This window comes from Babylonia areolata, chromosome 3, assembly GCF_041734735.1.
Source record: "Babylonia areolata isolate BAREFJ2019XMU chromosome 3, ASM4173473v1, whole genome shotgun sequence".
Classification (NCBI taxonomy): domain Eukaryota; kingdom Metazoa; phylum Mollusca; class Gastropoda; order Neogastropoda; family Buccinidae; genus Babylonia; species Babylonia areolata.
The window spans coordinates 64,557,228-64,701,406 of NC_134878.1; the positions used below are offsets into that span (position 1 = coordinate 64,557,228).

The window sequence follows — 144,179 nt, forward strand, 5'->3', positions numbered from 1 at the left end:
GAGAGAGAGAGAGAGAGAGAAGGGAAGTAACTGATGTCACAATTAACGAAAAAACCGTCTGCTACGATTGAGTGGTTCCCAATCGCAGCTTTAAATATAACTTCCAACATTAAGAATGATTCCGTTCACGTTTTTCGCAGAAGTCATGTTCATCATCACAATAAGACATAACTTAGAAAACTGAACTTGATTCAAAACATCACTTTGAAAAAAAAGTCTGTGCAATGACAACAGTATGCTGTTTGGTTTATCTTTCTGTGCATTGTTTGATACATACTTTTCGTCAGGACATTTCGCTACATAGAAATGATACATACTGGGTGTCATTATATCAAGAAATATTTGTCTCATTGCCTAGTTTTGTTTAAAAAAATCCTTTTATCACTTTGCTTGAAATTTCTGTACTGCAATATGCATTAATTTTTTTTTCATTCTGTGCTCTGTTGGTTTTTCCAGTGGACGTTTCAACCCATGCAATCTCTTTCAGATATATTTCTATGTGTGCAGTGAAAGGTACCTGCTGTCTGTGAAGAGATAACATGGATTGATTCCATGGCTGTTGCTGGATCCAGTTTGTGGACTGGACAATTTTTGTCCACACCTGTGATTTCTGGAATGCATGCTTTTGTATATGTGGTGTCCATATTTTTCTTTTTAGTTAAAAAACAAAAAATATTTTATCTCAGAACAGTTGCTTAATGCTTGCAAAATAGTGATACATAATTTTGTAGCTATGATCATAAACAAAATGCTCAAGTTGCCCTCAAACTTCATCAGTAACAAGTTCATCAAAAACCAGTGTCATGTTTCAAGTTTGTGTGGTGTCTGTATTAACCCGTGCATGTGACAGACCATTGACACACAAACTGATACCTCCTTCTAAGACATCAGTCATTTCCTGCTGTTCTGAGGTCTTTTGTTGAACGATTAAAGGGACTGGGTGCAATAGCCGAGTGGTTAAAGGGCTTGACTTTCAGTCTGAGAGTCCTGGGTTCAAATCTCAGTGATGGCACCTGGTGATTTTTCCGATCTCCAAGGTCAACATATGTGCAGACTTGCTAGTGCCTGAACCCCCTTCATGTGTATACGCAAGCAGAAAATCAAATACGCACGTTAAAGATCCTGTAATCCATGTCAGCGTTCGGTGGGTTACAGAAACAAGAACATACCCAGCATGCATACCCCCAAAAGCAGAGTATGGCTGCCTACATGGCAGGGTAAAAACAGCCATACACATAAAAGCCCACTCATGTATGTATGAGTGAACGTGGGAGTTGCAGCCCATGAACGCAGAAGGTAAAGAAGGATTCAAGGATGGCAGATGTTTTTAATATCCCCAGCTGAGGCTGAAAAGGTTAAAGGTCCCATAACTTTTACGGCCATTGAGACAGTGAATTCATTTCCGTTGTTACCAGGGCATATGAAGGCAGGGCCCAATCCTCTCTTTATGCCATTCAGGCCTGGGTGGAGTGAGGAATGTCCGAGAAAAGTACCCTTTCCAGGCACACACCACCATGCTGAAACAAGGTCTCAAACTCTCATCACTGCTGAATGCTGGATCAAGAGTCAATTCCCGTTTCTGCCGCAGCATCCTGGTTACTAAATACAAAGTTGCGTGTCTCTGCTATTCTGCTTTCCATTCCGCAGGACCTACTTATCTTTCTGACCTTATCAGCGTTTACACTCCCACAAGAAATCTCCGCTCTTCCTCTGACTGTTACCTTTTGAAACTTCCTCATGTCAATACAAGAACCTATGGTGAACGTTCTTTCTTCTTTGCTGCTCCTCACATCTGGAACAACCTTCCGCATCATATCCGTGCATCTGATTCTGTTTCTGCTTTTCGCTCATCACTAAAGACTCATCTTTTTAAAACCTATCTATAAGTACTCTCAGCTTCCTTTTCTCCAACACCACCCATGTCAGCTCACTTTGGATGTATGTAGAGTGTGAGAGTGTGAGTGGGGTTAGGGGTTTTTGAGAAAGAGTGGTCATGGATGTTTTATGTTACTTGTAATATTTATCTTTGATGTAAAGCGCCCTGAGTGAGAAAGGGAGCTATATAAAAGTACATTATTACTATTACTATTATTACTTTTGGCATTGTCAAAAGGAATGTTGTATGATACATATTTATTGATAGGGGCAGTACTGCAGTCAGTAGCTCAGCTCCAAATAATTGTGATCTGGACTGCTGCCATGGGAAGACAGTTGGCATCATGCTGGAACTTTAAGGGCGAGTTCAGTTAAAGTGGTGGGGAATGAAGATGCTGACATGGAATGCTTCCATAGCTAGCATTCACTGTCTTGAGTTCATGGGTTGGGCATTTTGTATCAACGTTCAAGTGTGGCATTTGCTTTTGTGGTTAGTGGTTTGGCATTTTGTGTGAATTTTCAGTTGAAGGGTTTGCTTTTGTGGTCAGTTTGGATTTACTCAACATGTGGTTCATTTTGTGATGATTGCAAAACTGTTATGGCCTTTCAATGAAAGATGTTATTTTTTCATGGCAGTCAAATAATAAATGCCTGAAGGCCTTTATATCTGTGACAATCACTGGAAAAATGATGACTTCATGGTCATGACTTATTAATAATAGCTCGTGATGATGAAAGTTGGCCATCTTTCTTTGTCATAACCTGAAGACATCGTCCTGACTGGATAAGTTGTGCACTTTTGAATTACTTGCTTCAAAGTTGAACATGTTTATCAGTTCATGCACTCTGTCAGTTGAGTTGTGACATGGGTTAATTTGAGCACATTATTTTGTCAGCTCTGTTCCTCTTCTGATACTTGTCAGCTTTGCATCCCTTTGTCAGAACAAAGCCTTCTGTCAGCGTTCTTTCTCTTTTCATGGCCTGTCTTGAACCAACTCCCTATCCAGATCAGGAACTCCTCTTCCACTTCATTCAAGTCTTCCTTGAAAACCCACTTTTTTCTCTGAGGGAGAAGGAAACTGAGTGGAGGTGGAGGCAACAGTACCATTGGTGGTCCTGCCCATCTTCAATCTGTGGTTGGGAGAAGGGTGTTCTTACAGGGTGTGCTTGCAATGGAGATGGGATGTATGAATTGGAACCATATGTAGGTTTGGTTTTTAACAAATAAATCCTTTCATATATCACATATTATATATCACATACGATACCAAACAATACAGATTCTAATATCACTTCAAGTGGAAAGACGTTAAACTGAAGACAACAACAATACAGATATACTTTGTCAAGAGTCCTGATTGTTTTGAGCTGTGTAGTTAATATTTGATACAAAATTCAGAAACTTCCCAAATGAATTGATAATGTCAAGCTTTGCAGTTCTGGCTGGCTTGCAAATGAAAGAGGAAGGAAAAGCATAAGGAGACCGACTTATTTCAGATGGTGCCTCTGCAGATACCTGTACATCTCATTTTCATGACACTATCAGTACAGCTTACCAATACCTGCATCATTCAGTAGTGTCATTCAATGACAGTGCAGATCATTACTGGTAAAAAGATCAATTGCAACAGATTCTTTGGATAACTGCTGACTGGGTGACTTGCTGAAGAGCTTTTCAAAATAAAAATCAATTATACTGTTTCAAATCTCCTTTGAGAGGGTCTGGATTTTGAGTAAAAAAACAACAACAAAAACCAACAACAAAAAACAAAGTGGTGGGGATTTAACATACCTGGACACAAAATGTGTGCATGTGTGTGCGTTGTGTGTGTGTATCTGTGAGAGAGAGGAAAAAAGTGAGAGTAATGAACACTAGCCTTCTAATTAGAAAGCTGGAGCACAAAGGTATAACAGTAACCTTCACATGGTTCACCTTTACCTGTTTACTTTATTTTTATTAAGGTATCAGAAGATATATGTACATAATATCAATGGACTTAATGCAGTATATGTGGTCCTACTGAACTGTGGCATGTGTGTTTTGGCTTGTCATTTCATGCTGCCTGGGTCATGTGGCCTATCATTTCTCCAACCACTCTGAAGCTCATGGAGAGTAAAATTGTATTGTCTTTGTAAATAATGTTGTTACCACATTCTGTTGACCTGGATTTTAATTATGTTTTCGCTTTTTTTGTTGTGCAAGTCAGACTATGCTTTGAATAGCAGTACTCTGGAAACTTGTGTTCAAACATATACAGAATCAATCAGCAAAACAGAAATACAAACCCATCTTCAAGTATATTGTAATTTTAATCACTTTTTGCAGATTTTTTTTTGTTTTGTTCTGACATGAGAAATGCACATGGTGAACAACGATAGAGATGGAACAAAGAGAGAGATGAGCGAGATGTTTGCTGCAGGAAATGTCTTTTCAACACCGTCAAAAATAGAAAACTTTCAGTTGTAATAAATACATTACTAGTACACCTGAATATACACTGCACAACTTAGTTTGTCCAGTCCAATCTGCTTTGTACAATCATCAGTATGGCAAAAAAAAAAAAAAAAAAAAAAAAAAAAAAAAATCAGAAACTTGTAAAATGAATTTCAACCATTAAAGAATGAACCGTGAAGGAACAGATAAAATTCAATTCCCTTTCTCTCTCCTCTCTCTCACACACTACCAGACAACAGCGAGAGTGAATACAGGCATTTCCCATCCATCTGTCGCAGCCAGTCGCTCCCACAACAGAACTCTGCCCCCGAGAAATGAAGACGTGAACAGTAACACGGGAGTCCCAAGGGCTCCACACTCAACAGGCCAGCAGAAAGAGATGAGGGCTCAGTGGTGTCCGTATGCAGCTATGTACACACCGACCGCAGGAAAGAGCAACAACAATCAGCACACTAACAACAACCAGCTTCTACAACACAAAGTCGGGGTCGTCATCACTATCAGCGTCACTACCATCCATGCGCTTCCGCTTTTTCCGCTTCTTTTTGGGCTGCACGGGTTTAGGGGTGGAGGATTGCATGAGGAGTTTGGGAGTCCGATTGCGGTTGTGGTGTGGGGTGGTGCGCTCTCTTTTGTGGTAGTAGTAGGGAAGCTTGGCCTTGGGGGTGCTGTTGACCACAGAGTTGACTCCCTTCTCCTGTGAACACACAGCACCAGGTTGACACAGGCACACACAGGCTGCTGACTTCTGACTGATCAAGGATCCAGGTCAGGAGGGGAGAGAGGCAGGGAAAAAGGGAGAATAGAGAGTGTAGTTGAAGGGAGGGGTAGGGGAAAGAAGAGAGAGAGGGAGAAGCAGTGCCATCCAAAGAGGACAATATTATCTACATCCAAAAGACAAGACATAAAAAATCTTTGAAAAATGATAACAAATCAAACGTTAACAATCAAAGTATCCTGTCAACACCAACACACAATCACCCATGGTATCTAGAACCTGGCTTAAAACCAAGGGCCATGTCTGGAATGTCACACGCATTACACATTAAAGAACACATGAAGTCTAACCAAACACTGTTGGTACCCAATACACCAATGACTACACTTAGGGAGCAATCTACGCTCAAATTTGTACTTCAATCAAGCTGTGGACAAACACACTCAGGTTCACACACTTGTGCATGTTTTCTCTCTCTCTCTCTCTCTCTCACACACACACACTGGTAATAATGAAAGATGTTAGCTAACAAGCCAGACAGTCGATTAGTTAAAGCACTGAACTTAAAACCTAAGGGTCTTGGGTTCAAATCCTGTGTCTGGTGGATCGTTGGTGGAATTTTTCCCAATCCCCCAAGTTAACACATATGCAAACCTAATAGTGCCTGAATCCCCTCTGTGTGTAACCAAATGCAAAACATCAAGCATGCATGTTAAGGATCCCATCATCCATGTCAATGTTCTGTGGGTTAAAGAAATACAAACACAGCCAGCATGCACACCCCAAAAAATACAGAGTATGGCTTCCCAATCGACAGGGTAGAAATAGCCCAAGTATGTGTAATTAAAATAGCCATGCATGCGAAGGCCCCCATATGGGGCTGCAGGAAAAGAAGAAGAAAAAAAAAAGCGCCACTCACCATGCCATCAACACCATCGCCCACACTGCCGTCAGGGGCTGGCACTCCATCCACCATGATGGCGCCACGCTCAGCGTCCCCACCATCCCCATCGTGACCTGGAGACTTCCGGACAGGGGTGGCCGCTCCTGTGCTGCGCTGCTCGTCGCCACTGTCGTCGTCATCCGTTGGGTCGATGCTCATCATCAGGTCACGGAACTGAAAGGGGGAAAAAGAAAGGAAAAGAAATGAGTGACAACGCTGTTTCCATAATGTCTTTCTTGACACTCAGCCTGTTTGGACAAATCTATGATAGCCAGTTGTGTTTGACAATGACCATCAGAACAGCAGAGGAAGCAACTGCTGTCCCAACTATCTGGGCTAGAATTTGATTATCGTGGAGAGCTTCTTGCCCAAGTTACATCCTCACTCTCTCGACCAAGAGGGTTTTAGGGCAGTCAGCGTTGGGGTGGTTCCAAAAGGCCAACTAGCCCCCAAGGTTGCAGCACTTTTGTCTCCTAGTATGAGAGTCACAGTCCTTCACAAAAGACTAACTGTAAATATTCCTTCTCCACTGATAACACAGATCTCACTTTGCTGTTGGCCCAACTGTAAACTAATGTCAATCTATGATAAAAGCTGAGTGTTGGGACTTGACTGGACCAATACATGGGTGGGAGTGACTGTACTTTTGTGATACTGGAACACTCAGTCATACATATGTCCATACTCTGCTTTATGGAGAGGAATAGGGAAGAGGGTCAAGAAGCCTCTAGGTGAGGAAGGAATGAAGGGAGAAAAGAGAGAGAGCGGGCTATTCACCTCCAGATATTCATCCACAATCTTCTGTCGCTTTTCTTCCTCCTCAAGGTCCGAGTCGTGCACGGCTCTCAGCTGGTCCAGCGTGTGCTGGGGCGTGAAGCGCACAATGTTTTTCCTGTTCAGCGGCTTGTCAAACACCTTGGCTGCCTCTGTTGGGGAGTATCGATGTATCTTGCTGCAAGGCACACACACACACAGGGAGAGATCAGCACAGTCCTCTGGAAAACTATCTGGTTGGGAATTAAAAAACAAAGTTGAGCGATATCTCCCCCACCATTCTTGGGCTGCTTACAGTCCAAACAGTAAGCCATTACTGCACCCTGTACAACTTAGTAATGGAAGTACTGCACACAGTGTGACAAGAGAAATCATCTCCTGCATGGCCTGCTTTTCCATTTCTCACATCCTATCAACAGCAGTTTCTGACACTGACTGTGACGAGCATTTCATGAAAACTGCCACAAATGGTCGATCTTCAACAGATTACATTCACACCCTTTTCTTTTCAGAAAAAGCACTGCCCAGATTCAGTGTATCAATAATATTGTGAAACCCCCACGCTATGTACCACCTACCTCAGAATAAGTCCTTGGTATCAATACATACCATGTAACAATGAGAGGAACATTAGTGCTGGCTTCAATACACACCACACAACAACGTGAGGAAAGCTAGTTCTATTTATAAACACACACTTTGCCAACAATGTATGGGAAGCTGAGGGAGGAGGTGTTTACCTGTCTGTCAAGCCGTACATGTCCTTGAGGTGCTGTTTTAACACCAACAGCAGAATACAGCCTTGAGACTGCTGCATCACGTCTTGAAGAGGACTGATGTCGTCTGGTAACCGAGCTGCAAAAAAGACGCACAGTCATGACAATAAGATTATGTTCACAATTTACATGGACAAGGATGCAAACAACTCCAACATCCACAAACTTCAAAACTTTGAGGTGGAAAAAAAAATTACAGCCATTCATTTTTCCGTCATGGATAAACTTGTTTATCAACTTCATGTGATGCAAACATTTCAATCATACCTGAAAATCAGTGATTTGGACTGTCTGACGTCTATATTAATATATCAGTTTTTAACAATAAGAACTGATTCACCTTTGAAATTTAGGTACACACAGATCTGCATGGAAATAAATACTGAAATGCATACATAATCATTTACCTTTCTCACCTAAGCACAATTTGGCCCAAGGGCCTTTCAGCATCAAGCACTTTCTGTCTGGAATTCTCTTCTCCGTCACTTACTAATGCTGTCCTCTTTGAAAACAAAAGTGAAAACCTACCTCTTTAAACAGGCCTTTGAATGTGATGAAGCATAGTTAATTGTCTGCATTCCTCCTCCTACCCACCCCACAAATGTGCGCTTGTGTTGGCATGTTTTGTCTTGTGTGTGTGTGTGTGTGTGTGTGTGTGACTGTTCATATCTGCAATTTGTAGTACTGACTTAGTGTATATATACATATATGTGTGTTGTTTTTTCATGTGCAGAGGTATGTTATTATGTACTCGTGCATATGTATTGTTTCATGTGAAGCGCTTAGAGCCCATTATATGGGGAGTTTGCACCATAAAAGTACTATCTATTATCATTCTTATTAAATGTAAGACAGAGAGAGAGAGAGAGAGAGAGAGAGAGAGAGAAGGTTAGTGTTGGAGGGTGGGGTTTGCATTTAATATCCTGTAAAGCAAAGGAACAAGTAAAAGTTTTGCATTTTGATCTTCTGTGACTACCTATCAGGTGCACCACTTAAAGTCTTAACTCCCGAGAGCAAGGTTTCGGTTGCGCATGCGCACTAGAGCCTATCCATAAAAGGGAAAGGGGCGGAGTTTATCTATAAAAAGCGCGAGCACGTGTCCGGTAGAAATGTAAACATGTGGGAGGTGAAAGCAAAACAAAGACCGACTCACTGTTAGCGGCGAAAGATATCCGTGTACTCCTGCCACACAATGTGGTTGTTTACGGTTGCCAACGTCGAGGGGCTGTCTGCATGCTTTCCAATTCTCACCGGACAGTACCACGTGCTGGTGCTATTTTTATCTGACAGACACGTCTAGCGCAAACACAAACGGCTCTAGCTCCGCCCCTTTTCTCTGCATTCAAATTTTGTATTACGTGTAGCTGACACATTTTGTACTTTCCAAAGTCAATTCAGGTCTAGATTGGAAGCTGCTAGGCAAATCTCGCTCTCTGCCATAAATGAAGCCAAACCGTAGCTTTATTAGGCTTTTATTTTGAATAAACCTTTACCGACGTTACAGTGTCAGACTCTGGTGAGAAACTGGCTTGATTCAAATCGCCCGCCATTTATAGTCCGGTTCAGGCTTTAAGGCAAAGCACAGAAGGATGACAAGAAGAAAGACTGGGACTCACTGATCAGAGATTCTGGATCGTCATCGTCGTCATCTTCTGCTGCCAGTTTCTGTTTTTGTTCGTCTGTGAGAGCTTCCAGGTGAGTGCCGTTCTGCTCCCCATGGTTTCTGGGAACCAGGTTCTGGAAAACAACAGGTTGCTGTCACTGTCACCTCTGAAAACATCAACCAGGTTCCACTACACCAAAGTACTGCATTCAGTACATCAAGCCTGGCAGACCTAACAGCAAATCCTTCCCCCCCCTCCCCTGCAAGTTTAATTAAATACACTTTCTTTGACCCACTGGCGCAGACTCCAGAAGGGGTCTGATTTCTGTCCTGCACAAAATACTACTCCAAGTAGCCTCCGCTTACTTTGTAGCTACTGCTTTGTAGCTATTAAACATCTGTTGTTTTTTTTTTTTAAAAAATTTGCAAATTGCTCATATTCATATCAATGTGGAATCGAAAACCGACATGAAACCTTCATTTCTGAACTATTACATACAGTTGTATCAAGGACATGTGTATGAAAGAGGAGAGAGGACAGCAAGACAACCCCCAAGACAGACCTCTTTGAAAGACTGCATGAGGTTGGACCCGGCCACAGACACGATGATGTCGATCTGGTGGATGACAAACAGTGGCTCGTCCTGCACCTGGAAGGGGAAGAAGGCCAGGTTGTCCGCCACGTACACCTGTTCCCCCATCGTGATTTTCTGCAACTGAACACCAACCACACACATCAACGGGCGTTCAGTCAACTGCTGTATATCTCCTAGCTCAAAGTCTGGATGAACTACCTTCCCAATCAAAACTATAAAAGAAAAGAATCAAAACAAGTATTACAGTATTAAATAAAAAAAGTCTAATTATTACTGAAAAAAGTGGTACAGGATTTTACATGAATTCCAAAAAAAACACACAAACCTTATTCATCCCTATACCTTTTGAGTATACTAACAATGTGTATGATACGCAATGTGGAGTGTTGGCCTTGAGATAATGTGTCCACCTAGGAAGTGAGAGAATGAGTGTACTGGTTCCAATCCCATAGTCGCCAGTAGCCAGTATTTTATCCCCCTCCACTACACCTTGAGTGGTGGTCTGGATGCTAGTCATTCAGATGAGACGATCAACCGAGGTCCCATGTGCAGCATGCGTTTAGCGCAGGTAAAAGAATCCATGGCAATGAAAGGGATGTCCCTGGCAAAATTCTGTAGAAAAAAAATCCACTTTGATAGGAAAACAAATAAAACTGCACACATAAAAAATACCAAAAAAAAAAGGGGTAGAGCTCTTGGTGAAGTGACGCGCTCACCCTGGGGACAGCAGCCTGAATTTCACACAGAGAAATCTGTTGTGACAAAAAGAGTAATACAATACAGTACAATGATCACAAAGCAGGGAGTCAACAGTACCACTTACCCCTGTGTCATCAAAGAGGTTCAGCAGGGAGTCAACAGTACCACTTACCCCTGTGTCATCAAAGAGGTTCAGCAGGGAGTCAACAGTACCACTTACCCCTGTGTCATCAAAGAGGTTCAGCAGGGAGGTCAGCAGGCCTCGCCGATGGGAGCGGTTGGAGCGCAGCACAGAATACAGAAAGCCGTTGAAGGCCTGGAACTGACCCTCCTCCGTCTGGCGGAAGCCCCGGATGGGCTCCAGGGGGTTGTTCCTGTTCAACACTTGCTGCAGGCGGAACGAGTTCTTGATACCTTGCAGAGCTTTCATCTGGACACAACAGCAAAGGAATACACTCTGGTATTTCTGCCTGAACTTCACTGTGCACTGCTCGTTCAAATCATACTAATGGAGGTATGTATCACGCTTTCAAAACATCCAAATGAAGAAGTAATGTATCACGCTTTCAAATCACACAAATGAAGAAGTAATGTACCACGTTTTCAAATCATACAAATGAAGAAGTAATGTATCACACTTTCAAATCATACACATGAAGAAGTAATGTATCACACTTTCAAATCATACACATGAAGAAGTAATGTATCACGTTTTCAAATCATACACATGAAGAAGTAATGTATCACGTTTTCAAATCATACACATGAAGAAGTAATGTATCACGCTTTCAAATCATACAAACGAAGAAGTAATGTATCACGCTTTCAAATCATATAAATGAAGAGGTAATGTACTACTGTTTCAAATGATACAAATGAATAAGTAACATACTTTTCAATGTCTGAACAACTGCTTGCAGTATTCATTTGGGCAAGATATGGATATGGAAGGTCTTATACGAAGGGAAATCATTTTCACAGAATCTGTATCTTAATTCAGTGTTAACAGCTGCAATGCAATTGTTCAAGCTGTAATCTCCCTACAGATCCCCCCCCCCACCCCCCCTCCTCCAACAACACTGAAGCAGGTACCACAAAATCCAAAGATGACAGCTTTTTTCTTCAAGCACTTGAGATACATAGGTAACAGGACAAATCCTGCGCTTTAAAAGTGAATACGAGAAGCCAGAAGAATGGTTTACAAAGTGTTCATGAAGTGGCCAGAACCAGAAAGAGATCGCAAGCCAGGGTCTTGCAAACAACCTGAGCTTCCTCCAGACAGTGTAGCTAAGACGTCTTTCTGGAGCTGTGAGAAATGTGGACATCTTGGTTATTGCACCATGGCAACACTATAATGTGGATAGCTTCAATCTAATGGATTAATGCAAGCATTTCAAAAGCACAATTTTGATTTGAAGGTGTTATGGATGGACAACAGTTTTTGTGCCAGAAACAGTACAGCAGCATAGGGAGTCACAGGAGAGGGGTGTGGAGGGGTGAGACACACACACACACACACACCACAGAATAAATAATCCACAGAGGGAAGGACAACTCACATGTGTGAAACCTGGGTACTTCTTTTCTATCTCCTCCAACTGCTGGTCTGCCTTGATGCGAACCACATTCTCTGGATCAGTGCTCATACAGATCAGGTAAGGCATACACTGAAACAGAAACACATACCCTGTAAGACACAGTAAAACACATGTGCTTAGCAGCTATGACATGTACATACCCTGTAAGACACAGTAAAACACATGTGCTTAGCAGCTATGACATGTACATACCCTTAAGACACCACAAAACACATGTGCTTAGCAGCTATGACATGTACATACCCTGTAAGACACAGTAAAACACATGTGCTTAGCAGCTATGACATGTACATACCCTGTAAGACACAATAAAACACATGTGCTTAGCAGCTATGACATGTACATACCCTGTAAGACACAGTAAAACACATGTGCTTAGCAGCTATGACATGTACATACCCTGTAAGACACAGTAAAACACATGTGCTTAGCAGCTATGACATGTACATACCCTGTAAGACACAATAAAACACATGTGCTTAGCAGCTATGACATGTACATACCCTGTAAGACACAATAAAACACATGTGCTTAGCAGCTATGACATGTACATAAACAACACACAGACTGAAACTGAAACTAAACGCAGATAAGATATACAAGATACACAGTGAATCATGTATTCAGATTGAGGAGTTCTTACTTGTAGCCCCACACCCAAAAGCAGAGATGATATATATATATATATATCTAAAAAAAGACAAAAAAAAAAGACATGGTACAAAACACTGTAAAATCCTTTTGCTTGTCTGTCGATTCTAGAGTGTAGAAAATTCCTGAAAAAACAAAAAAACATAAGCAGAAGGTAAGCGCCCAGTCTGTCAAGTGGATTCCCCTACCATCTTACTGACTAATGTGCTTTTTGAACTCCAGCTGGTGATGTGTACAGGTGTGTTTGCTTGTGTGGCTGTGTGTGCACAAGCCTTTTTAGCATGATGCACTTAATGCATTCTTTAAAAAAAAAAAAGAAGAAAAAAAAAAAGAGCAAAGTCATTAGCTCCCTGCCCGGGAGAAGTGAAGAGCATCACTCTGCATCATCATCATTACCAAACAGGAAACAAACTTCACTGTGGGTACAACCCACAGCACACGTCACACAATGTCACCACAGACACACTGTGCACTGACCTGGACGGGATGGACGAGGCCCTGACGTAGGATAAGCTGTACAACGTTGAGAGCCGTGATTCGCACCTGACAGTGGTCGTGGTAAAAGGCCTCCAGCACCTGCTTCAGGTACAGCTGCACCACTGTGCTGGCCATGCTGTGGACACCAAAGCGCACCATGTTTATCGAAAGATTGGTACAGTCATACCACTTTACTTGGCCATGTGGACACCAGCACACACCAGGTTAAACACACGTTAGTTAAAGCTGCACCAGTGAGCTGGCTATGCCATGGACACCAACACACATGTTTATCACACATTAATCAGGTACTGTTGCACTACTGTGCTGCCTATGCTGTGGACACCCAACACACCATATTTATCATAACTGGGTGCTGATGCACCACTGTGCTGGCCATACTGTGGACACCAATACACCAAGTTCATCATAACTGGGTACTGCTGCACCACTGTGCTGGCCATGCTGTGGACACCAATACACCAAGTTCATCATAACTGGGTGCTGCTGCACCACTGTGCTGGCCATACTGTGGACACCAATACACCACGTTCATCATAACTGGGTGCTGCTGCACCACTGTGCTGCCTATGCTGTGGACACCAACACACCATATTTATCATAACTGGGTGCTGATGCACCACTGTGCTGGCCATGCTGTGGACACCAACACACCATATTTATCATAACTGGGTGCTGATGCACCACTGTGCTGGCCATACTGTGGACACCAATACACCACGTTCATCATAACTGGGTACTGATGCACCACTGTGCTGGCCATGCTGTGGACACCAACACACCATATTTATCATAACTGGGTGCTGATGCACCACTGTGCTGGCCATACTGTGGACACCAATACACCAAGTTCATCATAACTGGGTGCTGATGCACCAGTGTACTGGTCATGCTGTGGACAAGTACTCACAAAAGGGGAGGTTACCTACTTCCGGGAGGTTATCGGCCGTAGCCACTTTTGTTTTCTCCGCATAGGTGGATAGTAGTTTGCACAGGACAGGAATGTCAGACCCCTGCCGGAGTCTGCACTAGTGGGTCACGGTTAAGTGTGTGTAATTAAAAAAGATTTTGAAATGCAATTCACAACTTACTCAGACCAACACAGTATTTGACCATGACCACATACACCTGAAAGTAGAAGTACTCTGCTGATTTTATTATGAGCATTTTCAGGCTGCTGAATCATTTTCTGCAGGAGCAAGAGAGTGAGAAAGAGAGAAGGAAGAGATAAACACAATGTGGAGACCACTTCTGTAACAGACACATCTACAGTGATCTGTCATCTGCATGCCTGTCTTCAAAATAGCACAACACTAAAGTCTTATAAAATAACAAACATGTCTGAAGGCAAGACTTAAAACAAAAACTATCATGTGCATAGGAAAGCAAAGTATGTGATCCAAGTGTGCTTTCACAGCTGTGAGATTAGTTGTACTTACCCTGATTGCACATCTCCCATTTCCTTCAAGTCTTCTTGCTTCGCATGTTTCTTCCCTGAAACACAAACAATTCTATATATATCAGCTGTCATTAACCGATGCTCACCATTACACAGCAGAAGACAAACAGTAAACAATAAGATCTGATTTGGCACAGCAATGTTCCCCCCAAGACCATTGGAAACTGGCCCAGATCAACAACTATAATTTTCTTTTCTTTCCTTTCTCATATTTGTGTGCTGCAACTCACATGTTCACATATATCTTTGAGTGGGCTTTCACATGTATGGCCATTTTTACCCCAACATGTAGGACGCCATACTCTATATCTGAGGATTGCGTGCTGGTAAGTTCTTATTTCCATATACCACTGAACGCTGACATGGATTAAGGGACCTTTAATTATGCATCTGATCCTCTGCATGAGTATACTCATGAAAGGTGATTCAGGTGCTAGCAAGCCTGCACATCTCCTGACATGGGAGAGGAATAAATTCTCCACCGTTAGCCCACCAGGTAAGGTGACTCAGACTCTGGAAAATCTGATTCAAAGTGTTCTGCATTTACCACCTGTTGTGCCTGTCAGTGAAAACTCTCCCACCACCCATTCCACAGACAGATCCCTTCAGTCTTCCCATTCTTCCAACAAGCCCCACGTGCACTCACACTCTGCGTCTGACTTGGCCATGGAGATTTCCTCCTCCACCAGGTACAGCTGCAGGTTCTTCAGCACCTGACACCTCAGCTTGATGGGGGCGTTGTCGTTGGTCAGGAAGTCGTGGTACATCTCCTTCACCAGTTTGCCCAGCATGTACTCATAGTGCCGACACAGGAAGAACCCTACAATGACACACCACACATCTCCTTCACCAGTTTGCCCAGCATGTACTCATAGTGCCGACACAGGAAGAACCCTACAATGACACACCACACATCTCCTTCACCAGTTTGCCCAGCATGTACTCATAGTGCCGACACAGGAAGAACCCTACAATGACACACCACACATCTCCTTCACCAGTTTGCCCAGCATGTACTCATAGTGCCGACACAGGAAGAACCCTACAATGACACACCACACATCTTCATCATAATGGCAAATACACTGTATTAATGTGTGCTTGGTCAGTTAACAGTCTGCACTATTTTCTTGTTAGGAGATACATATAAATATACCCCCACTCCCCCTCTTAAATAATGCAGTGTGTGTGGTGTGGTGTTGTGCTGCATATAAACATTTTAACAGACAACCAGTGACTGTTCACACCACCAGACAGGAAAAGGAAAGCAGAAAAGGAAGGAGACTGACCGAGAGCAGTGAGGGCCTTGTGCTGCACGTCCTCCTCCTCATGGTGAATGAAGTAGTACAGCACGTCGAACACCTTCTGCCGCACACACACCTGCCAACAACACACAGTCACCTTACAGAACACCTTCTGTCGCACACACACCTGCCAACAACACACAGTCACCTTACAGAACACCTTCTGCCGCACACACACCTGCCAACAACACAGTCACCTTACAGAACACCTTCTGTCGCACACACACCTGCCAACAACACACAGTCACCTTACAGAACACCTTCTGTCGCACACACACCTGCCAACAACACAGTCACCTTACAGAACACCTTCTGTCGCACACACACCTGCCAACAACACACAGTCACCTTACAGAACACCTTCTGCCGCACACACACCTGCCAACAACACACAGTCACCTTACAGAACACCTTCTGCCGCACACACACCTGCCAACAACACAGTCACCTTACAGAACACCTTCTGCCGCACACACACACCTGCCAACAACACACAGTCACCTTACAGAACACCTTCTGCCGCACACACACCTGCCAACAACACAGTCACCTTACAGAACACCTTCTGTCGCACACACCCCTGCCAACACACAGTCACCTTACAGAACACCTTCTGCCGCACACACACACCTGCCAACAACACACAGTCACCTTACAGAACACCTTCTGCCGCACACACACCTGCCAAAAACACACAGTCACCTTACAGAACACCTGCCAACAACACACAGTCACCTTACAGAACACCTTCTGCCGCACACACACCTGCCAACAACACAGTCACCTTACAGAACACCTTCTGTCGCACACACACCTGCCAACAACACACAGTCACCTTACAGAACACCTTCTGCCACACACACACACCTGCCAACAACACAGTCACCTTACAGAACACCTTCTGCCGCACACACACCTGCCAACAACACACAGTCACCTTACAGAACACCTTCTGCCGCACACACACCTGCCAACAACACAGTCACCTTACAGAACACCTTCTGCCGCACACACACACACCTGCCAACAACACACAGTCACCTTACAGAACACCTTCTGCCGCACACACACACCTGCCAACAACACACAGTCACCTTACAGAACACCTGCCGCACACACACCTGCCAACAACACACAGTCACCTTACAGAACACCTTCTGCCGCACACACACCTGCCAACAACACACAGTCACCTTACAGAACACCTGCCGCACACACACCTGCCAACAACACACAGTCACCTTACAGAACACCTTCTGCCGCACACACACCTGCCAACAACACACAGTCACCTTACAGAACACCTTCTGTCGCACACACACCTGCCAACAACACACAGTCACCTTACAGAACACCTTCTGCCGCACACACACACCTGCCAACAACACACAGTCACCTTAAAGAAGACCTGCCGCACACACACCTGCCAACAACACACGGTCACCTTACAGAAACAATCTTATAAATGCATGAATATGAATCTATAATACTTCGTAAGTGTTCCTGTATCATTTACCAGACAAATGCAAGGATATGAATCTATATACTTTTTAATTTTACGGGTTTTAACTTTATTAGAGTAAAAAGGACATTCCAGAGGGTCAGAGGCTAAACCTCTTCCCTGCTTTTATATTTTTAAAAATTTATTTATTTATTTATTTATTTTTTTTTTTACTGTTATTAGCACTGTCATTTACTCATTTTAGATTCCTGATTACAAGGATGTTTTACACACTTTTTTTCCCCCAAGAGCAATAACACACACCAGCTTGTACAGGTCATTAAAAATAACAAACAAACAAAACAACAACAAAAAAACAAAAACAAACAAACCACGAACCACCACCAAACAAACAAAAATAAAAAAGCTAACCCAGACATGACATGACATATACACTGAAAGTGAAATATTAAATAGTAATATTAAAAAACCCCACAAACTTACTACACAGATGTATTCATTGTAAAAGTACTGTGAGAAAATGGAGAGAAAGAGAGAGAGAGAGAGAGAGAGAGAGAGAGAGAGAGAGAGAGAGAAAACAAGCTGTGCACTGAAGTTCACCTTGGCCTCCCCCATCTCCTTGGAGTCAAAGTCAAAGTGGCGTGTAAGCTGCCCCGTGGTGAAGAGGGACCTCAGCAGGGTGGGTTTGCGGGCCTTGAGGGCGGGGTTGGCGCAGTCCTTCTCGTGGTCCTGCATCAGCTTGGTCAGCACCCCAAAGAACTTGCCGAAGCAGTCCTTCACCAGGGCGTAGTTGTGACTCACGCTGTTCACCACCGATCCCAGGCAGCTCACACAGCTCTGTACCACCTGTGAACACCAATGTCACATCTCTTCTTTTACAGTACTGCACTGGTCATCACAGCCTTTCCTCATTAGTAGTTATTATCATTTAATAATATTTTCATAGCATGTAACAACACAGCACCACATATTGAACTAAACAAAAACTGTCTTCCATCACAACTGACACAATCAAACTTGGCAGTACATCCATCCCTCTTTCCACATCAGTCAGGAACCTCGGTGTTGTCCTTGACAATACACTGTCCATGCAAAAATTTATCAGTCAGACATGTCAGTCCTGCTACTGTCAACTGCGGCACATCAGTGCCGTCCGGAAATATCTGTCCACTGACGCAACATCTAGACTTGTCGTTTCTCTCATTCTCTCTCGCCTTGACTACTGTAACTCTCTATTGTCTGGTTTGCATGCTTCATCCATTCAGTCCCTTCAGCACATACAAAACTCTGCTGCCCGACTCGTCCTCAGAATGAAAAGATCTGAGCACATCACTCCTCTTTTGCAACATCTCCACTGGCTCCCTGTCTCACACCGAATAAAGTACAAGATCAGCACTCTATGTTATAAATGTATTCACAAGTTGCCCCTTCCTATCTCTGTGGCTGCCTTCACCTCTACACTCCATCTCACTCACTATGATCGGCTTCGGATCCACTCTGTTTATGCATACCCAGATTTAAACACTCGACTGTTGGCCGCCGTTCTTTCTCTGTCTCTGGACCTTGCAAATGGAATGAACTTCCTCTTTCGCTTCGTCAAGTCTCCACTCTCAGCTCTTCCAAAATAGCCTCCCTTGCCTGCCCTTCCTTGTGTTTAGTTTCTACAGTTTTAGAGTTATGCATGCGTGTGAATGACTGGCTGTGAAAGTGCTTTGATTTGTCTCTGCACAAGATTCAGCGCTATATAAATACCATTATTATTATTATATTTCACAATAATGCTAAAGAGATTAAAAGAAGTGAGTAAAAACCAACATAAAAATAGAGCAATGCTTGCTATAAAGGCATGTACACATAATTAATGCTGTCTATAAAATACCTAGGCACACACACACAGTTTGAACAAATGCACACCTGCACACACACATACAATCTAGGCAACAAAAGGAATGAATAATCACCCTACCAGAATGAATAATCACTGTACCACTCCTACCCAACCCTCCAGCACTCTGGCACAGCAACTGTGTGGTAATCCACATTGTTCATCACAGCATTTGCTCAACAGTTTACTTGTACTCATGCAGTACTTATGTGGTACTCTACATTACTGAGAGGGGAGGTACTCTACATTACTGAGAGGGGAGGTAACCTACTTCTGGTAGATTATCGGCTGTAGCTACTTTCGTTTTCTCTGCATAGGCGGATAGTAGTTTGCACAGGACAGAAATCGAACTACCTGCTGGAGTCTGCACTAGTGGGCCATGGTAAAGTATGTGTAGTTAAACATGATTTTGCTCAATATTTCACCTGTTAAAGCAATGCACATTACTCATCACAGCTTTTGCTCCATACTTTAAACTGGTACAGCTGACAGAGCCCTATCATGTTGTACAACCACAAGCTAATCCATCCACCTGCACAATACCAAGTACAAAGACAACCACAAGTTATGTCCATAAAAATAACTGAAACATCATTTAACTCAATCATGTTAACATCAAGTGACAATTATTCTTAAAACCTGCCACGGCCCACAACTACCTGTCTACACAGTACAACCCCCTGATAGCTAGCTCTGTGTGGGTTACAACACTGGAACACAAGTAAAGTTCATAATGACTGAACCAGAATGACTGTGCAACAGTACAGGCGTTGAGGCGACAAATCAAAATAAGACTGACCATCATGCCGTGCTTGAGGATGAGTTTGATCATGTCCTCCTCAAGAGCCATGAGGAAGTTTTCACTGGGGTGGTCCATCAGAGGCACCACAAGCTCCAGGATGCGCGCCACGTAGTGCAGCACCAGGTAGTCACTCTGAGACTGAAACACACAGCCACAGTTAACACACCACATCACAGTAGTTATCTGTTGTAGTTACCACTGCGTTCGGACAAATCCATAAATGCTACACCACATCAGATGCCTGACCAGCAGCAGAACCCAAGGCGCTTAGTCAGGTCTTGAGTGCATCCATATAAAGGATTTTGTGTAGCTATCAGAGTGGATTTTTCTACAAGGAGAAGGTGGCAGAATGGTTAAGATGCTCAGCTGCCAATACACAGTATGTGAGGATGTGGGTTAGAATCCTGCTCCAGCCCTTTTACCCAAGTCTGAATGGAAAATCAAACTGAGCGTCTAGTCATTCGGATGAGATGACAAACTGAGGTCTCGTGTGCACCATGCAACTGGCACATTGAAAATGAACCCATGGCAATGAGAGTGTTGTCCTCTGGCAAAATTCTGTGGAAAAAAAATCCACTCTGATAGGTACACAAATATGTAAGTATGCATTCAAAGCCTGACTGAATGCGCTGGGTGATGCTGCTGGTCAGGCATCTGCCCAGCAGATGTAGTGTAGCCTATATGGATTTGTCCAAATGCAGAGACCCCTCCTTGAGAAACTTAAACTGTAGTTACCATCTTCATTTTCCTTTTGCAATCACAATCACAAAAGCTAAATGGTTTAAGTATTCAACATCCATTCCAAGGTCTCCCGGGCTCCATTCTGGTTGATATCAGCAACTGGATGGGTAAAGGCGGAGATATTTCCAATTTCCCAGGTCAACGTATGTGCAGACCTGCTCTGTGCCTTTATCTCTTCCTTGGGTATATGCACATATGCAGATCAGACACACACATTTAAGATCTTGTAAACCATGTCACCGCTCGATGGATCAGGGAAATACTAACATACCCAGCATGCAAACCCGAAAACAGACTTTGGTTGCCCACACTGTGGTAAAAGCAGTCATGTACATGAAAACTCACTTATACATAATGAGCAGATGTGACAGCTACAGTCCACAAACACAAAAAGACAGAAAAGAACGTACAACATGATAACAAGTACCCCTGAATCAACATACAGCATAATGACAAGTTGGTGACAACAGCATACATTTCTGACAACTGACTTCACTTATCAAATCACAAGACAGGTTTTCTTACAGTGGTACAAACACGCCATGTCCTAAGACAACAAATAACAGAAAAAAACAACCTGTCACTACACTACTGTGTTTAGCAGAAGTGAGACCAATTCATTACATATTCTGGGTTGAGATTGAGAATTTAACTGCACATGCTGCTACCAATCTGTGACGTGTTTTGAGTTGTCAAGAACTGAACAGCCAACACTGCTTCATCACCCCACCCAGCCAGTGACTTACGTTGCACTTGATGTCGAGGTAGGGCTGGAGGGTTGTGGCGTGACGCACCATCAAGTCGGCCTTGATCTTGCTGAACAGATACAAGGTGGACAGGCAGGCCACCAGTCTGGAGTTGGTGTTCCTCCCCTCGGACATCTCTGTCAACAACACACCACACACACCCTTCACCTCAATCACCTTTTCTCCACAATCATGTATTTAACACCATGCCACCAGACACTGTGCTGAAGTGGTTAGCGTCACAGACTGACTGCAAGGATGCTGGTCTGACTCCCATCACAGGTTGGTTGCTTTTGTAAAAAAATCTTTTTGGTCTGTGGCTGGCTCCCACCCAAAGCTGAGTGTGCTATGGACTCATATGAGAACACAGGGACAGAGTCTGGGTCATCCACTTGCACATGCTTCACAGTGAGAGGCTTGTCACAGGGAATACACTGAGGGGCTCCCCCCCTTTTAACAAGAATGAGTAAGGAAAGTGTGCCCCATGTGCAATCTGCACAGCACAGACTCCTCCTTCTGGTCCTTCACGACTGACGGGAGGATCTCATTTGGAACAGCTTGTTGTCCATCTAGGTGTTCCACTCTTCTTGCCACAGATCTTTAATGTGTTAACTTTCTGCTTCATGTCTGTGTACTGAACACAGGACTTTGATATCTTTTGCTTTGTGGCACCATGATCTACCATGAGATTTGTCAACTGGTCCCAAACTTAGATGGGCCCCCACAGCACGATCTTCCTCACTCCCACATCAAAAATACTGAAAACAAAACGTCCCAATTTCTGGGGGTTGGGAAGAAGAAAAAAGGCTGAATGATCATATATCACCAGCAAGACTTGTTTTCCCTGTCTAGTGCTTAAAGAATGTTCACAAGGATGTGAATAAAAGATGAATCTGTGCACACTGATCAGCCACTTCTGTTAAAAAACCTCACAAAGTTTCTTCTTAGTTGGCCTGCAAAATGACATCTGGCACTGCTGGTGCCAGCATTTCTCACTGAGGCCAAAGTCCATAGACATTATGAGTTATGTCTGTACATTATCAGTTATATCTGTACAGACAAAGGTACAGCAAAACCTGCTGACACTGCACCAGTAACAGTCTAACAATGTGTGATTATAACAACTAATTAATGTCTAACTATATGCACAATAAACAGTAAACACAGAATAAAGCCAGGTAGAGTAAAAGCCAAACACAAGATCACTACCCAAATCAAGCCTGCCAAATGAAATCACAGACTATACTAAACACATTACACAGACAGCACAAAAAGTGAGCAAAAGCAATCCAAAGTACAATGAGAAAATGATACGATACTGACCAACACTTTTCTCCTCTATCCTGAGCACGTTCTCCACCAGACAGTCCACGATCTGAGTGCAGGCAAGAATGGCTGTTTTGTTGTAGTTACCATCTTCATCTTTCTTCAGCAACTGCACACACACACACACACAATACCAGGATTAATAACAGCACATTACCATACACTGGATTACTGCAATCTGCACACACAGTACTAAAATTCTTCTCCCTCAGCTTTGAACAGAGTCAATGGGGCATCGCTTGGAACTGTTCACCAAATTCCTCCAGGTCTGTTGGGTGTGTGAGTGTGTGTCTAAACTTGAGTCTCTGCAAATGGTTTCCTTTCCATTTTGCAATGTTGTCAGTTTATCTGGGGTTTTTTGTGTTTTTTTGGCTAACTTCCTCTCCATCTTCTACCCTAAACAATTCCCTGGAGGACTGTTGCAGCAAGACTAACACTCTCATTTTTAACAGGAAATTAAAAGAGATTAGATTTACTGACTAGAGCTTAACAACAAGCATTCATATACCTAATAATTTTCCAAACAAATATCAAACAAATTGCTAGTCAACAGATGTCTGATTTTCATGGAGTTTTAAGAGAAACTGAACAAGAGTGACAGTTCTATGAACACCAAATGACTGGGGAAAAAAAAAAAAAGGGTGTCTGTAGTCCCATTTCTGTTGACAGCCATATAAATTTTGCTTATACTATTAGCAAATAACCACAAGGAAAAGACACAACAAAAGCATATGCGATCTGATTTAAGGTGGACCACTGCGTCATTTTTAGCTAATTTTTGTTTCTCAGGAACTACTAAAGATATCTGCATGAAATTTGGTACACATACTCAGGATGTTAATATAGACATCTGTGCTAAGTTTGAAGATTATAAGTCAAACAGATATGAAGATATGATAATTTTATCATAAAAATACACACGGTTATTTGGCCCATTTGCAGCACTAAACACATGCATTACATAATGATTCTCATCATTTCCACAGTTTGTTTTGACATCATTTAGTGCAATGATCACAAAAGCAGATGCCCATTGTCCACAAGCATTGTTCTCTGTCTTGTCAAAAACGCATAAAATTATGCATTCACGTTTGTATGCTTTAGTCACTTGCTATGAAAAAAACTACTAGAGGTAGAGAGTTCTAACTATGTTCATTGCACTCAGCACACATTTTTACATCAGTGTACCTAATTTTATGATAATATTTTCACTGTATCAATTGTTACACGTGGGCCACTGACGCACCTGCAGCAGAAATTCAACTTTTGAGAAAAACGCCTTCAAAGATTGTGTTGAGAACTCACAAACTGCAACCCATAGTTACACACTAAAAAAATAATACACAGGAAAATAGCACTTGGCCAATATCACTAAGTGGTGAGAGAGAGTTTTTTTCAGTTACTTGATTGTTCAAAATGCTCCTGGGGCGTATACTTCTCCCTCATCTGCCCGTCGATGTTCACGTTCCTGACGTCTCACAGTTTCAATTTTTTTCCTCTTTTGTTTTGCTCTGTCAGAGGATTTTCTGGTTGCTGTTTTGACCCTGAGCATATCTGATTTCTCTGCAAACATCTCTGCATTGCTCCCAGCCACAAGATCCAGTTCAGCAAGCACATCCAGAAGGGCGGTAGATCCCTTATTGTATCGCTGAACGCAGACTGCCACAGCAGAGTGGACTGTACGGAGGCCAGCCCATCGCTCCTTCGGACATGTCCTCCACACCATGGAATGGAAAGACTCATTAGAATTTTGAGTCTTTCCAGCCAGACAGCGCTCCAAAAGTTGGGGGTCACCAAGGCGTTTGTAGACCGGTACAAGCGCATCAACGAGGTCACGTGGGAGGGGATTTGTGTGGGGTCTTGGTGGTTGGTTGTTGGCCTCAGCTCTTCTAAAGAAACACCAGGAATCCTTTCCTGCTGGACATCGCAGGTGATGGGGATCATCATCGGTGCTAATTGTGTGGAAAAATGATGCCCACACTGCCTGCTCCATTTTGCTGAGGTCCCCTGCGTGGTCTTTTATAGCCCGTCCATAGTAGTTGGTGAGCTGCTTTATCCTTTTTTCTGTCAGCTTCCCTCTTCCTCCTATGGGCTGCTTGATGGCTTTTTGTTTTTCGACTAGATTTCGTAGCGCTGTGCCCATCCTTTTCGTGACATGGTTCACGCACTCAATCTTTTCCACCAAAAAGCCATCGCCATATGGAGCTGACTCATTGACCGCAGCATGAGCCTTCGCATCCCCATCTCCAAGCAGATGCTTGTATCTGAAGTTGTGCAGCTCCACCGACCTTCCAAACATGATGACAGCTGCTTGGGTCTCCATGGCAGCAGAAGAACAGCTGCAGTTCTTTTGACAGTCGGGTTCATGTTTCTCCCACCATTCAGCATATCCTGGATCGTCTTCAGCAGGGCCTTGTTCACAAGCCTGGCAGTAATTGCTCAGCACAGCATAGTCCAGGATAAGTCCACTAAAAATTTCGATGACAGTGGCAATTCCGTTGTGGGAAGTCCTTCCTCTCCGATGCCAACTGCCATCAAAAGAGACAGAGATGTCTAAGCAGCCATCATCTGATGGCTGACCTAGACCCATCTCTGCATAGGCTTCCCGCACATGGTGAGCTGCATCCTGCAGGTGTGTGCTGGCTGCTCTGCTTGCACCCTCACTATATTTTTTTTGGTAGTGAAGCCATGTTTTTTGGTGCATGGGTCGTGGCATATTCACCATACCAAAAAAACGGCATAGCTGGGTGTAGCCAATCCCAGTTGCAGAAGCAGCAGCAACAAGGCGACGGTTGATGTCAAAACCTGTGAAGACAGTCCCCGTCTTTAGCGATGTCATGGTCTGTGTCCCTGGAATCACAGCGCCACAGGAAACACACCTCACCTCCAGACTGCATGCTGACCCCATCCTCTTTGTCTCATCTTCAAATACAGAGACCTGAAAAAAAAATCAAATGTGTGAGAATTGAAGGTACAAGAGAAAGAATGAGAGAGAGAGAGAAAGAGAGAGAATAAAGAGACTCAGACTGACAGTTTTTTTTTTACACACACACACATACACACACACTGACAGTATGTCAGACTCAGTAAAAATCCACAGAAATATTACTTGGAAAAGTATTTCAATACTTGAGAAAAATAAAAACTGCCTCTGAAAACAAAAATCAAAGAACTTGAAAAAAAAAAAGGAAAAAAAAAAGAAGTAAATCAATGGGCTCACAAAAAAAGAAGAAGAAAGGTATTCAGATGGCTTTTTTTCGGTTTTTTTTTTTTTTTTTTTTTTTTTTTTTTTTTTTTTTGCTATGAAACAAAACAAAAACTCATGAAATAAAATAGAATACTATATTATATTTATTAAATATTATATATCTGTAGACTATTATATTATTTTCCACAAACCTTTGATATGCATTTTCCACAATGAACTGACGACACCAAGCAGTCCAATGTTGACACATCAACGATGATGTTCTGTGAGGACTGTGGCTGTCCCGAGCGAAGTTGTACTTCGGGAACTGATGCACTTTTTTTTGACGGTGGTTCTTCGTCTGAACTGGAGTCACTGTCACCCGTACACACATGTTTTCTGGTGAAAACGTCCAATTTTCTCTTCGAACTGAGAAGCGGCGTGCTTTCACTGACGCCGGTCGATGTCGAAGGCACCGCTAAGTCGGTCGCTGTTTCAGCAGACTTTTTTTCAGCTTGTGTTGTAATCTTTCGCTTTCTCTTCTTTTTGCCGAATGCAAAGACAGTCCTAAACTTCTTTCCAGCGTGTCTTGGCATTGTCCGTGACTTATAGTAGAAAATTTCGATCAAAATCTTAGGCAACTGGTGTGTCGATTGAAACCGTGATGAAAACAGACGCCATCTTGGAAAAAGTCACATGACCGATTGGGCCAATGGGCTATTTTTTTACTCCGACAAGCCAATCAGAAACCTCGACTCAGCCACAACCCCTAAAAAATGCCTCTCGGGTTCCTTCGGATTTGCTCTTCGTGTGTTTCCGTGAGTGGAATTTTCCACAGGAAATAGCAATGAGAAGACAGACCGGTGAATGACCTTCACACTGATACCAAACAAGATGGGGTTTCCAAACCAGATCGTGAGCACCAGGCTGTCCAAATCGATGCAAACTTCGAGTTTTTTGTCACATTCGCTCAAACTTCACACACACCCAGGTCAGAAAATGATTTTATTTGCAATGAAATCGGTCAAATTGAGCAAAATGGTTGACAGAAATGCAAAGAAGAGACATTGTTTGACCAAATACAAGTATAATCCCAAAACACGTTTTTTAATGATTTTTGGTGAAAAACCTATGCCGTGGTCCACCTTAATCGATAATATTTTTTTAATGTCTGCAATCATTTTTTTTTTAAAAAAGAAGGAAAAATAGGAACCAATTCAAAAAGGTATATGAACTATGTATTAGAAGTATGCAAAAGAAAAAAAAAAGCATAGTGGATATCAAACAGCTGTCTTATATACTTACATTTTCCAACATCTGCTCAAAGAACTCGTACCCTGTGTCTTTGGATGCTGCAACCTGCACACACCAGAAGACATCCACCATGAAAACTACTTCCCGTACACAGCTCCATACATCATCTGCACCAACGCTCACCTCCTGTCCACTCTAACGACTATAACTGGTCAATAAACAAAACACTGAAGAAAAACAAACAAACATAAAACCCCTAATAAGCAACAGCTTACGGAGTGTAATATAACTTCTGCTATCATTCTACAGCAGACAGACATTTCTCATTCTCCCGAACCTCTTTATTACATATCGAGACACAGCATTCAACCTTTTTCTTCAGCAAAAATAAGGTGATCTGGATCATAAAACCTCATCAAATGTCAAGAAAAAAGTACTGCCTTGTAGCTGAAAAATTAAAACATGTGCAACTTAGCTCCTATGAACTGTATCACTAATATATTTGCAATTCAAACTGCTGAAATTTCAGCCCCACTGATATGGAAAAAAAAAATGTACTGCACATTTTCATTAGGGAGTGTAAGGGGGAAAGAGATGAGTGTGCCACCAAGCCTGCACAAGGGAGAGAAGCACTGACCACGTCCGTGATGTTCATGACTTTCTGCAGCAGTCTGGAGGAGTCTCTTTCCCGCGTGCCGACTGGGGAGAACCACATGGTCTGGAACACCTCATTCACCAGTTTCTGAAACACAGTCATCAAAACCTCTGAGAAACAGCCACAAAGCAACATGGATAAACTCATTCTGCAGGCGATATCATTCTGCTGTAAAGCTTTGTAAGTCGGATGCTATGATCCATTTCTGAACTTTTAACAAATTCTGAAACTTTTACAGAATCAACAACAGCTCAGTCTTAGCAACGTCATGAAGGAATTTTTCCCTTGTATATATCTAAAATACTTACTGTGACCCACTGGTGCAGACTCCAGCAGGGGTCTGATTCTGTTCTGTGCAAACTAATAGTCCGCTCAAGTGGAGAAATTGAAAGTAGCTACGGCTAGTAGCCTCCCTTTGTATATACTTACTCTATTGTGGAAACAAACTTTGCCGATACTTCCAAATCCACCTAGAAAAAAGAAGAAACAGCAAAACAATAACCTTGGAGTGAGACTAAACCTGAAAACAGTGGTGACTGTGCTTGTTGGAGTGGTGGCCGTGTGATAATAGCACCCACAAAGTGAGAACCCCAAAACAGGCCAGTGTGTTTTCCCACTATGTGCCAAACAAGGTCATTCAGATACATCATTCAGCTGCTGGACTGTACACTGCCACAAGTTGCGTTACATGTAAATGTACATCATTCAGCTGCTGGACTGTACACTGTCACAAGTTGCGTTACATGTAAATGTAGGTCATTCACAAAGAAGAACCTGCAATATTTCAGTGATCTTGCAAGCTCTGCAGGAAAAACAACAACTGTTTATGACATATACATACAGAAGAAAAATATTCCAAACTAGTTTTCTGCAGAAAATATTTTTAAAAATTACACACGCACAACAAACACAATATTCCATAATTCGTTGAAGTCACTGACCTTGATCCCTTCCTCGTCATTGACCCGCCGAATCATCTTCACACACATTTCTGGAATCTTTTGAAAGTCCTGTTGTTCTATACAAATGTCTTTAAAAATCTTGATCACTCTTTTCCGCACACTGATTCCTGTGTCGAGAATTCGCTCAGAAAGCATGTCGTAGTACTTGGGTATGAGTTCTGGACGGATGAGAATGAACTTGCCCACAAGTTCTACTGCTGCCTCACGCACAGACGTGGACTGGTCCAGAAAGCGCCCATGGACTCCACGCTGCATGTCGTTCTGGGGAAAAACAAACAACAATGCAATACAGGAAACATTGTGACTGAATGGTTCCAGACAGACTTCTAAGTCTGCATCATACTTTCAATTATTCACAAGAAAATCAGCTATATGTTTTGTTACACAAGAATAAAATGACAGGAAAAAGCATAACTTACTCGCAAGAAAAAAAAAAATCATGTGAACATAGATCACAATAATACAGAACACAACTTTTATATAAAAAAGTAACAACACAGTACAGGAGTGTAAACAGCAAGTCTCACAAAAAACAGCCAAGCTGAGAACTCTTCAAAAGCAAGAATTGGCACCTAACACCAGATCTGTATAAAGCAACATCTTACAGGGGATCACACACTGCACAGCCAAGACAAAGCTACAAATGCTACCAGTCACTACACCCACCCGAGCCAGAATTCCAGGATCCGACTCAACAACGGCTGTGAGGCACTTCATGGCTTTGGTTCTGACGGCGACGGCTGTCTCACTCAACACCTTCAGAATCTGCACACAGCAAGGAATCTTTCTGTCACACATATCTGTCCATGTTTTTCTCTCTATCTTTCTTAGTGTACATGGGAATATTTTGTTTCTTCTTATCCATCCATTTTTTCCCCCTGCACTTTCTTAACCATTCCCCCCTTTACAGAGAAATGCAGATATAAAATGAATCATTTTCACTGTAAGTAAATGTACCCTTCTTTATCAGTTCACTTTTAGTCCATTCAAGCAGTTTTTCCTGAAGGCTAAGAGAAACAATATCCTGCATGATCTCAACAAGTCTAGTGTCTCATCTACATACATCTAATATTCAACAGTCTCACACAACTGTTGACTGTGAGACTGGAGGTCCACTCCATCAAGAAAGAACTGACAACCTGGATCATTTTTATAAGAATTCCTACTAAAACCCAAGAAAATCTAACTGGGCTCACTGGATATTTAAACAACAATAACTTTCGCCTCCAAGAAACACAAAACCTGTTGCGTCTTTGAGTGTGCGTCAGAGTGTGAGAAAGAAGATGTATGTAGAAATGTACTAGTGTTTGAGCCAAAAGGGAGAAGAGGCAGGATAAAGTGTTACCTGTGTGAGATACACATCAAAACTCTGAGCAACCTGTTGCGTCTCTGAGTGTGCATCAGAGTGTGAGAAAGAAGATGTATGTGGAAATGTACTAGTGTTTGAGCCAAAGGGGAGAAGAGGCAGGATAAAGTGTTACCTGTGTGAGATACACATCAAAACTCTGAGCGAAGGGTCGCTTGGAAGACAGGTAACGGGCCACAAGACAGGCAGTGTCGTAATCCAGCTTACTGGGAGACGGCCTGAAATGTATAACACACATAGAACTTTACTCTCCATGCACTTTTATGCAATTCTTGTCTTGATAACAAGCATAAGGTCCCACTGACTTGAACAACCATAGCGGCAGTCAGTTCATATCCACTGTGGCTAGACTTTGCCAATCCTCTCCCTCCGCTATTTTAAATTTCCCCCAACCGATGTCAGGAACCCATTCACACCTTACACAACACTGCTGTCTTGATACCCCACAATACTCTAACACACACACACACACACATATATATATATATATATATCATAAAATAAAATAATCATGGCTAAAATTCTACCATCACTTCTATTACATATATAAAAGTCAAGACAATGAGAACAAACCAAATGATACACTTCCCCCTTGTTTGTGTTTTTTTCTCTCCTCTCAAACATGTATATAAATACTTCCACTTCTGAGAGGACGACAAAAATACCTGTATGTAGCTAAGGTGTTTTGAGCAGAAGCAATCTGTGACAGCAGGAAGTTTTTCCTTTTCTCCACATTCTGCATGACTTCCGTTGTCGTCTCTGCCTCTGTTTCATTGAAGTCTTCTTCATCAGAGCCAGACGTGTTCTGCTGCTGTTTCATCTTCTTCTCTGCTTCCACCGTCGTGTCCCTATACCACTGGGCAATGTAGAACTGACGGGCAAACTGAAACAATACCATCACTTCCTCAACATTTGTTTGTCTGAGAAATACACGACGTGTGAATATTGGTAGAGCTGAGTTTCACAATGTAATGGCTTGCAACGACAGTTGTTTTCTGAGCATTAGTCCTTGTGGAAGTTAAAAAGCAGTTCATTTCTACACTGATAGAGATATGTGTGGTGCAAACACATGCGTAATACACTTTGAAAGAAGATTTGTGGCTTTATCAGAACAAGTGTTTCATACGGAAAATGAGGCAACTGCAACATGTTTCGCTCTTCACTCTTATTTTCTGTTAATACTGTACCTTCTTCTGATTTAGTTGTTATCAATACTAATTAAAAGGGACATTAACAAACATTTGACACACAACCCAACAACACTGATTGTAACTCCAGGAGTGCCTGTTGATGACATAACTTCCAGTAAAACAACTGATCAAATGTCTACCAAACAGATGAACGTAATAAAGGAGGAGAGGTGGGCGTGTCTCCAAATAATATCCTCACAGTACAAGTGCTACGATCACTGCATAACCTCCCTTACCAATCAAAGGGAAGACAAACATGGTGAACAGACAAACACACAGGCGAGGCAGACCAACCTGAAGGGCAGGTTCACTCTGTCCGTTGTAGGCCAGGTACTCCATGATGGATTCCTGTAAGCTCTGTGTCACGTCTCCTGCCGGCTTCTGTGGACACAGGGACCAACAAAAGCAGTCAGCGCCCAGTCAACACCCACTCCATTGTGGGGCTCCACACACAAGTCACTAAGGCATTGGACTTTCTGTCTACAGGTCCTGGGTTTGAAGCCCACCTAGTGGATCAAGGGAGGGGGTTTCATTTCATTACTGCAGGTCAACAGATGTGCAGACCTGCAAGCATCTGAACTCCTTTCATGTGTCACATGTGGAAGATAAAATACCCTAAGATTTTGTAATTCATCTCAGCGTGGGTAAAAGGGGCATGCACATAACCAGCATGCACACCCTCCAAAAAAGCAGTATGGTTGCCTATATGGCAGGGGAAAACACGGTCAAAATGTAAAAGCCCATTCATTCATACAAGAGAATGTGGGAGTTGCTGCCCATGAACACAACATCCTCAAAGCCTGTCTACACCATACACATCATCATACAGAAATAGCATTTTGATCAGATGCTGTCAATAGAACTAGAAATGGTGGCCATGGTGAAGGAGTAATAAGCTACAGCCGGAAATGGCATTTCATTGGCAAGGAGATGGTGGACTATTAGCGAGACGTCTTATCAGTAAGTGGCCGCAGGATTTTGGCCAAGAAGAGCAAACAGATAGGCCTGGTTTGCATCAGTTTGATATAGTACAGTATATAACACCAAAAGAACTAGCATATCCATATTTTCTTGGTTTAAACAGTATTTACCTCTGATAGAAAAGGTCAACACAACATTGTCATTCAACTCTTCACCACAGCAAGTTCATTATAATACAGATGTGGCATTCTGAACAGATGCAGTCCAAAATTCTCTCAGTAAGTGACCCAATCTACACCATACAAAACTCTCATTGAAGTTGTTTTAGAAAGCTTAATTCAAGGCAGCTACTTGGTTTGGTGAGATGGTCCAGAAATGCTGTTCTCAATCCACAGAGACAAAACACCTCCACATGAATCCCAAAACAAATACATGACCAACATCACATAACGTACCGCTTTCTTTTTACTGCGTGTAGAGGAGTGTTCATCGTCATCATCTTCATTGACCTGTCAACAATAAACAATTATGCTTTTGTCTTATCAGATTAATGTGTACATCAACAAAACAGATGCACATGTATTATCAAAAAACAAACGAGTATGTTTATAAGAACATGATCCCTTGCATTGGAGGGGTTTATGATTTCTGTTTAAAGGAGGACTGTGATGCTTCTGTCCAAACATGTCATTAGAATCATCATCTGCTGACAGACTACATCCTCACTAAGACAAAAAGTTTATTTTTCCCTTCCAAATCTGCACCCATGAAATAAGGATACAATTTATGCCGAGCTAAGTCATAAATTCAGTCTTATGTAGTGAGTAATTGAAAATATTCACTGTTTGAATGATGTACCTTCATCTAAACTCGGAATGTGTGTATGACCCTAACTTAAAAGCTTTCCTCCAGAAAAAACAAAAAAACAACAACCCAAACCATAAAAAAACACCCCATACACAGGGTAAAGTTTCTCACCTGACATAAAATCATGCCCCTTTTGATGAGAGACAGGACTGGTCCCAAAAGTTAGTATCACCAATATCACCTTCATTTTTCTTTTACATTCTCTTACATTCCATCTCTCCCACATTCTTTTACATTCCATCTCCCAACGTTCAAAGCCATTATCAAATCTTTCTGCACACTCTGTGGTCACCTTGTGTACAATGTCGTCGATGACCTCCTGGTTGAGGTGACTGGAGATGGCGTCTTTCCTGAGGCGAGCGGCCACAATGCCCAGGTACTCCAAGGAGGCCACCCTCAGGGAAGTGTCTGTCGACTTGCTGCTGAACTGTTGCACCTGTACACACACACACCCAGCAACATTGTTCAGACTGATAAAACGTAGGTTTCACACACACACACATAAAGAGGGAGAGAGAGGAGAGAGAGAGAGAGAGAGAGGGGAAAAGAGAGAGAAGGAAGCAGTCTATGACTAAGCATATTTCCATATGATCAAGAACGCAATACCAGAATCCTTTCACAACAGGCATTTTTTTTCTTTCTCAATTGTTTAAAAAATTAGGTGGCTGTTGATTCCTAGTGATTTTTTATTTAATATGTATATTCATTTCCCCAATTTGCACAATGGATGCTTTATGAAACGAAAATAAACAATTCAAATAGAAGAGGTGACTGTTGGCTTCCTTCCAATCTTGATTCAAGACCTACAGTCATGTCATGGTACTCCAGTCCTTGTTTCCACAAAGGACCGCTTTTTTTTCTTCATCATTTATTTCAGACAATGGAGGTGACTGTCAAATCTCTTACTGTCTTTCGTTCAATACCTATGTTTGTTTCACATTAAGTCTTTCAGCGATAAATGTTCAGTGGATGAAGAAGATGCCACGCTCACAAATCCAGCATCCCACACAAAACGTTAAGATACACACTAATTCACAACTCTCCATACAACTAACTGCCCTTTCACACAGACACCTTCTTCTTCTTCTGCGTTCACTCGTATGTACATGAGTGGCTTTTACGTGTATGACCGTTTTTACCCCGCCATGTAGGCAGCCATACTCCGTTTTCGGGGGTGTGCATGTTCTTGTTTCCATAACCCACCGAACGCTGACATGGATTACAGGATCTTTAACGTGTGTATTTGATCTTCTGCTTGCATATACACACCAAGGGGGTTCAGGCACTAGCAGGTCTGCACATATGTTGACCTGGGAGATCATAAAAATCTCCACCCTTTACCCACCAGGCGCCGTCACCGTGATTCGAACCCGGGACCCTCAGATTGACAGTCCAACGCTTTAACCACTCGGCTATTGCGCCCGTCACACAGACACCAACATGTGTGCTTCATCCACCAAGCAATGAATCTCTCTCTTGCGTGTGCATGCATGTGTGTCCCTGTGTGTGTGTGTATGTGCAGGGTCCACTGACCAGGATCCTGCCCAGCAAACTGAGCAGCAGCTCTGAGGATGGCCACTCTGGTTTGTTGACGGTGGACAGCAAGTCCTGGACAAAGTTTTCAAAGAGCGGCCGGTAGTCCTCCTCCCCTTTGGTGGTGCACCTGCCAACAGTACAAGTGTCAGTGAACAGTGCAGCACACTACAAGTTGAGTGAGAAAGTGAGAGGATTAGGAAGTAAGTGAAGGAGTGAGGGTGAGAATGTGTGTGTGTGTGTGTGTGTGTGTGTGTGTGTGTGTGTGTGTGTGTGTGTGTGTGTGTGAGTGTGTGTGTGTGTGTGTGTGTGAGTGTGTGTGTGTGTGTGCGTGTGTGTGTGCGCGCATCAGAGGAAGTGAGAGAGAGAGAGACAGAGAAAGAGAATGAATGTGAAAGAGAGAGCGAGAGTGTGAGTGAGAAAACGAGTGCGCACACAAGAAAGAGACAGAATGTGGCGAGTATGAGCAAGAGTATGTGTGAAATAAAGTTAACAGCAGTTGCTGTTTCAATTCTTATGAATACATTTTCATAACTTTTATTGTGATTACACTATGTATAACAGATGTGCAATATATATTATGTTCATGTATTTTAAATATGTTTATTGATTCTCTCTGTTTTTATATCTAAAACATACTACATGCAATGTGTGGAATAAATGTGTTAAATAATGACCTGTCACTATGACACTGGTGATAATCAACAGTGTTGTATATTGGAAAACAAGACCCAGCATGTGCATGTGTGCGTGTGTGTGAACATAGGCAAGCAGGAGAGAGAGAGAGAGAGAGAGAGAGTGAGAGTGTGACAAGTTTATAGCAACTGCTGTTGTTTTTAAATATACTGTTGCTGTTTTTTCTTTATTTTAGAAAAAAAAAGTTGTATGTGATTACACCAAGTATAATGAATATGCAACACAGTATATAATTTTCATATCTTTGAAATATGTTTACTGATTCTCTTCTTGTATCCAAAGATATTTCACTTGCAATGTGTAGATTGTGTGAAAAATGAATGCAATGCTTTTTTATTTATATTTGTATCTTCATCAATATGGAATCGGACTCCCTGCCGGAGTCTGCACTAGTGGGTCACGGTGAAGTATGTGTAGTTAAATATGTGTTTTTAAATCATTTTCATGCTGATTACTAACATGTAATCCTACACTATACACTTGTCCTAATTCATTAAATTTGAGATGATAAACTTATTCAATGGGGCTATAATATCAAAAGAATGTACACAAAATCCCTGTAGATTCTAACTTGTCATAAGAATGCACATGCATCACAGCACAGCTTGGAAAAAACAACACCTTTTTGTTTTGGGACATGGTTTATATAAAGAATGACAACTGGCTTGCTCCTAATCTTACCCTAAACTTAGATCACATCATATGCGTCAGATATACAACATAAAGCAATATTTCAGCCGTATCATAAACTAAGAGTAAGACGTACTTTTTGAGGAAGACAGTCAAGAAGTTGTAGGCTGTCCTCATGGCTGTTTCATAGGATGTGACGATGACCACATCTTTGTCGTCTGCCTGAATGTTCAAACCACACACACAAAAATAAATACTACAGGACACTATCATCCAAAGCAAATATGTATTCTGATTCTCTCTTGGACACATGGAATCTTAATCATTAAAAGCAAATTGAAAGTCACTTTTGTTCTCAAAGCTATCAGTTTCCTTCTAGCTTGCCTTGGGCACATTACACTGACTAGGGCTTAACACAAAAATGGAACCCTCTGACAGAGAAAACTGCCAAAAAATACTCAAAGCTTGTGATAGAACAACACACATAATCTTATCTCTTTTGACAAATGTCAAGCATCTACCTATTCAAGAAGAATCAAAATATAAATCAGAACATAATCAAGTGTGATTCAGATCTCAAGACAGTGTGAAATAATTAAAAAGGAGGAGACCTCATTTCCAGAACAGTGACCAATTTGTAAGTGTGCTGTGTGCCTTGTTGTCCACGTGTGCATGTTTTTCGACTTTTGACCTTGTAAAAATAAAGTGTATCATGTGTTCATTCATGTGCATGTGTGTGCCTGAAGTATCAGAAGAGTACTGACTTTCTGCTGCCTTTTGGGGTCCTGATCTTCAGTGGAAGGACTGGAAGAATCTTGGGAGGGCAGCCTGACCACACACTGGATCAGCTGCAGGGCCAGGGCTGTCACCATCTGTATCGACTCTTCAGAGTTCAACCTGCAACACCACACACATAGTAACATTCCTGTAATGCACACACGTCATGTTTCTACAGAAGCACTGCTGAGTGAAATCAATTCATAACACCTTGGACAGTCTAAATGTAAATGGCATACAGTCAAATCTTAAGTCCTCTGGTCATCTTACAATAGTCATATGAATGCAAACAATTAAGTAAACTTAAAAAGTTACTGCAGCTGAATTAATTTTCTCTTCTTCATAAAACTGAAACTACCATAACTCTGCATTTGTCTTAAGATTATTTTGATTGAAATCAAAAATTTAATTTGCCCCGACACAACATAATACAGCAAAAACCTACATTCTGTATTAACAGAATGCGTAAGGTACCCATTGGTCTTTCCAGTAACCAATCATGACTGAGCACAACACAATGCCTCACCTGAAGTTCCGCAAGTTGCGTTTGCTGGAGGGAAGTCGGGCTAAACTGGCGAAGATGTCTTCTAAAATAAGCTGCCTGTGTTTGTCATAACGGGAAAAGATCTGAAAAAATAAGCATAAACATACACACTGAGTTCTGATTTTATGTAGCTGAATAATCTGCAAGGAATCCCTACATTTGAAGAAAGTTCTCGTTTTTATGTAGACATGCTGGTTTGTTCCAAAACTGAAAACAGTAGAAGTGGTGGCCTAGTGGAAAGAGTAAACAGCAAGGAAGTTACAAGACTTGGGTCCAAGGAAAGGCCTTTCTTTTCTTCCCCTTCTGATTTTCAGTGGTGGGTGATCTGAGTGCTGGACATTTAGGATACAGACAGTACACCCAGGTCCAATGTGCATGTATAAGAACCCAAGGCAACAGACAGAAAAAGACAAATGAATGGATGGCACTGCAATGTACTAACACAGTGAAGCCAGTTTCACAATGAATAATGTCGGGATAAGAATGAAATAAGAAGCAATAATGTAATTTTAAAAAAAAAATTAATGAAAGAAAAAAAGTTATTTCCCTAAACAGGCATGACTGAAGAAAGTGCAACAGTGAACTAGTGACTGAATGCTGTCTTGACATCTGCTGCGAAAAAGCCAATTCATTCATCAAAAGTAACAAAGGTTGCTCTCCATCTGAGCAAAAAGTTGATTGGTGTTGGCTACCACGGTGAGATAAGACAATAACCACCATCCATCAGGATCTGCACAATGAATGTATTCACCAGTCAACCCATATACTTACAGTGGTGACCAGTTTCATGGCATTCAGCTGAAGCTCACTGATGTTCTCCACGAAGAATGCCGACACTCCTACAGAGGACATCTGCACACAAACAGGATTCATTGATTCACACCCAGAGAAAACGTTATGCTAAATGGCTGAGGAAATGAACAGTATGAACATGATCAGAATATCATCATCTAAATCAATGCTATCCTCAATAATATTTAATGACACAACTCGCTCAATCAGTCCAATCCTCAATATCATTTCAGAAACACGTCTTAATCTCTATATACAATCAACTGAGCTCTGATTTTTCTCATGGACTTCCCATTGTGGGAAAAGCATCCATCAATCAAAATCAACCTGGGGAAAAATGAGAGTGGCAGCTTAGAACAGAATTACTGACAGTGAAAACTGAGAGAGAGGTGAGAGGGAAACGTGAAGACAGAGGAAAAGAAGAGAGTGAGAGGGTAGCCAGTAATGGGGTAGGGCTTGAACACAATGCCTGTTGTGCGTGTGTGTGTTACCTGCAGAATGATGGTGTCCGTCATCTCCTGAATGACCAGCAGCTCAGCGAACCAGTTGATCAACTCACACATCTTGTTGTAAAGGTTGATGGTCGACTTGTGTTTCACGGTGTGCGCCCGCGCCCGCTTCGCTTTCAAGCTGCCATGGTAACCATCTGTCAGAGAAGGCCACACACTGCACAGTCACTGTCAGTCGGGTTGTTTCACAAACACAAATTTTCTTCTGTACTGATAATTGATCAAGTTCATCAATCACAGTACTATGTTACTTTTATTAATACATCTACTTCATCAATCAGTTCTATGCTACTGCTATCAATGCATCTAGTTCATCAATCGCACAGATAATGTAATAACTAAACAATGATACATAGCATAAACAATGATCTGCCCTGTATGTACATACATTTGCCGATGAGAAATTGGACTTCTGACCGTACTTTCAAAACACCAACAGTTCTGCTGCATCCATAACCACTGTACCAAGTTGGATGCATACTACACACAATACCCACTGTCTACTGTGCCTACATGCTCTGTTATGCCATGCTGCGATTTGACCCCTGTACATCAAAAGGCTTTATTCCTTCATAGCAGCCAATCACTGTTCTATGCTTGAGGAACATAGAAGGCAATCTTCAACATCCCTACAATCCTTTTCTATGACCTGATATCAAAATGCAAGACTTTCATGAAAAGGATGACGGGACAGGCCTTGTCAATAGCTAAGTTGAACCTTCTCTGATTACATTTTCAGTTCTCAGTCAAAACCACCAGTGGTTACATCTTTATTCATCTAAATGGAAATAAACTGTGCATCCAGTCTTGTCACTCACACCACTTAAGTCTCCCAAACCCACAGTGGAGTCCAAGACAAGCAAAAACTCGACAGAGGTTGTACCTTTTGCCCCAGGATCCACCCTGTAGACAGGGTCAAACTCAGGATAGATGGTGTTCTGGAGCTGGAACTTGGAGTAGAGGATCATGCGCTCTATGACGTCCTCCAGGTACACCATCTTGTGCATGGACACAGAGGTCATGACCGACAGACAGGTCAAGGACGCATCCATGCTGCGGATGACCCGTTCCATCGTCACCTCTCGCCACAGGCGTGACTCCTCTTCGTCCTCATCCTGAGAAAACAACAACAACAGCAGCAACATACAGGTCTGGCTGAAATTCATCACACGTACGGAGTTCAGAGTATTAAACTTATAATATGTACATAACATCCTTGATTGTTGTAAACAACAGCAGTGTACAGGTCTGGCTGAAATTTCATCACACGTACGGAGTTCAGAGTATTAAACTTATAATATGTACATAACATCCTTGTGGACTTCAGTGTATCAAACTCATAATATGTACATAATATCCTTGTGGACTTCAGAGTATCAAACTCATAATATGTACATAATATCGTTGTAGACTTCAGAGTATCAAACTCATAATATGTACATAACATCCTTGTGGACTTCAGAGTATCAAACTCATAATATGTACATAATATCCTTGTTGTGGACTTCAGAGTATCAAACTCATAATATGTACATAACATCCTTGTGGACTTCAGAGTATCAAACTCATAATATGTACATAATATCGTTGTGGACTTCAGAGTATCAAACTCATAATATGTACATAATATCGTTGTGGACTTCAGAGTATCAAACTCATAATATGTACATAACATCCTTGTGGACTTCAGAGTATAAAACTCATAATATGTACATAATATCGTTGTGGACTTCAGAGTATCAAACTCATAATATATACATAACATCCTTGATGGTTGTTTTTCTCCCTTCATACAACTGTCTGAATAATCTGCCATAGGAATACAGCTGCCAAAGACACATATAATTGTTCAAGAACGCAACAGTATCAGGATCAGTTTGCAATAAACTGTTTTCCACAATGTTTCTCAACTCCACTACACTATAGCAGCAAGATTTCAAGTGAATGCAGACACAAATTGATAGCAGTAGGACCATGAGGAGAGGTGACATACCTGGTTGACAAATGGAGTGACTTTGGTTCCATCCCTGATGTTCCATGATAAGACAGTCATCAACCTGACTAGTTTTCCTGGAGGTATCTGGACACCACAAAACAACACGTGTGGTCAACACATTTCATTAAGCAAACAAAATAAATCATGTGTACACACATCAGAATCATCAAACAAATAATCTTCTATGGAAACACAATTAAAACATAAGATTTGCAGAAACATGCAAACATCTTACATGGCAGAATATACATTCCCAAAACCACCACTCAGTGTCTAGCATAGTGGGGAGTGAAAATCTCCGTCTGTGTATGACTTGATACCTGTGGACACCTATTTCCAAGTCTGGAAACATTAACACATTACCACAAAGCACCCACCTACACTTCAATTTTTTTTTTTTTTTTTTTTTTTTGAGGGGGGGGGGGGGGGGGGGAATCTGAATCACAAATATTCACATACAATTCAAGTCAGTCTGCTTCTCAATTTTTGTCTTTTTTCTCTTCCAGTTTCTCCATTGTATACTTATTCTGTCTGTGGAACATTTGTCTTACTCTACTGTTGGTACAGCATCAAACTGAAATGAAATCACCCAAATGGACTAAAAAAGCAAACCAAACCCAGAATACATACAAATAAAAGAAAGGCAAGCTGAACATTCCAAGCCACACAAAGACTTAAATGATACGACCCACCTGGTTCATGACATTCATGGATTTCAGTTTGGCAGATTCTCCACACAGATCTCCCAGAATGCCTTTAGCCACCAAGAGCTCTGGAGGACACTCCACGTCTTCGTCATCTGGAAAAACACAATGTGGGATTATAAGACTTTTCTCCACTTAGTCCATGTCTTGTTTGTTTTTTTTTGTTTTTTTTTCATGATTATTGTTATTTACATTATTGGAAATGTTAATCTTTACAGACTGTGGGAAAGGAGTTGTTTGTTTGTTTTTTAAACTACCCCTCCTCCCTCAAGTTTTACTGCTTTCTTTTCTTCCCTTAAAAAATGTTAATCTGAGAGGTAGACAGATCAAGTAGAGAATGTGTCAAAGAGAGAGAGAGAGGCATACACAGAGACAGAGGGAGAGAGAGAGAGACAAAGAGGATGCAACAGAGAAAGAGTTAAATCTTCACACTCTGAACATCTTCACTGCTGCCAAGACAGCAAAGTAATCAATCCCCCCCCCCCAAAAAAAAACACCAAAAAACAAAACAAACAAAACAAAACAACAAAAAACAATAATGTTCTCCACATACCGGTTCTTTCACTCACACAAACTCCACCCCCACTCCCAACCCAATGAACTGGTACATACTGATGTCGAGGGCAGCCAGGTTGGCGTCCTCAGCATTGTCAAAGACGTAGTCCATGCAGTTGGTGAACTTCTTGAAAGTGGGGCTGTCCATCAGCTCCTCATTGCTGAGGGTGGGCATCATGCTGCGCCGCTGCCTCTGCTTCTCCTTCTTCCTCTTCCGCGCCACTGTCGACACACCACTGCCTCAGTACTCACATACATACAGCACACACCACTCCACTGCCTCAGTACTCACATACATACAGCACACACCACACCACTGCCTCAGTACTCACATACATACAGCACACACCACACCACTGCCTCAGTACTCACATACATACAGCACACACCACACCACTGCCTCAGTACTCACATACATACAGCACACACCACTCCACTGCCTCAGTACTCACATACATACAGCACACACCACTCCACTGCCTCAGTACTCACATACATACAGCACACACCACACCACTGCCTCAGTACTCACATACATACAGCACACACCACTCCACTGCCTCAGTACTCACATACATACAGCACACACCACTCCACTGCCTCAGTACTCACATACATACAGCACACACCACTCCACTGCCTCAGTACTCACATACATACAGCACACACCACTCCACTGCCTCAGTACTCACATACAGCACACACCACACCACTGCCTCAGTACTCACATACAGCACACACCACTCCACTGCCTCAGTACTCACATACATACAGCACACACCACACCACTGCCTCAGTACTCACATACATAAAGCACACCACTCCACTGCCTCAGTACTCACATACATACAGCACACACCACTCCACTGCTTCAGTACTCACATACATACAGCACACACCACCCCACTGCCTCAGTACTCACATACATACAGCACACACCACTCCACTGCCTCAGTACTCACATACATACAGCACACACCACTCCACTGCCTCAGTACTCACATACAGCACACACCACTCCACTGCCTCAGTACTCACATACATACAGCACACACCACACCACTGCCTCAGTACTCACATACATACAGCACACACCGCATCACTGTCTCAGTACTCACAGCACACACCACTCCACTGCCTCAGTACTCACAGCACATACCACTCCACTGCCTCAGTACTCACATACATACAGCACACACCACTCCACTGCCTCAGTACTCACATACATACAGCACACACCACACCACTGCCTCAGTACTCACATACATACAGCACACACCACACCACTGCCTCAGTACTCACATACATACAGCACACACCACACCACTGCCTCAGTACTCACATACATACAGCACACACCACTCCACTGCCTCAGTACTCACATACATACAGCACACACCACTCCACTGCCTCAGTACTCACATACATACAGCACACACCACTCCACTGCCTCAGTACTCACATACATACAGCACACACCACACCACTGCCTCAGTACTCACATACATACAGCACACACCACTCCACTGCCTCAGTACTCACATACATACAGCACACACCACTCCACTGCCTCAGTACCCACATACATACAGCACACACCACTCCACTGCCTCAGTACTCACATACATACAGCACACCACTCCACTGCCTCAGTACTCACATACATACAGCACACACCACTCCACTGCCTCAGTACTCACATACATACAGCACACACCACACCACTGCCTCAGTACTCACATACATACAGCACACACCACTCCACTACCTCAGTACTCACATACATACAGCACACACACCACTGCCTCAGTACTCACATACATACAGCACACACCACTCCACTGCCTCAGTACTCACATACATACAGCACACACCACTCCACTGCCTCAGTACTCACATACATACAGCACACACCACACCACTGCCTCAGTACTCACATACATACAGCACACACCACTCCACTACCTCAGTACTCACATACATACAGCACACACACCACTGCCTCAGTACTCACATACATACAGCACACCACTCCACTGCCTCAGTACTCACATACATACAGCACACCACTCCACTGCCTCAGTACTCACATACATACAGCACACACCACTCCACTGCCTCAGTACTCACATACATACAGCACACACCACACCACTGCCTCACTACTCACATACATACAGCACACACCACTCCACTGCCTCAGTACTCACATACAGCACACACCACACCACTGCCTCAGTACTCACATACATACAGCACACACCACTCCACTGCCTCAGTACTCACAAACATACAGCACACCACTCCACTGCCTCAGTACTCACAAACATACAGCACACCACTCCACTGCCTCAGTACTCACAAACATACAGCACACCACTCCACTGCCTCAGTACTCACATACAGCACACACCACACCACTGCCTCAGTACTCACATACATACAGCACACACCACTCCACTGCCTCAGTACTCACATGCATAAAGCACACCACTCCACTGCCTCAGTACTCACATACATACAGCACACACCACACCACTGCCTCAGTACCCACATACATACAGCAAACCACACGACTGCCTCAGTACTCACATACATACAGCACACACCACACCACTGCCTCAGTACCCACATACATACAGCAAACCACAAGACTGCCTCAGTACTCACATCCATACAGCACACACCACTCCACTGCCTCAGTACTCACATACAGCACACACCACTCCACTGCCTCAGTACTCACATACGTACAGCACACACCACACCACTGCCTCAGTACTCACATACAGCACACACCACTCCACTGCCTCAGTACTCACAGCACACACCACACCACTGCCTCAGTACTCACATACATACAGCACACACCACACCACTGCCTCAGTACTCACATCCATACAGCACACACCACTCCACTGCCTCAGTACTCACATACAGCACACACCACTCCACTGCCTCAGTACTCACATACGTACAGCACACACCACACCACTGCCTCAGTACTCACATACAGCACACACCACTCCACTGCCTCAGTACTCACAGCACACACCACACCACTGCCTCAGTACTCACATACATACAGCACACACCACACCACTGCCTCAGTACTCACATACATACAGCACACACCACACCACTGCCTCAGTACTCACATACATACAGCACACACCACACCACTGCCTCAGTACTCACATACATACAGCACACACCACTCCACTGCCTCAGTACCCACATACATACAGCACACACCACACCACTGCCTCAGTACTCACATACATACAGCACACACCACACCACTGCCTCAGTACTCAAATACATACAGCACACACCACACCACTGCCTCAGTACTCACATGCATACAGCACACCGCATCACTGTCTCAGTACTCACATACATACAGCACACACCACACCACTGCCTCAGTACTCACATACATACAGCACACACCACCACACTGCCTCAGTACTCACATACATACAGCACACACCACTCCACTGCCTCAGTACTCACATACATACAGCACACACCACTCCACTGCCTCAGTACTCACATACATACAGCACACACCACGCCACTGCCTCAGTACTCACATACATACAGCACACACCACACCACTGCCTCAGTACTCACATACAGCACACACCACTCCACTGCCTCAGTACTCACATACATACAGCACACACCACTCCACTGCCTCAGTACTCACATACATACAGCACACACCACACCACTGCCTCAGTACTCACATACAGCACACACCACTCCACTGCCTCAGTACTCACATACATACAGCACACCGCCCCATTGCCTCAATACTTACACACATACAGCACACACCACCCCATTTCGCAGCACAAAGAATTACAATGAATAAGCTTGTGGTAAGTCACAAGTTGTGTTTCCATTGTGGATCATTACAATATACTCACTGTATGTTTCTTCATCTTCTTCCATCTCTACAAATTCTGACTCCTCCTCCTCACTGTCTTCCAAATACTGACTTTTCCTTTTAGCTGCAAAACAGAGAACCCAAACTATACATCACAAAGCACAATGATGAGAAAATTCATTAACTACTGTTTTACTGAGCGTGTCCGTGGTAACCAATGTGTGTAATGAAAGAAACATGCACGTTAAACTGACAGATAACCCAGACAGACAGAGAACATGAAAACGTACATAAATAATAGAATGAAAAAATAATAACCAAGATGTAAGAAAAGATGTGAAAGTGAAAGGAGAAACAGATGGGGGAGGGGTGTGTGTGAAGGAGGCAGGAGAAAGAGCAGAAAGTACTAGTAGGAAGGAGAGGGACAGAAAAGAAAGAGAGAACTGCACGAAAACATGAAAAGCAAACGACACTCCACAAGTCTATCTTTGACAGAATGACACATATGTCCTCTGATGTCCCAAAACTTTATCTAATAAAAGAAAATACATAAATCTTATGTACACCCAGTGCACATCTTAATACACCAACACTCCCTAAGTCTTCATCTTGATGGTAAATCATGAATAAACTACACATTTAAATGGAGAAAAGAAAGGAACTGGCTCTTCATAATCTCTCTCTGTAATGCGCTATATCACTGGTTTCAATACAGGTCTGACCCACAGAAAATCCGGAGACTTACTGCCCCTTCCCCGCTCTGCCCTCCTTTTGGATGCTTGGAACGACATGCTGCCATCTTCCGACCGCATGATGCTGTAACCAGGGTCGTACCGCTTCCGTCTCCCAGACTCACTATCACAGACTGCTTTCACTGGAACCACACACAACAGTCGTCAATATTCACATTCAGAACCACATGTAATGGTAAGACTGCAGTTTAGCAAGCATAGTAGGAAAGTTCTGATACATCAGGCTGACTGATATACAATGAGTTACAGGTGGGATAACTAATTACTTCAAGACTTTATTGGCTTCAAATTGAGTATGGTTTACACAAGGGGTATCAAAATGACATTCAATCATCAGCCACTCCACTGCCCACATCTAAAAATCATAGAAAACATTGGCAGGCTCACTGAAGCCCCCCAACCCAACCCCAAACATGCACACACACTTTCCACATAAAACTACTTGAAAACACAATAGCAAGACCACCACAGAGCTCATGCATTTATCACCGTTTATGAAATACCCAAGAGAAAGGCAATAATTAAACATCAGTAATAAGAATTACAATACTATTAGTATTACTAAAAACTATTCACCTTCAAAACACTAACAATCACTGTTTATCAAATACTTGATAGAAAGGCAATAATTACACAATAATAAGAATTACAATACTACAACCCATTTACCATCAAAACACTAACAAAACAACAACCATAATATTATAGTACAACAAACAAATGAATACAACTGACAAGTAAAGAGCTCTGTTAAATTTTACATATATATACAATAATTGCTTGCAGCTCATTATCCATAAACTTAATTCTTGCCTAAGATGGATCTACTTCAAAAGCATACCAAATGACAGGGTTTGATAAGGAAATCTGTTACAGAGAAAAATAGTTTTCAGAAATTAATAATCTATAATTGCAAAGTGCATAAAGGATTCACCCCCACACAACTTATCCATGATCTGTGTTTGACTGAAGCAACAGCATTTATGGACAGACAGGACTGCCCAACCACTGAAGCCATGAACACAGTTACTGCAGGTGAAATACTATTTATCTTTAAATGTAATTAAAATTCTTACCTGAGCCACCTGAGGCAATTGATTTGAGAGTCTGCAACAATAAATTATAATATATGTTAGCATGATACCAAAATGAAAATAAATACAAAACAACAAAAAAAAAACAACCACCACCACCCAACAATAAAGAACAAGAACCATTATTCAAATAAAACTCACTTCAGCATTGCTCAATTCTCTTTCTGACAGAACACACACACACACACACAAAGAAAAACAATGTAAAGTAACCTGTCAGTGGATTTTGGAGAGGGCAAAGTGGAGAGGCAAACAGGAGCAGGAAAATGGAAGAGGAAAGGAAAAGGAAAGAGAGAAAAACAAGAGACAGTGCCAAAGCCAAACACTGAGAAACAGAAAATCAGAGAAAGATGTAACATTGTCACAACTTTTCTCTCTTATCGTTACAAGTACACACACCTTTGGTTTCGGACAATCATTTGGGGAGTTTCAAATCAGTCAACTGTGAGTGGAAGACAGACAGCATCTCCAGGTTGAAAGTAACCAACAAGGGCTTTCTATCATCTTTTGTCTAAAACTATATATATATTACAAAACATGCAGATCTGTTTTTTTATAATAATAACAATAGTAAATAAAACATTACAAAATCAAAATTTAAACTGTCATATTTTTCCTCTTTTTAAAACAGAAGAAAAATGCCACTGTCCACATATATACATTATAAAATCAAAGACACTTTCCAATATAACCCTAGGGTAAAAATAAGTCTGTAACAAATGGTGTCAAAAGTGAGAAAAAATAACACAGGTTTCAGACTCAGCCACTTTCCTTTGTAAATATACTTTGTTTTTGGTCCACCTTCAGCCTACTTTACATCTATCATATGTCAGAAAAAAATCAGCCTCTGCATTAACTATTATCATTATTACTAATACTATGTCCCAGTCATTTCTGCAATGAGCTGCTACTTTTATAGTCTTTACTGCTGTTGTAACGGGAAAATAGTTCCCCTGAAATGCCTTGTTCAAGTTAATTCAACCTTAACTTTTTATTATCTTTTTTTTTTTTTATATACTACAGAAGATGGTGTGGTGTCATATATATGAATTTGTCCGCACGCTGACACCTCCCTGAAAGTGAACTTATGACTTATTCCAAACGCTACGCAGATTTACTCACCATCAAAAATACACTTTCCAAAACAGAACACACAACAGCTCACATCAATGCTATGCACTATCTACCAACAATACCATAACCGTTTGTCAAGTAACTAAATGGTTTTAGTTTTGAAAAAACAAAACAAAAAACACCTACAACCAGTACTTAAAATATGATAATGGTTAGTAATTCACTTGAGGGAAAAACGTACATGCAGGTGGAAGCAACAAAAAGGAACAAAAAGCACTGTAATTAAATCATCAATGCTTCTCTTGTGAAGTTCTGCTATTTCATTTCAATTTTCTTTTTCATTTCTTACTCTTCGTTTTAACACAGAACACATGCAGTGCTTTTTGTGTGAGATGATGGAGCAGTTGAATCCCAAATTGTAGTTAACAGTGATTTTAGTACAAGAATAGACAGGAACAACAAATAAAAAGATCAAATGAACAACAGTCTTTTTCTTTCTTCCGACAGAAACAGATCATGACATTCACTTCCTTTCAAATCAAAATCATCTTGGGATGTCTATGGCAAAGCAAACTGCATGTGAATATCAACATAATATACACTGTGCTCTATCACTCTACAAAAGCCTAAACATCCCAAAAGCAAAATGCAGTTTCCATTTGAAGGTGTCAAAGCATTATAAGCTACACATTTGCTGTCACAAAAGGAAAGGAAATAAAAAAGAGAACAGATGCCTGATCTTCCCATAAACCGAATGCACTGATCAGGACTTGAGAGCTTATCCTAGGTTCGTGTAAAACATTAACCCAGCATGAAAGAAAAAAAAACCAAAACAACCAAAAAACAAAAAAAAACCCACAGGTTGAGAGGTAGTTACGTAGTTTACCAGGTTTTCTATTTTTCTTCTGGTTGTGTCACTCAAAACTGCAGCGTTAATTTTTCCCCCTTGGCTGACAAAAATCTACAAGAACGGCAAATGTAAAGCACCAGCTTATTATTTACTAAGGTCTAGCATGCATCCAGAGAGAAAAGAAACTGATGTCAACCACACTTGTATTATCACCAACTTCACAATGAAAAATAAACTATCCTGTTTATGGACAGCTGCATGTACCAAAAATTCAGAATAAAAAATGTTCTGTTCCTGCATATTTCCACATGGAATGGGTCTAAATCAGTACATCAAAAATGCCAGAAGAGAACCAAAACCTTTTCTTACTTTTATAAAGTGGATCTTTTTTTAATGCTTATTTTCTAAGCTGCTAATCATCAATAACAAGGAACCTACCCCTCCACCCCCACCCCCCTCAAGTCCCCTCTCTCACAACAAACAAAACAGGGACCAATCTCAACATGTAATAAAAACATGCATCATTACATGCAGTGTTCAAGGCTGTTAAAATAAATAAAAATACTTTGAAGATAAAAATTTTCAAACAAAGGGCAACTAGCTTCCTTTAAATGTGTAGCATTTACCTTTGTAGCATTTGATTCATTACATGCAATACTGTTGGAGCTATTTAAGTTCACTAAAGTTGAATTCTGCAAGAAAAAAAAAGATATGCATACAGAATGTAATAAAACAAAAAAGATCTTCCAAGTGTATAAGTATAAAGACAGCATTTAAACTAGTTCCATGAAATTAAAACATACAAATTTCACTGCAATTTAACAGCTTTTGTTGGGGAAAAGAGAGGTGAGTTGTGGGATCTGGTGGAAGAAGCTGCTTTCACTATACAACTTTTATATGAAAAGAAAGAAAAAATATTTTAAATGATATAAACAAGCCACACTGATAGCATGTTGCTTACAAGTCTTGCTGATTATATTTTGTTTCCAATCCATAATTTGCACAAGAGAGGGTAGCCTTAAATCAAAGCAGCAACTGTTCACTTAGCAGAATAATTTCAAGTGTCATTCCTCCCTTTCATACATTTCACTAATCATGTTACCAAACGGCAATTTAAGCAAGTGGGTTTCAATTTACGCTGTGATGTTATACCCCTCATGCCTAAAGTGTTGTTCTTTTATACAAATTGTTGTTATATCTCCCATGAAGCAAATAATTATCATAAATCAAAACCATTCCATTCCCAAAGGTAGAGGTAGAAGGGGGTGGTGGTGGTGGGTGGGTGTGGATGTGTGTGTGTGTGTGTGTGTGTGTGTGTGTGTGTGTGTGTGTGTGTGTGTGTGTGTGTGGTCTTCACTCTTCAACTGTTAAGCTGAGAGGTGATATCACTCTCTAAACGTAAGTTACAAGCGACAGATATTCACATGCAGCTGAGTTTAACACTGTCAATTTTAGAAGCACCTTTTATTGCATTCAATACCAACAGTCTTCTTAATTCTGTTGGTAACTGTTTTGTAAGTTTGGTTTCAAACCTTTTGACTTAAAAAATAATGTATGTTCCACAAGTGGATGCTACCCAGTCACCAGTGGCAAATGTAAAAAAAAAAGAAAAAAAGCATGAATGTAACAAACTGAATCAAAGAGTCACTCAACAGTCCGAAAATGACTGCAGTGTTGTTTCCCACATGTGGAAAGTTTCTGCACTGTAGAGAAACTAAATGTGCACAAGGCCTCGTGCAGGCACCACCCTCCCCTCTCATCCATCAGTTTCACAATGCAGCATCACAGGCACACTGACAAAGCCACATTCTCAAAAACAACACTCACCGCAGGGTCCAGCATTTCCAGCATGACCACTGGCCCAGCTGCTGACGACTTCTTCTTAGACTGTGATGCACTTTGCTGCTGCTGCTGCTGCTGCTGATGTAGCTGCTGCTGTGGAGTGGGAGGCAGCGGTGGTTGTGAATGGCCCAGCCATCGGTTGCTGTCTGTCATGTCAATGTTCTCCAGCACTACCCGTGGTTCAGGCATTCCCACACCAGTCCCTAACACCCCGTACCCGGGGTGCCGGTTCTGTACCACACTGTCTCTACCAGCGCTCTGAACTGAGGAGTCTGTAAGCCGGCTGCTTGCCATGCCCATCTCACGACGTGACGAGGAGGGAACAGAATTGTCCAGCGGCGGCTGTGAAGAGGCCGACTGTCGGCGAGTAAAGCGTACACGGCTGTCTTCAGCTGGTGGGTAGGTGGAGGAGGGGGCCTGAGGCATCTGCTGTTGGTGTTGCTGCTGGTTATGGAGCACTCTTTCTGCTGATGTGGCAGGGGCTGGCGAGGGAACTGGTACCGCACAAAAAAACACAAAAGGCTTTCATTTTCTCTCACAAACTGGACCGGTTCCACTACAGCCACCAGCTTTTCAAAGCTGCAATGATTCTTTTTCCCAACACAATCGTAACAAGTTGAATCTCATTCCACTTTGTAAAGCCTACAACCACATGGAAATAAAAAAAGGAATGTTACCTAAATATTTCTGTACTATTTCTGACTCACCACTTTTACTAAAATAATCACATGATTTACAAATCTATACACAACTTATAACTTAGATTTAGGCAAACATACATTTTTGAAAAATAGTTGTTTTATCTTATCAATGATTCCAGAGAAAATACAACTGTGACATGATCTTGAAATGACAGGCATTTTAACATAAAAAAAAGGAAAAAAATTCCTACCTATCCCAGTATCAAAACAAAGAATAATCCCCAACATGATCAAATTCCCCAGAGTTTGTTGCTCTGTCAGCAGAAAACTTGCATCCTCAAATAAAACATCCAAACTGTTTCCCCTCCCAAGACTCTCCCACTCTATCCTTTAGGTACTTATCCAACATGAAAGGAACAGAGAAACCCTCTTTTCCCCTTTTCCTTCCTCCCCTGTGCCTACAACGGACGAAGTTACCTGGCACTTTGTTCTGTTGGTGGACCCCCTGCAGCATGGGTCCCCGCCCAGGGAGGAGGTTGTTGTCCACAGAAAAGCACTCCCCATTGACAGCCGCTACAACAAAATACCAACACTTTCAACCAAAAGGTTGCTTTTCCAGAATGACGCAGCATCAAAAATCGTTTACACTTTTTTCTTTCTTTTCTTTTTTTTTCCTCCCATTTTTTAAGTTTGAATTTCAGAATGCTTTCACAGTATTTTCAGAAAAAAAATTAAAGCAGTGTCATGGGAAGCCCTTTTAATTTGTGGTAACAGTACCTCCCTTGCCCCCAATGAGCCGCCACCCTCTCTTCAACCCAACCCAGTAAGCATGCTTTGTACTTTGCTAATCAAAAGCCTTTGTTCTGAATTTCTGAATACTTTTACAGTATTTCAAGAAAGAAAAAACAAAAACAAAAAAATTAAAGCAGTGTCATGGGAAGCTCTTTGGAAGCTCTTTAACTTGTAACAGTAACCGCCCACACCACCCCAATCTCCCTCCTCAAATAAACATTTTTTTTTTTTTACTTTTCAAATTATAATCCTTTGTTCTGAATTTCATGAATACTTTCGCTCTTTTTTTTTCTTTTTCTTTTTTTCCAGAAAACTGATAGCAGCGTCATGGGAAGCTCTTTAACTCGTGGTCACACTAACCTCCCTCCTCCCTTGCCAAGTTATGATACAAATACGTATTACTTTCTTCACAACCCATATTTCCTCATTCATTGCCCTTTCTCCCTCCCACCTGTGAGACTTAACAATATGGGACAGACAGCAGTCACACAGAACAGTGGCACAGTGTGCTGGGGGTGGTGGAGACTTACAGGTGAAGTGCTGGTGGTTGGGTCTCTGCTGACTGACAGGTGAGGACATGGTGGCAGAGGTGGCTGCATAGGGACTGCCGTGGGGAGTGTACGACCCACTCTGGTTGGGGAACAGGCCAGATGAGGAGGCAGAAGAGGGATACCTGCATAGCACAGGGGGTACAACCTTCACCTCATTTTTCCCACATGCAAATGTCATAGTCAAAATAAAAGGACAATTACTTTGATCATGAAACTGTATTCTTCTACTGCAAAAAGTAGACAGAAGAACAAGTTAAAACCAGTGTTGTTCACTGAATATTATGCTAAACACTTTGCATTTAAGAAATACATGTGCCCCTATTTTTTTCATAAATAAAGCCAGTCTTATCAATATGCACCATCCTGCCAATTTTGGTTGTTTCACCATTCATGGTGGCTAATGGAAATCACCAGTTTGAAAGCTTACCCATCTCCCAATACCCTTCCAAAACAAACTAATTCAAGGTAAATACATGGACTCACTTTGTTAAGTTACTTATATACACTGAACATTCTTCCATCACAAGAACATGTTAATAAGAACACAGGTTCCACCATGGACAAAAGATCATTGTTCATTCATGGAGCATTATAAAGTCCAACAAGGGCAAGAATGCTGACCAAGCTGCAAGCCTCATGCACTAACTAAAAGACGAAAAGGATGAGCCAGGAAAAGCAGATTATTACCGCTGAGAGTTGTTTTGTGATAAGACGTGAGCTGAAGATGAATGTGAGACCCCCATGTGCTGTGCCGGTGGCGCCTGCTGCTGCTGTGGCTGCTGCTGTTGTGGTGGTATGCTATGCACAGAGGCATGGCTCTGCTGCTGCACTCCAACTGGAATCAACCACATACACTTCATCTCAACATCACTGACACAGTATTCTAAGTGTGATGGCCCAACACTGATCATTTTCTATTGGTGCATGCTAAGTCCTGTGCAGCATTTACACTTCTTTCAAAGTTAATACAAGGCCTGCTATACAATCTTCATTTTCAGCTGGTACAACAAAGTTTGCAATACAGTTTAAAAAAAAATCCTACCTTGTTTAGTGTTGATCAGATATTACAAAACGCACGTGCATTTCTTCTTCTTCTTTTTTTTTTAATTATATTTTTAAATTCTTATTTAGGTAAACAAAGACAACTGTTAGTAATTCATATAGAAATGGTCACTGGTATTTCAGATGGGTCCACCAAAAATATTACACTTTCAACTCTAAACAGAAATGACAATAACAATAAACATACCTTCGTAACTTGCTCTTGTTCTAAAAATGACAATAATTCAGAAACATACCTTCATAACTTGCTCTTGTTCGAAACACAGTGGGATTCTTCCTCAGAATACATTTCAACAGTTGAGGCAGCTCTCCTTCCAAAGAATCTGTTGTCAGGTTGTCTTGCAGTTCTCTGTCAAATCACATTTACAAATAATCAATGGCAGTAAATCAAGCAAAGTAACCTGTCAAAATCTGATGAAAAGTAATTTATGACAGTTATCTTTTCAAAAACACAGCTGCCCTATGAAACTTATGTAATTAAATAAACGACAAAAAAACTGGCATTAAAAATGTGAAAAAAAAGAAGAAAAAAAAGCAAGGTCGCTAAAAACAATTCTTCAACATTCCAATTCCTTGTCACTAATCAAGTTACTTACAATTTAATCACTTACTAAGACGACAGTAAGAAAATTCTTATTTTGGTTAGGGAATTAACTATATATATACAAAAAAGAAGAATAAAACAGTGCTCACTCAAAAAAGGGCCAATCACATTTAAACCAATATATTTACTTACACAGATCACAACCTCCCCCCCCAAAAAAAAACAACAAACAAACAACAACAACAACAAAAAAAACATGTCTCTTTGTACACCTGTAGTATTCTATACTTCAGTTTTGGCATTTGCTAAACTGAGATGTACGAGTCAAAACTGACACTTTGTTATGTCTCTTTGTATCTGCAATGCTCTATATGTCAGTTTTGCTAAACAGATATATATATATATCAGAGTTAAACCAAACTAGGCTGCTTATAGCCATGTCGACTGCATAAGGGCCATTTCGGGTTGTCATTTCGTATAAAAAAAAACCAACAGCCATTTTGTTGTGTTCACTCCACATTCTACACCACACAACCAGAGACTGCTTACATGTGAGAGGTGGAGGTCTGCTGCAGGGCATGAAGCAGCTGCTGGGCCAGCCCCTCATCTGCAGAGGACAGGAATCGCTGCGCATCCTCCGTCACTTTCTTGTTGAACAGCAGACTTTTGTTCACCGTGTGAGGCAAGGGAGTAGGCAGTGGTAGCTCGGGCAGCACTATAATAAGTTGTAACAAAGAGTGTAAAAATATGTATGTAAAGCTTTCCACACTTCCAGTGGTGAAAAAAAAAAACGAGTACTGACCACAAACTCCAAATATCATGTATATATATATATATATATATCTCAAAGTATCAGGAGCTCATACAATTACACTGGCAACTATACCCTCTGCCCACTAACAAATCTGAGCTTGTATCAGAATGGCATACAGTACACTACATGCATTTTATAATCATATGATACTGCAGCCAGTTTTTACAAAAAGTTTCAATATGCAGGGATACATTAATATTATTATAAATTCCCCATGACCTAAAAATAGCTGTTACATCTATTACACATTCCCAGTAGGATAGGTAGGCCTTACTGCAAACAATCCAGACAAAGCAACCAGCTCTATATGTGTGTATTGTACAGATAAGAGGTTGTATGATCATCGAATGTAGCTCTTCTATTTTTGAAGGCTTTCTCCGATTGGCTGCACCAGGGAAGGTTCGCTTGCTCCTTTTTTCAACATTTTTTTCAATTGTTGAAGCAACAGGGGTGCTTGAGGGTTAATCATAATGCGAATGGGCAAGTCTAATTACCAACGATGCGTTTGGGTGGATAATTAAAACAGAAGCAGGTCTTGAACTCATTAGACATATCATTGGAACATCGCACCAGACTGTTGTATTGTTGGTTTTTATCACCCATACACACTAAAACAAAAATACACATTTAAACACACACACCCTACACTACACACAAACACACCCTTTTGAGAGCGCTCAGTCACTGTGCAGCATCATTCGCAAATAGACTTGTGTCAAAACAACCTATGGTCTAATTGCAAAAGGCACTATTTTAGAGATTCATGTCAAAACTGATGTTCTGATCTGTCACAACATGTTTTCTTAAATTCTCACAGCACTGGTAATGCACAATTGCTACTACTTGCTTCCCTTGATTTTAGGATTTTTGAGAGCATGTTTGTGAACTTGGTCAGCAGTGGTGCACTAACAATGCTGAAAGCTGTAAATAGCTGATGTTTGACTGGTTCTGGGAAATGGATATTCATTAACTCTAAGGTATTAGAACAAGGTCAAAGCATACATTAAATTGTGAAATGTGTGTGGTGAGAAAGCTTCAAAGTGGGGTGGTACACGAACAGTTTGCAATTACATGCTGTTTGCAAGCCTACCTACTCTACTGAAAATCTGCACAGATTTCAGTGCTTGCAATACAGTACATTTGCATAGTGCTTTCAAACCTTTACAATAGCACATCAGTCAGACAAAAGGGGCACAAGAATACACACATATGTCACAAACATGCATGGAAGAAATAGATGTGGATCCTTAGAATAAAGACATGATCAATCCTGTAAACTTTTCATTTATTTTTTTTTTTATGACACACCATCCAGTTATTGCTTTAACTGTGTGCAATGCAGTATACCACTGTGACACTGAACTTATTGAGTTAATTCAAAGCAGTCAAAGCAAGGACTTTTTCTTCAAATTTTTTCCCCCAAAGACTTGTACATATTCATTCTTTATTCAAAAAGTTTGAAGCAACTGCAGCCACAAACCCTGGAACATCTGCCAATTATCAAACCAAAAGTTGTGTGATATAGTGGAAACAGAACAATTCCACATGAAGGAGCCAACACTGAGCAGCTTTCAATTGTTTCACAATCATAATAAAGATAGATCTATCAAACTTTCAAATATTCCCTATCTCCATCATAACTTTCTAGTTTTGAAAAATACATTATCTACAATCTTACAATTAAACGATGTGTAAACTGCACAAGATGATCCTAACTTAATTTTTGGCTCACAATCAACAACAAAAAAAAAGTTGTTGTAGAATTAAAATGTGATGAAATGTAAATGCACAGGTATCTATGGGCAGTCTGATCAGACGGGATCAGCATTTTACTGATATCAAAACAAAATATGCGTTAGTATTTGTTCCCATCTTTTCCAATCACTTCACTGTGAGCATAAGAGTTAAGACATTACAAAAGTAATTGATGCATGATGAATGTTTCCCACAGAACTGCCTCGGAGTTTGAGGCAAGATAGTGGACAAAGAAGTTGTTCCATATTCTGTGTGGTCTACGGAATCCCCCCCCCCTCCCCCATTTAAATGGAGACAAGAATTGTCATGCTATTGTAAAACCACAAGTTAGCGAAACATGATTCGCAAAACATGATTTTGCTAATGTGGCAAAAAATCGAGAACAAAATGAAATCCTGTCGGCTTGGCAGCTCAATATAGTGTTTTTATTAATAAAATTTTAACCTGGAAAATGCAGCTTAATCCAGAAGATTTACATCCCCACAATTTGAATGCGCAGACAGATTTTTTCTGTTTTCTTTCTATTTTAAAGCTAAATTTGGTACTGACAAAGCATTTTCAGAGATAATCAATTAGTTTACCAGAAACACACACAAACACACACAGAGAGAATGCACACAGATGTGTACACATTCATAAACACTTGAAGCAAGGTTATTATTTCACACACTCGCTTTGTTTACACATGTGGCACAAAAACTATCCTCAATGTAAGGTAGTCCCCCAAAAGGCACACACACACACATTTGCACACACACACTCTTCTTCCCTCCCAAGACGCTGATCTGTTGCTTACTTGTCACCTTGTAACTGTAAGGGAAAAATGAATATTTTTGTGCAGTACCTTCTGACATGGTACTCCATAACTATAAAAATGCCGGTACTAGTGGTGGTATACTTGTCTGCCTTACTTAGTTACTAGTTAACCCCCGAATCTGAGTATGAATCACGTAAGGGAAATAAACAGTTTTCAACAATGGCTGGATCCACCTATAAACATCCTTTTTGTTAGGCTACCACACTATCTACTGCTGGTGGTAAAATGATCATAAAATTAAAATGTGCATATTGAGGCACTAAATCAGTAAATGTGGCAGATGTGAAACAGATGGACATGGTGGATGTGATACTGATAGCTGAATGGTTTGTCAGATTTCCTTTGGCAGCCTGGTGCCTGTGGTGGTTCAAGGATTTTTTTTTTTTTTTTTTTTAAGTCTCCCAAGTCAACTTAGTCCAGAGATGGGACAGGCAATTATGAAAAGCACTGAAAGTTGAGCGGAGGTCTAGGGGCCATTTATGGGCCAAGTGGGATGCAGGGGCAATGAGGTGGGTGGTGGGGGTTGGGGTTGAAAGCCCCAGGAAGAGCATGATTAAAACAAAAAATTCAAAGGCAAATTCTGCCTCTACTTACATGTTCTCTTCTTTTTTTTCTTTTGTTAAAAGACTGTGCACTGAAGTATATCCTAACATTTTCCCAATGGATTTGTGTAAGAATGACCCATGAGCCTCTCAAAAACACAGTTAAAAAAAACAAACAAAAACCCCCCTGGAGATTCAAAAACATGCTGATGCAGACCAACTGGCCCTTTTATCTTCCCTCTGTGTATACACATACATTGATGCAAAAATCCATTTCTTATTATACATGTCTCAGATTTCCCACTGGTCCTAAACCACTTACATTCCAGAAGTTGGTAGAGCCAGACTTTTCCCTAGAAACAATCCTAATTTAGTAATTTCTAAAGTAAAACTATTTTCATTTCCAAACAGCGACATGATATGAACCCAACTGATCTCCACACTTTAATGCTGTGTTTTAAAAAACTGTCAATAGACACTAACTTACACCCAGATAGCACAGCCAGAAATGGCTGCGACCATTTGTACACAATGCCACTTTCCAGTGACCTGTACAAGTTTCAAATTTTTACACAACAATTAATGCTGTGGAGCCTTTTCAAGTGCTGGTAAATTTTATACATTGTCTTAAGTCTGTCCATGGTGAGCAAGCTTCATGTATGTGCATTTATTTTCATAAAATATCAATAAATGGACCTATAGAAAAATTGAAATAATAAATGGACCTATTTCAAAGTCATTCAATGGAACTGTTAGACCTGTTTCTCAAAGTTATAGTTCTTGAAACTGAAGTAATGGAATGATGGGCGCAATAGCTGAACAGTTGAAACGTTGGAATCTCAATATGAGGGTCCGTGGTTTGAATCTCGGTGACAATGTTTGGTGGGTAAAGGGTGGAAATTTTCCAATCTCTCAGGTCAACATATGTGCAGACCTGCTTGTGCCTGAACCCTCTTCATGTGTATATATATGCACGCAGAAGGTGGGTTATGGAAACAAGAACATACCCAGCATACCCCCAGAAATGGAGTATGGCTGCCTACATGGCAGGGTAAATAATCAAAATGGTCATAAACGTAAAATGTTACATGTTGTCTGAGTGTGTATGTGTGCATGTCTGAAATCTGATTGAATGACGCAGGAAACAAATTATGAGCGCCCAGTGGCAGCCGTCAGTCGGCCCTACCCAGGTAACCAGCCTGTTGTGCTAATGACTCCATGTTTGTAAAGCGCTTAGAGCTTGGTCTCCGACCGAGGACAGGAGCTATATAACTTTTTAAGTATCCATATCAATCAATCAATATAAAGATAGCTGAAACAGAACAAAAACCTCAAGAAGTAAATATCTGCCAATATTAGCTGATAAGAAATAAAGAATCAAAAACTTACAGTCCGTAAGACTTGCAACCCCCGCCAGAGTTGTAATTGGAACACTCGGTATTTCACCGTTCATGGTGGAAGGCCAGTCCAGATCTACATGTCACTGACCTGTTCCATACACACACAGCAGAGACAACGTATAAAATTAAAGGGTTCATACATCACAATGAATTATGTCCATTCGCATTACCAATGAAAGATAATATCTAAAATTCGATTTTTAACTCCCATCAGCCACAGAGGAACAGTACATAAACAACTAATTAAGTGGCTAAATAATGTTTTAATTTCACATATTGACACTGAAAAAGGACAACTGCAAAAAATGGTGTAAAATGAATAATTTCTGTTAAACTTTGATAATAGTTTGATACTGATAATTCCTTTCTATGACTGTTGAAAATGGGGATCACGCTCATAGTCATACTCATAATGACAAAAATAATGGCACATGGTGGTGTTATTTGTTAAACATTTCTTGGGATTTTGCCCCCACAAATTCATAGGTTGCTCTACAGTTTATTCAAACATTATTTCATTACATCATTCGTTAGTCTTTTATGCGTTATCAATACAGCATCAAGTATGTACAAAAACTTGTGGGTACGGAAGGGAGACATATAATCAATTAACGTACTGAAAATGAATAACTTTTATTACTAAATTTATATTTTTGGGAACGAACTGGAAACAGGTTGTTCATCACAGACGCACGCAGAAAGGAAAGTTTGTTATATAACCCAGAAAATCATTTTCTTGTGGAAACAGCGAACAGACAAATATTATACAAAACAGTAATTTCACAGCTGCCGATTTTGGTGTCTGTCAACAGATGACTAATTTCAATTTCACTGGTCATCAGATAACTTCTTTTTAAACACAGAATACATATTCACCAATCTGAAAAAACAACAACAACAAAAAAAAATCAATTCGATAAAAATAAAATGAAAAGCAGGAGACGATGCAAAGACATCAGTGATTAACAAAATGGTTGGGTCATGATACATATGTGAATGGGTTTCATTGTAGGACATCTTTAATATTTTCATTTTAATGATACACTGTCATTAAGACTAGCAGTGACCTATTGATAGAGCACACACCCAGAACCTTGAAATAATGACTGGCACAGGTTCTGGCATTACGAGCATGGATCAATATTTTTACTTCTCCATGAGACACTGGTGGTGGTTTGGGTGTAAATCTTATGAATGAGATGATAAACCAAGGTCTGGTGTGCAGTATCAACATAGTGTATGTTAACTGTTATAATAAAACTCACAGCCATGCAAAAGTCTATAGAAAAATCCACTGTACAGGTTTGCAACATCAACAACAAACTCTAAAATTTGTAGAAAAAAAGAAAAGAAAAGGGGGTGGGGTGGTGGGGGGAGGTGGTGGGGGCAGGATGTGACACTGCACTGTGGTGGCACAGTTTTCTTTCTTTCCTTCTTCTTTTTTTTAAATTAAAAAAAAAAATTTTGTTGTTGTTGTTGAGAACAGCCCAAATTTTATGCAGAGAAGTCTGCCATGACTGAATACAACACATTCATGTAGAAACACAAAAAACTGCCTGTAAATATGACTGATGTGAAGATCATGGTATAAGGCACATTGAGCTTTGTAGTACAAAAGAGGTGGCCTCTTTGAAGTATTTCAATATAAATCTTATTACAATAAAATAAATTTTATTGCAATAAAAAATAACTAAAAACCTTTTCTTCTCAAATGCATATCAAAACCATTATGGAGATTAAGCCAGACTTGCCTAAGATAATACTATAAAGAAACCATTGGCATTACCTAAGAAGTTTCATGCACAGTTCTTAACATCATCTTAACTATTTGCGTTTCCTGACTGCATGTGCAAACACAAATGAAACTCCCGAAGTCTGGGTCTCCATTCTGCAGGTCATCAAACAAAACAGTATGGAAGTGGTCATAATTTTTTTTAACGTTTAAGTAACTGGCATCTGTGGGGGGTGACGTCATGCAACAAACGTTTTTTTTTTCCACAACACTTATCAAACACTGCACTTTCACTTGAATCTCACGACCGACATGTTTTTACCAGATTTTGAAGAGGATTGTCTCCCCTTGACTGTCCTCTGGGTCAGCCATTGTGCTTGACCGAACAGCGGCAGATGCCACCCGAACAATTCATAATTCGATAGAAAAATGAGCACTCTCATGTCGTTTAACGAATTTTGTGATTATTCAATACAAACTACGTTGGTTTTTTCATAAGAAACCGCCCAGGATTAAACACAGTCAACAGCAAAAGACGTGTATTTTATACGAAACTACCCCACTTGGACACCTGAAAATGAGCCCAAAAGCTCCTTCTTCAAGCCTCAGCCATGACACATTTTACCTTTTAGTATCCAAATTTCGAAAAAGCCATAAAAATACCACCCCCTGCAACAAAATAACAGTTATACACCATCTGACAATGACGTGACGATCACCGCGTCTCGTCCAGTGCTAACTCGACGTCTGCACAAATGATGGCCCTCGACCTATCTAGAATCAACACACAGAGTTGTTCCGATAGATCACAAAGAACCCACCTTGAACATTCGCAGAGATGTTAAGCGTGTTAGAATCACAATATTCCAGATTGCGCAGAATGAAAACGTATACAACGCTTTCATAAACACCACAAACAATTGAAGATATACCAGGAATACGGAAATCACAAAAATTTTGATCAGAGTAGTTATCGGGCACCAATCAATGTGTACCAATACACTCACCTCAGTAAATTCCGAACACTGATTACACCAGCGAAGTAGTTGGGCTAAAATTGGGCTTATATGAATCCTAAGAGCCCGTTAACTCCGACTGGTGCCCATTTTTTCTTTGAAACTCGTTATAAATGTCAATTTTTTGCTGATTACTGTAGCATTTTGACAATAACCCGCGCCAAAATTACACTAACCTATTGACAAGTTTCTGCTTCCGAGATTAACACAAAGTAGTGCGTCACACAGAATCGATTCCCATCCGCAGGTTGAAGATGTATAGCTTTAGAACTATTGAATGTACAAAAAATGGTATTTTTATCTAGTTTTCAAAAGCTATAAGAATATATTTTGTCCTGATATATCAAGACGAATGCACAGGCGAAGGAATATACACCGATGTAATTTTTTTAGCCGTTCTGTCAGTGTAAGTAGTGCGCATCTGGATTTCGCAGTGGTCTTCGGACAGGCTGAGAGGTAAACACTGCCTGTGTAGCGTCCTCCTATCCAGCATGGGGTCTCGGAGAAAGGTGTTCGTTGTGGGCGTTGGCATGACAAAGGTAGTAAGCACCTCTCGTGGTTGATCGATTTTCGTATTTTTTTCTGTCGTTTCATGTTAGTTTAATGCACTATTTTGTTGTGCATGACAAAACATGTGAACTTCGACCCTCATCCGACGGCTCTGTCGGGCCAAAGTGACAGCGGACCTGTTGTCCTCATGTCCACTTTCATTTTATTGCAGTGACAGAGAGATAAACATAAACTCTTAATTGCAAACTGATAGCCGGAAAAAAACACATTAGCATTGCTTGGTGTGGTTTAAGAACATTTAAATCAGTTGTGCTGTCACTTACTGACTTAGATGAGTACAAAGGTGGATCAATACATAAATTGCCAATAAATAACATGGTGATCTGTCAGCCGGTAGATAGAGATCTGCAGGGAGTCAGCCTCTCTTACTCTTGCAGGGCAGCACTTTCTCATTCCATGTAACATACATGTCCACATTCATGTCCATACATACTATTATTATAAAATAGTGGTCATATGCTGAGGTTCACTTTCAAGAAGCAAATCAGTTTGTGTTCATTTTATAATTATTTGGGATAGTGATAATATTATAAGCAAGATGGTCTGGCTTTGCAAGTTTGTTTGTTTTTGATAGATATAAAAATATTTTAAAAAACCTTCACAGGGATGTACTAAAATAGTATTTGTTTCACTTCAGTTGATATTACTATATATACACAAAAGGTTACCTGAAGAAGTAAGTCGGGATTTCTTAGTGTGATATATAATCAAATAATGTGCATTTTCTAACACATTTTCAATCTTGTGTGTATTACACATAAGTACTACATTTCCTCCACAGCTGGACATCAGTGGGTGTGTTGAAACAGAAAAAAATTGGAATGGAGGAAGGTTGGTCTTCCTCACTCTTTTCCCTCCCATCCAGAGCAGCAAACTACTTTTAATGCAAATTTATTTCATGGCTTGATAAAGTGACTTATGATAAATCTGTATTATTCATTAATTCATTAAGTTGCATTTCAGTGTTCATGATAGAAAAAACATGCTACAGTGGCATTGCTTATGGTGTCCATTTTTACTTTCAGTCAGCTGAATTTTTTCTGTTCTGCTTGATTTTCACTTTGACAGTCTTTTTTGTTGTTGTTGTGGTTTTTGTTGTTGTGTTTTTTTTTTGTTTTGTTTTTTTGTTGTTGTTTTTTGCTTGTAGTGACCAACTCACGACAAAATTGTTCATAATCCACCAGTACAGAGTGACTTAACCATGCACCTTCCACATAGTGCAAGTGTACTTGTAAGTTGTAGTCAAAAGTACATGATAACTCTGTTATCAATTATCATGTTTCTTCCAGTACTTTGACCTGCCCCTGGGTAAAATCTGTCCTGTGTATATTATAGTCAGAAGACATTGTAAGAGTTCTGAAAAAAAGGAAACTTTTTGATTTGGGTTTATTTTCTAGGCTATTAAAGACTTTGATTTCAGTCTCACATGGTTGTGTTGAAGCGTAAGGACATAATTCATACACTGCACACACATTTCACCATTTTATTTTAGTGTTAAAGTGTGTGCATACATATGATTGATGAATGAATTAATGTATGCATACATGTAAGGTATACTGCAGTAATATTGTGCATATTAATAGCTGTTTCCCCCCAAAAGAGAACTCAAATGGCTCCGTTTGCTGTTTTCAAGCGGTTCAAATCATCCTTCACCCTGCACCCCCTTTTTTATTTTATTAAAAAAAATAAAGCATTTTATGGTCATTAATTATGGAAATTATTTGTTCATATAGGCCAGCAGATATTTTCCTTTGCTATCATGTTCATGCTGGAAGATTTATGTGTGTGTGTGTGTATGTATATATATATATATAGAGAGAGAGAGAGAGAGAGAGAGATGGGCCAGATGGCCTTTTGGGAACCATCCCAATGCTGGCTGTCCTGAAACCCGCTTGGGTTGCCTCCTCTGCTGTTCTGATGGTCATAGTTGGACACATCTGACTGTCGTACAATATATGTTTAATTACACATACTTAACCGTGACCCAGCTAGTGCAGACTCTAGCAGGGGTCTGACATTCCTGCTGGTAAACGTAATTTTAGATAGAAAATTTCCTTTTTCTTACAGTTGTTGAAAAACATCCAGAACATCTTCATCCTTAACTGTTTCAATTTCATGCCTGATTTTGTGATAATACATATTTTTTTATGCAGCAGCAGCAGCAGACATTGACAATGTACCAGCTGAACTGATAAAACAAGGAGGAGAGGCAGTGATAAATGTTTTCAGAATCTGCAACAAAATCTGACAAATCTTGTGACACAACATAAAAATAGATCATAATGGTGAAGGTGGTAATAAAATCGTCGTGTGTTTTTTTTCCTGGGGGCAGAGATGCAGTGAATGGAAGGGGGAATATCACATTCATTTGCATATTTCACCAAACATGTGATTAAAATGGACTCACTTCTAAGCTCTGTGATTCGCTCCTTACCCCCTCCCCCTCTCTCTCTCTTTTCTAACAGTTTGAAAAACCGGGCAGCCGTGATGACTTTGACTATCCTGACATGGCAAAAGAAGCAGGTATGATTATCATTGTTAGGTGTGTTTTTTTTTGTTTTTTTGTTGTTGTTGTTGTTGTTGCTCTGTTTTTCATTGCTTTTGTTGACTTCAGTGCACAGCTTCAACTTGTTCTGTTGAATGGCAGGATTGTTTTCACAGAACTTTTTATAATATTTTTTTTTATAACAACTATCTCAGCTCTGTTAGTCTTTTTTCTCATATATTTTCCTGTTTGATGTTGTATATGTTTGTTTTGATATAGTAAATGTACTTTTGCTTTTCTTCCTTCTCTTTCACTCCCACCTATTACTAATACTATTAAGTATTATTTCACCATACAGGTGTCTGCAGTTAAGAGCTGACTGCTTCATCTAGCTTGATAGATAAGAAGAGAGAAAATATTCAAAACACACTGAATGTGTTCGTCTGTGGATAGTATGTATTACCTCCTGTCTCTTTTGTTTCTTTTTTTTTCTGTCTCTTCAGCAGTTGCTCTGGTAATATTCTGATTTTACACTTCATTCCCATGTCCTCAAATATCTAGGTTTTGTTTCTGATTGTTTTCTGCTCTGTGCTCAAGCTTTCCATTAGAGTTTCAAGTAGATTTTTGTACAGACCAGCTGCATAAACAAAAACCAGTCACGGACGTCACAGAAAGAGCATAGACCACTCAGTATGTCACTTTGTCAGACAAGTGGTCAGTACTTGGCATGCTCAGTACATCTGCACTCATATATATATGTACCCATGTGTTATATCACATGGCATGTTGATCAGTGGTCAAAATGAAAACTGAAGTACAAGAGTGCATGATGCTTTTGAAAAAAAGAAGCTGGATTGTATTTGAGTACCAGCTGATGTTTTCTTCTAGTGGTTTACTGTTTATGTGACTGGAGAAGAGAAGAAACAAAACTTGCCTCTTTTGCTGAGAGTTAGATTCCGACATCCTGTAAAAAAGAGGGAGATATGTCAAAGAGAAGAGGCAGAGAGGGTCACATTTCCTCCTGTCATTCTGACAAGGCATGCACAATATTGCAGTTTCAAATTTAGAAATGAATCTGCTAATTTGTGTTGCAGTGTTCTTCTCTTTTTCAAAATCCATAAGTTTTTCTTCTTTAAAAAAAAAAAAAAAAAAAAAAATTATATATATATATATATATCTTAGTTTGGTGTTTCATCAGCTACGGCAACTGACATCTTTTGTTATATTTGTTTTTGCTTTATTGTCACATTCAAAATGATAAATAGGTAAAATACTGATTCAGACTGTTTTTGGCTGAAATGATATTGAACTTGATGGTGAGATAAACTGATAAATCTGTCTGTGCCTATCTTAATGCGTTAACCTGGATATGATCATTAATGCATTATAATATTAAACTAGCCTCCAAGCTGTATATAAATGATACCAATATGATGAATGTATTCATATAGCACTAAATCATGTAGAACCAAATCAAAGCTTTTCACACCTAACTTTCACACACATTGCACAACTCTGAAACAAAAAGATGAAAGGGAAGACTAAACAATGAATACAAGGCTGGAGAAACTATTGGATGTAAAAGGAATGGTGGAGCTGTTTAGGAAGTAGGTTTTAAGGCCAGACTGGAAAGTGCCAAGTAGTACAGCAATACGCAGTGTGCTGTAGGAACTTGTGAACAAATGTTCATTGTGATGTTTTGATAGCATGACAGAGTGTTTATGATTTTAGGAACAAAGGCTCTGCAGGATGCTGGGCTGTCATACGACAAAGTTGAACAAGCCTGCTGTGGATATGTCTACGGTAAGTCAACCAGGAGAGAGTCTGTAAGCTCAGATCTTTGAATGAATAGATGAATCCTTACCTGCTTTCTTTTTCAGCCAATTTGGGGGGTGTAAGGGGGAGGTGAGGGAGTGGGGAAGAGTGGGTGGATGGTAAAAGGATGGGTTGGTGTTAGTTTACATGATATTTATTATGCGTGTGTGTCATTTTATATTCTCCCCCTTGCAGGGCCTCTATCTGTACCTCACCACCTGTTCCACAGCCAGCTGATCTCTTTTTTTTCTTCTTTTTTTCCAATTGTGTCCAGCATCATTTTATATCAGACATCTTTTGTTTTCTAAACTTATAATAATAATAATAATAATGGATACTTATATAGCACACTATCCAGAAATCTGCTCTAGGTGCTTTACAAAAACGCTTTTGATAACATAAAACATTATATCTATGTTACATACACACACCAAAATGTGACCACACACACACACACACACACACACGCACGCACGCACGCGCACACACACACGCACGCACGCACGCACACACACACACTGCATACATACATTTTAACATACATGTGTATCTAACAGCTACCCTAACACATACGCACACATAGGCAGGCACAAACTTACATAAACACGCACACACACAATACACATTCATATACATGCATGTAGTTGTGGACCTGCCACAATTGAACTTATTGCTGAGGGAAAAGGTGAGTTTTGAGACGAGATTTAAAAGATGCGAGGGAATCAGAATGACGGAGGTTATTAGGGAGCTTGTTCCACGTCTTTGGCGATTGAAAAGAAAACGATCTGTGTCCATAGGTCTTACTTCTGACGTGAGGTATCCTGAGAAGTCGAGTATCAGAGGAAGAACGGAGCTGGCGAGACGGGGTATAGATATGGATGAGTTCAGAAAGATACTTGGGGCCAGATCCGTTGACTGCAGAAAAGGTCAGAGTGGATAGCTTATAGTCTATTCGATCAGAAACAGGCAACCAGTGGAGAGACTGAAGGAGAGGAGAAACATGGTCAAATTTAGAAGCTCTGCAAATGAGTCTGGCAGCGTTATTCTGAATTCGTTGGAGTCTGTCTAACAGGTATTTGGGAAGGCCGGCCAAAAGAGAGTTGCAGTAATCCAATCTTGAGAGAACCAGAGAGCATACAAGTGTCTTGGTTGCATCGGTTGAGAGATAGTGGCGGATAGAGCTGATTCTACGCAGTTCCAAATAGGCAACTTTACAGATATTCGAAATGTGCTGTTGGAAGGAAAGAGACTGGTCCAGGATTACACCAAGACGGCGAACAGAGGGAGAAAGTGAAACAGGTGTGCTATTGATCAGAACAGAGTCAGGAAAGGAAGGATGTTGACGAAACTTCTTTGGACAGGTTATCATCAATTCAGTCTTGTCATCATTTAATTGCAGCTTGTTGAGAGTCATCCAGTCCTTTAGGCCAGCAATGCACTCCTGTGTTTGAGTCACCAGTGCATCAAATTCAGCTATGGAAGCCGACTGATAAAGTTGTGTGTCATCAGCAAAGCTCTCATGCGACATCGCATGATGACTGATGACATCCGACACAGGAGCCGCATACAGCACGAAAAGAACAGGACCTAGGACGGACCCTTGTGGGACACCATATTTCAAGGCAGATACTCTAGAGTATGTACCATTTACACACACTTTCTGTGTACGATCTGACAGGTAAGACGTGATCCATGCTAGTGCAGTGTCACGAATACCAAAGGAAGTTTTAAGTCTGTTCAAGAGGATAGAGTGGTCGATAGTGTCAAAAGCTGCTGACAAATCTAAGAGAGCGAGAACAGATATCTTATCCTCATCAAATCCCGAAAGCAAATCATTCACTATTCTAAGAAGGGCTGTTTCGCAACTATGACCACGTCTATAAGCTGACTGGTGGGAATTAAGTAAGCCATTCTGCTCCAGATGAGCTAAGAGCTGAGACAATATGATCTTTTCTAGCAGTTTTGATAAAAATGACAGATTAGAGACAGGTCGATAATTTTTCAAACAATTATGATCCAAAGATGGTTTCTTGATGAGTGGACGTACAATAGCAGACTTGAAGCTTTCAGGGAAACAACCAGACAGCAAGGAAGAATTGATGACATGAGTAATATGTGGCAGTAGAACATCAATACATTCAACCAACGAAGAAGACGGGACAGGGTCAAGCTCACAGGATTTCGGACAAGCGCTCAGACACACTTTCTTCACAAAATCTTCAGTAACCGGTTGGAAACAATGTAAAACAGGACCACTGTACACGCGTTCTTGAACGGGTGAAGAAGGAGACACAACAGAGTCAAGCTTCTCACGAATGCATGATATTTTGCCGGTGAAGAAGTCAGAAAACTTTTGAGGGAGTTCCTGCGCCGAAAATGTTGTAGGGAGAGGAGTGTTTTTCATTTTACCTAGTAGATTGTTCGTAGCGTTGAAAAGGTGTTTGGCTGTGGTGCATGCAAGTATTTTGGAAGAGTAGAACTTTGACTTTGCCCTGTCAACAAAAACAAAAACTATTAATTAAAATAAATTACTGAATGCATTCAAAACATTTTTTTTGGATATAAAACAACAGCAGCAAATGCACAACTTGAGTTTAACTTCTTTTTTTAATTTTTTTTTTTTAAAGAGAACTGGGGCCAAAATACGGGAAAGCGGGCAGGAGGGGGGCATAACTGTAAATTATTGCAATGTTTTAAAAGTGAATATGTGAAATGCTTTTATTTGATAACATATGTTTATTACTCTTGTTTAATCAAGTAAACCGTGTGTGGGGGTTGGGTGGGTGCGGGTATGTGCTGATTATCTGGTTGTGGTTTTCCGCAGTTTATCTTTATTCTTATCTGTCTTTTATAATCAATGTGCAATACACTAGGCTATGCTTATAATTATATTCAAAATAATGTTTCTTAATTCTTTCTGCTTTTACATTAAGAATACCAGTTATTACCTGCAGTGTGTGGATGTATGTATGAAAGAGTGTATGTGATATTTTTTACATGTGTGTCTTCGTAATATTCGTAAAAGCTGTTGTTGACTTTTACAGTTATGGTCCCCATGTTGTTTACTTGTCTATGTTGTGATAATGCACCTGACCAAATTTCTCCAGTTGGAGATAATAAATTATAAAGTTATTCTTATTCTTATTATATTAGAAGAACACACCTGATGTTCTTTGTTTCCCAACAGTGGTGCTGGATTACAGCCATCGAACATACAAATCAGTACAAATGAATGTACAATGCCATTTTATTTGCTAGGATCTGAAGCATCACATACAGCAAGAAATTTTATTTCTGTGAGGTTTACTGTGCTGAATGTAATATTAACCACAGCAGCAGTGATGTTATCAGCTGTCACGTTGATATTTGAATCTGTTTTCCACACAGGTGACACCACCTGTGGTCAGAGGGCATTGTACCAGCTTGGGATGACTGGCATTCCTATTTACAATGTGAGTGGTAAAATGGTCAGAATACCCGCACTGGCATTCCTGTTTACAATGTGAGTGGTAAAATGGTCAGAATACCCGCACTGGCATTCCTGTTTACAATGTGAGTGGTAAAATGGTCAGAATACCCGCACTGGCATTCCTGTTTACAATGTGAGTGGTAAAATGGTCAGAATACCCGCACTGGCATTCCTGTTTACAGTGTGAGTGGTAAAATGGTCAGAATACCCGCACTGGCATTCCTGTTTACAATGTGAGCGGTAAAATGGTCAGAATACCCGCACTGGCATTCCTCTTTACAATGTGAGCGGTAAAATGGTCAGAATACCCGCACTGGCATTCCTGTTTACAATGTGAGCGGTAAAATGGTCAGAATACCCGCACTGGCATTCCTGTTTACAATGTGAGCGGTAAAATGGTCAGAATACCCGCACTGGCATTCCTGTTTACAGTGTGAGTGGTAAAATGGTCAGAATACCCGCACTGGCATTCCTGTTTACAGTGTGAGCGGTAAAATGGTCAGAATACCCGCACTGGCATTCCTCTTTACAATGTGAGCGGTAAAATGGTCAGAATACCCGCACTGGCATTCCTCTTTACAGTGTGAGCGGTAAAATGGTCAGAATACCCGCACTGGCATTCCTCTTTACAGTGTGAGCGGTAAAATGGTCAGAATACCCGCACTGGCATTCCTCTTTACAATGTGAGCGGTAAAATGGTCAGAATACCCGCACTGGCATTCCTCTTTACAATGTGAGCGGTAAAATGGTCAGAATATCCGCACTGGCATTCCTCTTTACAGTGTGAGCGGTAAAATGGTCAGAATACCCGCACTGGCATTCCTGTTTACAGTGTGAGTGGTAAAATGGTCAGAATGCCCGCACTGGCATTCCTGTTTACAGTGTGAGTGGTAAAATGGTCAGAATACCCGCACTGGCATTCCTGTTTACAGTGTGAGTGGTAAAATGGTCAGAATACCCGCACTGGCATTCCTGTTTACAGTGTGAGTGGTAAAATGGTCAGAATACCCGCACTGGCATTCCTGTTTACAGTGTGAGTGGTAAAATGGTCAGAATACCCGCACTGGCATTCCTGTTTACAGTGTGAGTGGTAAAATGGTCAGAATACCTGCACTGGCATTCCTGTTTACAGTGTGAGTGGTAAAATGGTCAGAATACCCGCACTGGCATTCCTGTTTACAGTGTGAGTGGTAAAATGGTCAGAATACCCGCACTGGCATTCCTGTTTACAATGTGAGTAGAAAAGTAGAACACCCATGCAGTTATTACCGTAAACAATATGAGCAGAAAAGAAGTCAGAATTCCTGTACTGGCATGTCTGTTTACAATTTAAACAGTGGTCAGTATACCTGTACTGGCATTACTGTTTTCATGAGAAGTAAATATTCATAATAACCATAATGGTATTACTGTAAACACTGAAGAATACCTGTACTGGTATTACTGTTTACAATAATTAGACATTGTAAGAGGCACTCCTGTTTACAGTGTGAGTGGGAATGTAGTCAGAATATCCTTACCGGCATTCCTGTTTACAGTGTGAGTAAATAAGTAGTCAGATTACCCTTACTGACACTCTGATTCACAATGTGGGCAGTAAAGAAGTCAGAATACCAGTGCTGGCATTCCTGTTTACACTGAGTAGTAGTCCGTATACCAATACTGGTATTACTATCTACAATGTGATTTGTGAAGTAGTCTGTATACAAGTACAGGCTTTGCTATTAATTATTACAATGTGAATAATAAACTAGTTTTTAAAATATCACTGCAGATAATAAATGTTGTCCGATACAAATGACAAAAGTCATCAAAATAACAGCACAAACAATAAAACTTTCCCTTAGCCAAGAAGGCAAGCTGGAATGAGTGAGCGTGTTTGCGACTGTTTATTTGTTTGATTTTATGTGTGTGATTGTACTTGATTTCTGTGTGTGTGTGTGCTTGCACATGTGTGTGGTCTGTGTACCAATGTTATTGTGTTCGCCTCTTAACGGCATTTTCAAATAATCATAAGTATCATCCAGTCTTCTCCTTTCAAAGTGATGGCAGTTGAAAATAATGGTGTGGAGAATGACCGACAGAGACTTGCTGTGTGTATTGTACAGGTGAACAATGCCTGCTGTTCTGGGTCCACAGCTTTGTTCATGGCCAAACAGTTGGTGGAAGGGGGTGAGTTTGTGCCTTATCTTGCTTACACACATGCGCGCACATACACAGTTACACAAATTCAAATATGTCTTCACATCTCGCATCATATTGGCCAGTGCATCCATCCGCTAGCAGCTTACGTTGATGACAACTTTTATACTGCTTTTGATATCCACTTAATCAGAGCACAGTTCAAGCAGTTTTTAACAAAAGAATCTGTATCAGTATACTGTTTCCAGAAATGTTTTTTTGTTTCATAAATCAACTGTAGTTAGTAAAACAAACTATTAATAATTTGTTTCAGAGTTGCTCATCAGTTTACAGGTATTAATTCTGTGTGAAAATTTCAATTGCTTGGTTGCTTTGTTGTAAAACTTGGGTAAGGACATTATGGCTTCAGCAGAATAACTGACTGATAAAAGCTATGGATCAGTTTTGTATTAAAAAACAAACCCCAAAAAAAACAAACAAAAAAAACCGGGTGGGGGCCGGCGTGCCGTTTGACCACGTGGTAATCCACAGAGTGACAGATCAGGTCTTCTGTTTTTCTGTCTATTTGTCTGTCTCTGTCTCTCTCTGCCTTTCCAGACATCCACACCCTATTCCTCTCACTCCTCCTATTTCTTCTAAATAAACTTTTATCCGTAAAAAGAGGGCGCTAATCAGGGGGGCAAAGGGGAGGTTACCCACTTCCGGGAGGTTATCGGCCGTAGCTACTTTCGTTTTCTCCGCATAGGCGGATAGTAGTTTGCACAGGACAGGAATGTCAGACCCCTGCCGGAGTCTGCACTCGTGGGTCACGGTAAGTATGTTAGTTAAACGTAATTTTAGATAGAAAATTTCCTTTTTCTTTACAAAAGTAGCATCATTGTTGAACATGTTTAACAGGGATGGTGGACTGTGTGATGGCCATTGGATTTGAGAAAATGGAGAGAGGACCTTTGAAAGGAAAGGTAATTGGTTATCCAGAAACTGGATTTTCATATTATTATAGAAATGGAGTGGATGCAGATGTGTTTGGGAATTTTAGTTGTTTTTTTACACAGAAAAAAAATGGGTGTGATCTGTTAGGTGTGTATGTGTGTATAATTTAAGAAAAACATGAAAATTCGCTGCTTCAAAATCAATCTTGGAATTAACCCTATGAATGTATGGTTTAGAATACAATAAACTGAAAAAAAAGGGTGAAAAAAAAAGAAGAAGTTAATATATGATTTGATTATTTTTACTACTGTTTTACCCATACAGTATATGTCTATCATGTTCTAAGATTATTCATCACCTTTATAAAAGTTAGACTATTTAAGAAATATTAAAGGACAAATACACAAATTCTTATATTGAGCTCAGAAGAAGAACGTAGTTATTTCCCCTGACAGTTTCAAGACAACATAATTTACTTCCCCTGGAAAAGTTCACACCATGACAATGACAAACGTTCACATGCAAACTAAAGATTGTGAATGAAATAATGTTATTTTGATGCACACATTAATAGGTACTGAAATAAACAAAAACAAAATAAGAAGATATGTAAGAATACTTTGACAGACTACCATTGTTGTAACGTAATGACAGATAAGGACCAGGTTGAAGGAAGAAAATGAAATGTGTTTGGTACATTTTCAGGAAGGTGGGAAGACATCAGATATGAGATGTAACTTGTTTAGTGATGATGATTTACATTTGGTTGGTGAACAGTACAATGACAGAACCAACCCCATGGACAAGCATGTGGAGGTGATGGCCAACCTTCGTGGGTTCGAACCCAGCCCCGTCACTGCTCAGCTCTTTGGCAACGCTGCCAAGGAACACATGGAAAAATATGGTGAGTGTTCGTTTCACCTGGTTGTGAATGTGACGGGTTGCTTTCATGTTGGCTTTGATTGGCTTGAAGTGGTCCTTTTCTTGTGCAGATTTTACCACTCGCATTGGCTCACCCTGTTTTGTGGTCACTTTGAGCAAGGCACAGCTTGCATGCATGAATTGTGCGCACGCATACACACACACACACACACGTACACATATGTATGTACCTTTGACCTAGGCTAGAATATCGTAAATGTATTCAGAGTGATTTTTCCAGTAGAGACCTGCCACTCATAAACTTTCTTTATATAGTAGTTGATATACAGTGCATGCAGAAAACCAAACTGCATTTGAAGACCATGTGATCTAGAGGTAAATGTAGAAGAGATGGGTGTTTGTGTGTTTCATTTTGGTTTTGTAGCTGTTGTTCTTGCTGTATTCAGTTCACTTTTCCCTTATATTAGAACAATAATAATAAATGTTCTGATCAAGCGCCTTTCTTTTTAATGTTTTTCCTTGAAAACTATTCAGTATTTAGAGTGTATGTACAACTAAAACAGACAAATAAATTGTGCTCCTCTAGTTATTGTAGAAGGTGATGTCATATCTGGGATACATTATGGCCTGGCGTTTAATTTTTAACCTTTTAAGTGTTCATGCTTTAAACCGTTTAAGTGTTCATGCACATATTTGGGTGTTGCTCAGTAAATTAGTTAACAAGATAAGCATTCTGTTATCAGTCAAGACATAACATGCATGATAAAATTAAACACTATTATAGTCAGTCAGTGTGTATCTGCATACAACCAGGAGTGAGAAAAACCTGATACAATTCAAGAAAAACATGAAGGGTGTGTGTGTGTTTTCACTGACAGTGTTGCTGTGCAGGCACCACTAAAGAGCACCTGGCCAAGATTGCCTACAAGAACCACAAACATTCCACCAACAACCCGTGAGTTCTCTTGTCTGATGATGACTTGTGTATTGTTGGTCAGAATACCTTAAGACACAGTTTTTTCCCCCATCCATTTTAAGCCCATGGACAGCAGACCATGAACTGTGTGTGTGTGTGTGTGTGTGTGTGTGTGTGTGTGTGTGTGTGTAGTTTTGCTCAATATATCTTTGGAACATTTTTGTTTCTGTTGCCCTTAGCATGTTTTAGATTGTAATTTACTTTTTAATTTAGTTATCAGAGTAGGTTTTTGCTCTACATTTTTTAATTTATGTTCTTTTTTGGGGTGGGTGGGGGGGGGGCTTGTTTCTTTGTGCCTTATCTTTCTTTTTTCTCTTTCCACCCTCTTTCTGTTGTCTGTCTGTCTGTCTCTTTCTCACCACTTTCTCTCCCTCTCCTACTTGCTCTCTCAGACTCTCTTTCTCTCATGTGCGCTTTCCCTCTCTCTCATTTTCTCTGTATTCTCATTCTCCTGTCCTCCAGTCTCCTTTTTATACGTTACTGAGGGTAGTATTAGTTGTGTGGGAAAATGATGAGACTAACAGAAGAGGATGATTTATTTTTGTTTGCCTTTTACTTCAGGCAAGAGCTTCGCAGCAGTATTGATTGAACTCAAACCTTTAATATTGGTAGAGTTGGAAAATGTGGTCGCTCAAGCATAAATTATGTGATTATCTGCACCTTTTGGAAATTCAGTGCTAGACATTTCTGTTTGTGTGACTCCCAGGTACTCCCAGTTCCAAAAGGAGTACAGCCTGGAAGAGATTCAGCGCTCTGCAACCGTCTTCGACCCTCTGACCAAATTGCAGTGCTGGTGAGATGTCTCTTTAAAAAAAAAAAGCTTTTTTTTCATGTTAAGTTTAGTGTGCGATTTAAACAATTTTATGAATGGTTACCAAGAAAAAAACCTATGTTTATCCTGGGAGTGAATATTAAATATTGAAATAACTGCTATATGTAAACATGTAGGATAGGATTTATTTGAATAGCTGTCTTGTTGTTGTTGTATAGTGATGGAGCTCATGACTGTGCAGATCTGTTTTTAGCAAATATGAAAACAGGCTTGGTTCTATTGCTCTGCTTCACATAGCCATTGACTGGGTTGATACTCCTGGGGATGACAGAGAAGTCTTCACATAGCCATTGACTGGGGGAGGTAGACTAAAAAAAATCTTGGTAAAAGTCGACTTACTTGGGATAAAAGAGGCGATGTGTCGAGCCACAAGCTCTTCTTCAGGCAAATGAAATGAGTGAGTGACAGACAGAAAGTTACAGACAGAGAGGGAGAGAGAGTAAAGTTCAGGAAAGGAAAGTGATGAGAAGTCACAGGAAAGGACACAAAGCAGGGTGAGTAGAACTGTCAGTGTGAATGTATGAGGGAAAGAAAGGGTTCTGAAAGGGAAGGGTGAGGGAAGATGGGCAGGGGGTGAGAGGGCAGGAGTGGGGGAAGGGGGTGGAAGAGACTGTTAGTGTTAGGGACATATTAACAAGGAAGTAAAATAATAAGTGAAAAAAAAAGAAGATAATAATTAAATAAATAAATAGATAAAAGAATTAAAAAAAAATAAATATATATATATATATGTACACATATGCATACATACATGGACATACACACACACACACATATATAATTGAAAAAATAAAAATTGAAATAAATAAATAAATAAATAAATAAAAAATGATAAATAGATAAATAAATAAATAGAAACAAAAGTAAATAAATAAGTTAAAACAACAGCAAAACAACAACAACAACCACACACACATACATACACACACACACACACACACACAAACACACACACACACACACACACACACACACACACACAAACACACGCACAAACACAGAGGAAAACAAAACAAACCACACACACACACACACACACACACACACACAGAGGAATATATAAATAGATAAATGCAATAAAATAAAATAAAAAAGTATATATACAAAAAACGGGATGAGTGGTGGTGGATAAATAGAGGAAAAGAGAAAGAGGGCAAGGATCAGAAAGGGGTTAGAGAATGCCTGGAAGACCGCTGCCATCACTCTGGTGTTGAGTCCAGCTGGGGCGAGGGTACCAAGGCGGGCAATCACGGTGGACTCCATGAAGCGCCGGTACAGGCCAGTGGACTGGTTCTGCCAGACAGCAGCGATCCTCGCATGGGCAAAACTGTGAAGGGGGCTGTTGAAATGGGTGCCCACTGGGTCACTATAGCCAAGGCGTATGGAGCGCAGGTGTTCAGTGAAGCGCTCGTTCAGGCTGCGGTAGGTTTCACCAGTGTACTTTTTGGCACAAAGGGTGCAAGTGAGGATATACACTAGGTTATCGGACTGGCAGTTGAAGTGTGTCCTGACTGTGAATTTCCCAGTGGGACCCGTGAGGGTGGTGGAAGTATCCACGAAGGGGCATGTTTTGCACCCCTTCTGGCCACAGGGACTGGTACCAGGAGGGAGAGGGGGCCCAGATCTACAAACAGCAGCTCGCACCAAGTGGTCCCTTAGGTTGGTGTCTCTCTTGAAGGCAATGAGGGGTGGGTGGGGAAATATCTCACTCAAGCGGGTGTCAGACTTCAGAAGGTGGAAATTGTTGAGAAGGATGCTGCGTACAGGGAGGTTGTGGGGGTGAAAGGTCAGGACAGCTGCAATACGCTCATCCTTTTCTGTGTGTTCTCGGGGCATCAGTGCCTGGGAACGGGGGATGGCACGGGCCTTATCAAGGCCTCTCTGGATCAAGGCCTCAGGGTACTGTCTGGCTAGAAAAAAGCCAACCATCCTCTCAGCCTGATGTTCAAAATCCAGCTCATCACTACAGATGCGTCTGAGCCGAAGGAACTGGGAGAAGGGAATGCTGTTTTTGCAGGCCTGGGGGTGACTGGAGGAGTACAAGAGGTACGAATGTGAGTCAGTCTCCTTATAGAAGACACTTGTGGTCAGAAAATTGCAGGTGGGGTGGATGGTGACAAGGATGTCCAAGAACGGGACGGAGGAGTTGGAGATGGTGTGGGTAAATTTTAAGGCAGGGTGAAAGTTTGACATGAAGTCGATGAAGGCCTGAAGGGAATCTACAGGGCCGGTGGCTATGCCAAGGCAGTCATCGATGAAGCGCTTGTAGAAGGCTGGTCTGACACCTTTGTACTGTCTGAAGGCCTGCTCCTCAATGAAGCCCACAAACAAACAGGCAAAGCTGGGACCCATTTTAGTGCCCATGGCAACGCCGCTCTGCTGCTGGAAGTGGTCCTGGTCGAAAGAGAAGGAGTTGAGGGTCAGGACAAGTTCAGTCAAACGCAGGATGGTAGGAAAATGGAGGCGGAGAGAGCTCTTGGGTAGAAAGTATTTGACAGCCAGCATGCCTTCCTAGTTGGCTCTAGCCCTGGTAGGCAGCCTGTTGTGCAAAATGACCCCAGTTTGTAAAGCGCTTAGAGCTTGGTCTCCTACCAAGGATAGGCACTATATAAGTAAGTATCCATATCATCATCATCAGAATGAGTCACTGACACCTACGCCATGATGACAGGATGTGACATGATGATGATGTGCAGCCCAACGTCAGATGGGTCGGCGGCGGTGATCTTGGCCAGTGAGGGGTTTGTGCGCAGACACAACCTGCAGGGCCAGGCTGTGGAGATTGTGGGCATGGAGATGGGCACTGACACTCTGTCCACCTTCGGCAAGAGCTCCATGAGTCTGGTGAGGGGGGCAGGGTCGGGGATGGGGGAATGTGTGTGTGGATATATGCAGAGTTGTATGTTTGGTGTGGGTGTATGGTTCATGTGCGCAGCTTGTGGTTTGCCCTTGTTTATTCGTCTTGTGTTTGGTGTTGATTTGTCAGTGATAATAATAATCTAATTAGGTGTTGATGTCCAACATATCTGATGTGTATGGTGATGTACATGTCTAATTAGGCATTGATTTACAACATTCTTGATCAGATGTTGATGAACATGTCTGGGGTATTGTTGTTTGCAGGTGGGCTATGACATGACCAAAAGCACAGCTGACCGGCTCTTTGAAAATACAGGTCAGTACAATAAAGTCCGGTTCTTTGGCTCAGCCCTTGTGCTTTAGCTGTAGCCTAAAGAAATTGGTCAATGATTATGTGGGAAAGACAGGAGTGAGAGAGAGGAACAGACAGACAAAGGCACACACAAAACAGACATATACATGTACACAAGCCACTTACAAAGGTGCTGTGCATTGATATATTAATTTAACAACACATACTTAACCGTGACCCACAAGTGCAGACTCCGGAAGCAGTAGAAAATGATATCGAAATATGTGTTGTTAAGTTGCTGTAGTTGTAACAGAACTGCATATAGCAGACGTAAATAATAAAAAATCAAAATAGAAGTAGTGGAAGAAAGTGTTGTACTTCTTTATGGGGTTTTGTAGGAATGTTACATCCCTTTGCATAATATTGAACATTATTGTTGTTATTTGCTGTTAATAATGACAAGTATCATTATTTAAGAAAAACCACTGCGTGTGGTGACACAGGTTTACAGAGGAAAGATGTGGATGTGGTGGAACTCCATGACTGTTTCTCTGCCAATGAGTTGATCACCTACGAAGCCTTGGGACTGTGTGAGCCAGGTTAGCATTTAGATTTTGATTCTTCCTCTTATCTTCCCCTCTCCCTTTCTGATCATATCCTTTTATTTTACAATGACTTTTTTCTTTTTAAGAAATGTATGATTGATTAAATCAGCACACTACAGCAGCCCCTGCTCAGGTGCGTCAAACCATACCCACAGGGTAAGAAAACAAACTGAAAATAGAAAGATTCCCTAAAAGTCGACAAGAACAGCACCACCACCATATACCTTTTTTCTGACAGTATATGCACTGATGAATGTGTCTTGTTCACATGAGAAGGGTAAAAACTTTATTCTCTGTCTGCATGTGTGCATCAAATTCTATGTATATGTGTGTGTGTGTAGATAGACAATGTATATATCTGCACAAACATTAAGAAATGCCACAATTCTCTGTTGAATGTATTTACCTGAAAAGAGCATGCTGAAACAGGAGTAACGGTATGTTCAAAGTTGGCAGAAGAGGGCTGTATTGTCTGTCTGACCAGGGAGGGCTGTATTGTCTGTCTGATCAGGGAGGGCTGTATTGTCTGTGTGATCAGGGAGGGCTGTATTGTCTGACCAGGGAGGGCTGTATTGTCTGTCTGACCAGGGAGGGCTGTATTGTCTGATGAGGGAGGGCTGTATTGTCTGTCTGATCAGGGAGGGCTGTATTGTCTGATGAGGGAGGGCTGTATTGTCTGTCTGATCAGGGAGGGCTGTATTGTCTGTCTGACCAGGGAGGGCTGTATTGTCTGATGAGGGAGGGCTGTATTGTCTGATGAGGGAGGGCTGTATTGTCTGTCTGATCAGGGAGGGCTGTATTGTCTGACCAGGGAGGGCTGTATTGTCTGTCTGATCAGGGAGGGCTGTATTGTCTGATGAGGGAGGGCTGTATTGTCTGATGAGGGAGGGCTGTATTGTCTGTCTGATCAGGGAGGGCTGTATTGTCTGATGAGGGAGGGCTGTATTGTCTGTGTGACCAGGGAGGGCTGTATTGTCTGTGTGACCAGGGAGGGCTGTATTGTCTGTGTGATCAGGGAGGGCTGTATTGTCTGATGAGGGAGGGCTGTATTGTCTGTCTGATCAGGGAGGGCTGTATTGTCTGATGAGGGAGGGCTGTATTGTCTGTCTGATCAGGGAGGGCTGTATTGTCTGATGAGGGAGGGCTGTATTGTCTGTGTGACCAGGGAGGGCTGTATTGTCTGTGTGACCAGGGAGGGCTGTATTGTCTGATGAGGGAGGGCTGTCTGATGAGGGAGGGCTGTATTGTCTGACCAGGGAGGGCTGTATTGTCTGTGTGATCAGGGAGGGCTGTATTGTCTGTCTGATCAGGGAGGGCTGTATTGTCTGTCTGATCAGGGAGGGCTGTATTGTCTGTCTGACCAGGGAGGGCTGTATTGTCTGTCTGATCAGGGAGGGCTGTATTGTCTGATCAGGGAGGGCTGTATTGTCTGATCAGGGAGGGCTGTATTGTCTGATGATCAGGGAGGGCTGTATTGTCTGTCTGATCAGGGAGGGCTGTATTGTCTGTCTGATCAGGGAGGGCTGTATTGTCTGTCTGATCAGGGAGGGCTGTATTGTCTGTGTGATCAGGGAGGGCTGTATTGTCTGTCTGTCTGACCAGGGAGGGCTGTATTGTCTGTGTGATCAGGGAGGGCTGTATTGTCTGTGTGATCAGGGAGGGCTGTATTGTCTGTGTGATCAGGGAGGGCTGTATTGTCTGTGTGATCAGGGAGGGCTGTATTGTCTGTCTGACCAGGGAGGGCTGTATTGTCTGTGTGATCAGGGAGGGCTGTATTGTCTGTGTGATCAGGGAGGGCTGTATTGTCTGTGTGATCAGGGAGGGCTGTATTGTCTGTCTGACCAGGGAGGGCTGTATTGTCTGTGTGATCAGGGAGGGCTGTATTGTCTGTCTGATGAGGGAGGGCTGTATTGTCTGTCTGATCAGGGAGGGCTGTATTGTCTGTGTGATCAGGGAGGGCTGTATTGTCTGATCAGGGAGGGCTGTATTGTCTGTGTGATCAGGGAGGGCTGTATTGTCTGATCAGGGAGGGCTGTATTGTCTGTGTGATCAGGGAGGGCTGTATTGTCTGATCAGGGAGGGCTGTATTGTCTGTGTGATCAGGGAGGGCTGTATTGTCTGTGTGATCAGGGAGGGCTGTATTGTCTGATCAGGGAGGGCTGTATTGTCTGTGTGATCAGGGAGGGCTGTATTGTCTGATCAGGGAGGGCTGTATTGTCTGTGTGATCAGGGAGGGCTGTATTGTCTGTCTGACCAGGGAGGGCTGTATTGTCTGTCTGATCAGGGAGGGCTGTATTGTCTGTCTGACCAGGGAGGGCTGTATTGTCTGATCAGGGAGGGCTGTATTGTCTGTGTGACCAGGGAGGGCTGTATTGTCTGTCTGACCAGGGAGGGCTGTATTGTCTGTCTGATCAGGGAGGGCTGTATTGTCTGTCTGATCAGGGAGGGCTGTATTGTCTGTCTGATCAGGGAGGGCTGTATTGTCTGTCTGATCAGGGAGGGCTGTATTGTCTGTCTGATGCTGTGTGATCAGGGAGGGCTGTATTGTCTGATGAGGGAGGGCTGTATTGTCTGATCAGGGAGGGCTGTATTGTCTGTCTGATGAGGGAGGGCTGTATTGTCTGATGAGGGAGGGCTGTATTGTCTGATCAGGGAGGGCTGTATTGTCTGTCTGATCAGGGAGGGCTGTATTGTCTGATCAGGGAGGGCTGTGTTGTCTGTCTGATCAGGGAGGGCTGTATTGTCTGTGTGATCAGGGAGGGCTGTATTGTCTGATCAGGGAGGGCTGTATTGTCTGATCAGGGAGGGCTGTATTGTCTGTCTGATGAGGGAGGGCTGTATTGTCTGTCTGATCAGGGAGGGCTGTATTGTCTGTGTGATCAGGGAGGGCTGTATTGTCTGTCTGATCAGGGAGGGCTGTATTGTCTGTGTGACCAGGGAGGGCTGTATTGTCTGTCTGATGAGGGAGGGCTGTATTGTCTGTCTGATGAGGGAGGGCTGTATTGTCTGTGTGATCAGGGAGGGCTGTATTGTCTGTGTGATCAGGGAGGGCTGTATTGTCTGTGTGATCAGGGAGGGCTGTATTGTCTGTCTGATGAGGGAGGGCTGTATTGTCTGTGTGATCAGGGAGGGCTGTATTGTCTGTCTGATCAGGGAGGGCTGTATTGTCTGTCTGTGTGATCAGGGAGGGCTGTATTGTCTGTCTGATGAGGGAGGGCTGTATTGTCTGTGTGATCAGGGAGGGCTGTATTGTCTGTCTGATCAGGGAGGGCTGTATTGTCTGTGTGATCAGGGAGGGCTGTATTGTGTGTGTGATCAGGGAGGGCTGTATTGTCTGTCTGATCAGGGAGGGCTGTATTGTCTGATGAGGGAGGGCTGTATTGTCTGTCTGATCAGGGAGGGCTGTATTGTCTGATCAGGGAGGGCTGTATTGTCTGATGAGGGAGGGCTGTCTGATGAGGGAGGGCTGTATTGTCTGACCAGGGAGGGCTGTATTGTCTGTGTGATCAGGGAGGGCTGTATTGTCTGTCTGATCAGGGAGGGCTGTATTGTCTGATCAGGGAGGGCTGTATTGTCTGTCTGACCAGGGAGGGCTGTATTGTCTGATCAGGGAGGGCTGTATTGTCTGATCAGGGAGGGCTGTATTGTCTGATCAGGGAGGGCTGTATTGTCTGATCAGGGAGGGCTGTATTGTCTGATGAGGGAGGGCTGTATTGTCTGACCAGGGAGGGCTGTATTGTCTGTCTGATCAGGGAGGGCTGTATTGTCTGTCTGATCAGGGAGGGCTGTATTGTCTGTCTGATCAGGGAGGGCTGTATTGTCTGTCTGACCAGGGAGGGCTGTATTGTCTGTCTGATCAGGGAGGGCTGTATTGTCTGTCTGATCAGGGAGGGCTGTATTGTCTGTGTGATCAGGGAGGGCTGTATTGTCTGTGTGATCAGGGAGGGCTGTATTGTCTGTCTGACCAGGGAGGGCTGTATTGTCTGTCTGACCAGGGAGGGCTGTATTGTCTGTCTGATGAGGGAGGGCTGTATTGTCTGTCTGATCAGGGAGGGCTGTATTGTCTGATCAGGGAGGGCTGTATTGTCTGTCTGATCAGGGAGGGCTGTATTGTCTGATCAGGGAGGGCTGTATTGTCTGATGAGGGAGGGCTGTATTGTCTGATGAGGGAGGGCTGTATTGTCTGTCTGACCAGGGAGGGCTGTATTGTCTGTCTGATGAGGGAGGGCTGTATTGTCTGTCTGATCAGGGAGGGCTGTATTGTCTGTGTGATCAGGGAGGGCTGTATTGTCTGTCTGATCAGGGAGGGCTGTATTGTCTGTGTGATCAGGGAGGGCTGTATTGTCTGTGTGATCAGGGAGGGCTGTATTGTCTGTCTGATTGTCTGTCTGATCAGGGAGGGCTGTATTGTCTGATCAGGGAGGGCTGTATTGTCTGATGAGGGAGGGCTGTATTGTCTGTCTGACCAGGGAGGGCTGTATTGTCTGATGAGGGAGGGCTGTATTGTCTGTCTGATGAGGGAGGGCTGTATTGTCTGTGTGATCAGGGAGGGCTGTATTGTCTGTCTGACCAGGGAGGGCTGTATTGTCTGTCTGACCAGGGAGGGCTGTATTGTCTGTGTGACCAGGGAGGGCTGTATTGTCTGATCAGGGAGGGCTGTATTGTCTGTGTGATCAGGGAGGGCTGTATTGTCTGTCTGATTGTCTGTCTGATCAGGGAGGGCTGTATTGTCTGATGAGGGAGGGCTGTATTGTCTGATGAGGGAGGGCTGTATTGTCTGTGTGATCAGGGAGGGCTGTATTGTCTGATCAGGGAGGGCTGTATTGTCTGTCTGATCAGGGAGGGCTGTATTGTCTGTGTGACCAGGGAGGGCTGTATTGTCTGTGTGATCAGGGAGGGCTGTATTGTCTGTCTGATCAGGGAGGGCTGTATTGTCTGTCTGATCAGGGAGGGCTGTATTGTCTGTGTGATCAGGGAGGGCTGTATTGTCTGATCAGGGAGGGCTGTATTGTCTGTGTGATCAGGGAGGGCTGTATTGTCTGTGTGATCAGGGAGGGCTGTATTGTCTGTCTGATCAGGGAGGGCTGTATTGTCTGTGTGACCAGGGAGGGCTGTATTGTCTGATCAGGGAGGGCTGTATTGTCTGTGTGATCAGGGAGGGCTGTATTGTCTGATCAGGGAGGGCTGTATTGTCTGTGTGATCAGGGAGGGCTGTATTGTCTGTGTGATCAGGGAGGGCTGTATTGTCTGTCTGATCAGGGAGGGCTGTATTGTCTGTGTGATCAGGGAGGGCTGTATTGTCTGTGTGATCAGGGAGGGCTGTATTGTCTGTGTGATCAGGGAGGGCTGTATTGTCTGTGTGACCAGGGAGGGCTGTATTGTCTGTCTGACCAGGGAAAGCTGGAGAGTTCATTGACAAAGGGGACAACACGTACGGAGGGAAGTTTGTGGTGAACCCCAGCGGCGGACTGATCTCCAAGGGACACCCTCTGGGGGCCACAGGTGGGGCACTCCCTGTTATTTTCCACTCTCTGTTCCCTCCCCACTAGCCCCTTCTCTCTCTCAACACATTATTTTCCATTTGTTTGAGTTGAAAAATCTGTCTTGTCTGGTTCTGATTTGTGTCTCCAAATTCCACTTTGCTGAAAGAGAATGAAGATTTCAAGTACTTTATCACCAGCAGTCTGTGTGAACTAGTTTACCATTGTTTTTGTTACAGCAACACCAAGTTAAGAGATTTTTAAGGGAAATCAGAGGTCTTGTTTGTTCAACTAATGAACAAACCTAAATAGTGTTGATTGAATTTTTGTGGTTGATGTTAACATGTTGAGTTTTTAGTCGTCTGTTGATGTTAACATGTTGAGTTTTTAGTCGTCTGTTGTTGTTAACATGTTGAGTTTTTAGTCGTCTGTTGTTGTTAACATGTTGAGTTTTTAGTCATCTGTTGTTGTTAACATGTTGAGTTTTTAGTCATCTGTTGTTGTTAACATGTTGAGTTTTTCGTCGTCTGTTGTTGTTAACATGTTGAGTTTTTAGTCGTCTGTTGTTGTTAACATGTTGAGTTTTTAGTCTGTTGATGTTAACATGTTGAGTTTTTAGTCGTCTGTTGTTGTTAACATGTTGAGTTTTTAGTCGTCTGTTGTTAACATGTTGAGTTTTTAGTCGTCTGTTGTTGTTAACATGTTGAGTTTTTAGTCGTCTGTTGTTAACATGTTGAGTTTTTAGTCGTCTGTTGTTGTTAACATGTTGAGTTTTTAGTCGTCTGTTGTTGTTAACATGTTGAGTTTTTAGTCGTCTGTTGATGTTAACATGTTGAGTTTTTAGTCGTCTGTTGTTGTTAACATGTTGAGTTTTTAGTCGTCTGTTGTTGTTAACATGTTGAGTTTTTAGTCGTCTGTTGTTGTTGTTCATCTTTCTTCCTCTTTTCCTTCTTCTTCTTCGTTTCTTTTATCATGTTTAGCCGTGCATTTGTGGATCTTCCTTGCTTCCTCATGGTGGAATCTTCAGTCTTCTTTTCTTTCCACCTCTCTGTTTTCTTTCTTCTCACCTCTGCCTTTCTTCCAACCTCCTTTCTTTCACTCTCAACCCAGACATGGCCATGTGTGGCTGGCTGGGCTATCAGCAACTAATACAAATGAATAGATTATTCCCTTCTGTTGTCTCACCATCGGTGTTCACAAGGGTCTTCTTTTTCTCCCTTGACTCTGTGAAAAGTCTGTGGGGGGCCGCACAGCAGAACTGTTCCACCAGATTCCTCCAGGTCTATCAGTTGTGTGTCAAAGTTTTCATGTCCATTCTGCAATGTTATCAGTCCTTTTTTTTTTTTCTTTTTCTTGTCTTCCCCTCCCATCTTCCTCGCTTAACAGTTCCTTGGAGGATGCTTTTAGCAAGGCTGTAGGATCTGGTTACGTAGCCATACCAGAACAGCTTTCTTTTCATAACTGGTGTCAGAAGATTGATGTAGACAGTGCTGTGTGGACCAGGTCTGACACAGTGTATTGATGTAGACAGTGCTGTGTGGACCAGGTCTGACAGTGTATTGATGTAGACAGTGCTGTGTGGACCAGGTCTGACAGTGTATTGATGTAGACAGTGCTGTGTGGACCAGGTCTGACACAGTGTATTGATGTAGACAGTGCTATGTGGACCAGGTCTGACACAGTGTATTGATGTAGACAGTGCTGTGTGGACCAGGTCTGACACAGTGTATTGATGTAGACAGTGCTGTGTGGACCAGGTCTGACAGTGTATTGATGTAGACAGTGCTGTGTGGACCAGGTCTGACACAGTGTATTGATGTAGACAGTGCTGTGTGGACCAGGTCTGACACAGTGTATTGATGTAGACAGTGCTGTGTGGACCAGGTCTGACAGTGTATTGATGTAGACAGTGCTGTGTGGACCAGGTCTGACACAGTGTATTGATGTAGACAGTGCTGTGTGGACCAGGTCTGGCAGTGTATTGATGTAGACAGTGCTGTGTGGACCAGGTCTGACACAGTGTATTGATGTAGACAGTGCTGTGTGGACCAGGTCTGGCAGTGTATTGATGTAGACAGTGCTGTGTGGACCAGGTCTGACACAGTGTATTGATGTAGACAGTGCTGTGTGGACCAGGTCTGACACGGTGTATTGATGTAGAGAGTGCTGTGTGGACCAGGTCTGACACAGTGTATTGATGTAGACAGTGCTGTGTGGACCAGGTCTGACAGTGTATTGATGTAGACAGTGCTGTGTGGACCAGGTCTGACAGTGTATTGATGTAGACAGTGCTGTGTGGACCAGGTCTGACACAGTGTATTGATGTAGACAGTGCTATGTGGACCAGGTCTGACACAGTGTATTGATGTAGACAGTGCTGTGTGGACCAGGTCTGACACAGTGTATTGATGTAGACAGTGCTGTGTGGACCAGGTCTGACAGTGTATTGATGTAGACAGTGCTGTGTGGACCAGGTCTGACACAGTGTATTGATGTAGACAGTGCTGTGTGGACCAGGTCTGACACAGTGTATTGATGTAGACAGTGCTGTGTGGACCAGGTCTGACAGTGTATTGATGTAGACAGTGCTGTGTGGACCAGGTCTGACACAGTGTATTGATGTAGACAGTGCTGTGTGGACCAGGTCTGGCAGTGTATTGATGTAGACAGTGCTGTGTGGACCAGGTCTGACACAGTGTATTGATGTAGACAGTGCTGTGTGGACCAGGTCTGACACAGTGTATTGATGTAGACAGTGCTGTGTGGACCAGGTCTGGCAGTGTATTGATGTAGACAGTGCTGTGTGGACCAGGTCTGACACAGTGTATTGATGTAGAGAGTGCTGTGTGGACCAGGTCTGACAGTGTATTGATGTAGAGAGTGCTGTGTGGACCAGGTCTGACAGTGTATTGATGTAGACAGTGCTGTGTGGACCAGGTCTGACACAGTGTATTGATGTAGACAGCGCTGTGTGGACCAGGTCTGACACAGTGTATTGATGTAGACAGTGCTGTGTGGACCAGGTCTGACACAGTGTATTGATGTAGACAGTGCTATGTGGACCAGGTCTGACAGTGTATTGATGTAGAGAGTGCTGTGTGGACCAGGTCTGACAGTGTATTGATGCAGACAGTGCTGTGTGGACCAGGTCTGACAGTGTATTGATGTAGACAGTGCTGTGTGGACCAGGTCTGGCACAGTGTATTGATGTAGACAGTGCTGTGTGGACCAGGTCTGGCACAGTGTATTGATGTAGACAGTGCTATGTGGACCAGGTCTGGCAATTGATGTAGACAGTGCTGTGTGGACCAGGTCTGGCAATTGATGTAGACAGTGCTGTGTGGACCAGGTCTGACAGTGTATTGATGTAGACAGTGCTGTGTGGACCAGGTCTGACAGTGTATTGATGTAGACAGTGCTGTGTGGACCAGGTCTGGCACAGTGTATTGATGTAGACAGTGCTGTGTGGACCAGGTCTGACAGTGTATTGATGTAGACAGTGCTGTGTGGACCAGGTCTGACACAGTGTATTGATGTAGACTGCTGTGTGGACCAGGTCTGACACAGTGTATTGATGTAGACAGTGCTGTGTGGACCAGGTCTGACAGTGTATTGATGTAGACAGTGCTGTGTGGACCAAGTCTGACACAGTGTATTGATGTAGACAGTGCTGTGTGGACCAGGTCTGACACAGTGTATTGATGTATACAGTGCTGTGTGGACCAGGTCTGACACAGTGTATTGATGTAGACAGTGCTGTGTGGGCCAGGTCTGACACAGTGTATTGATGTAGACAGTGCTATGTGGACCAGGTCTGACACAGTGTATTGATGTAGACAGTGCTGTGTGGGCCAGGTCTGACACAGTGTATTGATGTAGACAGTGCTGTGTGGACCAGGTCTGACAGTGTATTGATGTAGAGAGTGCTGTGTGGACCAGGTCTGGCACAGTGTATTGATGTAGACAGTGCTGTGTGGACCAGGTCTGACAGTGTATTGATGTAGACAGTGCTGTGTGGACCAGGTCTGACACAGTGTATTGATGTAGACAGTGCTGTGTGGACCAGGTCTGACACAGTGTATTGATGTAGACAGTGCTGTGTGGACCAGGTCTGGCAGTGTATTGATGTAGACAGTGCTGTGTGGACCAGGTCTGACACAGTGTATTGATGTAGACAGTGCTGTGTGGACCAGGTCTGACACAGTGTATTGATGTAGACAGTGCTGTGTGGACCAGGTCTGACACAGTGTATTGATGTAGACAGTGCTGTGTGGACCAGGTCTGGCAATTGATGTAAACAGTGCTGTGTGGACCAGGTCTGGCAGTGTATTGATGTAGACAGTGCTGTGTGGACCAGGTCTGGCACAGTGTATTGATGTAGACAGTGTTGTGTGGAGCAGGTCTGACACAGTGTATTGATGTAGACAGTGCTGTGTGGACCAGGTCTGACACAGTGTATTGATGTAGACAGCGCTTTGTGGACCAGGTCTGACAGTGTATTGATGTAGACAGTGCTGTGTGGACCAGGTCTGACACAGTGTATTGATGTAGACAGTGCTGTGTGGACCAGGTCTGACAGTGTATTGATGTAGACAGTGCTGTGTGGACCAGGTCTGACAGTGTATTGATGTAGACAGTGCTGTGTGGACCAGGTCTGACAGTGTATTGATGTAGACAGTGCTATGTGGACCAGGTCTGACAGTGTATTGATGTAGACAGTGCTGTGTGGACCAGGTCTGACACAGTGTATTGATGTAGACAGTGCTGTGTGGACCAGGTCTGGCACAGTGCTCAGAGCTGTGCTGGCAGCTGCGGGGCATGGCAGGCAAGAGGCAGGTGTCTGGCGCCATGCTGGGCCTGCAGCACAACGTGGGGCTGGGAGGGGCCGTCATCTGTGCCCTCTACCGTCACGGCTTCCCACAGTCCATGGGGTAGGTCACACAATGTTGGAGTTGTGTGGGGTTTGGGTTGTTACCTCACCAGCTGTTTGACTGTTCTGGGTTTTTTTTTGAGACTGTGAAATGGTGCATGTGCATTGTATATTTTTCTCTGTGTGTGTGTGTGTGATGAGACATGTAAGAGCGACTATACATGTCGGAGTTTGCTCTTGTGTATTTGTGTGTGTGTGTGATGAGACATGTAAGAGCGACTATACATGTCGGAGTTTGCTGTTGTGTATGAGTGGGCTTTTGTGTTGTTTTTACATGGCCTTGTAGGCAGCCATACTCTGTTGTCAGGGGTGTGCAATCTGAGTATGTTCTTGTTTCCACAACTCACCAAACTCTGACTGGAACTGCAGGATCTGTAACATGTGCATCAAACCTTCTGCATTGGTTAGCATATTGGAGGGGTTCAGGCACCAGCAGATCTGAACATCTGTTGACATCTGTTGGTGATGAGGGGGACATGAGGGGATGAGTGGGGAACCCTAATGAAGTAGAAGAAGAAAGATTGAAAGTCCCAGCACTGGGCTATGGAGCCCTATGTTCCCTGCACTGTAGCTGACCACACAGTGTTGGTTGATGGGCAGTCACCACATCCAGGCTGCGCTCACCAGCTCTGCACCCAGTGAGAGCGACTTTAAGTCATCTGTTGTCTTCCAGGAGATCGCCAAACGTCTGGAACAGGTCAGAGAGAGAAGTGTGTTTTTATTGTTTGTGGGTGTGACAGGGAAAGGGAGAATGTGTGTGTGTGTGTGTGTGTGTGCTTTTGTTGGGTGATGTCATGTGTTTGTACGAGGGCATAATGCATGTGACAGGATTTTACTACATGTCGATTGCACTTTCATTTGTAATTGTATGTGATTTTTTGTGTGTTTTTAGGTTGTATTTCAGTCATATTGTTTTACCTGTTGCTGTGAACCTATGCATGCATTTCAATTAATCTCAAAAAGTTTTGACTTTTATGGTTTTCTGTTCTTGAAACACTAAATACCAGGTTTAGATAAACATTGAATCCATTTGAACTTTTTGTTGTTGAATATTCAGCATTGTTAGATTAGCATGGAAAAACAACAACCCATGTCTGTTTCTGGGTTAATAAATTCCACAGTAGACCAAGGCCTGCTGTTGACCTGACTGGTGGGGTGTGCAGGACGGCCTCAACATAGTGAAGAAGATGAAGGGGGTGTTTGCCTTCAAGGTGAAGGGGCCAGGGGGAAAGGAGGGATTCTGGATCGTGGACGTCAAAAATGGCAATGGGGCCGTCAAGTTTGGAGAAAAAGGTGAGACACTACATTTGTGTGTTTGTACACATGCATACACCTTTTTCTTGTAAGTGTGTGTGTGTGCATGTGTGTTTGTGAGTGCATTTTTCTCATATGTGGATGATACAGTATGTCAGGGATCAGGTTCGACATCGGTCATCGGTCATTGACGCATTTAATTTTGAAATGACCTATTGTTTTTCAAGTTGCCAGGTCACATGACTTATTGTTTTTATGACCAGTCGGTCAACCAAAGTAACCATCTCTCTCTCTCTCTCTCTCTTTAACGATCGCGATCGCTTTGTCGTCTGCTCCTACAGGAAATGACTATAAACTGGTTTATTAAAATACGGATCCGTGACGAAACGAAATCCGAAACGAATCTTTATCGCTGCCTTTCGCGAGCTTCGGCGAGAAGAATTGGCGTTCCCACTTTTGCATTAACCATTAGCCCGGGACGGGTGATATTTGACCTATTGATTTTCAAAATGACCTATTGATTTTATGTTCTTCCGGTCATATGACCTATTGTCTATTGAACCCAACCTGATCTCTGGTATGTTACAGTACTTCCTTCATATACTTTATAAAGATTTGCACACACACACACACATATATATATATATGAATGTATTTCTTTCATAGAACATCTTTCTTCATTTTCATAAGCTTAAGACTCCCAAGCCACAACATGAATATTGTAAGACAGAGAGATAATATGTGTCACACAATGAAATGGAATTGACTCTGATTGAAAATGAATATGAAAGTGACCATATTCAACTCTTCTTCTTCTCCCTTTACTCTGTCAAGGGCCATTTGGGCACTGCACAGAACAGTGTTCACCACAAAGCCTGGGTCTCTGCAGATGGTTTACCTGTCCATTGTGCAGTGTGGTCAGTCCATTGGTTTGCAGAACGCTGTTCACCACATCCCCCCAGGTGTGTTGGTGGTGTGTCAAAGCCTGGGTCTCTGCAGATGGTTTACCTGTCCATTGTGCAGTGTGGTCAGTCCATTGGTTTGCAGAACGCTGTTCACCACATCCCCCCAGGTGTGTTGGTGGTGTGTCAAAGCCTGGGTCTCTGCAGATGGTTTACCTGTCCATTGTGCAGTGTGGTCAGTCCATTGGTTTGCAGAACAGTGTTCACCACATCCCCCCAGGTGTGTTGGTGGTGTGTCAAAGCCTGGGTCTCTGCAGATGGTTTACCTGTCCATTGTGCAGTGTGGTCAGTCCATTGGTTTGCAGAACAGTGTTCACCACATCCCCCCAGGTCTGTTGGTGGTGTGTCAAAGCCTGGGTCTCTGCAGATGGTTTACCTGTCCATTGTGCAGTGTGGTCAGTCCATTGGTTTGCAGAACGCTGTTCACCACATCCCCCCAGGTGTGTTGGTGGTGTGTCAAAGCCTGGGTCTCTGCAGATGGTTTACCTGTCCATTGTGCAGTGTGGTCAGTCCATTGGTTTGCAGAACATTGTTCACCACATCCCCCCAGGTGTGTTGGTGGTGTGTCAAAGCCTGGGTCTCTGCAGATGGTTTACCTGTCCATTGTGCAGTGTGGTCAGTCCATTGGTTTGCAGAACGCTGTTCACCACATTCCCCCAGGTCTGTTGGTGGTGTGTCAAAGCCTGGGTCTCTGCAGATGGTTTACCTGTCCATTGTGCAGTGTGGTCAGTCCATTGGTTTGCAGAACGCTGTTCACCACATCCCCCCAGGTGTGTTGGTGGTGTGTCAAAGCCTGGGTCTCTGCGGATGGTTTACCTGTCCATTGTGCAGTGTGGTCAGTCCATTGGTTTGCAGAACGCTGTTCACCACATCCCCCCAGGTGTGTTGGTGGTGTGTCAAAGCCTGGGTCTCTGCAGATGGTTTACCTGTCCATTGTGCAGTGTGGTCAGTCCATTGGTTTGCAGAACGCTGTTCACCACATCCCCCCAGGTGTGTTGGTGGTGTGTCAAAGCCTGGGTCTCTGCAGATGGTTTACCTGTCCATTGTGCAGTGTGGTCAGTCCATTGGTTTGCAGAACGCTGTTCACCACATCCCCCCAGGTGTGTTGGTGGTGTGTCAAAGCCTGGGTCTCTGCAGATGGTTTACCTGTCCATTGTGCAGTGTGGTCAGTCCATTGGTTTTTGTTTCCTGTCTTTCCATTTTCCTCCCACAACAGTTACCTGGAGCAGTGTTTCAGCAACACATCTTTCCATTTTCCTCCCACAACAGTTACCTGGAGCAGTGTTTCAGCAAGACCACTGGATCTTGTTACATGGCCATGCCATGGACTTTTTTCTGTCTGAACTGATGTCAGCAGATCTTAATATGGTCCATTGTGCTGCTTGCTGGTTTGGCGTACTTGTTTGATGTTGTCATCAGTGTATCTGGTGTTTGCCTGACAAGATGGCGTGGAGAGCCTTGGCCAAAGGAATGATTCAGCGCTTAGCTTTTAGAGGCGTTTGATTGGCTAAGAGCGGACTGGGCAAAGAGGGGCGTCTTTTCACCGTTAGCCGCGCGAAATTTGGCCAAGCAGAGCAAACCGATAGGCCTAGTTTGCATCAGTTTGACATGGTAAGTATATGTATCACCAAACATGGAGTATAATACAAACTCCTCCTTTCCATGGCTTAGATTACAACATAATGAGATGAAAAGACATGAAACTTGTTGAGTAAGTTTGAGGTTGGTGTGAAGGGGTGCCACGTGGTGTGCTGGAAGTTGGTGTGGTGTGTGTTGACAGAAAAGGCAGACACAACCATCACCATGAGCGATGGAGACCTGATGGACCTCATGACAGGGAAACTCAACCCTCAGACAGTGAGTCATCGTTTCACTGATGGATTACAGTCCGTAGTACACACACATCCAGGCATACATACATACGCACAGAAACACATGTACTCACATACACGCTTTTTCTCTCTTTCTCCACGTCACTGCATTTACAGATGATGCTTCGAACTAGTGGCTTATAATTATTCTTGCACACACACAAAGCATGCACACAAATACTGCCACACACACACTTATCATTTTTGCTGGTTGCCCTGCCAACCACACAAGATCATATCAGGGCAGAAAACAGGATTGCTCCTGTAGAAAACACACACACACTGCACTGCACTGCCAGATTGAGTCATTCATGCTGTTGTCAGTAAAACGCACATTCCTATTGTCGATGTGAGATATTGACATTGGCAACACAGAACTGGATAGATGCAATATTTATCTTCAGCTAGCTGTTCTGATGACGGTGATAAATGAACGGTCACCGATAGGTGAGTGTGGTATGGTGTGGTGTGAACCATCAGCAGTGACTGGTATGGTGTGGTGTGAACCATCAGTAGTGACTGGTATGGTGTGGTGTGAACCATCAGTAGTGACTGGTATGGTATGGTGTGGTGTGAACCATCAGTAGTGACTGGTGTGGTGTGGTGTGAACCATCAGTAGTGACTGGTATGGTATGGTGTGGTGTGAACCATCAGCAGTGACTGGTATGGTGTGGTGTGGTGTGGTGTGAACCATCAGTAGTGACTGGTATGGTGTGGTGTGGTGTGGTGTGAACCATCAGTAGTGACTGGTATGGTGTGGTGTGGTGTGGTGTGAACCATCAGTAGTGACTGGTATGGTGTGGTGTGGTGTGAACCATCAGCAGTGACTGGTATGGTATGGTGTGGTGTGAACCATCAGTAGTGACTGGTATGGTGTGGTGTGGTGTGGTGTGAACCATCAGCAGTGACTGGTATGGTGTGGTGTGGTGTGAACCATCAGTAGTGACTGGTATGGTGTGGTGTGGTGTGGTGTGAACCATCAGCAGTGACTGGTATGGTGTGGTGTGGTGTGAACCATCAGTAGTGACTGGTATGGTATGGTGTGGTGTGAACCATCAGTAGTGACTGGTATGGTGTGGTGTGAACCATCAGTAGTGACTGGTGTGGTGTGGTGTGGTGTGAACCATCAGCAGTGACTGGTATGGTATGGTGTGGTGTGGTGTGAACCATCAGTAGTGACTGGTATGGTGTGGTGTGGTGTGGTGTGGTGTGAACCATCAGCAGTGACTGGTATGGTATGGTGTGGTGTGAACCATCAGCAGTGACTGGTATGGTATGGTGTGAACCATCAGTAGTGACTGGTGTGGTGTGGTGTGAACCATCAGCAGTGACTGGTATGGTATGGTGTGAACCATCAGCAGTGACTGGTATGGTGTGGTGTGAACCATCAGTAGTGACTGGTGTGGTGTGGTGTGGTGTGGTGTGAACCATCAGTAGTGACTGGTATGGTATGGTGTGGTGTGAACCATCAGTAGTGACTGGTATGGTGTGGTGTGGTGTGGTGTGAACCATCAGTAGTGACTGGTATGGTGTGGTGTGGTGTGGTGTGAACCATCAGTAGTGACTGGTATGGTGTGGTGTGGTGTGGTGTGAACCATCAGTAGTGACTGGTATGGTATGGTGTGGTGTGAACCATCAGTAGTGACTGGTATGGTGTGGTGTGGTGTGAACCATCAGTAGTGACTGGTATGGTGTGGTGTGGTGTGAACCATCAGTAGTGACTGGTATGGTGTGGTGTGGTGTGAACCATCAGTAGTGACTGGTATGGTGTGGTGTGGTGTGAACCATCAGTAGTGACTGGTATGGTGTGGTGTGGTGTGAACCATCAGTAGTGACTGGTATGGTGTGGTGTGGTGTGAACCATCAGTAGTGACTGGTATGGTATGGTGTGGTGTGAACCATCAGTAGTGACTGGTATGGTATGGTGTGGTGTGAACCATCAGCAGTGACTGGTATGGTATGGTGTGGTGTGAACCATCAGCAGTGACTGGTATGGTGTGGTGTGGTGTGGTGTGAACCATCAGTAGTGACTGGTATGGTATGGTGTGGTGTGAACCATCAGCAGTGACTGGTATGGTATGGTGTGGTGTGAACCATCAGCAGTGACTGGTATGGTGTGGTGTGGTGTGGTGTGAACCATCAGTAGTGACTGGTATGGTGTGGTGTGGTGTGGTGTGAACCATCAGTAGTGACTGGTATGGTGTGGTGTGGTGTGAACCATCAGTAGTGACTGGTATGGTGTGGTGTGGTGTGGTGTGGACCATCAGTAGTGACTGGTATGGTGTGGTGTGGTGTGGTGTGAACCATCAGTAGTGACTGGTATGGTGTGGTGTGGTGTGAACCATCAGTAGTGACTGGTATGGTATGGTGTGGTGTGAACCATCAGTAGTGACTGGTATGGTGTGGTGTGAACCATCAGTAGTGACTGGTATGGTATGGTGTGGTGTGAACCATCAGCAGTGACTGGTATGGTGTGGTGTGGTGTGGTGTGAACCATCAGTAGTGACTGGTATGGTGTGGTGTGGTGTGGTGTGAACCATCAGTAGTGACTGGTATGGTATGGTGTGGTGTGAACCATCAGTAGTGACTGGTATGGTGTGGTGTGGTGTGGTGTGAACCATCAGTAGTGACTGGTATGGTATGGTGTGGTGTGAACCATCAGTAGTGACTGGTATGGTGTGGTGTGGTGTGAACCATCAGCAGTGACTGGTATGGTATGGTGTGGTGTGGTGTGAACCATCAGTAGTGACTGGTATGGTGTGGTGTGAAAACCATCAGTAGTGACTGGTATGGTGTGGTGTGAACCATCAGTAGTGACTGGTATGGTATGGTGTGGTGTGGTGTGAACCATCAGTAGTGACTGGTGTGGTGCGGTGTGAACCATCAGTAGTGACTGGTATGGTGTGGTGTGAACCATCAGTAGTGACTGGTATGGTGGTGTGGTGTGAACCATCAGTAGTGACTGGTATGGTGTGGTGTGGTGCAGGCGTTCTTCCAAGGCAAGCTGAAGATTGCAGGCAACATGGGGCTGGCCATGAAACTGAAGGAGATCCAGCCACCTGGCCGTTCCAAGCTGTGAGGGCAGCACTCACCCACCTGTATGTAACCCTGCCTGCCTGCCTTTCTGTCTGCTGTTTTGTGTGAACGTCAAGGCATTGAGGTATGCATCAAGAACAGAACAGTGGACAGTGCAACTTTTGTTTCTTTATCATTATTTTGTTTTAATACTGTTGTGGATATGCATGAACAGTGTAAGTGGCTTGTGGTAAAATCCTGTATTCTTAAAGGTGTAGATACTGAAAAGGAAGGACTCCAAAGAGAACATACAATTACTTTTGTGTTATTCTTTGTTGTATACACAGACTGTACATCAGAGGTAACATAGTCATGTGATGGCAGTCTGTTTGAAGTTCTCACATTTGCAATAATCAAGAGTATGTAAATGGTTATATGGAACTTTTTTGGGTGGGGGGGGGGGGGGGGGGGGGGGTGATCACCTTGCATTCAGTGACTTTTTGAAACAATGTAATCAGTATTTGAAATAACCTGAAGTTGCAGAATACCATATGTTAATTCTTTTTATTCTGTTGATTTCAATTTTATTTTCATGTTGAGATCAGGTTGAAAGGTGGGTTTAAAAAAAAAAGTTTTGTTTGAAACTGATTGTCATTTTCTCACATTCAACGACTACTGAAACGTTAGTCACTAAATCAGTATTTAAAATAATGTGAAGTTGCCAAAAAGTGTTAACACTTTGATTCTGTTGTACACACTCCCCATTTCTGTTGATTTCAGTTACATTTTAATGGTCTTTCTGCTTTCTGGTTTTCCCTGAAATGTATATACTCTTTGTATTTTGTTGTTTTACTTGATTCTTCAAACACTTTTTTGTTTTTTGTTTTATCAAATTCCAATTGCAACATTTTAAAACTTCGATGAGATCTATTACCAAGACAAATATTTTAAGTTTAGTCAGTACGAAAGATTGTGAGAAATTGTGGTCACCAGAGGTATTAGTATTTAATCAGTAGTGTGAACTTGGTGTGGGAAGAAAACAATGAGAATCAAATTTTGAATATGTTTTTTAGTTGTGATGTGATCAGACTGAGAAAGTTTGTTATGCCTCCTGTTTTTTTTTTCCATGGTTTATCTATGGATGGAACATGAATAAATTGAAATATGGATCAACTGGTAGATGAATGCATTTTATGTGCTTTCCATGTGTGACAACATGTGTATGTAAATAAATGAACATGAATGAAGCAGACTGTGTCAAAAAGACAAGAAAAAAGAAGAAAAAAGTGGGGGTGGGGGGTGGGGGGGTTGCCTTTTAATTTGATATACAAGACATTGCATGGAAACTATATGTATGTATGTATAAATCATAATGTATATATATTTCTATCAAATGGAATGTGAATCCAAACATTTGTTGAAATCTGTATACTTCACGTAACAATGATAATGTTTTATAATATAAACCAAAAATGCCTAACAGATTCTTAATGCTAAAATCAAACTAAAATCATTTGATGCCTAAATCAAACTTTTCAAAAATGAAGTTTGGATCAAATGAATACAAACAAGCGCTAATCTCACATACTCAAACATACTTGTGTAAAAGATAGTAAAAATATGCAAGCCAATGATTTCAAACTGTGTATATGAAAGGCAAAAATTTGAACATTTGTCACGACCAGCACCACCAATGACAGTGTTAGTAAATCAACAAGTCAACAACACACATAACCATAAACAGACCACTGTTAATCCTTCGACTCTTCCCTGATAGAATCCTTTCATAGCTTGTAGCTCAACAAACGGGTAAGGCAGAAGATGACAGATTTGCTACCAATGTTCCAACACGACACAGACATAGCACCAGAAGCTGATAAATGTCTATGGCTTAAATTCATCTCCTGCAAAATGTATGCATTTCTGTATGTATGTGTTTCAGTTAAACAGAACATACTAAAAGGAAATTTTCTATCTAAAATTATGTTTAAATAACATACTTACCGTGACTCAACTAGTGCAGACTCTGGCAGGGGTCTGATATTCCTGTCCTGTGCAAACTACTATCCGCCTATGCTGAGGAAACGAAAGCAACTACGGCCGATAACCTCCCGGAAGTAGGTAACCTCCCCTTTGTCCCGCTAGCTAGTGCCCTCTTTTGACGGCAATATGCCATCACCAGCGCAGCGAGAACAGGAAGCGGTGAGGACGGGAGGGTCTTAAATTTGGGTCACGGTAAGTATGTTATTTAAACGTAATTTTAGATAGAAAATTTCCTTTTAATTACACATACTTAACCGTGACCCAACTTGTGCAGAATAGCTTGATAAGGTGGAGGGCTCACCTGTTCTACTGTCTGTGTGCTGCGATGGCCTGTTGTGCAGTGTGTTGAATCCACACTTTACTGAGAGCCCTTCGAATCAAAGGGAAGGAAACACATACCCTATAGGGTTGTCTCACTTGAGCGCGGTTGAGCGTCAATGCAAGGAGGTGCACATGTGGTTTGATCTGATGATTCCACATTGGTTGTGGGCCGATAGTGGAAGTGATATATGTGTTTGAAGGAAACTGTGGCATGAGACAGAGGTAGGCCACCATGTTGGGCTTGCCTTAGGCCTGACAGCCAGACCTGTAGAGCTCCTCCATGCGAGCTGACAGGCAATGGGCGCTCCCCCCACCACTTTTCTGTCGTTGCCAAAAAAGACAGCACTGGCATGTTGCCTGTGCATAGAATGGCAGACATTTGGCAACAAGAGACTTGAGGTCCCTGGTGTCTCTGGGACAGGGCTGTGTAATTGCCCAGGTAGGTACCATCACGAAGGGGCATACGGAAGGCTTGGTGGCTTCTCTACCCGAGTGTGGCATGTTGGAGCAACCTGCAGAAAGTTGTCAGCAGTCAATGGCTGGGTTGGATCAGGCTGTGGAAGTGCATTTCATGTGCCCACAGGTCACTGAGTCTCATTCTGTGGTGGAATTCCCAAATGGAAGAGGGTTTCCATGGGGAAAATTTTTGCTGAAGGTTCTTTAGTGAGAAAGGGGACCGGATCCTTGACAGGCCTCTGGCTGTGTGTGGTGTGCACTAAGTCTGGGATGGAGCAGGGCGGGGCAGGGAGGTAAGTGGCTCAAGATGTGTTGTACTGGCCATTTACATCAAAGCATTGATCTGACTTGCGTTTTCAGTATGGCCAACAGAAAAGTGAGAGCTGTATTATCAGCAGTTTCTGAATTGCAAAGTGAAATCATTAGCAGCTTAGTCTTTCATGAAGGACTATATCTCCCAGACTAGAAGTCAAAGTGCACTGGGACTTAGTGCTGGAGCCTTGAGGGCTAACTACCCTTGGGGATCCGTCCCAGTGGTGAGTCCAAAGGCCCTCTTGATCGAGGGACCGGGGATGCAACTTGGGCAAAACACTCTCTACTATAAATTGTATAATCAGATTCCAGCCCGAATAGTCAGGACAGCAGTTGCCTGCTCTGCTGATCTGATGGTCATTGTCGTACACGACTGATTATCATATACTGGTCCTTGGAGGACACCAGTCAGCATGGGTAAATCAGGAAACAGCTGCTGTGTGCTTGAGGGATGAAGGTGTCCACCATGCAGGTTATGTTGAAATGTAAGGGAGCAGGAAAGAGTTGACGGGGTCTTGTGGTGCAACCATGTGTCTGAAAGACATGGTGCTTGCTTCCAAAGCGACAACAAAGTCATCCTCTGACAGGCCCTTGACTGAAGGCTGGGGCTCCATGATGGGATAGTCTGCCCAGGCTAGAAACCCCTGGAAGTGTCTCATTGGAAAGACTGCTTGAGGAGGAATGCCCATCTGTAACCACAGCAGTGGTTGTGTGTTGAGGCTGAAAGGATCGGGCAGGGAAGACCAAGTGCAGAAAGTGCTTTCGAACGCCAATTGTTTGAGACATCGATGCTGGATCTCTGTTCAAGCAAGGTGATGGGGCAAACTGATGTGCTTGAACGCAGCATCTGCCATGTCGGTATGAGTGGGCAGAAAGGTACGCCCCTGTGGGTAATAACAGTTCGTTGTGCTTTGTGAGACGCATCCGTCCTCGTCAGTATGCCATTCTCCCGAGTGTAGAGGAAAATTATTACCCAGGCCTTCTGCTACTAGTGAGGAGTGGAAGAGATGGACTTAGGGTGACTGTCTCCTGCCCAGTGGGCAGTTTTTGGGCCTGCTAGAACTGGGAAAGAATGAAGGGCATGTGTGTCCGGAGTGGCACCTCTAAGCTGGACTGCCTCATCCCTCCTTGTACCAGGTTAGGGCATCTCCAGCCCTGTGGGTGATTGTTGTAGGCAAATGGGCTGGGTTGCCTTGTCCCTCCATGCACCAAGAGAGGGCATCCTTAGCCCTGTGGGTGGGAAGGGAGTGTGTGTGGGTCCCTAAGGACCAGCCACTACTGAGATGTGAAGGAACATACATTCAGGTGTGAATGAGGCAGTTTTGTCTGTGAGTGCAGTCGTCCTCCGAAAGCAAGGAAGGGATGAATTTATGAAAATGAATACATATATGTGCAATGGGATTATAAACTTCCATCAACTCCAGTGATGGTGTCAGGAATATGCCAATGACATGACAAGAGATCTAGTCACGAGAAATAAGCGGCTGTATAAGCAACGTGTAGCGTGCACAGATATACCCAAGTAAATGAGCAAGTGTGCATACTCCGTAATGGGAAGGAATCTGTGTATGCACCTATATATAAGAGATGTACATACGCATATGAATAAAGTGCCGGTATGTAGACACAGAGAGATCTGGGCATGTGAACAGAATGACGCAATTGCAAGTGTGTCTATATTGCTATGTAGGAAATCTCAATCAATAGAGATAGAAATAAAATTGTACATGTTAATATGAAAGTTGTATGAACCTGTCCTGTAAGCGCACACACATGTGTATACTGAGGGATAAATATACATCTATAAGTGTAAATAGAAATGTGTATAAATGTAGCAATATATGGTATATATATATATATATTTTTTTTTTTTTTTGTGTGTGTGATAAGAAATCAAAAAGAATAGAAGGGGAAATATTGTGGTTTATTTGCTGTTATTGTGTATAACCAGAAGAGAATGGTAACAGGGATGGTTGCCTGCAGAGGACTGTGTACAAGTGTGGGGGGGATGAAGAACCCCAAAGTTCAGTGGCCAATAGCCTGAGAAACAGCAAGAAAGGCGCAGTTGCTATGCAAAGTTGTGTCAAGTCCATGAATGGGCATCAGGACCCAATGAGAAACCGAAAGAAAACATCGTCGGTGGACAGCACAGGGGGCAGGAGTGACGTGCTGTGTCGGCAAAACTAACTACAGCGTCAACCGCCTAGGTTACAAATGCGGAGTTGCCTCCCTTGGTGCTGATAATCGTCGAAAAGGATGGTGTCTTTAGAGCACATATCCTCTGATGTGACGTGTCCTCGCTGTAGAGGGAGGAGCGGTCCAACCTCGCGAATAGCTCCTGCGAGAGGACCGACGTTCAGCTGTTGTGTGTTGACGGAAAAAGGGATAGACAAGATCGGCCGGAGCACTGCCGAGAGGCAGGATCGAGTTATTAAGAGGCACTCCAACGTGGAAGTGCCAGTATTAGCCTGGGTAACAGCAGAGTTAGGCAATGGGGCAGAAGAAACCAGCACTGCCGAAGTTCAAATGGGGCGTGCACGTACCTGCTCTGTGGGCGAGGGGCGGTGCAGGCACAAGGTGTGGCACTGGGAAGCAGAGTGGTGCATAATTGCTACAGCAAGTTAGCAATGAGTTGCTGGTTCTTTGGTTGAGCAGCTTGCTGAGACGCCATTAGTGGATGGGAAACAGCAGCAACTGGCGGTGTGGCAGATGGGGTCATCACCACATAGCTTGGTGGGACCGTGTAGGCGAGGAGCAGTGCCGGTGCAAGGGAAATAACTGCGGCAGTCACCGGCAAGGGTGCTGAAGCAGGGGTTGCCTCCCTTGGATTGGGCGCTCCGGACAAGGAGGGGGGTGCATGCGTATGGGCAAGCGTGTCCCCTAGTGGTCCACCTTCCTCCCTACACCAGGGGAGGGCATCCCTACACGCCTCGGTTGCCATTGGATCCGAGACAGTCGAGGCATGCCGCGTGGGGGGTCGCGTGATCCGATGTCACGGCCGCCACCACGGACGCATCGTTAAGTATGTATAATTAAATATATTACAAACGTCAGGTTGCCGGAACTGAGGACTGCATTCGTAAGCAAAAAAGATAGCCTCTTCTAGGCTCAGAGAGAAAGCCTACCTGGTATTTGTACGACTACTCCTGGAGTATGCTAGCTCAGTCTGGGACCCCTATCTTGAGAGTGACATAGTTCAGATGGAAGCCATCCAAAGAAGAGCAGCCAGGTTTGTCACAAATCGATACCATAGAACAGTCAGTGTGACACAGGTGCTGGAAAAGCTGGGATGGTCATCTCTGCAGCAATGAAGACAGGCAGCACGACTTGCCATGCTGTACAAAATACACCATGACCTGGTTCGAGTCGACAAAACTAAGCTGAAACCCCTTCCTGAGCGTAGTTGCAGAGGCCACAACCAGCAGTTCCAACGTATCTCAACCCAGGGCGCCAACAGATACAGGCACTTTTTGTTCCTGCCTTGCACCATTCGGGAATGGGATCAGCTCCCATAGTTCATTGTTGATGCTGAGACTGTGGACACATTCAGGACCAGAACAAACCACCACCTGAAAGACACTGTGCTGGATGTGCTTGCAAGGGACCTCCAGCAGACACAATACTGATCCATGAGCAGATGGAGGGAGGGGAGGGTGGGGGAGGGAAAGGGTGGGGATGGTAAATTAGAACTGAAACTCAGTCCACAAAGCTGGGCCTGGCTCAACTGGGTCGCTCTTGGGATTAGCTCGGGGGGGCCCAGGGGAGATGAAATGGCGGAGCAAACCTCTCATAATTCATTAGATAAAAAAGAAAGGAAGAAAGATAAAAATGAGTGGATCCTGTGAGAGGGGGCTTCACTGAGTTTTGACCAAATGGTGTGTCTTGGTGGCAGCAAGACTGGCAATGTATGTGGAGGGATCTTGTGAGAGGAGACCCAAAAAGACTGTGTGGTGTGTCTTGGTGGCAGCAAGACTGGCAATGTATGTGGAGGGATCTTGTGAGAGGAGACCCAGAAAGACTGTGTGGTGTGTCTTGGTGGCAGCAAGACTGGCAATACAATTTTTTTTTTTTTTTAGCGCTGACTGGTAGGCCCCCCTTTCATAACAGCAACGGAAGAATCAGAGGGTTGAATGTGGTCGCTCAACGGAAGAAGAAGAAGAAAAAGAACTATACTAAGGGAAACTATTAACCGCGGCTACTTTTATTTCTTCGCATGGGACACTAGTCAGCAAACTGACCCATGCCGGTGCCCGCAGCAGTGGGTCACTGCATAGTATGTGTGATTAAAAATCAGACAGATCTGATAAAGCCTTCATATGTCAGTTCGACTGCTTTCAATTTACATCCATGTCTTTTCTTGAATTGTCAACTGATCGGTTGTTCACTGAAAAAGCAGAATTATTTTGCACAACAAAAGGAATATTTAGCAGGGGAAAAAAATGATGTATGTGGGATAGGTCAAGAGTTGTATTGACTGGTGTGGTGGTGTGTCCATCGAGATCGATGATGACCATCGTTGTCATCCAGCTGGGGGATGGGGGGAGGGTAGTGGTGGGGTGGGGGGGAGGATGCTCATGAATCTATCTGTGAATGCGCAGATGGCTGAATAGTCCAATCTGCGCACGAAATGTTCGCTGACAGTTGGGGCAGACAAAGACAGGCATATCATTGTCAGGGAGCTTGTTTGCCTGTGACTTTCTGGCCTGCCTCTTCTGAACAGCTGCAGCAGTCCTGTTGGCCTCGCACAACTTGGCGCCTTTGTGCACAGCAGCGCGCCATTTGTCACGGTCCACTGCAGATTCCTCCCAGGAGTCAGGGTTGATATCAGACGCTTTCAGAGACTTTCAGAGTATCTCTGAAGCGCTTCTTCTGACCTCCGTGTGATCTCTTCCCTTGTTGCAGCTCGCCATAGAAGAGCCTTTTGGGCAGCCGATGGTCTGGCATGCGCGCCACGTGTCCAGCCCAGCGAAGCTGGGACTTCATCAGGATGGTGAAGATGCTGGGAAGGGTGGCTTTTGCGAGCACCTCTGTGTCTGGGGTCCTGTCTTGCCACTTGATGTTCAGTAGCTTCCTGAGGCATGTTGTGTGGAAGTGGTTCAGCTTCTTGGCATGTCGTTGGTACACTGTCCAAGTTTCGCAGGCGTACAGTAGTGTGGGGAGAACTACTGCTCTGTAGACCTTTAGCTTGGTCTCAAGACTAATGCCTCTTCTGTTCCAGACATTTGCATTGAGTCTACCAAAAGTTGCGCTTGCTCTTGCAATCCTGACGTTCACTTCATCGTCGATTGTCACATTTCGTGACAGTGTGCTGCCAAGGTATGTGAACCGCTCCACCGCACTGAGTCTCTGACCGTTGACTGTGATGTTGGGCTCAACGTAGGGTTTCCCTGGGGCTGGCTGATGGAGAACTTCAGTTTTCCTCGTGCTGATGGTAAGGCCGAAGTTCCTGCTGGCAGTGGCAAACTTGTCGACGCTGAGTTGCATGTCAGCTTCAGATCCAGCGTTGAGGGCACAATCATCAGCAAACAAAAAGTCTCTGATGATGTCTGTCATGACCTTCGTTTTTGCTTGAAGCCTTCTGAGGTTAAACAGCTTGCCATCTGTTCGGTACTTTAGGCCGATTCCAACATCGCCATCTCTGAAGGCATCAGTAAGCATTGCAGAGAACATGAGGCTGAACAGCGTCGGAGCCAGGACGCAGCCTTGCTTGACACCATTTGTGACAGCAAAAGGAGCAGATGTTTCGCCATTGTCCTGGACTCGAGCCTGCATGCCTTCATGGAATTGGCTGACCAAGGAAATAAATTTCTGAGGGCATCCGTACTTGGCCATGATCTTCCACAGTCCCTCTCTACTCACGGTGTCGAAGGCCTTAGTGAGGTCGACATAGGTGGAGAACAGATCAGCATTTTGCTCCTGACATTTCTCTTGCAGCTGCCTTGCAGCAAACACCATGTCGGTGGTTCCGCGCTCTTTCCGGAATCCACATTGGCTCTCAGGCAAATGACCTTGGTCAAGGTGTGCTGTGAGGCGGTTTAGTAGGATCCTGGCAAGTATCTTGCCTGCGATGGAGAGCAAGGAAATGCCCCGATGGTTATCACAGGCTTGCCGGTTCCCCTTTCGCTTGTACAAGTGAATGATAGATGCATCTTTGAAATCCTGGGGGATCGTCTCTTCTTTCCACATGAGTGAGTACAGCTGATGGAGCTTCTCAGTCAGCACAGTGCCTCCATCGTTGTAGACCTCTGCTGGTATGGAGTCTGAGCCAGGTGCTTTGCCACTGGATAGCAGACGGATTGCTTTCTGGGTCTCAAGGGGTGTTGGCAGATCGTCCAGTGCTTCGTTGATGGGGACTTGTGGGAGACGGTCTATGGCTTCATCATTTATGAAGGAAGGGCGATTTAAGACACTGTTGAAGTGCTCAGCCCAGCGTTCGAGAATTTTCTCCTTCTCAGTGATCAAGGTATTCCCATCTGCACTGAGGAGGGGGGATGATCCTGAGGATGTGGGGCCGTAGACTTCTTTTAAGGCATCATAGAACCTCTTCATATCGTGCCTGTCAGCATATCCCTGGATCTCATCAGCTTTGTCACTCAGCCACTTATCCTGTATCTGGCGTAACTTTTGCTGAACAGTCCTGCGGATGGCATCGTACGCATCCTTTTTTTGATGTGGACTTTGGGTTGCTCAGGTAGGCTTGATGCAGACGGCGTTTCTCATCCAGAAGCTGCTTGATTTCATCACAGTTTTCATCAAACCAGTCTTTGTGCTTTCTGGTCATGGGTCCCAGGGTCTCTGAAGCTGTACTATAGATCAACTCACACAGGGTCCTCCAGTCAGACTCCACATTCTGGTTGTCCAGAGAGGCGGATTCCAGATGATCTTCCAGCAGCTCCACAAAGGACTGTTTGATGGTGATGTTTTTCAGCTTAGCGATGTTAAGCCGTTTTGGAGACTTCTGGCCTTGGGGGCGTCTCTTGGGCTGGATTCGAATATTCAGCTTTAAGACTACAAGGCGATGGTCTGTCCAACACTCGGTGCCGCACATGGTCTTTGTTACATGTACATCTTGCCTATCCCTTTTCCTGACGATGACATAATCGATGAGATGCCAGTGCTTTTAGCGAGGGTGCATCCATGACGTCCTGTTACGGGTAGGGAGGCAGAAAACTGTGCTGGTTATCAGCAGTTCGTGCTCTGCACAGGTCTGAAGCAAAAGCAATCCATTTGGATTGCAGTGGCCCACACCGTGCTTTCCAATCACTCCATCCCAGGAGATGTAGTCAGAGCCAACTCTAGCATTGAAGTCCCCAAGAATGATGAGCTTATCTGCTTTAGGGATAGCAGCAATGACAGAGTGAAGGTCCTCGTAGAACTTCGCCTTCACTTCATCCGGGTTGGTCATGGTTGGGGCGTAGGCACTGACAATGGTGAGGTGCTTCTGGCCAGATGCCAGTGGGAGTTTCATGGTCATAAGCCTATCGTTGACTCCCTTTGGGATTCCAGCTAGCTTGCTGACAAGTGCTGTTTTTACTGCAAAACCAACGCCAGCCTCACGTCGCTCTTCGCTTCCTCGTCCACTCCAGAAGAAGGTGTAACCAGATCCCTGTTCATAGAGCTCGCCTTCGCCTGCAAGCCAAGTCTCACTCAAGGCTGCGATGTCAATGTTGTATCTGGCGAGTTCGGATGCAACTAGTGCCGTTCTCCTTTGGGGTCTGTCCGCGTTATCTCTGTCCAGGAGAGTCCTTATGTTCCAAGCACCAATGGTGAGAGGAACGATCCTTGTTTTTTTCTTTTCTTTCTTGTTTCGACCGCTGATGTAGGGTCCCCGCCAGCCGCGGTATGCTGGCCAGGGTGATATGGAGCAGGCAATTTTTAGGGCACCTTTTCTAGCCCCTTCCTCATGCCAGGGAGGTGAGCAGTGCATTCCTAAAGAGGGCTGCTCAGACGCTCAGACGGCTGCCGAGCTCCATCGCTGCTCCTGTCGACGAAGAACGACCCTATGGCCTGAGCCGCCTGCGTGCAGGTCTGCGGCTGCGACTGCCAGTGTACCCACACCTGTCGTTTCGTCGCTCGCCTGTCGCCACAGGACTTGGGGGTGATGAAATGATGAAGGATGAAAGGTCATTTTGGATGACTGATGACTTGCGCGATGAGTTTGTTTAAAGTGAAGAGGAGTTGCGCAACGTCGACCTCACTCTCTCGTCCGGGTCCACCAATTTCCAGTGGCAAGACTAAGTCGAGACGACTGGAGGATGAGCACGGATGCAGTGGATGACCAAGATATCCTTTCGGTGTCTCATCTTGCTCTCTGCACTCCACAGTGCGTTGCTGTAACCGCCTTCCTCTCCGTTTAACTGATAGGTTTCTTCCGCAGATTCTGCCGGATCCAGACTTCGCATGCATGGGTAGACACACCCCGGGGGCCAACTGCGTGTGGCATGCACACAGCACGGTGGAGCTGGATGGCCGTCGGTGGCTCTCCTGAGCCAACGCCCTTTTATGGATCTCCATAAGGGTGTCTAGCCACCCGCCTCACCAGTCCCGGAAGGGAGCGGTGGGAGTGCCGGTTTAGTTGCCGGCAACCCGACCCTGAACAGGTTGTACTGGATTACAGGTTACCAGTAGCAGATCTAATGACCTGACCTGACACCGCATATGTCACACATCACACCACACTCCACATACGTCACACATCACACCACACTACACATACGTCACAAATCACACCACACAGTAACACTACATGTCACACATCACACCACACATGTATTGACTACTGCTCTTGGGAATCACTTGTCATGTTATGAACAAGCTTCCATTGTATCATTTTCATGTGGTAAGCATGTGTGTGTGTGTGTGTTTGAGAGAGAGAGAGAGAGAGCTGTGCTGACTGAAGCAAGCATTCACTTGTCCACACACACACAAACAGGACAAGAGATAAGCGCATCACATTTCAAACCACAGAAAGTGTCAATCAAAAGGAACAACATAGTTTATTGTTTTAAAAAGACAAGCTACACAGAATACAAGAGTAATAAATAACTCTGAAGTATGTACACAAATGATGGCTGTGTGTGTGTGTGTGGTTATACAATGATGTGTACAAAACAAGGGCAGAGCTGGAATGACTACATCATATTGAGAGAATGCACACAGGAGATTTACTATGCTGCTAGCTCACTTCATTAGACCATCATACTGTTAATCAGTTCAAACAAAACAAAAACAAAAAAGGAAGAGAATAGTACACCTCTCACATAGCATTGGTTATTTTGTCTGGGTACATGGATATATGAAACCTCAACAAAAAGTGACACAAACTAGCAAATGATTTTGAACCAGAGACAGACATGTGATATTCTCTCACATGCCCATACACAGGGGGGTGGGGGTGGGGGGCGAGAGAGAAAGAGTAAGACAGAGGGAGGGGGAGAGAGTGAGGAAGTGTATCAAAGTACATCGGGCATCTGCCAGTCTAAAGAGACTGTGAAGCATACACGTTCTGGCCGACAGTCCAAGAAGTGAACGACAGCCTTTGACATGACATATCCTGACCACACACACTGAAACAACACCTGAGGAGCACAACATCAGTATTTCCCCTCCTTTGCCAGTCCACTGAGGAGTACAACAGAATTGTTTTCCCTCGCCTGCCGGTCTAGTGCTTCCCTCCCCTTAAAAACAAACGAACAAAAAACCCCCCAACAAACATGAAGTGCTTTCTTTAAAGTAACACCTGATCTCTAGGGACAGGATCAGAGAACCTCTTGAACACTGTTTTTCCAAGTATCTCCAGGCTTCTCCATCAATCCTGAACTTTTGCAGGGCATTACAGACCTACATGATCAGGTTCAGCGCTGTAGTGCATACAGGAAATAACAATAGACTGGGGATGTGGTGTGCTGCCTTTTCATTTACTCTGATACAAATGTATCAGTGTTAAGTAATTGATATAATACATTTTGACTTTCAAGGGAAAAACAAAACCCTGCTGGAAAATGGTCCACAAATGGACAGATTTCCAAAAAGATTTCCTATCATAACAAGCTGTGTTCTCCCCTTCCCCACCCCAATGTGCCATTACATTTCTGCTCCGATAACAGATCAGTACTCCTTTCAGTCTATGAAGCATGAATACTCAGGATGGAATCTATATGACTGGCAACATGCACTTGTCCTATAGGAGGACCCCCACCCCCACACCCCCATGTGGATGGGGGAACCCCAAGAGCAGATTATGGATTCCTGACATGGTTTCAGCATAGGTAGAATACTCCCTCAAAAAATGGAACATGACAAAGCAAGCTTCAGGTAAACCCAATCTAACTACAGTGCAGTGCACACAAATATGTTTTCAAGCCCCAACAGCCATCTAAAATGCCTCCTGAATCAAATACTGCACCCTAAAATCTGCCAATTCAGCCAGAACAGAACTGTACCACAGTGTGCAAAAGGCACCCCCATGGTCAGGGAAACTGACCAAGCATATTCAGCAAGGGAGACAAAAAGCAACAACAAATAAACACCAGTACATATCTTGGACTCTTGCTTGGTAGGTCACCAACACTTCACTATGCTAAGAAGTGCATGCTAGCCAAAAGCATATAGCTATAACTTGTATGAAGTATAATCAATCAACACAAAAGTTTATTTGTTTTGGTTTGGTTTGAAACCATCACATCCATTCTGCCAAGCCCATTAATGACATGCCATGTGACTGCTGGAAAGCAGTAGTAGACTGGAAACCCAAGACTCTAAGTTCACTGGACAAACAAAGAGGAACAAACACAAACTGTTCCACCCTTTGATTTCTTTGGGGGGGAAGAAGAAACAAAAGAGAGAGAACAACTCACATTTCAAAAGAAATACAGAAGTAAACAAATCCCTAATACATCATGAAGTCAACTTCTCCTTTACTTTTCTGGAACACTTTACACTGTAACGAAAGGGAAACATTCCCCAAAGTCTAAATTTTGTACTTTCCATTCATCTGCTAAAATATATCTTCAGCAAATGTTATGGGTTTAATTTTCCCTGCAGAAAATGCTTAGCAGTTTGTGTTGGCATCTTCCCTGACACTCTGCTTTGATTATATGGTCTTACTGTAGCTTCCTAGGTACTTTATGCAGGTCCTAAAACACATGAAAGAACTTAAGGAAAAAAATTATTTCCTCCACATAGCACACACACACACAGACGTGATTGGAATTCAGTACAAAACCTTGGTTAATATCAATTCTTTTAAGTCATACATTATACAAAATGTCAGCATTCTGACCAATAGGAAGGCAACATCAAGCTCCAGATATTTTTGTTGTGGAGTGGCAGTGATGCTGGTAAAGACTGCTATCAAATATACTGGTCATCATCATTGTTTATAAGTCAGTCATTTGTTGTATGTTTTCAGAGATGTGGCTAATATCTCACTATGTGAACATATGCTTCTCTCCTTACTAAGTGAACATGGTAAGCATACATACAGACACAAAAATATAACATCTAATCTACTGTCATCTCTTCCTCACTGCCAGAGGCTGGTACAAAGTATTATATCTTTACTAAGGTTTGATACTATTGTCGTCAACACACACACTCTCAAGCTTCTCTTCTAATTCCTTTTAGGAGGAAACAAAGAGAGATCCCTCAGATTCCCAATGACAAATGCAGGTTGAGTGCCAGCCAGTTACAAATGACTTCATTTGTCACGGGGGACAGTGACACAGGCCTCTCATCAACCTCACTTTGTCAAGAAAATAGCAACATGGAAGGGAAAGTGCCCATCATCTTTTCCCTCTCACAAACACGCATCCTACACATACAAGGCAATCTCTTTCATTCTTTGATAATGTTATCTCACTGCAAGTACACAAGTTTCCACAAACCCACTTGTCAGTTCATTTTGGGGCTCAGATACTTCACCAACCAAAGGTCACAGGCAACATGATGGATGTCAACACAGCCCAACTGGCTGCTTTTGCACATTACAGTGAGCGAGTATGGATCATCATCACTGGGGTTATTACATAAATAAATCAAAGTGGCTGGAATGACTGAAGCACACAAGACTTTGGCAGTGATGTCATTGCTGGCATTGGCATTCCAATGAACACAAGGCTCTTGGCAAACATGCTCACTCCTCACACATGATGGTACTCACACTAATGAGCAGTAACAAGGACTCCCGCAAGATGGAAAGTCGTGCTCACTTATATATTATGCATATATGATATGCAAATGCTTGGATGACAAGAGGAACGCAGCAAGAACACACAGCGGTTGTTCAAAACAAGATGATTTCTCAACAATCATCGACACTGGTTACAATGGTCGTGATCAAGTATTGTATAAGCCACGACGTGTTCTTCTGTACATAATGACATTTCATCATCAGCTACATAATCTTTAAAAAAAAAGAAAAGAAAAAAAAAGCAAGTCAGCATCAACACAGATGGTTTGATTATGCTGCAGTAACATTAGCTGTCGTTAGAAAATCAGCTCACAGATGATGGAGTTGAGTGAATACTGGCCTGAGAACATGACAAAACAACAAAACAAAACAAGGGGTCAAGATGGTACATAGTGGTCTGATGGTCACCTGAATGAAAGGTATCCACTGCTGCACAAGTCGCTGTCAGACACAACTCACAGTGCTCCTGCAGGCTGACCGTCAGGAAACAGTGCCAGAACACAGTACATTAGGGGAAGGGAAGGTGATGGATGGGGAAGGAAGATGTGTTCATTTCAACTTGAAACTCAAAATCAAACCATGTTGCTTATAGCCAAACCCACAGCAAAGGGGACAGTTTGAAGCTGAATACCTGTCGGTTCTTAAAATCACTCAAAGAGAAACCACAATAATGTTAAAAAGTTAATTATAACTATGTTAAAAAGAACTAAGTCTAAGACTTTAAGATGAGAAGTGAAGACACCTTTCTAATGAAGCATGGTATATACCTCACAATTACAACTCTGTATGGAATTCCATGGCTGGCAGATTTGTAGGGGGTGGGAGATGGGGGTGGCTTGATCACTAACATAAAACAATCCAGCAACGCTGGCCCATTGAGAAAGACAGTGATTTTTTTTTTTTTAAAGGCAAAGAAGCCTGCTTTTATAACACGATAAATCTGAAGAAGGCCGATGGAAATAAATGATGATGCTGGATTAAGGTGTGCTATTTGCTCAGAGAAGCTGACAAACTAAAGCTCCTGAGAACAAAATTGTCAAATACTGTTCAAATGCTTGTGTATCACACTTTAAAATCTTTTATTTTATTTAGAGTTCTGATCAAAGACAGTAATGCATGTATTCAAATGACCCATATTTACTGAGCTGGACTAAACTAGTCACAAAGGTAGGATATATGATCTCAATACCCTGCCCTTAGAATTAACAGAATAATTATACATACAGAACCCCGTTCTCCCAAGCATGCAATTAGACATAAAATCCCTCATTAAAATAACTGAAATTCTTGAGGTGAACAAACCAAACTTTAAACGCTTCATACAGTCAATACTTTTGTCTTCTTTCTTAAAACCAACAGTTCAAGTTTGTGCTTAACCCTTTGAGCCCTGAGTTCCTGAGCAATTTTAACCCTTCTGCCTGAGCTCCTGGGCCAAAATTTGCAAATAATTGGTATTTAATGTGTCACGGCAGATATAAAAAGAGTGCCCTGACCACCGCTTTACCAGTGGTAGAGAAAAATGACATATTGCCTAGCCACCGGTTGAGCGGTGCGTAAACACTTGTGTTTTGCTATTGGTTGACTTGTATTGAAATCGATCTTTTTTTATCCAAAGCACATGCACAAAACACAGTGAAAAGGCGCGGCCATGTTGGTACTACGTTCGCTGATGTCAGAATATTACGGTTTTTCTGACTGGCTCTTCAATATAAGTCAACCAATAGCAAAACACGACACAAGTGTTTACTTGGTCAGGGCTCAAAGGGTTAAAAATGACACATTCAAGATTGTGTTACAAAAGTAACACACAGATATCTACACAGCTCAGCTTTAACTAAGTTTTAAATCTGCTATCATTCCTCTTAAAAAAAGTTCATTACAAAAGAGCAGAAAATAGTTTTACTGTGCTCACTTTTAAATAATCAATAACTTGTGGACTATTTGAAAAATCTCATGTCTTATTGGAAAAATGAAGGTTCAACAAGCACTGAACTGCACAGGATGCAAAATACATCATGTGATTTGTGTAACTTTAAATAATGCAAGTCTCATTCTGTCAATGTAAGAAAGTGCATGCATATGTGTGTGTATTGTGTGAGTGTGAGCGTGCATGTGTGTACACGCACATGCACAAGGGGTGGGAAGGGGCAGGGTGTGTGGGTTACTGGGAAAAAAGGGCGGAGAATCCCTGATGGCACAGTGGTACTGACAGTAACTGGTGCAGCAGGGCAAGTTGTAAACTTTATCACAGGCAGCATGGAAAAGCCTGAGATCACACACACACGTACACACACCTGTGATGACAACTGTCATGACCACCATTAGGTACGAGCCAAAGATGGTTCAGGCTGCTGAACCCATTATTATGTCCCCCCCCCCACACCCCCCAAAAAAATCACTGTTCAGGTAGTTTGTGGCCATGTATCTTATCTGGCACTGACAATAAATAAAACCACATGTAACTCAATGCCACAGGTAGTATTTAAAGAAAAAAAGAAGTAAAAATAGACTGGACAAAAAATTATTGGTGCGTTCAAGTACACTGTGGTATGCCATTATTTTAGTCGTTAGTTATTAATAAATAAAAAACAGCCTCACTGGAAGTAAAGTCCAACAGTGGCACACACACACACAGATGTACTTGTCTCGGGTAATCACACTCATTTCATGTCTGTCCAGATGATAAGCTTAACACTGGTTCTCCATGTTAATCCAATACAGACGTACCTTCATTTCACTGTCATACATAATCAAGACAGGTCTCTTGATGACAACAAATGCCTTTAAGCAGGCAACACATAAATAAACCTCTTCAAAACATTTTGGGTCAGGAGAACTAAAAAGTTTCAAAGATTTAGACTGACCCTACATGTACTGTTATGCATTGAAACACTTCAGTTTGTTACAAGATGGTTTCAAAGCTTGTGTGGACTAACCCATAATGTGCGACACCACGCGCACACACACACGCACACACACAAAACAACAACAAAAAACAGAAAGAAAGAAAAAAGATTTAAAAAAAAAAAGGCGGGGCAGATGCCTGACCTTCACATAAACCCACTGTGCTAGTCAATGACACACTGACATTCCACACAGGAAAAGCATACACTGCAATCACAAATTTCTAGGAGCACTGCAGTATTGTGAGGGAGCACTTTTTTAATTTATATATCAGTCGATAAAGATTATCGATAAAGAGAAACAAATTCTCCATCAATTAAACATTCTGATTCCCCCAAGACCTCTGAAGCTCAAACTAACAAACAGTGGTCCATTTAGTGCTGAATACTGCAGTTATCATTCGCCTGATTTCATAATTCATTACTTCTGACAACAGAACACTGGATAAAATATCCAACTCCCGGTCCAAAAGTAAATGTATAAATCCCTTTAAAAACGTTCAGACTGTGATATTATCTGTACTGAATATTGTGACTAATCTGCTGTGCATGCAGGAACAGAGAAAAGCTGAAAACTGTGCTTGTATTAAAAAAAAAAATCATAAAATGTGTAGGTGAGAGAGCACTTGATATGTCATAATCAGCAAAACTAATATGAATTTTAACTAGGAGGCCATATGCTATCCATGACAGAGAAGCCTACTCCTAGTCTTTTATGTACAAGCACTAAAATGTGGGTTGTTTAGCTTTGTACACAAGTATATCAAGCACTTACATTCAGTGTGTTAAAACAACAAAAAACAAAACAAAAAAACATGGGATAAGGCATACATATTCTTTTTGTAGACAAGAAAAGAAACTAAATGTGATACCAATAAAAGCAAGAAGGCAGATTTTTTAAATTCCTATTTTTTTTATACTTGTAATTGTATCTAAACTTTGTACACAAAGTACATCTGTTGGCAATGGCCATGACAGCGACCACTAGTAAACTATGCCCAGAGATGAAGAACGTAACCTCCTGTGAGAGAACTGAACAAAACCAAACCTCAAGACAGTGCTTATGGAATTCAAACTCTTACCTTCCCTTCCTTCTGCTACTCTGACCCAGCACAAACACAACATGAACCAACACACCAACACACCTAAGTCACCGACACACCATGCACAGGAAACATCTGTCCACGTTTATGTACACGCCAAAGCCACTTCACATCATTCAAATTTCAATACATCAGAAGGATTAACATTTCAAATAGACACAGAATTGTTTTCATCCACTACCATCTTATGTCCAATGTACTGCGGTTTTATATAACAAAATAGCAGAATGGTGTTGTTCTTGTTCTTTTTAGTGCGTGGGTGGGTGTGGATTAAAGAAATATTCATCAAGGGGAGAGAGAGAGAGAACCACAGAAGTCGAAAGTTAAAGGACCATCTTTTAAATAATTTACATTTCAATTTTTCAATTCACATTTCAAATTTTCAATTTCTGTTTCATTTTAATCATTATCATTATTTACATACGTAAAATCCCAAAGCGATCGATTGTAGTCACTGAAGAAGGTGTAAGAATAAGTTTACATAGACAATCAGTATTTGTCAGATTTAAGGGGTGAGGGTGGTAGTGGAAATAACACCACCAAGCAGAGACGACTGGAGTGCGCGCACACACACACACACACACACACACACTTCCTATTATCTGGATACAATTCCTACTATTTTAATACAACAGAGGATACAAACTGAACAAAAAGAATTAAAGACAGTGGTCAACTGTCAGTGATTTGAAAAAAAAAAAATGAAAAAAAAGAGAAGATTTTTTTTCTTCTTTCTAACCCTCTACTTCAAGATGATGTTCAGTCAGAATCATGTCTTCAGAGATCTTGGTCTGAAATCGACCCACAGAAATGCAAGTCTTTCACAGTTCAACAACATTTCTACTGAGGAGTTCATAACCAACACAACTTTCTTTTTCATTTTATTTTTTTGTCCTTTTTTTTTTTTTTTTTAAATTTTCAAATGGACTTTAAGGAGGAAGGGGTGGAAGGGCAGGGGAGTTTCTGCAGTAGAAGCAATGATGTTATTTGAAATACTCACAGGAATTCACACACACCAGTTAATAATACTTAAAATACATGGTAAAAACGTCCATGAATCACTTATGTACAGAGCAGAGACACGAACACACGAGTCCCCTAAAAGAACAGAACCTTGCAAAATCATTTTGGCCAAGCGATCACTCATCAAAACAACTCAGTGCGTCTGCATTGTCATAAACCCATCACATACATGTACACACTTTGTAAAGCTTGGTAACAAAACCAACAACAGTATGCACATAACAATATGGATTGCTTCATTAAATAACAAATGGTCATAATCAAAATGAAACAGGGATGAAAATGATGTGCATCTTTAAAATGAGAAAGAAAAACTTTGTTCAAGCAATGATGAGTGTGTAAAGAAAAAAAACATGATACCTACTGCATTTGCACAAGCTTTTCTCTTGTATTGTTTAACTGTTTGTCATTTATTGTTGAATTTACCTGTGCTGGAACTTACAACCAAAACTAATACCAATTCAACATGAGGGCATTGACACACAACACATGCTGCCGGATATGTACACATGACGAGCTCACAATGAAAGTACAGACAACACAAACACAATAAATAGTCTCTCCACTACTTGGCTTCACTGATATGACGACACTGAAGTGCTTCTTTTTCAATAGTTTAACAGATCATTGTTTCACAACACCACCACCTCAGGCCTGTCATGCCAAACTACTCTCAGCACTCTTCTACATGCTCAACACAAACTTCTCAAAACACGCACAGACACACATTTTCATTGCAACAAGGACTCCAAACCTCCAAGAAACATGCCACTGAAAATCCTATCAATCAGCCCGACCACTGACACTTTCACAGTGTGAACTGCAGTCAGAAAGAAACGCAACGCCCCCTTCATCAAGAAGGCAGCGTCACTCATCAACATCAACTAGATCAACAACAAAGTCAACAAGGTGGGACACACAGCTCTCCACTTGTGCAAAGACTGGAGGCTGTTGCCACAGAATGTAACGGTAGGCTGGGGCCCTGCACGCCACTTGAAAACAGAGCAAGGCAAAACCTTACACACACACACACCCTCCTTTATCTATCACGGGTTGTACACCAAACTTCAAACACCTCTGGAAGTGCATATCAAACCATTTTTCTAGTAGGCTGACAGTAAAAGGAGACAAAGGGAAAAGTCATAAAAAAATCAAGAAAATGTTAGAGAGAGAGAGAGCAGAAGCCCCCATCATGTGTATGAATATGCTGATGAAATATGCTGGCTGACATGTTGAAATACTGCAAAAAATGGCTGAATCTCATGACACTTGACGGAGGCTGTGTTACTCAATGCAAAGGTCTGACACTGCCAAGGTTCAGGTCAATGAGAACCCATCTCTCAACTCGACATCTTCACTACACCCACTTGTTAATAATGAGAGCAATCTGTGGACTGCTGCTGCATTCATTTCATACAGCAAGAATGAGCAACTGTTTGCACTGTTTGGCGGTCCCTCCTGCGATACATGGACCATTCTCTGCAGTGCTTTTTACATCAGTTACCCTCTTCATCCTGCTGTGCAGGCAGCCACTTTCCATTTTCTGGGCTGATAGATATCTACATGGTGTCTGTATTTCCATCAAACCCCGTCAATGCTGACTGGATTAGTTTCTTCATCACATGCATTGGAGCTTTTGTGTACATAATAGTACAAAATATATACACAGATGATTATAAAAGACTTGTGCATATGCTGGACTGCGAGGTCAGTAAAATAACTGTGTTGAGTTGTTTTGAATTCATTACTTATGAAACTGTGTGTCTGTCTGTATCTGAGATACCAAATTGAAGAAGTCTGACAAGAACTCTGCAACTAACTGTTGTTAGTTTTAAGTGAAAATAAAGCAACTGGGTCTTTGTTTCCCTTCACTGGCAGACAGACACAGAGAGAGAGAAGGGGGGGGGGGGGGGGGAGCAGGGCTATACTCAGTTCTGGAAATATTCATATACTCCTATCAGTTACTGGTATTGGTATAATCTCTAACATCATCAACTGATCAACCATAGCAAAAGTGATGTGTCACTGCCATTTATCTTAAAATATTTAGCAAATGTAAAAAAAAACCCACCAAAAAACAAAAAAAACAACCCCAACTTATGCCTGCTTTCAACTGGAAGCAGTATGTACTTGACACAAAACGCTGTCTATGTGCAACGCACAGGAGTGTCACTGTATATCCAGTTATCAAGAATAAAATAAACAGCAGCAGCTTATTCTGAAGTCAATCTGTATTTAATCAGGACTTAAAAACCTGTCTGGTTAACTGGTCAAGAGAGGGAAGGAGGAAGGCGGTGGAAAAAGGGAGATGGGGAGAAGAGTGGAGGGGAGAAAAATGCAGCAAAGCAGTAACTGTTTCACCAGTTTCATAACATCAACAAATTCAACATTGAATACTTGGGTTTTTTTGTTTGGTTTCATATGCCATGAAACACATCAACAATGAATGCCAGTTTTCATCAACGACCAAACTGATGCACAACACAAACAAATATTGCTCAATAATAATGATACTGTCCCTGTATTTGGACTTCAGTTATCTTCATTTGTCAATAAAATCTTGGGAAAGAAAGCTGTCTTTAAAATGCTGGGAAAAAACCCAACATCTAATGAGGAAACATTTGATACCAACAGATATTTGTTTAGTTTATTTTGGAGCTGATTTTTACCAAAATGTTATTTCTGAATAAAAGTCCAGAACGATTTCATTGTTATTTATGCTTCTGTTCCAATGGGTTCCAATGTGCAGCCTGTACCTGTAAAGAAATATTTATCTTTTGAAAATTACCCTTCTCTTACTAGTCTTAGTCTTCACCCCCCCTTACCCCACTCCAAAAAATGGTCAATTGGATTTGTTCATTTCAAAGAAGATTGATGGGAAAAAAGGTATCAAAACACACTCATTTACCAGTTCAAATATATCTAAGATTACACACAGAACACGACAGACAGACCAGAGCTGAAACAATGTGGAAACCATTTAATTTTTAGAATTTTACACAACTTTTAGGTAACAATGCAGTTGATCTATACAGTTCATGCATGCACGGTAAAACAGCCACCCACTCAGTATACATACATAGGTAAAAAACCATGGCTACATACAATACACACATGACCACAGCTTCACTGACCATGGCTACATACAATACACACATGACCACAGCTTCACTGACCATGGCTACATACAATACACACATGACCACAGCTTCACTGACCATGGCTACATACAATACACACATGACCACAGCTTCACTGACCATGGCTACATACAATACACACATGACCACAGCTTCACTGACCATGGATACATACAATACACACATGACCACAGCTTCACTGACCATGGCTACATACAATACACACATGACCACAGCTTCACTGACCATGGCTACATACAATACACACATGACCACAGCTTCACTGACCATGGATACATACAATACACACATGACCACAGCTTCACTGACCATGGCTACATACAATACACACATGACCACAGCTTCACTGACCATGGCTACATACAATACACACATGACCACAGCTTCACTGACCATGGCTACATACAATACACACATGACCACAGCTTCACTGACACATTCGTAATAGTAACAGTCACAATCACAGTCACCGCCACGTTGCAACACACCAATCCATCAGTCAAGAGATGGGGGCCAGAGGGGGGGGGGGGGGGGGGGGGGGGGGGGGCGGGGAATAAAAGAGGATCTTGAGTATTGTCACTGAACAGGTCAACATGTACTGCTGCACGCACTTGTAACATGAAATCGGTGAAACAAGCAGACACCTGGTCATCACACACCTCCGCAAAAAGGAACTCAAAGCAATGATTGTACACCGAAGCAGCCACAAACAGGATTATCATCAAGGATCAAGCAAACCCTGGAAAAGGATAATACTCCCATACCTGCAGAGAAAGGAAAAGTATTGCATTGTTGACTTAAAAAAGAAAATGGAAAAAGACGACTCTGAAACCAATCAAGGTTAAAGAGACAGAAGCTAATGTGCAGTTGCTGTTGTCACCTGTGGAATTCTACGGTACCAGACAAAGCCCAATATTTCTCCAGTGGAACAGCATTCCCACCAATCAGAGTCATGGCAAAGCATACACTTTCAAAGCTAACAACATCCATCAAAGTCCTGACACAACAGGAGTGAATTGTCACAGTGTGTGATGAACATCCATACAACCACTTCACGCAGACAGCTGGGCATCAACGTCGGCCAAGTTCACATGCAAAACAGTCAACAAAAAAACCCCACTTGTTCTAATCACAGTACACTTACTGCAGACACCAGAGAGATGACTGGAGATCTTTCAAAAGCAAATTCAGTCTGGGGCTTGGACATTTGAGCAAATGGTAACAGGTTTCTGTCAACACTTTGCCATTTAAGTCTGCAACCCAAAGACATATATGCACTCCCTCTCACTCCCTCTACCATGCTGCCCATAAGAAAAACAATAAATAAGAACAGGTCCATTACATACAATAGTTAAACTTGAAGATAAAAATGTATAAAACAATAATAAAATCATCTGTTTAATTGATATCAAGACTGGAGAATTTGTTCCTAAAACAGCTGTTCATCTGAGTCTCCTGCACAAAAGTTAACTGTACACTACAAAACAGACTTTAGCAAATCAGTTAATGTAGAAATGACCTTGTGCATGCCTCAATGAACTGTCAGGATGCTTGTATTTGCATGTAAAAACCCTCCAATTTTTGGTCAAATAACACAACTCACCACCAGGATTCTCATTCCTGGGTCTCTGGAAAATCAACTGTCATTACATATACTCTCTTCACACTTCCTAATACTGACTATAGTGAATTATCTTGAGAGAAGAATCGTCCACTTTTCTAATTCATCTGGAGAGGTCACTAAAGTGAAGTAACATACTCAGGCTCTTTTGATGTCAGACCATTTTAAATTATTATGAATTGGTTTTGATGAATGTCAGAAATACACCATGACCCCACTGCTACCACAATGTTCACCCATTCCCTTGATGTGTGCATAGCTCCCATTCCTGTACTTGTTCAGAAGAAAAAAGCGCTAGCACCCGCAAGGACTGTGTCAAGTACACCAAGCCTTGTCCCTCCATGTCACAAACCTCTTACAGAAAAAAGTCTAACCCCAAGAGGAGGAAAACACAAGCATTAATGTCAGGCTACCTATTTCCCACACTGCCTAATACACTTTCTGAGGGAAAGACTCACAATCACCTGACAATGGTCTTTATCTTCTCTTAAAACACCACTGTGTCTTTCCATGCCATCTTCCATTTTCCTTCAAGGCTACAGTCACTTTCTTTGACGTTCACCTCTTGTTACATATTATATATATATACAGCAGCTATAAGGTGGACACGGTCAAGAACATGATTTCTCTCCCTTGCTATTTCCTTCCAGAAGTTGGTGTCAAAATGATAACAGTATAGTTGTCAACCTTTCTTTCCCAGGGCTCCAGAACAGTGTTGCCTTCCAGAGCCTTACTTCCTGGGCTACAACTGCTGCAGGCCCTGACATGGGGTCTAAGGCCTGGTTACAACACTGACACAGTCTCTCACTGCGGATGCCATTTTCTTCCCTTGTTTACCTATCAGGATGCTGGTTACACTTGTCACGGTCCAAATCCCCCCACATTTCTGAAAACAAAGGAAGAGAAAACCCCTCACAAAACCTGTCAGTCAGATCCTCAGCTGTGAAAGCAATGCTACTCAAATTTCCTGTCATGTGTCTGCACAGGAAAATATATTTCTTACAAAAGACCGGGAATATGAAAAAAAAAGAAAAAAAGAAAGAAAAAAACAAAACAAAAAACAACAACAAAAAACCAAAAAAAACAACTCTCACATTCACAAATTTATTCACTTTTCCTCTCCTGCCCACCCCCACCCCTCCACACACACACTTTCTGATACAGTGCCAATTCACATCAATGAAACCAATGCCCAACTAAAACAGTAATAATATTCTCAGTCTTGCAAAGTACATTGTCACTATAAGCTTTTCTCTTTCCAACAGACATGTTTCTGTGCTGGATAAGAAACAATAAATAAAACAGTGCAAAGTGCCCTATCCTACCATGGATCAAAAAGACAGAGTACTGGCCACAAATATACTTCAACATTTTCATAAAAATTTCACACATATTAAAATAACAACTTTTTTTTTCTTTATTTTTTTTTCTCCAAAAAATTGTTCAACTCATACCACCTTTTTTTTTTTCACTTCACTTCATTACAATTAAAAATTGGCATTTAGCATAAAATCTTTTTAAAATCTGCCCCCACACATTCTAATACATCATCACTGTACAAGTATATGCACACCCACACCCAAAATTTAAAAGAATAATCAATCATGCACAACTTGCATAAAAAGTAATAATTATTTCTCAGTAGTAATAAAAAAAATTTTAAAAAAAGAGAGAAAAAAAAAAAGAGGAAAAAAAAAGAAAAAAAAAAGAACTTAACCAGACAAAGCCTTTACCAAGTGTATATTTATTTGGTGGACGCTTGGTATAATGCTTACACTGCTCACCGGTGTCTCTCCCTGATAGATGCTGGGTTCCAATGAATGGTGTGGTGCAGTGTTCATGCCCACAATACCACAGTCAGACAGCACACAAGGCAGGGAGTGGGGGGCGGGGGGGGGGGACCCAGGGAAGGTGCCCCTGGCACCACCGTCAGTGGATTCAATTGCAGTCAAACAGATTTCTCCCTGTGCCATTCTGGCTGCTCTCCCCAGGGAAAGCGCGTCACTATAGTGACAGTCCCATCCATTTTTCTTTTCCATCATTTCTGCAAGAACCCCGGTTTTAGGTAGCACCTGGTATTATGATCTGATAATGCTGCTTATTACAGGTAATTACACAGTATTCATACAGCAGTACTACCATGCACGTATCATTCCCCATTTATTCCTGCAGTGTACTTTACTTGGAAAAGTATATCCACAAGAAAAGGGGGAAGTCTTTTTCCATTTCACTGGTGTTGATGACGGATGGAAGGGTATTATGAGAGAGAGAAAGAGAATCCCAAAGGGCCATTATTTTCTTGCGCTGAACAGTGGCATTTTGGGCATGGACACCACCACTGACACAATGATGGCACAGTGACTGATGGATGAAACGTTTATCATGCGAACGCTGGAATTGCATTGATATTTGGTGGAATCTCTGAGCATTTTAGCAGACACACTTGTGATCTCTTTGATAAGAAATTGTCTGGATGCAATTCCTCTTAAAAAAAAAAAAAAAAAAAAGAGCTTGTGTGACACTGATCTCTTATCACACTGTTTCTCTAGCACAAATTCATCTTCTTAACTTAAAAATCATATATGAAAATCATATAGTTTATATAGATATATATCAATGTTTCAGAAATAACATTCACTTTGATTACTACACTGAGAATTTAAATAAAATCAATCAACGATTTCTACAGATCAGCAGTCACTGACATTAATAATAAAGTCAATGTCCCTCAGATCTGTAGATATATATCTGTGTCCATATTTTTCAAATACATTTTTCATAATCATTTACTTTTTTTCACAAACACACCACATTGTATACCCTAAACTCTACCACCCAAGCCTCCAAAAAACCAGCCTGGAAAACCATTCCCAGACCACCAACAGTCCTTGACCCAGACACCAGCCCACAGTGGAACAAACAGCTGACGTTTGGTCATCTTCTTTTCTATATTGCACATTGTCCTGCACTGCTAGACCAGCAATCCTGAGAGTCCAGCTGATTCCTCTTCACTGTTACTTCACCCACACCCGAGAGGCAGCTCACTGTCAACACTGACAACCACATTTTCACAGCCTCCCAGTTGGCATCACCACCTTCTAACACCCACCATCCACTCAGACACACTGCTTTCTGCACTGGCTATCTCAAGAGCACTACTGAGCTAACAACTACGTCATCAGCAGACAGAAATTAACACTGATAGTGGAGGAGGATGGAGGAAGGTGCAGGGATGATGGAAGGAAGGATGCTGACCAATGGTAAAGATGTAGGCTGGGTTATCATCCCCATCAGGCATCTGGGCGGAATGCTTGGTGTCCTGTGATCTTTGTCTGGACTGCTGCGTCCACCTGTTTCCCTCGGGCTAAGGCTCTTCTTAATTGAGCAAGTTTCTATTGCGTGAACCTGGTTTCAATTTTCTCCGTCAAACTAAGCAAATCTGGAAGTGAAATCTGGAACTGACTGGACATTTCCTTCCTGTACCTAGTTCACTGACTCCAGCTTGATTCACTGGACTAAGAACAGCCTTTTGGGAGAACCACGATCCAACGACGCAGCTCTGGAACACACAGAAACATGCTATGGAATCAGATTGTATCTTCATTTGTCACATTACAACACACCCAACATGGGCTGAAGATTGAAGCACAAACAACATGAAACAACATAACAAAATCAGTTATAAATCTGGTTGGAATGTATATTAAAGAGAAACAAATTTATTTAAACAAAACCTGAAAATGGACTTGGTTTCCTTGTCATCATAATACAAAGCAGCAAGCTGAATTTCACTGATAGTGATATTCTTTGTCTAATTTCTTTACATATTCATAGACATAGTTGTCTAAACTCTTCTTTCTATGTTTGTTTATGTTTGCTCCTGGAATGGCGAGTGGTATATGTATCAGAAAGCAAGCATAAATCAATATACTAAAGACAGTTAAAAAGCATACAAGTATGTGTGATAGTTCATTGTGTCTGAACCATCCATCTGAACAAGCATGTAAGTATGTATGATAGTTCATTGTGTCTGAACCATCCATCAGAACAAGCACGTAAGTATGTATGACAGTTCATTGTGTCTGAACCATCCATCAGAACAAGCATGTAAGTATGTATGATAGTTCATTGTGTCTGAACCATCCATTCAAAATACATACAGACATCCCCTCCCCCCTGCCCATCCACAAAAAAAAGAGGTGGTATCAAACACAACAGACATGTAATTAATGAATAAAATAAAAATAAAAAAGGAAGGAAAGGATTATGCAAGCACTACAGTGTAATATATATTCCAATCAATTATTAAAGCAAAAGAAAAACAACAGAAATATCTTCCAGGATCTTTTTCATTCTTCACTGAGCGATATTGATCTGACATGGAGTGTCTGACATGGGGGTGTAAGAGCCCAGTGTACAGTGTCTCCACCTGCAATCATGCACAGTGGAGCTCTACAAACACTTTGATATATACTGCTGACAATCTCTAAGTACCCAACACTGAAAAGGTTCAAGACTAAAGGTCCCATGGAAGAGTGAAGTCATACCCATTGTGTCTAGGGCTCAGTTAAAGACTAAAGGTCCCAAAGAAGAGTGAAGTCATATCCATTGTGTCTAGGGCTCAGTTAAAGACTAAAGGTCCCATGGAAGAGTGAAGTCATACCCATTGTGTCTAGGGCTCAGTTAAAGACTAAAGGTCCCAAAGAAGAGTGAAGTCATATCCACTGTGTCTAGGGCTCAGTTAAAGACTAAAGGTCCCATAGAAGAGTGAAGTCATATCCATTGTGTCTAGGGCTCAGTTAAAGACTAAAGGTCCCATAGAAGAGTGAAGTCATATCCATTGTGTCTAGGGCTCAGTTAAAGACTAAAGGTCCCATATAAGAGTGAAGTCATACCCATTGTGTCTAGGGCTCAGTTAAAGACTAAAGGTCCCATGGAAGAGTGAAGTCATATCCATTGTGTCTAGGGCTCAGTTAAAGACTAAAGGTCCCATAGAAGAGTGAAGTCATATCCATTGTGTCTAGGGCTCAGTTAAAGACTAAAGGTCCCATAGAAGAGTGAAGTCATATCCATTGTGTCTAGGGCTCAGTTAAAGACTAAAGGTCCCATGGAAGAGTGAAGTCATATCCATTGTGTCTAGGGCTCAGCATAGGAAGGCTGGGCCCAGTCCTCTCTTTCTGCTGTTTTAACTTTCCCCAACCAAATAAATCAGGTATCCATTCACAGCTGGCTGGGATAAGGAAAATTGGGGTCAAGTAGACATCTTTCCCAAGGAAACAATACCAGGCTGAAACAGAGGATTTGGACCCTGACCACTGGATAACAAGTCCAATGCCTTACCGACTGTGCCATAGCACCTAACATATACAAAGAAGTTAAAAACAACAAAAAAAAAGTAATAATGGTATGTGACAGATATTTGATGGTGGCTCTTCCACAAAGCCAACATTGTAGACAGAATGAAGGCAAGATAGGTATGCCTATGCACTGAATGGTGGTGAGGTTTTTGGCTATGAGTACCATATGGTATGCTACAAGCTGAAGGATCCATTTCATCACATTTTCCCCACCTTCTGTACTCAGAATAAAACATGCACATGTATGTAAATGGGTTCACCTGATGAGATGCTTTTTGCTGACAAAAACCCTGATTAACCCCCCCACCCCTACTGCCCCCAAAATCCCTTCAAAGAAAAAAAGAAAGCCGATAAAGCCATCAACTGTGGTCAGGTGTACTTATGTGTACTTATAGGTATTGTTTGGACATCCACTAACTGACCATAGTACATAAACTATACTATGACAAAAACACCAAGAAATGTGGGATGTGGGTGGGAAGTAAAAACGCAGCAGGTAGTTCTGTAACTTGATCTACTTTCATTGAAGAAACTGCTACTCTTCAACAATTCAACAAGAGGGGAAAAAGTATGAATTAAAAGTTACCATAAGATCATTACAGATATGTAACACACATTTAAAAAAGAGAAAAAAAAAAAGCAGGGAGTCGGATTATTGTTAGTTTTGCTCACGCAGTGAAACAATGCGGCATAACATAGCAGTTATGTCTGACCATGCACAAAATGACACAAGTGAGGAAAAGGCCATGGGCAAGCAGGTTCATTGAGAGTGAGTACTGATTGAGAATACATAACATGCTGTTAGTTAACAAATAATATGGCCCCAAGATGGAGCTACAATGAGTGGCATTAATGTCCTGGCAAAATGGTAGTAAGCCAGTTCACAAACAGGGACAAAACCTGGAGGGGCTGTCAGCCATCAGACAGAAGAGGAAAACTTGTAGTTGTACAGAGTAAAGGCTGCAACTGAACCTGGGTATGTGCCATCCAATAAAAAGGCTTCCAAGGCAGGTGCGCTTGGATAGTGCACACGGGTTTATCAGACAGGACAATGTGTACCACACCCCTCTGCCCAAGCTTTCTCCAAGAAAACCCACTTGTAAAGCAAAAGACAAGCACTTTCACCCATCAGGCAAGTATTAGGCACTACAACTGGCAGCAGAAGAAAGCAGACATGAAAAAGAAAAAGAAAAAAAAAAAGAGAGAAAAAAAAGAGAGACACTGAGAGGGAATTAGTACACAACCACACAGACACTGACAAATATACCCCTAAAACAATTTAAAAAACTGAACTGCACAAATGGATCTGTGAACTGATAAAACCAAAACTAAACGAGGAAACGCATGTTTCGACAATAAACAAACTATGGTATAACTGTATCACGGATTAGTTAACATTACTCTCACACCCATACTTCTCTGTGACCAGTAACCTGTCATCAACCCTGGAAACAAACACAGTCAGAAAACAACAAGGAAAAAAAAAAGTCCACAAATCTCTACAGTCCACCACTCAGGTGCTAACAACTAGGAGCAAAAGACAACAGCCAGGACATACCGCAGACTACTGACGGCGTATAGCACTATTAGTGAGGGGCGTCCCTCCAGAATAGGGGTGCCAGTTGTGGGCGTGGTGGTTGTTGCCCGAGGAAGAGGCGTACAACCTAGGAGGCCGGGCATGGGAGCTGTCCAGGGAGGGTCGGGCTGACACGGGTGTGCCATGGTACTTGTAGTTGGACCAGAAGTTGGAGTTACCAGGGGGGTACTGCAGGGACGGCTGCTGCCCTGGCAGTGTGGCAGCCGTGGCCGGGTACATGTGGCGAGTCCTCCCTCCGGGCTTCTCACCAGGTGTGCTGGGCGGGAAGGATGATGAAGAGGGAGGCGGGGGGGGCGCTCCTCCGGCCATGTGTCCCCCCACACCCCAGGGCCCCACATTGTTGTTGTTGTGGTTGCGGAGCTGGGAGAACTTGGTGGCAGCAGTGGGCTGGTGGTTGTGGCTGGGGGTGTTGGGGCTGTGGGAAATGTAGCCGGGGGACACAGTCACCACAGGCGGGGGTGAACCCAGCGGCAGGTAACCGGGTCGGGGGGCAGGGACAGGCGGGGAGGGGTAGCTGTTCACCATGGAGGGGGAGGGATACCCAGCCAGACCACAGTACAACGAGGGTGGAGGCTTGGTCAGATCAGGCATAGGGAGGCTGGTGGTGGCTGTGCGACTGCTGATGTGTGTCATGGATTGAGGGTTGCGGCTGCCTGAGCCCCCATACTTCCCACTGCTGCTGTGCTGGTCCGGTTTACCACAGCTGGCTGCAGGCTGAGACAGGCTGGGATGGACACAGCCTTCAGGAACCACAGTGGAACCCTGCGTCTGGCCATCCCGAGAGTCTCTACACTGAAGCGGAGAGTCCTTCTGCCACTCACCACAGGGGGAAGTTGTGGAGCTGGGGGTGCTACCAGGAGAAGATTCGCAAGCAGCAGATTCTTCCATCAACTTCTTTTCTGGGTCTTTCAGCAGACCAAACAGTGGGGACACTGAAGGAGGGTTGGTGAGGGAACTCAGAGAACTGCAGGGTGAGGACTCACTGGGCAGGGAGGCTTCCTCTCTGGCTCTTTTTTCAGACTTCTCTGGCGCTCTCAGAGGTCCAAACAACGGTGATATTGTGGGTGGAGGAGCCGGATCCAGCTTGACATCACACAGATCTTCAGTGCTGTCTCTCTTTGTACCTGACACCTCCATCTCTTCCTCACTGCTGCTGCTGGAGGTGGTGGTGGTGGAGGTGGTGGAGGAGGAGGCAGAGTAACTTCTCAGGCTGCGGCGCCGAGCGTTGGCAGTGCGGTTCTTGCGTGGGGACTTCTGCTTGTTGGGGGCACTACGAGTGCTGCTGGTGCTGCGCCCCCGGCTGGTACTGGATGACAGGCTGGAACTGGTGCTGCTGCGACTGCTGCAAGAGGACGAGGAGGAGATGCGGGAGTGGCGCCGACTGCCCCGACTGCTGGCCACGCTGGGGGATGGGGACCCAGGAGGTGTGCGCGGCCCTCTCCACAGTGTGGGCGACAGCGGGGAGCTGCTGTGGCCCTTCTGCTGCCAGTCGCTGCTGGACCCAAATCCTGGCACCTTACTGTAAAGGTCCATGACTGAACTCCCGCTCTCTCTCAAACATGGGGCTATGTCCTTCAGAGTGACCATCACGGTCTTTGTTGGGGATGTGCTTTCCCTGGCTGTGATTCCTGAATATTTTGCAAAGGATGCATTCTCTTTAAAGGATGCGTCTGCATCAAGGCATCTGGACAAACCAGTCTTCACGTCGCGGGGCAAACCAGAGACTGTGCCAGTTGCTGGTTCTCCAGAAGGCAGCTGTGAAGAAACTGTCAAGTCTTTTACTCTTCCCTGCTTGGTGTTGATGGATACACTTGCAGAGGACTTCATCTGGCTATCTGCAGCTGCTGCACGGTGTTGCTCAGGGTCCGGCCTGGAGACACTGCGCTGGCTCCGGTCTTTGGCAGACAGCGGGGAAGGGGTACGACTGGACGGGGCACTACTGACGTGGGAGTTGCGGACAGAGCCTGTGGGTTGTGGCGAGGTGGTGCAACTCCTGCTGCCACTTCTCTGCACCCCCTGGACTTTGATCCGCTCCTCCGCCCTTCTCCCAACCCCCTGCCCCTCACTGCCCACAACTCTTCCTATCTGGCTGCTTGGTATGGATTTCACACAATCTGTGCTGCCGGCTTTCTCCTCACCCAATGCTGGTAAGGATGCATCCTGACACTGAACAAGGGATGATGATGGATGACAGTCAGAGGATAAACTCTGGCTATCTTTTTCTTCCTGTGAGAAACCTAGGGACACCTGGGATTCATAGGCTGGTCTTTTCTCAAGCTGCGGTTGATCAAGGCTGGGACTCTGACTTCCACTGAACAATCTCTGCCCATCCCTGCAAGTGGTTCTGTCAGAAGGCGAGGGACTGGACTTTCTGGTTGCTTTTGTTCTACAACTCTTGTCCCTATTGTGCTGACTCGGCCTATCCTTACTGCTCACTTTTTCTTCTTTACTGCTGGGATGGGAAGAGTTTTTAGAATCTTTTGAGGAATTCTGGTGATTTTTGACAGTCGTTGCATCATAAGCAGTTTTGTTGGTCTTGAGAAATTCAATGTCTGGGTCGGATTTCTTCTGGTTGGATGGCGAGGTATCCCTGCTTTTGGAAGATGTTTTGTGTGCATGATCTGCAACCTCCTTTGATAGGGATGTCTGATGGTTGCCTGATGTCTGTGCGTGGCCTGAATGGTCTTTGGGAGATGGAGAAGTTGAAGAACGAACACCATCTTTTGAAGACACAGGGGAAGTCGTTCTGCTCTTGTGCCTCTCACTGTTTCGGGAGTCCGGTTTGGGTGATACAGAAGGTGTGCGCGACTTCTCTTTGGAATTACTTGTCCTGTCAAGATCACCTTTTCTTTGATCAGGTTTTTGTGATGTGGACGGTGTGTGTGAAGAGTCCTTTGATACTGGTGATAAATTTCTGCTGCTGGGACAGGATTTACTTGATCTGTCATGTCTATTTTCACTCTTGGAGGAAGATGAGACTGATGGATGTGAAACTTCTTTGGGTAACCGAGAACTACTTTTTTGACCTGATGATCTCTCATGCACATCTTTTCTCCTATCGTCAGGTTTAGGAGATGATGATGATGATGTACGTGAATGGTCCTTTGGCAGAGGGACCATTTTCTGGCTGCCTGATGAAGGTTTGCTGTGTTTAATGTCTTTCTTGGAGTCTGGTCGCTGAGATGTATTGGATGTGCTTGGAGTCTCCTTCCTTGATACTGGGGAAACGTGACTGCTATCAGATGATTTTCTGTCCTTGTCATTTCTGTGTGATGGTTTTGGTGAAGATGATGATGGACGGGGCACTTCTTTCTTCACTTCACAGCTATGCTGGATGCTGGAAGAGGATTTCTTCAAATCATCTTTGTTGCTGAACTTTGTTTTGGACTTTGAAGATGAAGAATGGTTTTCACCCCCTTTCCTGGAGACAGAACTATGATGACTAGATGAAGGTGCTTTGACAGCTTTGTTCTGGAGCTGACTTGGTTTAGGGGATGAGGAAGAAGACTTGTGCAGGCAGTCACAGCTTGTGGAGGCTTCCTTTCCATGCTGCTCATCATGTGCCCCGCGACCTGGCTTTGGGGAGTGGGATGGTGTGCTGGATGCTGAATGCTTTCCCTCACTCTTTCCATCACACTTGGTTTTGGAAAAGGAGTTCCCAGCACCACTCTCCTTTTTCTGGTCCGCCTCTTGTGAGCTTTGAGGCGTAACGGACACAGGGTCAGAAGGCTTTTGTGCCAGTGATGAAGAATGCTGTTTGTGCTGTTGATGCTTGTCCAGTCTGGCTTCTCTCCCTTCTGCTCTGGTGGAATTGGTGCCTCGTAACGGTCTGGACGAGCCTGCACTGCTGGCAGTATTAGAAATGGATTTAGACAATTTACTTTTTGGTCCATTATTCTGCTTCATCTGCTGCGGTGGCTCAAGTGACGAGTCACACAGATCATCTTTATTCTCATCAGCCTTCTGGTAACTTTTAGACTTGATTGTTATTTTGCTTTTTTCTCCTTTTTTCTCTCCAGTGCATAACATCGACTGACAAGAAACATACGTGTTCTCCTCCCCAACTTTTGCATGCTGCTGAGAGAGCTTAGACCCTTTCTCTCCAGAATTCCGGTCTTTTTGTGATGCATTCATCTGAGGTGGAAGTGGTCCTGTGTCCTCTGATACATCTGATGCCTCCTTCTCAGCCAGAAACCTGGAGCTCATGTCTTCACTGGAGGCCAACAAAGGAGCAGAAGAAGGAGAGCCTTCTGATTTGACTGGATTGTGGCCAATGCCTTCCGACCGTCCATCTCCCCCATTGGCAGACCTCTGCTGGCGAGAGGAGTGTCGGGTTTTCACTTTCCTCCTTGAGAACCCTCTGTGCTGACCTGGGTTTGAGGAACAGTCTGACGCCGATGAGCTGGACTTGCCCACTTTGGTTCTGCTGGGGCCACTGACGTCATCCACCTGTTCGGGCTCCTCAGGGGACTTCCCATCAGGCTCAGCACAGGCTCCTTTCTCTTCCTCCGCTTTTCTTTTCTGACTTCTCTGGAGGTCAAATTCTGAGGACGCTAGCGCAACCAGAGCCTTGAAGTCTGAGCTTTCATCAGCCCGTGGCTTAGTTTCTGGGTCCACAGTATCATCCACACCTGGGGGACAAAACAGGAAAGTATTTCTTGGTGTGCAACCTTTCCCCACAAAAAAAAAACACATACACAGATGCTTCCGTTTTTAATGTTTTCCTTCTAAAGAAAAAAAAAAAAGAAAAAAAAAAGAAGAAAAAAAAGGGGAGGCTGGGGGGTGGGGTGGGGTGGGTCTTATAAAGATCTTATAAGCAATGGAACTGTCCTCAATGAATGACATGAAACAGAAAATGAAAACTGGGTGGGAAATGACTTTGGGACAAGGAACAAATTCACCAAATGAAAACAGGTGGAAAAAAACACACACCAAACAACAGCAGTAAAGTCTTTGGGACAAAACCACATAATAAATATTTGAGAAGCAATAATGAACAAGATTCTCTTCATAACCTGCTTACTGCTAGATTTAATAGAATCTGATGTTTTTAAAGATTTATTTTTTAATGTTACTACTGTTTGAAATGGCTATTCCTTGATTTTATTCACAGAGGAGCAGTCTACAGTCTGATTATGCCACTGGCATCTGGACATCCTTCACAAGTGATTTTGTGTATGTGTGTGTGACTCAGGTTTTTATTTTTATTTTTTTTTAATTTTTATTTTTTAAAGGGTTCCTATATTTGATTATGATAAATGATAAATGGGATCATCACAACAAACTGTTATGGAGGTCCATTTCATTTTGTGACTATTTGACAAGGTTGTACTCTCGTTTCCTTCTGTTGCATATCCCACTGTCAACCAAGTCCAAGAGATACAGACATCTGCAGTGTTGGTAAGATCATTTTAGCACTGTAAAGTGGAACAACGTCAAATGTGGCGTCCACTTCTTCCAACTGCAACACACAGCTCACTCAACTCTAGGTGAGAGCTGGCTAAAGGCTGAAAAACACCACCACTCCTGAGGCTCAAACCAACATTCTTTCAGATATCAGTTTGTGATACCGTCCACTTCACCACTGGTTCAAGCATTAAAAGTTCATGTTATCCTGATCTGAAGGGGACAGATCATCTCTTTTATTCAAAAAATTAGACACACAAAAATATATAGTAAAATTACACACACAAAAATATATAGTCATTTTGAAACAGGTAAATCTGTCACAAGATGCATTTCCATTATAGAGAAAGGTCCTTATTTTCTTTATATGTTCAGTTGAAATTACAGGTATATTTCCATTCAGACATTTCCTGCCTTTTAATGAATATTTCATATACGTCTGTATGTATGTCTGTATATATTCATTTATCTATCAATCCAAAGTATGTATTATTCACTCATTTCTGAAATATTATGTTTGTTTTAACAAAAGTATGTAATATTCACTCATTTCTGAAATATTATGTTTAGTTTTAACATTGAAGTTCTTTTTTCAATTCACTCATTTTCAGCTTATTTTCAACAACAAAAATATTTCAAATCTATGGCCTAATAATGGCAAATTTAGTCATCATAAAATTTAATTTTCCTATGGTCTTTATCAATTCAATTTTCCTATGATTTTTATCAATATAAAACTGAATAGCACGATGAAAGCAATTTATTTATTAAATGAATGAATGCGCCACAAAGAACATTTTGCATAAACTTAAAGATGTCAATGAAAACTAAATACCAAACATGAAAATGAATTATGAAGCAAAATAAATCAAATTCAAGCCTCGATTTAACGAGAAAAAAAAAATCATAGCTTCAAGTGAAATGAAAATAATAATCTAAACAAAAATGAACAGCAAATTTATCATCTTTTTTGCAAAAGAAAAAGGTGTTTTAGTGCTGAAGCAAGTAACATCAAAATGGCAAAAAGAAAAACAAACAACAAAAAAAGCATTAACGTATTCAAAGCCAACTGAAACAAAACCTGAATACCACAGGAAAAAACAATAGTTCAAATTGAAACATAAATGACTGAGTGAGTGAGTGAGTGAGTGAGCTGTGTTGTGTTTGTGTGTGTGTTTCTACTGATTCATGCACATGAGCACCTGGCGGAGCTGGTAACTGGTGACAATTTCTGGAACAGATTTTATTGCAGTTTCTTTCCCTGTGTTTGACACTGGGAAACACATCAATCCTCCAAATAATGCCAGATAATTCATGGCTCCCCAAAATAACAAGAACATAGATTATTTAGCTTTAATGTTGGAAAAGATCACTCTGATAAATTTCATCTCTTCAAAGTTCAAAGCATTTTGTCATGCATATATATACATATAATATACATTTGATTTCAATTGGTAATTCTTTATTTTGGTAGTTTATCCTTTGAGCATCAATCATATACATGTATGTATACACATGTGTGTTTATATGTGTTGCACAATTTCAATCATATCTGTTTCAGTATCAGCTTTCTCTGTGGCATTTTCTCCTATGTTTGCTACCTTCTTCACATCTGTTCTGGTCGCTATCAGGCCTTTTTTTTTAATCTGTACTTGAAAGATCAGCTTATTTGCTGACCCATTCAGCTTCCAAAACCCCTTTTCTTTTATACATAAAATCAAATACTGTTTATTTTATTGTTTAATCAGAACTTGAGATGTCATGGATATGGTTGTTTACAGTGTAGTGAGTTGGTTATGAATTGTTGGTCTTGTTTTGACAGCTCTGAGAAGATACTTGTAGTCTGCTATCCTGCAACTTACAAGCCACACTGATGAATGAACAGAAATGTTTCTACCACCAACTGATGAATGAACACAAATGTTTCTACCACCAACTGATGAATGAATAGAAATGTTTCTACCACCAACTGATGAATGAACAGAAATGTTTCTACCACCAACTGATGAATGAACAGAAATGTTTCTACCACCAACTGATGAATGAACACAAATGTTTCTACCACCAACTGATGAATGAACAGAAATGTTTCTACCACCAACTGATGAATGAACAGAAATGTTTCTACCACCAACTGATGAATGAATAGAAATGAAGAAATGAAGAATATATAGCACAAATAAATTTACAGTATTCTGATTTTCAGAACACATGGATACCATATAAACCAATGTTCTTGGATTAATCTCTTACTTCTACTCGGCTGCCTGACAATTTTTGTTACAGATGTATATTTTCATATATGTATGTACATGTATATATGTATGTGTGTTAGAGATGGTTGATACGTACCTTCATTACACACTTCTCACATAGTGTTTATGTGCAGAAATAATCATAATATAAAAAATGCCGGTTTCTTTATTACCATGTAATGTCATTTTCTTGATGACCCAACTTCCACTGGAAATGAAGTGTCATAACTGCATTCAGTATGTTCACCTATTTTGCCTGATTAAGTTCCACTCGTGCACAAAAAGCTCCAATTGTTTAAAACCTTTTTTTTGTTGTTGTTGTTGTTGTTGTTGCTAGTCTGTTTGTCTGTCTGTCTTTTCTCCATACATATATGTACTTACACTACCCCCTTTTCTCCTCATGTGTAGTATTATCTTTGTTTATTTGCTGTTGTTTTTTTCTCTTAAAAAAAAAAGAAGAAAAAAAAAAGAGACACATGAATGTGATTGCTTACCACCTTGTACATGTGAACTATATATATATATATATTTAAAGAAAAGAAAAAAAAGAAAGAAATGCATTCATATTTTGAATTTCTGATTCAAAACAGCTCAATACGCAATGAACTTTAATAAAGCCAGGAGTAACATACTTCACTGACATAAATTTTCAAATTGAAGCATTGGTCATACAGTTGTTTTTATTTGTTACTCAAGACTTTATACCAGAGTATGATTTATACTCTTCACATCCTCAAGAATTTTCAGCAAACACTGTCAAATTCTGATGACTTTTTGCACTATCAGAATGCAAATGGGCATGCAATGCTTGCTTTTTTGGTACATGTTAGGTAGCAGTAATGTACCTTTATTTACCTGTGTGCCAGCTGAATTGGTAGCGTAAGCAGCACTGACTTGAAGTTGTGTACCTTGTGAACGGAGAGAGTTACCACTCTTTACAATTTGTTAATCCTTTCATCTCCGGGCCTCATTGTTTATTAATTTTCAGTTGAAAAAACATAGAGGCAACCATATGTTTGTTCTGTATTGTCCATGTGTTCTGTGTGGCTTGTTCAGGATTAAAGAGGCTATACCAGTCTTGAATAAAAGCTAATTTGTGTTTGTACATTTCTTCTGTCTTTGCTGAAGTGTACACATGTCAAATGATCGGTATAAGGACAGGCCCGGTGCTTCCTTTTTTTTTTTTGAGGAAGTGTCTGGGTTTGTTCCAATGTACCTTCTATTTACCTGTGTACTAGCTGAATTGATAGTGTAAGCAGCACTGACTTAAGTTGTGTACCTCATGAATGGAGAGAGTTACCAATCTTTACTATTTGTTGATTTCAGTGTAATGCATAAAACTGATTATTACTTCTTTTTTTCCCCCACGTTTTAACTGCTGCACATATTCTGAAATTAAGTGAACACCCTTCACTCATATCTCAATTTATAGATTTTTTCACCTTTTTTGTTGTTGTTGTTGTTGTTGTTTGTTTTTAATATGCGTGAAATTTCCTATCAAAACCTCCTATTTCTATTTACATCCTATTTACAATGATCCGGAAAAGAAATCAGTTATGTACAGTCAGAACGTCACACCCAAAGATCAACTGACCAAGTGCAGACACCAGCAAGCTTACATCCACAGCCAAAACTGAACCCATAACACCACACAGCACTACATTGTCCAGGGAAACACCACTGCTCATAAATCACACCTACACTCGGTCACACACCCATGCATGTGAGCACAAATGCATTACATGTAACATGCATGTACGCACATGTGCTCACAGATACTCACTCTCTCACACATGCACTCTCTCTCTTCCAAACCAAAAATGGCTCCTCAAATTTCAGAAAGACTAGAGTCAAGAAAAAAGCACACACATTAGCACAAACATCAAAATAAAACCACAACAGACAACAAAATAAGCATGAATAACTCAAAGAACAGATGCTTACTCATATGTGTGCTATATTGGGTATTTCATACTTGGTTAACAAAAAGAAATGTACCAGTAATAATGCTTTAAAATACACCGTCTTAAAGAAATGCATTGATGAAGTTGGGGTTATTAGTGTTTTTTCCCCAAATCAGTTTAAATAGAAGCAAAAAAAATATAAATAAAAACCTGTTAAATCTCCACAACTGTTATTTCCTTCACATTTTTTGTTTTTTCATCTTTTTCCCCATGCAAAGTTTGATGACTCATATAACCAAGAAGAAAAACATCTGAGTGTTATAAATCAGTCATTTACTTATTTATGCAGCTTTTCATAATGTTTGCAATCAATATTACAACCTCATGAAATGCACACACTACGCATCTATTGTCTTGTTACAGGCATAAAACTTGAGACAAAAAAATCTGCAATATTTTACTGGTGGCTTTTACATATCTTTTAATACCTGTTTCACTTCCAGTGTTTAATTTCAAAGGACTTCTGAATTTTGATGTTGTTAACTTGTTGTTGCAGTACGTTCATCCACTCTCTGATGTGACTGACTCTTGAGCTTGTGACCACCATAAGTACGCGAATGACACTCTGTTGTCCAAAAGTTCCTATCCCACAGAATTTCCCACTGCTTTATTTCATATTCAAAATTGTATTGATCATGTGCTGGCTTGGATATGCAGTAAACAATTGAAACTCAACACAGACAAGACTGAGATCATGGCAGTGAGCTTAGCATCACACCTCTTGTTTCGTGGACAGCAAGTTTGCTAATACTGGGTGTGACATAGTTCTTTTCAAACCATTTGTCAAGTACCTTGGTGTACATCTTAACAAAACATTGTCTATGCAGCAACATATTACATTATTAGCTCCATCTGCAGTGCAATTATTCTTGAAATTTGGTAAATTACCATTCATTCATATCTTTCAAAGAAACTGCCATTCAGTACTCATGAGTCTTCCAGCTGATCAGATCAGTCTTTACAGAACGTTCAGAACAGTATAGCTAAATTTGTAACATGGAAGCATGTGATACTTTTGCTCAAACAGCTGCAATGGCTTCCAACTAAATTCCACATACAGTTCAAAAGTGCCACGCTCACATACCACTTTTTGATGGTACACTCCTGCAGTATCTCTCTTCTTCACAACAACTCATCAGTCTTCCTGGTCACATTGATCTTCAGTTGAAGGGTTACTCTGAGTGCCCAGACCTACTCTGAAGACCACTGGTCACTCAACATTTAGTTTCTCAGCCCAACTCTGAAACTCGCTGCATGGTGACCTGCCGAAGGCTCTAGACTCCAGTCCCACTGAAAACATATCTTTGCTGTCTTACATTAAAGAAACAGTTTAGTCTAATTTGCAGTTATATGAGGGGTGTACTACTCTTTCCAGTGGTGTGTGTGTGTGTGTGTGTGTGTGTGTGTGTGTGTGTGTGTGTGTGTGTGTGTGTGTGTTCTTCTTGTTTCTTTCTTGTTGTATGAAATTTGTAAAGTGCCATAACCCTCTCTGCAAGGGGACAGCGCTCTAGAAGAGCACTTATCTAAATTCTAATACAACATACATCAACTTTTTGTTTGCTCTTAGTTTCCAATTTACAACATCAGTTCACTTTTTGTTTGTCTGTCCTCTTTAGTTTCCAAATTACAACATCAGTTCACTTTTTGTTTGTATGCCCTCTTTAGTTTCCAATTTACAACATCAGTTCACTTTTTGTTTGTATGTCCTCTTTAGTTTCCAATTTACAACATCAGTTCACTTTTTGTTTGTATGTCCTCTTTAGTTTCCAAATTACAACATCCATTAACATTTTGTTTGTTCTTAGTATCCAAATTACAACTATCTTTTATTTGTCCAGTTTCTACAGGTCCAGATTCTTTCTTCCTCTGAATTTAAGTTCAGTTCAGTTGCATAAGGAAGCATCACTGCAACTGGACAAATCCATATAAGCAAAACCACTTCTGCATGACAAGCAGTGTAACCCAACGCACTTGGTCGGGCATTAAGGTGGGGGAAAAAATGGGAAATAAAAATAAGAATAAATAAATTCATGAATTAAAAAAAAGAAAATTTTTTTTAAACAATAATATTATCAGATTCCCCAATAATATTGGTTAAACAGGTCTGGAGGATTGTGATGGTTATTTTCCCTCACAGTCTTGCTGAATAATCATCTGGTTTCAAATGTCTGTAATAAACTCCATACTTGACAAACTGATTAAGAAATCACAAAACTAGTTACAAGGGATATCAAATTAACATATATTCATAATATTGTACATCAGGAACTTGGTTTATCTGCTTTTAGTGGTTTTATCAAATCAGTACAAAACAAACAAAAAAAACTCCCATTGACAGAAAAGTTTTGTTTTTTTAAAGAAAAAGATGTTCTGAACCATATCCAAAGTATGACAATTGACATGTTGATTCTATTTAAATCTCTTTGCAAATTTTTGTCACTTCATGACAGTACTTAATCAATGTCATGGGACTACTGTCAAATATGAGGTGGGGAAAAAGAAACCTCATATAAGATTCAATATTTTCAAAACTGATGGGGAAAAATTACAGACACCACTGATGCACTGACCAACACAACTGACACTTTCACAGGCACTGTGAAATAAAAGGAACTTTTAAACTGTGTACACAAGAACATGGGATAAATGACTAAAATACACACAAGTTCTCTGCACAAAGTGATGGACATAGGCAAAAAAAACAAACTTTTTGAATGACAGTTTTATTACAGTTTACGTGTACTTCGTTAAAGCACACATTTTTATATAAACATCTATATATTCATATTGAGAAGTCGACACTTATTTCTTGATTATATCTTATTATATGCCAGTTTACGCAAGACTATGTTACATTTAACTGTTTCGAAACAGTATCCAATCATTCTTGTTTAGTTTCACTATGACTGAGTGAATAATAATATATTTGATATTGTCAAAAATCAATTCATTTCACATAGATTTATTGCTGCAGAAAGTGTGAATGATGTACTATTTGAAAATGTCAAAAATCAATTCATCTTATATAAATTTGCTACTTCTACTAGAATACTACAGAACTTCTATGTTGCTGGCCATGAAAATTTAGAAATAAAATGACAATATCAATATTATCATATCAAACAATAACACTAGAAGACTTGGATTTTTCCTCTGTACTGTGCAAAGAACATTCTCTTATCAAGAACACGATGAATCACATAAGCAGATAAAAACATCAATATCGTCTTTATTGTTTCAAACTGTTACAAAAATAGGTCAAACCTCACACACAACACTCTCCAGTCAGGAAATTTGGGCAAGCGAACATGACAACATATCTTCTTCTTGTTGGGAATACGGACTACCAAAGACAAAGTAACTTTTCATTACTAAAGCATTCAACTAAAACAGTAAGCAAGAGTTCCTCCAAATTCAAAAGCAACATTCTGACAATAATCACAGAAACTCAAGTACTGTACACAAAATATGTACACATGAGCAAAATTGTTGGAACACAATGGAAGAGTCACTCATGAAAAATAACATACACACAAGATGTGGAAATTGTCAAGCAATATCACCCTTATTCAATGAATGTGCAATCCTACTAAATAGTGTGCCGGGGAAACAGAACATGGAGAGAAACCAAATACTACCATGCAAACACACACACAACCAAAGTTGGAAAGACAAAGAGAGAGGTTCAGTTGTATACAGGATAGCTGATAGTGACAGACCAAAACTAACTCAGATCCTGTGAAACAATTGTACAAATCTTAAAGAAAAGGAAAAAAAAAAAAAAAGCGCCAAACAAAGGGACAAGCTGTAGCAAAAATGTACATTGTTATCGTGTTAGTTACAGAACTGAGGCAGCTCCATGCCACAGCTTG

At 42.3% G+C, this 144,179-nt stretch overlaps 4 protein-coding genes across 9 annotated transcripts in view; 1 reads left to right on the top strand and 3 right to left on the bottom strand.

Annotated features, from left to right (window-relative positions):
- Nucleotides 1-4,433: 4,433 nt before the first annotated feature.
- On the bottom strand, nucleotides 4,434-63,412 carry LOC143280203 (nipped-B-like protein A). Of its 3 annotated transcripts, none has more exons than XM_076584819.1 (46): nucleotides 63,214-63,412; nucleotides 60,464-60,562; nucleotides 55,696-55,861; nucleotides 54,839-54,951; nucleotides 54,228-54,375; nucleotides 53,520-53,662; nucleotides 52,675-52,770; nucleotides 51,542-52,050; nucleotides 47,773-47,803; nucleotides 46,690-46,818; nucleotides 45,985-46,068; nucleotides 42,107-42,271; nucleotides 41,483-41,589; nucleotides 40,788-40,874; nucleotides 39,678-39,909; nucleotides 38,777-38,931; nucleotides 38,265-38,345; nucleotides 37,476-37,576; nucleotides 36,937-37,069; nucleotides 36,309-36,394; nucleotides 34,847-34,976; nucleotides 33,606-33,749; nucleotides 32,902-32,955; nucleotides 31,820-31,906; nucleotides 31,001-31,218; nucleotides 30,451-30,553; nucleotides 29,636-29,734; nucleotides 28,949-29,230; nucleotides 27,990-28,094; nucleotides 27,404-27,457; nucleotides 22,909-23,020; nucleotides 21,586-21,722; nucleotides 20,096-20,236; nucleotides 18,012-18,257; nucleotides 15,935-16,025; nucleotides 15,292-15,465; nucleotides 14,626-14,680; nucleotides 13,166-13,301; nucleotides 11,999-12,106; nucleotides 10,660-10,869; nucleotides 9,708-9,860; nucleotides 9,158-9,278; nucleotides 7,506-7,620; nucleotides 6,769-6,943; nucleotides 5,968-6,165; nucleotides 4,434-5,027 (listed from the first exon to the last, which is right to left on the bottom strand). In XM_076584819.1, the coding sequence occupies exons 2-46, from the start codon at nucleotides 60,525-60,527 to the stop codon at nucleotides 4,800-4,802; spliced, it is 6,306 nt and encodes a 2,101-aa protein (XP_076440934.1). In that variant the 5' UTR covers nucleotides 60,528-60,562; nucleotides 63,214-63,412; the 3' UTR covers nucleotides 4,434-4,799. The 3 variants fall into 3 exon arrangements, with proteins under 3 accessions (XP_076440934.1, XP_076440936.1, XP_076440937.1); XM_076584821.1 differs by lacking the exon at nucleotides 63,214-63,412 and adding an exon at nucleotides 63,028-63,181; XM_076584822.1 differs by lacking the exon at nucleotides 52,675-52,770.
- On the bottom strand, nucleotides 23,661-27,246 carry LOC143280685 (uncharacterized). The gene is made up of 2 exons (XM_076585424.1): nucleotides 26,311-27,246; nucleotides 23,661-25,849 (listed from the first exon to the last, which is right to left on the bottom strand). The coding sequence occupies exons 1-2, from the start codon at nucleotides 26,692-26,694 to the stop codon at nucleotides 24,323-24,325; spliced, it is 1,911 nt and encodes a 636-aa protein (XP_076441539.1). The 5' UTR covers nucleotides 26,695-27,246; the 3' UTR covers nucleotides 23,661-24,322.
- Nucleotides 63,413-63,624: 212 nt separating the features above from the next.
- LOC143280204 (sterol carrier protein 2-like) lies at nucleotides 63,625-99,062 on the top strand. Its single transcript, XM_076584823.1, has 18 exons — nucleotides 63,625-63,761; nucleotides 66,258-66,315; nucleotides 68,009-68,080; nucleotides 71,480-71,544; nucleotides 73,670-73,733; nucleotides 74,601-74,665; nucleotides 75,414-75,540; nucleotides 76,410-76,473; nucleotides 77,201-77,287; nucleotides 80,023-80,170; nucleotides 80,450-80,501; nucleotides 80,981-81,076; nucleotides 86,477-86,584; nucleotides 91,340-91,493; nucleotides 92,093-92,189; nucleotides 92,656-92,785; nucleotides 95,489-95,565; nucleotides 98,567-99,062. The coding sequence occupies exons 1-18, from the start codon at nucleotides 63,714-63,716 to the stop codon at nucleotides 98,657-98,659; spliced, it is 1,605 nt and encodes a 534-aa protein (XP_076440938.1). The 5' UTR covers nucleotides 63,625-63,713; the 3' UTR covers nucleotides 98,660-99,062.
- Nucleotides 99,063-124,873: 25,811 nt separating this feature from the next.
- LOC143280205 (uncharacterized) overlaps nucleotides 124,874-144,179 on the bottom strand; it is an 81,951-nt gene continuing 62,645 nt past the window's right edge. For all 4 annotated transcript variants that reach the window (XM_076584825.1, XM_076584827.1, XM_076584826.1 and 1 more), the window contains 2 exons: nucleotides 130,644-135,313; nucleotides 124,874-127,287 (listed from right to left, as the gene is read on the bottom strand). In XM_076584825.1, the coding sequence (XP_076440940.1) occupies nucleotides 130,650-135,313 (4,664 nt within the window). In that variant the 3' untranslated portion in view covers nucleotides 124,874-127,287; nucleotides 130,644-130,649. The remainder of the gene's footprint in view (nucleotides 127,288-130,643; nucleotides 135,314-144,179) is intronic.

Coding starts and splice junctions, on each gene's coding strand:
- LOC143280685 (XM_076585424.1), bottom strand. CDS start 26,694: ATGCCAAGACACGCTGGAAAGAAGTTTAGGACTGTCTTTGCATTCGGC. Junction 25,850..26,310: donor GTGGAAAATGCATATCAAAG/GTTTGTGGAAAA, acceptor TTTTTTTTTCAG/GTCTCTGTATTTGAAGATGA.
- LOC143280203 (XM_076584819.1), bottom strand. CDS start 60,527: ATGAACGGTGAAATACCGAGTGTTCCAATTACAACTCTGGCGGGGGTT. Junction 52,771..53,519: donor CAACCACCAGCACTTCACCT/GTAAGTCTCCAC, acceptor ATTTTGTTGTAG/CGGCTGTCAATGGGGAGTGC. Junction 6,944..7,505: donor ATGTACGGCTTGACAGACAG/GTAAACACCTCC, acceptor TGTGCCTTGCAG/CAAGATACATCGATACTCCC.
- LOC143280204 (XM_076584823.1), top strand. CDS start 63,714: ATGGGGTCTCGGAGAAAGGTGTTCGTTGTGGGCGTTGGCATGACAAAG. Junction 74,666..75,413: donor GAGGACCTTTGAAAGGAAAG/GTAATTGGTTAT, acceptor GTTGGTGAACAG/TACAATGACAGAACCAACCC. Junction 76,474..77,200: donor AAACATTCCACCAACAACCC/GTGAGTTCTCTT, acceptor TGTGACTCCCAG/GTACTCCCAGTTCCAAAAGG.